We start from the raw sequence: 144179 nt of genomic DNA, 5'->3' as shown, positions 1-144179 counted from the left end.
TCATATTTTATATTTTGCCAATCTTATAGTTGAATTAGGTGCTTAATTTTATCATGCTCATGATGCATATCCCATATAAAGTCAATCGGATTTTATGCAGGTATATGGTCCAATAGTTCACTTTAATTATTCATTGAAATATTAGAATAATAAACACTATGATTCATAGAGTGATGTTCATGTGATGACCATGCATCACCATATAAGTCTTTTTACTTTTTCTTTATTATTTATTCGGAAAGTCAGCATGTTTATTTAGGGAAAAAAACAAAGGCCAAGCATTGCCTTAGCCCATGAGGAATTACAAAGGGGCCCTGTTACATCTGAGGCAAGAACAAGAACAATTCGAGCCATCTCGCGTAAATAAATAAGTCAACATATAATAAATATGTGAGGTGGGCATTTGATCAAACATCCACAAAAATAATATTAATTATGAAAACAATTGAATGACATAAAGTTTTTAGGGTTGAAGGGTAGAAACTGGATGTGTTTACGTCGTCTACATGATTAGATTAGGGTTGAATGCTAGAAATTGAATGACTTGTTAGGCTTAATTTTTGTAGTATCACATTACTTAACAAGAGCTATCAATCATCGGTCTAGTGAAAAGGAGGTTAGATGTTTGACTCTCCCTCTTTCGGCCTGTGAGCGAATTTGAAATCAAAATTTTATGAAAAAATTATGTAGTTATGAAAAATAATTTTCTTTTTCCTCCTAATCAAAACTTTTAAAGGTTTAATTTTCTTTTCTTGCTATTTCCATCTAACCAAACATGACCTTAACCCTTAGGTTTCTTCTTGTTAGATATTAGTTTTAATATAGAAAAAATCTGACTCTAAAAGAGAGAATGAAACTTGGCTTTAAAAGTGTAGTTCTTAACTCACTCTTTAATCACTCTTTGCTTTCTTGAGTGAAAATTGAAAACATAAATGATATTTATTAACACTTGTTGTTGTCACAAATTTGAAAATATAAAACAAGAATAGTGTTTAGTAAATATAACATATTTGTTACAAAATGTACATAATATTCTTTAATTTTTTTATTTAATTTTTTATTTTTTTCATCGCAAGAATTTTAGGAGTTAGTGGTTAGAGGGGAGGGTGAGGGGGAGGGACACTTGCTTCTATTAATATCAAAAAGTCATAAATCTAGAAAATCTAATTTAAGATTATAAATCTTAAAAATACCCAATATATCATAAGTACAAAATTAGATATACCAAGATAGAAACATTCCCACCAATTATGTATATAAATACATGTAAATTTATTATGTGATATATAATATATTTAGCTAATGATAAATTATTATGAATAAAAAATATTAAATAATATATCTTATATGGAATAAAATATATTTTGTGTTATAATATTGTAAATTAATTATGATTTAATATTTACATATAATATAATATAGATATGATATATAATAATATAAAATATCTACTGCTTAATAATTTAATAATATTATATTCTATATCAAAAATTATTTTGTCACAAAAAAATAATTTACATTATTATTTAATATATTATATATTAGTATATACTTTTATCAAATAAAAAATAATATACAACATTTAATTTATTCTATATTAAAAATATATATTTTTATTAACATTTAATATGCAACTTAGTATATAAGACAAATAATATGAATTTTATTTGAAATGAATAATGCATATGTAGTAACATTAGTGAAAACGTTTTTGCGCTACAGTGCCGAAAATATAAGAAACATTATTTTGATATTTTATATTTTCTTCACAAAAATTGAAAACGTTTTCTGTTATAGAAAAACAAAAACATTTTATTGAACGCGATTTTTGTTTTCGTTTTGTCTTTTTAGAGGTTGACAACGAAAACAAAAAATGTTTCTCGTTACTAAACGCAGCTAAGGTAAGTACTTTTGAATATCATGTTATTTGAATGAAGAATACTCACATTATATTTATTATGAACCAATAATAAATGGACACGTCTTATTTTAATTATCAAATGGTAATCAAATCACCCACTTACCAAATCAGATATGGTGATGTGATTTGATTACCATTTATGATTTGATAATTAAACTATGACATATCTATTTATTAGAATCTAAGTATTATCCTATTTGAATATTGAATCTTATTCAATTTAAATTAATTGATTTGAATTTGAATTTCAGTGCTAAAAAAGACAAGGCATAAAATACATTTAATAAATAAGAAAAAGACGAAATGTCTAACAAATTGTCAGCCAAGTGGGAATTACATGCAGTGGCTAATTGAGAACGGTCGCATGCTACCCAAGTGTATAATAAAGCCTTCACCAAATGTTTTGTTTTTATTAGTGTGTGTGTATATATATATATATATATATAGAAAAGTGGTTATACACTTCTTCAGCATCCATCAGTTTTAATAGCTCTAAGTTATGTTTGTTAGATTAGTCTTGAAATAGGAAGAAGTGTGAGAACGTTGCTACAACATATTATTCTGAAGATGGAATCGGTCAAGAGACGAGCAAATTGTTTGGCTGATGGTAAATGCTCGGTATGGTTTTTGATGGCCCACAGTTTATTTTTCAAATGCTTTTTTATGCTTTTATTTATTTATTTTTTATGCTTTTATTGAAGAGAGGATAATCAGAGATTGTAATCATCTTTAATCTATTTTAACGAAAGTTTTCTTCCCTTAAAAAAAAAAGAAAAATATATTAAGAAAAGGAATTGCCTAGTCTATACAAAAAAAAAAAAAGTGTCATCATCGACCAAAAAAATAAAAAATAAAAATAAAAATAAAAATAATTGAAAAAGTGACCAATAGATGTTAGTATTCGTCATACGTAGTATTTCTTTGTGTTATATACTAATCATTTTAATTTTTGGATTCAAATAAAATTACCCTCAAAAAAAATAAAAAATAAAAAAATAAAAAAAATAAACCTGCAAGATCATGATTCAACACTATTACTAGATATTGGGTAAGAAAAATTATCGTTATAGTGGGACCCATTTAGTGAAAAGTGCCGATCGATTATCTCTGCATGCCACTCGAAACAGAATTTGGCTAACTAACAATTTGAAACTCACAGGAGCTGTGGATGAATTAAAAAACCTCAACCCACTAATAACCTAACACTTATCCATAACAATCTTATCTCATCTGAATCTATTTTATCTCCAAAACTCATATATTTTCTCTTTAAATCCCACAAAAATAGGTTCAGATCACACTCTCTTCTTCTTCTATAACCTACATTCATCCCCCATTTTCACTACCAAAACCTAAACCCTAGCTAGTCTCTCAGTCCATTTCCATGCCCTTGTTCACCTTCTAAACCCTACGTACACTTTTCTTACACCATGGCTGATATGGTGAACAACCATAGCTCAAGATCAAGCTCAGGCTGTGGACTATGCCGGTTCACGGTCCAATTCCTCATCGGACGGTGGTTCATGATGTTTGCCTCCTTCTTGATCATGGCCGGCGCGGGCGCAACCTATCTCTTCGGTGTCTACTCCAAGGAAATCAAGGCCACTCTCGGCTACGACCAATCAACCCTAAACCTAATAGGCTCATGCAAAGACCTCGGTGCCAATGTCGGTGTCCTCTCCGGCCTACTCGCCGAGGTAGTCCCGGTGTGGTTCGTGCTCCTAGTCGGCTCCGCCATGAACTTCGCCGGATACTTCCTCATCTGGCTGGCCGTCACGAAACGTATCGCGAAGCCGGCGGTGTGGCAGATGTGTGCGTACATAATTATTGGCGCAAACTCGCAGAACTTCGCTAACACCGGCTCCCTCGTGACTTGTGTGAAGAATTTCCCGGGAAGTAGAGGTAAGATGCTAGGTCTTATGAAGGGTTTCGTAGGGCTTAGTGGCGCCATTTTCACGCAACTCTACTATGCGATTTATGGGAACGATGCAAAGTCTCTGATTCTATTAATTGGTTGGTTGCCCGCAGTGATTTCGATACTATTTGTTTTCAACATTAGGGAATTGAAAACTTCTAGACACCCTAATGAGGAAAAGGTCTTCAACCAATATCTATTTATATCAATTGTTTTGGCTTTGTGTCTCATGGGACTAACCATTGCTCAAAAAAAAGTCAATTTCTCACACAATGCCTACATAGTAAGTGCAACTGCTGTTTGTGTGTTGCTTTTCCTTCCATTGTTTATAGCAATCAGAGAAGAATTAGCAACGTGGAAGCAGAGGAAACAAGTGAGTGCACCTACTAGTAGTGTTGGTGTTGTGGTTGAGGAACCGCCGTTGCCGGAGCCAAAGCCGGTGGAGGCTGCAGCCGAGTCTTCGACAACCCTAATTGCAAAGAAGGAGGAAGCTCCGTGTTGTGGCGGGAACATCTTCAAGAAGCCACCAAGAGGTGAAGATTATGGTATAATGCAAGCCCTACTGAGCCTTGACATGATTATCCTTTTTGTGGCTACATTGTGTGGACTAGGTTGCAGCTTGACCGCAATTGACAATTTGGGGCAAATTGGGGAGTCATTAGGCTACCCGACCCAAACCATTAGCACATTTGTGTCACTCATGAGCATATGGAACTACTTTGGGAGAGTTGCTGCAGGTTTCGGCTCCGAAAAAATCCTAACAAAATGGAAAATCCCGCGCACTCTTATCATGACATTCTCCCTTTTGTTACCTTGCGTTGGTGACATCCTCATTGCATTCCCATTCCCCGGTTCAGTCTACGTCGCCTCGTTGCTCCTTGGTTTCTCCTATGGTGCGCAACTCACTCTAGTTTTCGTCATCATATCGGAGCTCTTTGGATTGAAAAATTATGCTACCCTTTTCAATTGTGGCCAATTGGCAAGCCCGATTGGATCATACGTACTCAATGTGAGAATTGTTGGGAAGCTTTATGACGAGGAGGCATTGAAGCAACTTGCACTCAAGGGCATGACTAGATCAATGGTGAAGGAATTGACTTGCATTGGCAAGCAATGTTATAGGCTCTCTTTTATAATACTAGCCGTTACAAATTTGGTTGGGGCACTTATTTCTCTGATTTTGGTGTATAGGACTGTTGCATATTATAAGAGTGACATCTATAAGAAGTTTAGGGAGGAAATGGAAGCAAATGAGAAGGAAATGGCATTGGTTTCTACTACTGCAAAGTAACCAGAAGGTGAGAGCTAGAAATTAAGATGGAATTGCAATGAAGGTGAATGTTCTAATATATATATATATATATATATATATATATATATATATATATTATTGTTTTAGAGCAAAAGGAGAGCATTTAAACAATGTCTTTGTACGTGCTTTCAAAATTTTATTTTATCTCTCTTTGTATGGTGAAAGGAACATTTTTTTTTATGCCTTCTAATTTATTTCCCTTTTTTTTTCAAAATTTTTGCCAAGCAAGTTTACTCTAGGAAGTGTTTAACTTCATTGTAAGTTTGTATTTTGTGTTTGATAAGAATAGTTTTAAACTCGATGATTGCCACATTAATCGATAACAAAACTGATCGGTAAGTTTATATTCTTCCTTCGATTATATATGGTTGTCTTTGTTTTTCAAAGAGCTTTAATAATCATGAAGAAAAACTAACGTGGTTAATGATTTGCCACATTAATAATCTTACTTCTTTAGCCTAATGGAGATTTAAGAGTGAAAGATTTTATAAATGAACAAAATGCAGAAAAAAGTTGGAGTAAATGAAGGACTATCTCTTAATGATGGTGATTTTAAGTACAAGCAACAAAAGGCAATGGACTCTCCAATATTAGAATAAACAATTTTTTTTTTTTTGAGTTTGGAACTCCACTGGACAGGGCCTTTGATTATATATACACCTCTTTATAGGACTCTGTTTTGTGAAATACATATTTGTCATCTGTTATGATTAGTATTAGTAGTATTACTAGCTAGGACAATATAGTTGGAACTGTTTTAAAATTGAAATAGGAATCTAGGGTACGTATCAACTTTTTTTTGCCGAATTACTTATCACTGATTGTTTAGTATATAACTGCTAATATATTGAAGTATGAAGAACAGTTTTTAAAAGGAAAGGGTTTAAGCCTCTCAGTGTTCTTTAATTCTCCCCAAATTCTGATTTTGACAAATCCTCCTCAAACATATTTTACCATATTAAATTGGTTATGGATTAATGGACGGTCGAAAAAGTTTTTATTTTAGAAAGGTTTAGGATTTTTATATCTAAATAGACTATAATTTGAGAAAGGCGACTTCCGTATCTAAATAGACTATATATATGATGACAAATACACACTTAGACATAGTTACCTGTAAATAGTTACCATTAGGTCAAGACGTCAGTTAAAAATATATATACTAAATAGTTATTGTTCACAATAACAGTCAGTGATAACCTAAATATTGTTCATATATTTATGGACAATACTTAGGTCTTCATTAGTGAGAATTTACACTAATGATGTTGACCAATAATAAATAGACACATCATATTTTAATTACCAAATTATAAATATTAATCAAATCATCATTTCTGATTTGGTAAGTAGGTATCTACCTACCATATTTAATTTGGTACTTAAAGATGATATACTCATTTATTATTGGTCCGCATCAACCGTCACTATGTTATGAAATTGTTCTTTATTTAGGTTCTGTTTGACGTAAAATATTTTTTTTGGAAAATATTTTTCTTTTCAGGTAAAATATTCTTTTATTTTTATTTTTTCGGAATTTGGCAAAAGTCTATGTCAAGGTTGAGGTTGAGTTCATTGGGCAGGACATGTAAAATTAGTTGTCAAAAATTAATGGATAAGTTATTTTTGTTAAATTTTAATTTTTTTTTTGTAAATATTTTACGACAATCAAACACTAAAAAAATAAAAATATATATTTTTTAAAAAATATTTTACATCAGAACCTTATTGTCCAAATATAAAGCATTTCTCAATCCAAAAGCAAGACATAAGTTATATGTTCTGCTTGCAAAAGGGCTATGAGGTAGCATATTAGTAAAGACTTGAGAGAGATTAATTACTTATACCATATGGCTTGAAGTTTCAACCTTTTTTGTTTTTAGTTAGTGAAGTTCAATCTCTCCTTGATTTTCTATTCAGGGAGAGGTTTGTCATGTCACCAGACTTCCAATCACTCAAAGTTCATTCTTCCCTTAATTTCTTTATAAATGATCTTCCTATCATTATATTTGGGTTTAACAAATTATTGGGATCAACTTCTATTTTCTAGCGGTTTTAAAATTTAATTTTCAAACCCTATATCAAAGTTTCAAGACTAATAGAAAAAGGAAAAAACACTAAATTTTTTTTTTTTTTTCATTTTAAGTAAGGTTACAAGAGGCCTTACACGAATATCACGGGTTAAAAAAAGTAAATTTTGAATTCTTAATAGGACAATAATATGAGTTGGGTTGCGAAAATGAAGTTGACTCAAGGAGTTTATGGGTTGTGCCTTTTGTTGTATTTTCGTTCTTGCCTTTGGTTTAGCTCAGTTGGTAGAGGGACTGAGGGAGTTCTAGGCGTGTTTGGATAGATAAGAGAGAAAGAAAAATGATAGTAATATAACTTTTTTAAGATTATTGAAAAATAATGATTGTTGTGTCAAAAAATAGTATTTTGAATAAAAAGCACCATTAGAGTAGAATTGTTAAAATATAATATTTTGACACTGCAGTTCCTTTCAAAATATAGATTTGGTATGCAAAAATGGTATTTTGTATCGAAGATGGTCTTGGTTAGTCGATAAAAGAAATGATAGTAATAATTTATATTCATGTTTGGATAGATAGGAAAGAAAATAAAAGAAATGATAGTCATTTTTGTTTGGATAAAATAAAGGAGAGAAAATAAAATAAAAGATAATAACAAAATTACTATCCTACCCTTTATATAACTAGGACTTGAATGAAATAACAAATACCACCTAAACCATACCTTCTCAATTTTGGAGAGATAGCAAATGAGGGACAAGGAGGATATTTCTACCCTCTATTTTCTCTCCATTTAACTCACCCAAACACAATTGACCCCTATCATTTTTTTTTTTTTTTTTTGTTTCTTTTCTCTCCCTATCCCTCCAAATCATCCCATCCAAACACATAGGTACATGACAACTTAAATTCGACTAACCTATTTTTTCCCTTTTTGTCGGATTAAAAAATAAAAAAATTTCAAAGTTCACCTTCGTTCGTTAATTAAGTATTTTGTGTAAAATTCATGTAAAATGAGTCATTTCTTTGTATACCAATAATTTTTATTTTTTTCAAAATTCAAACAAAAATTCAAACAAACATTTGCCATAATATTGGCTCTAAAAAGGTTAGAATATTCAGCTTATCCTTCATTATATTGCCAACACATTGAATTGTTTTTTTTTTTTTTTTTTTTTAATATATTAAACCAACTATATAGTATACAATATTCAAAGTCACATTGTCCATTTTCTCTCGCCAAAGAAAGAAATTTATCACCTATTTCCTTTCTTTCAGCAAACAAAACATGAGAACGCCTGTAAATGTCAAAATTATCCTTGATGCATGAGACAAATGTCAAAAAAAATATAGTGACACTCAACTTTTACAATGTGATATTTTCTAAAAGAATGACATATAATTATTGTGAAAGCAATCTCACATTTTATAATTATATATCATAAAGTACTCTTAAATCACACTTTTAAATACTAATTGCGTCATCTCATTTATTAAAAAAAATCAAATAGACCTTAAAAATTACAAAAATGGAATGCTAATAATTTTCAAAGGTTTTATTGGATAACTAGAATGAAAAAGAGAACTGAGATAATAATGTAAGTTACTATAGGAAAAAGAAGAAATAAGAGGAAAGTATGTTATCCTCTAATCATATTTGAATAACTTATGAGAGAGAAAAAAAGAAATAATAAAAAATAATAGTTACAATCCATGATGTATTTGGAAAAAATAGTAAAGTAGGAAAAATAATGAATTATTTATTTTGTGAGTGGTAATGACAAATATAATTTCACATGTTAAAAGATAGAAGAATAATACGTAATTACTAATTTCTCATCCTTTTTCTCCATTTCCTCACAACTTTGAAATAGAAGAAAATTAGAATTAATTAACTCCTCTATTTTTCCTCCAAATATTTTCTTTTTCGTTTAGTATTTTACAAAACAAACACTAGACAATTCCATTTCCTTCCCTTCCCAACTATTTCTTTGACCGAAATGACAGAAATACTCCTCAAGTTTCCAATAACATAGAATCATCCATTTCGCATAACAAGGGCATAAACGGAAATAAACATCATATTCCACCAAATAAATAACCTCTGATATTCCCCTAGTCACACTATCAGACCCCTCTCTCTCTCTCTCCCTTGGTGTCTCTGTCCTTTTTAGCTCTCAAAAACCTTGATGTTCTTAGCTGAAAATGGTGTCCAAGGGCAAACAAGTCGCCGGCAAGGACTCGTCGACGAAGAGAAAGCACGACTACGACAGTGACAAAACCGGCCGCCGGAAGAGGAAGAACCCCGGCGTTCTTCAGTTCTTCGAGGACGCTGCAGACGAATTCGACGAAAATGAGTCGAGCGACGATGATCTCGATGGTAAAAACCAAAAACTAAATCCCTATTTCTTTTGATTAAATTATGATTTTCGCGTGAGTTTATGGGATTTTTGACTCTGTTTCTGGGCTCATTTGCCGAAATGTTGATGATATCAGGGCTTCTTTCAGTCGATTGAGATGTTCTATGGCTTGGATGTGGTTTTGGAGTGAATTGTTGGGTGGATTTGTGTTGGGACGGTATAGGTTTTGTTTTTGATGTTGCATCTTTTTCTAGGGTTTTAGATTCAAAATTTTAACATATTTGCAGCAAACTTTGGTCAAAGTAAATGTCTATTTGCAGCGATTGAGTTTTCTTACCGGTTGTACAAGAGTTTTTACAAAAATGTAGGTGGAATTTGTTTGATTTAGGGTTTTATACTTCTTCTGTTTGCTGCAATTACTTGAACTTATAGGATTTTATTTTCAAGGTTCTGAGTTAACTAATTGCAATTTTAGAAGAATTTCGGTCAATTTGTTTTTTTTTTTTTTCTTTCTCTGAGGTAATTTCGGTCTATTTGTTTCATGAAGGTTTCTTGTGGGTTCTACGTGTAACTTAAATGAAATGTGGGTTGTATTTATTCTTATATCCGTGTATACCTGGTTTTTTTATTTGATTTGATTTGATTTTTTTTTTTTTTGATAAGTTGATTTTATTTCTTTTATGGGGATTTTGTGTGGTGGATGCTGGTTACACATTGGGTAAACATGATCGGTTTGCTACTGAATAATAGCTCAATTACACTTGTGTGGAACAAGAAGTTCACTAGCCCCATGATGAAATCATTGAAACTGGGGTTCTATGTTGCTAAGCTGATATATGGGGGGCTTCTCCATTATTTTTGTATAGTATTCTATTTTGCTAAAAATTTACTCAGGTAATCTTTTAAGTTATTCAACTTTTGTTTTTAATACTGTTGGGTAGTTGAACGAGTCCCACATCTGTTAATGAATAAGGAAATTTGGGACGTATATGGGGCAAGTGTTGCTTCACCGTGAACCTTTTGGGTTGGATACCCCCATCCCAACAACTGGTATCAGAGCCAGGTCTCAAAGAACCGCATGTGGACTCAAGATACCCTAGCTGAAGGGAAGACGAGAAGGGCGATCCACCAGCAGAGGGCAATAAACTGCTTTCTTTAAGTACCATGACAACTAATCTCATTGCATTTGGCTAGCTTAGATAGTTTTATTTCTATTTATAAGAACAACTGTGAGAAATAGAGCGTTCATGGACATTTCTTTGATGGACATTTCCATGATTTAGATGTGCATGCATGTTTATCAATGTATCATCTGGAAAATAATCAGTATATTTTGATATCACCAAATGGTGAATAAATCTGAATAGTCAAGTTTTATGTGAAGAATTATTCTGATGGTTCCACTTTTCACACCTGCACACACACACACCACCACAACAACAACAATTGATTAAATAATGTATTCTTAGTTTGCTTCTTCTAAACTTTTTAAGCATGTGCGACGATATAGTCGTGCTCATATAACTAGACAGCTAGTTTTACAACGTTCCTTACTGCGGTTCTTATTAGGACCTTTCTAGAAGGTTCATTTGATCAATGCTACATGTATTCTGTTGTTGATAGAGTGATGTAGAGAGAATGTGATATTCTTTGTTACTTGGCATAGAGAATATGATCCTCCTTGTTGTATATGTATTTTTCTGGTTTGGATGTTTGGCTTCCTGGTGAACCTGCTCAACTAAAGCATAAGAAATCTTCCTTGGAAGCATTCATGGATTCCTTGGATGACTATGTCCATCAAGAATGGGACGTCATGGTTGCTCGCTTTTATAAAAGAAATCTTTCACTTATGTTAAGAGTGACCACATTGTTCCTTACTTTTTTTCAAAACTGAAAACAGATTTTCTGGAAGATGAATCCGACACAGAGGTTAAAGTCAAAAAAGAACCTGGAAAAGTCCATAATGTTCCATTTTTGCCGAAAGAAGAGGAGATGAGTGAGGAAGAACTGGAAAAATATTTGGAAGAGCGTTACAGACCAGGTTCCAGTTTTGTTACGTATGCAGAAGATGGATACGAGTCTAAAAGATCAGTTGAAAGAAATGCATTTATTCCTTCTGCTAAGGATCCAACTGTTTGGAAAGTCAAATGCATGGTATAGTGTTTAGTGACCTAGGAGTTATGTTTCATGAAAGCACCTCTTATCTCTCTTCTCCTCTATTCGTTCTCCTTTGCTTTCCTGATCAAATTTCTGGTTGTAGGTTGGACGCGAGAGGCATTCAGTTTTCTGCCTCATGCAGAAATTTGTTGACTTGCAATCCCTAGGAAGTAAACTGCAGATAGTCTCTGCATTTTCACTTGAGCATGTGAAAGGTTTTATTTATATTGAAGCTGACAAACAATGGGATGTTAATGAGGTACTCTTTTTTTCCTTAACTTACTATATCTTTCTTTCTCTCTCCAGAGAAAGAATGCTTTTGTTGTTGCCACTAATTTTATTGCTTCAAAGTATAATGTAGGTAAACTGTAATGGATAGTTTGTTATCATTAACTGCAGGCGTGTAAAGGACTTTGTAGTGTATATTCCACTCGAGTGTCACCTGTCCCGAAGAATGAAGTCTCTCATTTACTCTCTGTTCGAAGCAAATACAACGAAGTTTCTGCAGGCACATGGGCTCGCGTGAAGAATGGGAAATACAAGGGGGATCTAGCACAGGTATCATGTGTTTCTCTGTTGCACCTGCTATTTACCATGCTGTTTCTCCTCTGTCAATTTACTCAGGTTGACCTACCTATTTTTTAGCTGGTTTTGATATTTTTCTCTGCCACAAATATATTTTTGTAGGTTATGGCTGTGAATCATGCACGGAAAAAAGCTACAGTAAAGCTGATCCCAAGAGTTGATCTACAATTAATGGCTGAAAAATTTGTAATAAGATTAACTTATACCTTTTTTTTTTATATGTATATTTCTCTACTTTTGTTGGTGACAAGAATTACCTATCACAGATATTCCTTTTTATTTATTTTTTAAGAAAAGAATAAGTTCTTTGTGACCAACACAAGCCTAAAAGTAGAAACTGCTGTTTGTTTTCAGGATATCCATTTGGTTAATTTTTTATTTTCTCATATTTTTTTTTTAATTAATTATTTATTATTATTATTATTTTTTTTTTGAGATCTAATTGAGTCACTATTGGCCCAAATTGTTGTGTTTCCCTTTGTAATGAAATTTTGTTTGTAGTATTGTTTTAATTAAATTATTATTTTTTAATTATCCTGCTGCCTTCGTGGTATAATAAATGAGCATGTGTAGAAATTGTTATCGTAATTGCACCTTAAAACAATGATACAAGTAAATCCTTTTGTTTGCTCCCTTGGGTACTTTCAATTGTAATTTTGTCCCAATGTGCGATTTTCCGGACTGTTCTAGCTTAATTCACATAAAATACTAGTCAATTGTGCTGGCTTTGAATGATCCAACCATGATTGGTCATATATCTAATTTGGACTTCTGCTCCCTTGTGAGTGTTTCTCAACTTCATTTACATAAATCATAATATGTCATAATTTGTTATATGTTATTTTTTTTTTTGTAGCTAGACCAGTCAAGAAGAAGATACTTTATAGATATATATAGATTGTAGCAGTATAAATGACACTTTTATAGTCTTTACATTTTCATCTTCGAGCAATTGAAATTGTGAACACTGATGCAAATTGTTTGTCACTACTAAGGAAGTGGGTAATTTCATTGAGAATTGTGATGCATATATTTTGGTAATAAATTTATGCTGTAGCACACTTAACTGTATGGATCATTTTTGGGACTTTCTGGTGCCTCCTTATCTGGGCGTTTTGATTGGCAACATTATGTTCCTTATCATCGTCAGTGCATGTAGTAGTCTGCAATTCACTTATCTCATCATATGCACAGGCTGGAGGAGTTACTCCGAAGAAGACTGTTACCCCGGCACCGAGATTGATCAGCTCTAGTGAACTCGAGTAATATACATGCTCTCATCATATAATGTCATGTTAGTGGTATATATTGTACATGTTATTTTATTGTATGAACTTTTTACTTGTAGGGAATTCCGGCCTCTCATTCAATATAGACGTGACCGTGATACTGGAGAAATGTTAGAGGCTCTTGATGGGTTGATGTTTAAGGATGGTTTTATATACAAAAAAGTATCCATCGACTCATTAAGCTTTTGGGCTGTGACTCCTTCTGAAGATGAACTTCTAAAGTTTATGTCTTCTACGAAAGAAGAATCTGGTGATCTCGAATGGCTTTCCCAGCTTTATGGTGATCAAAAGAAAAAACCCACACTCACACCCACAACAAAGGGTGACAAAGGGGGTGGGAAAGGAGAGAAAGGAGAGTGTTCATCGAGCTCTGGCACGGGAAGTAGTTTTGAAGTGCATGATCTAGTGTTTTTTGGGTAAGTTTGCTACCTAATTTTGTTGTGTCATTTTTTTTTTTTAACCAACTGGATCTATTAATCTGCTTTTTGCATTTTTGTTGCAGTCGGAAGAATTGCGGGGTTATAATCGGCACAGAGAAAGATGATAGTTTTAAGGTATGCTATATTCTTTCAGAAGGACCATCAGTGGTGACTGTTGGCGAATTAACTGTAATGTGTTGTTCCAGATTTTAAAAGAGGGTTCGGAAGGACCATTAGTGGTGACTGTTGAACAGCGTGAGTTAAAGAACATGTCTTTTGATAAGAAATTAGCTGCATTAGATCAGCGCAAGAAGACTGTATTCATTAATGACACTGTCAAGGTTTTGGAAGGTCCATTAGAGGTACGGACAATATTTTAAATGAGTTTAAACTATCTATACTATGGTTTTGCTGAAAATGATACGAATACAATGCTATTTGTCGCACTTTGCAGGGTAGGCAAGGAATTGTTAAGCAAATTTATAGAGGGACCATCTTTCTGTATGATGAAAATGAGCTTGAAAATAGTGGCTATTTTTGCTTGAAATCTCATATGTGTGAGAAAATTAAACGTTCTGATGACAAATGCAGTGGGAAGGTTGTAATTCTTCTCCCTAAAATGTGAAAAGAGAGTTTTTGTCCTTATACTTTTCTCTCTTTCATCCTTTTGTTTTTGATGGGGTTTTCCGTTTCGATTTAGGGTGGTGAATCAGAGCCCCTGGGTTTTGAAGACTTTCCGTCATCTCCTAAATCGCCGCTGTCGCCTAAAAAACCTTGGGAAGCAAGGGAAAATAACAGCAATTGTATGTTTAGAAGTTCTTAATGCCTGTATAATACTAAATTCTAATTGTCCCCCTTCCTGTTCCACTGATGTTATATTGTTTTGAATGCCAGTTAACCGAGAGGATAAAGATGGAATGTTCTCTGTTGGTCAAGCATTGAGAATCAAAGTTGGCCCCCTTAAAGGGTACATTTGCCGTGTTCTGGCCGTGCGTCGTTCTGATGTGACAGTAAAACTTGATTCTCAGCAGAAGGTTCTTACAGGTTTGGTGACGATTTCCTATTCCTGGTTCTGTTGGATGGTAAGGTCAATCTTTGTTACAATATTTTTCATATGTTGTTTCTGCAGTTAAATGTGAGCATCTTTCTGAGGTTCGTGCAAAGAGTTCTGCAATTCCTATGGGGTAATATTCTATAAGATTATTAACTGTTTTTGATATTTATCTTTTAATTATTGTTTCTGATAATCTCATATCATTTTGATATTGTTTCCTCTGTCTAAAGCGACGATCCGGAGTCTGTAAAACCATTCGATCTTCTTGGAACTCAAGACTGCTCCAGAGGTAGTAATCAGTAGTACTTCACTTTCAACTTGAAAATAATATTCTCATAGTTGATTGTTAAAATAGTTACGATTTTCCCTTCCAAAGTTGTTTTCGTAATAACTTCTTAGGATCTCTATGTATCGGAAGCTTCATTTTCAACCTGGCAGTTTGGTTATGAGATTGTGTAGGAATCTGTTTTCTGATGTTGTTTGTAACTACATCCCTAATGTGCGAAATCGTATTTCTTTATCTTATTTCTCATTTGATCTAGTCTTTTTGGAGTATGGTTCGTATTGTTCTACTTGTGTCTTTTTAATGAGGTATGGGATGTTCTACATAGTGGTAATTAACAGAGTCATTTATTTTGTAGATTGGATGGATGGAGCAGCAACATCAGCAGATGGCGGAAGGTGGACTGGTGGTGGGCTTTCTACAGAAAGGTTAAATCATGGTTGATGTACATTACTATTGTATATATGCCTAATCATTTATTAGCATCAGTTCTGTGAATTTCCAGAGTTGAGCTTTTGGTGTAAGTAATTGATCCCAGTATTTTGTGCTCTAGTACATATTTTTAAATTTGATATTACTATTATTCAGTTTATGCCTAATTTTTAAAGATAGTAGCTGTTTTTTTATTTGTGATATTTATGTTACCTTATCTTTGCTTTTTTAAGGCAAATCATGTTAGCTTATGAGCATTAAAGTGCTAGAGTCGAATGGTGGTTGCTTTGACTAGTTCGGAGCAGAATTTTTTCACTTGATGCATTGTCTTTGCTGGTGCCCCATTCACGACAACCCAATATTATTATCGGTTTTGTGTGCAACTAACGGTTTCGCTGATGGCAGTTTTTCGTCTTTCTTTACTTGTTGATAATAGCTATATCTTATGTTATTTATTTATTTTTTTCTATATCTGAATTAACCTGAATCTGGTGGCATCTCCATGCAGGAGCTCTTGGCCTTCTTTCCCTGCCTCAAGCTTCTCGGTTAGTTCAGAAACCGCTTTCATATTTATTCAGCTTCTATCCTCGTTTTGCTTCCTTTTGGTTGCATACTTGCATACCACACCCCCCCCCCCCCCCCCCCCCCCCCCCCTCTCTCTCTCTCATAAATACTGACATATACACGCAAGTTTTTGATGATGTTTGATGGTTACAGCTTCAGCCAGAATCCAACTCTGCAAATCCTCTTGATTCTGTGGATAATGATGGCAAAAAAGGTATTTTGTGCTTGCCATGTCTCTGGAAATTCTTTGAGTAACCTTCACAATAAAATTTTCAATTAATATATTGCTGCTGCTTCATCTTCTTCATTTATTGTGATGTGAAGATGTGGGAGATGCTTCTTGGGAGAGTCAAGTGGCTCCAAGTCAGGGTTCATCTTGGGGTACGGCAGTTGCTGATGAGAAAGCTGTTGTGGACACTCAAGTTGGTGGCTGGAAAAAAGCTGAAGGAAGTTGGAAGAAAGATACTGCTGATATTGGCATCGTCGGTGGTGCATCTGACAGCTGGGGTAGACCAAAGGTATCCAGCGGAGATCAAGCAGGCCCTTCAAAAGATGCTGGAGACATCTGGGGTAAAGCAAAACTCAATAGTGGAACTCCGGATAATTCATCAAACGATGCTACTACTGCATGGGGGAAGAACAATTGGGCAGGTAATAATCAGAAAGATGGCTGGCAAAAACCGGAGGAGAAAACCTTAGAAAAAGAAAACAATGTTACTGGAAACACAATGAGCAGCTGGAATAATGCATCTACTGGGAAGAACCAACTGGATGCATGGGGCAAAGGAAAGGATGGTGGAAGTAGTGGATCCACCTGGTGCAAAGCTGTTGGGTCCCAAGATAAAGGAACTGGTGACGGTGTTCAAGAAGATTCTTGGGGTAAAGCTGCACCAAAGTGGGGTTCTAAAGATGGTTCTGGTGGGAGCAAGGCAGTTTGGAATAGTTCCACATCTGCACCGGAGAATCAAGATCAGAAAGAAAGTTGGAACAAACCGAAGGCCTTTGGTGCGGATGGGGGGTCTTCCTGGACTAAACAGGATGGTGGATTTTCTTCAAATAAACAAGATTCATGGAACAAGCAGGAGGGAGGTTCTTGGAATAAACAAGGCGGTGGATCCTCATGGAACAGTGAAACTGGAGGATCTTCTTGGGGTAAACAAAATGATGTTAATGCAGATGAGAATTCGATGGGAAGAACATTTGATGGTGGCCGCAGTTCTGGTGGTAGAAGGGGAAGAGGAGGTGGCCGAGGTGGTGGTGGTCAATTTGGCAGAGGAAGAATGTTTGGTGAAGGTGAATCTTCTGCTTGGGGTAACAAAGGTCAAGAAAATAATGAGACAAGTTATGGGACAGCTGCAGAGAATCAACCTAGTTGGAATAGTGGACAAGTCGGTTGGAGCAAAGCCAAAGCCTTTGATGGGGGCAGTGGAGGCAGTAGTAATGTATCCAAACCAATTGATGGCAGCTGGAACACAGGCAACAATGTAAAGGAGGATCAGGGTACTGACTGGAAAAACAGAACTGGCTCTGGTGAAGACAGCTGGAATGCGTCCAAACCATCGAGTGAGCCTGCTGAACATGGAGGTGGTTGGAACAAACGAAAAGCTCCTGAGGGGGATGGTTGGAACAACTTCAAACCTTCAGATGGAGGTTCAGCAGCAGGATGGGGTCAAAGCAGCAAGTGGAATAGTAAAGGAAATGATGCAGGTGGTGATCAGGATCGTGGCTGGGGAAACAAGGGCAACTGGAACTCTGGAAATGCTTTTGGTGGGAGTGGAACTAGCAGTGATGCAGGCGGAAACCAGGACAGCTGGGGCAGCAAAAGCAATTGGAACTCGGAAAATGCTAGTGGTGGGAGTGAAAACCAAACTGATACTTTTGATAATAGAGGAAGGGGTGGGAATTGGAGGGGGGGAGGTAGGGGTGGTAGATTTGGTGGTAGAGGTGGCTCTGATAGAGGTGGATTTGCAGGTAGAGGTGGATTTACAGGTAGAGGTGGTTTTGCAAGTAAAGCAAACGATGCAGGTGGTGATCAGGATTGTGGCTGGGGAAACAAGAGCAACTGGAACTCTGGAAATGCTTTTGGTGGGAGTGGAACTAGTAGTGATGCAGGCGGAAACCAGGATAGCTGGGGCAACAAAAGCAAATGGAACTCAGAAAATGCTAGTGGTGGGAGTGAAAACCAAACCGATACTTATGATAATAGAGGAAGAGGTGGGAATTGGAGGGGAGGTAGAGGTGGTAGATTTGGTGGTAGAGGTGGTTCGGACACTGGCGGATTTGCAGATAGAGGCAGTTCAGAGAGGGGGGGAGGATTTGGAGGAAGGGGTGGATCCTATAGGGGAGGCTTTCGAGGTCGTGATGGGGGTGATTTTGGAGGTAGAGGCCGTGGAAGGAGGGGCCAAAGTAGTGACTGGAATAACAGAAACGGTTCTGGCGAGGATAAGTCCTATGGCTGGAATGAAGGGTCGAACAATAATTCCGAGGGCTGGAAAAGTAGTGGTGGCAGTTGGAACCAAGGCGGGGTTGACAAGAACAATAATGCTCAGAGTTGGAAGAGTAATGATGGTGGAGGCGGTTTGAACCAAGGTGGTGGTAACAAGGGCCAATGGCAGAGTTGGAGCAAAGGAACTGGCTCTAAAGATGCTGGTGGAAGTGATGACTTCAACAAAGGGTTGAACGGTAGTGGTGGGGGTTGGAAAAGTAAAGATGATGGAGGCAGTTGGAACCAAGGTGGCGGTGCTTCTGGGTCTTGGAATCAGTCGAATGCTGCAGATGGGGGCCAATCGTCTGGTTCTGGTTGGAATCAATCAAAAGATGCAAAAGGAACAACTGAAGGTGGAGGAGCAACTAACACGTGGAGTAAAGCATCAGGAAGCTCTTGGGGCAACAAGGAAAGTGGTTCAGGAAATGGTGGTGCTGCTGGGTCTTGGAATCAGTCGAATGCTGCAGATGGGGGCCAATCGTCTGGTTCTGGTTGGAATCAATCAAAAGATGCAAAAGTAGCTACTGAAGGTGGAGGAGCAACCAACTCGTGGAGTAAAGTAGCCGGAAGCTCTTGGGGCAACAAGGAAAGCGGTCCAGGAAATGGCGGTGCTGCTGGGTCTTGGAATCAGTCGAAAGCTGCAGATGGGGGCCAATCGGCTGGTTCTGGTTGGAATCAATCGAAAGATGCAAAAGGAGCTACTGAAGGCGGAGGAGCAACTGACTCGTGGAGTAAAGAAGCAGGAAGCTCTTGGGGCAACAAGGGAAATGGTGGCAGTGGCAGCAAAGGAGGGTGGTGAAAACTCTGGAAGGAATTTGGTTCCTCTTTACCATGATGTGATGTAGATACTGGTTTTGTCTTTTGCTTTTGCACAGATAGGTTGTCCAAATACAACCTCTTTTCGGACAACCTCTTTTCCTTCATGCTCTATATGTTGGTATTTTTGTGGCACTCGTTTTAAACAGTACACCATGTGCAGGAAATAGGAACATGTTCTGATCTCTTCGCTATGAACAGGGAAGAGACCATGCTGTCCTCAAACTTGTTCCGTTGAAGGTTTCGGTGACTTTAATGTTTATTGCTCCAGTAATTTTATATGCATCTTCCTTTAGATTGCATCAATTAAAGGGATTAGTTAGTGCCTTGTTGACTTGTTGCAACTGACAACGCAACCTGCAGTTTCACTATTTGGATCTTATGCCACTGCAATGGAATCAGGATGTTGTAGTTTCTTGTGCATTTTACATTGAAAATGCGACATGATACAACATAATTACATGAACAATAACTTTACTTTGAGAATGAGAATGTTACATCTTTGCATCAGTGCTGTATCTTTGATGTAATTGTGTTGCGTTATCGATGTAATGGGATTGTGCTGGCTTCTATTAAACGTGTTGCAATTTTTTTGAGTTTTGGAGAAGATTTTGGTGAGCTGTGGTCAATGAAAATGCGTCATTTTAGTTGGTTGGATGGGACTGTTTTGATTGAATTGTGCATGTTCAATGATAGGCATGTGGGGGCACCCAATTTCTACTCGTATATTCAAACCCCAATGAATTGGATTGAATTGCATTATTGCATCTTCCGACCCCTTGATTAAATTATTATTTTTTTAAAATTACAAATCTTTGGAAATCCATACTCACGGGCAATTTAGAAGTTAGGATGACTAAATTTAGGGTTTATTATGTAAATAATTGACAAGAGGACGTAATCTTTTAATTTTGTCATTAGGGATTTTTACCAATACATAGGCTTAAGTCCAAATACTACAATAAAATGAGGATAAGGTCTTAAAGTTTCACTAATGGGATGGATCACCAAAATATTTCTCTAAAATGAAGTCCACTTTATGCTTTATACCCTACAACAAACTATATGACTATAATGACCCTAAAACAATATTTTTATTTTACAATAACCTTAGAGTTTGAAATAAACTTGCATAAGATTCTTAAAAACATTTTTAATATTTTTCTTTGGAAATTAAAGTTGAACAGTAGATTAATATGGACTTATAGACTTCTTTAGACAAAAGATCATATATATAAATTAATTGATGGTTATTCCATCGATCGTCTTAAATATACGCAAGTGTTCTAGTTTCGATTTCTGCTCTGGTTAATCATACTAATCCTATCATTATGACACCTAAATGCATAAGTTCTAAATTATTATTATGTAATTCTTGACATGCTTCGGGTGTTATAAGGTCTAGAATAACTTGATTGTTAACTGCTCTTATTCTTGTTTGGCTAAAATGATTATATATCTTGCTCTGGAAGTCTAATAAATTATTGGAATAAAGATTGACTTTATTTTTTATCTTCTTCATTCTTTTTTCTATATATTTTTTAGCATCATATTCATTGTCATATAAATCTTCTATTCTCATTATTTCTTTGGCTTTTCTAAGGATAATGGCCATCGTGGTACTTGTTTACGAGGTTGTAATAAGTTTACATGCTTGGTGGTTACAGGTGAGAACAAATTAGTAGTTGATAATTTTATATCTTTTATTTTATCTGATAATTCAGTTAATTCTTTAGAAGATTCTCTGAGAATACTTTATCGTATTACTTCTAATTTTTCCTCAAGTTTATTAACTTTTTCAGACAACTGAAGTAATAGCTAGAATAAAAAGTTATTTTGTCTAATATGTATATTAGTTGATTGTAGTTTTAAACCTTGTAAATCTTATTGGGTCTTTATCAATTTTATAAAGTTCGGCTAAAGCTGTTAGATAATCAGGATTACTAGTGCTCATAAAACTATTGTAATAACCTTTGAATATCGGTTTTAAGATGTTTTAAATAGTCTATAATTATATTTTGATTTTCAGAAATATTTTTAATATCGCTATTTATATCTTTAATTGCGACTAATATTATCTTGTTATCTAAATTATTTGGACTAGAATTCTATACTACTTGTTCTTTAATATAATCTAAATTTTCTCCTAATCATTTTATAGAGTTATATAAGTTATTAAAATCTATTCTATTCATAAACTAAAATTTTTGTCGTTCAGCATCTAAAATATTATGTATTCAAATACTTCTAGATCTAAGTTCTTTTATTCTTCGTTGTAAACTACTCCTAATTCTTGTGCGATATAACAATTTTTTAGTGCTGTTTGACAAAATTCTAGAACTTGTATACGTATTTTTTTTGGGTAGATTCATAAAATCAAATTTTAGCGAGGAAAATATAATTTTAACTTATAAAAAGAGTTAAAATTAAAATTTGATTAATGTATTTGAAAATATGTAAACTATGGATTGGTAACATACTTACGTTATTACCACTTTTCTGTAGGATTCCCTTGTCATTAACTATATCATTATTTGTCAATTGTGTGACGTTAGAACTATAACGACGTGTGACATATCAGAAACATGTCAGCAAGATAAGAGGAACATAAGATAACTATACCACACCTAATGCTTCCACTAAAATTGATCACAAACTTAAATGAATTATTGTTTTTTTTTTTTTTTTTTTTTTTTTTTTGCCTTTTTTGGTACAATAAGTGTGTAGAAGAAACTAGAAATCAAAGAAGAAAAGAGTAGTAGTTGTCTTTTCCTCTCTCATTTTCTTTTATTCTTTCCTGATCACCACTACCAAACGCTCCCCAATTGCTCGACCTTTCCCATTCCTTCTATGATCCCAAACCCATACAACAGAATCTCACAGATGGTTTCGGTCTTTCTCGCATTTCGGATCTGTCGTCGTCTTGGTCCAACTAAGGTACTTCTTCTTCTTCTTCTTCCTCTCTGTTTGTTTCCTAAGAAAATTCACTCTCTTTCTACACATATGCAAGTGAGCATCTTATTTTTACTTTAAAGAACTTCTTTTGCTTACTTTCAACACTCTGAGTTTAGCGCTTATTTTATTTTAAACACCCATCTTTTGCTTACTTTCAACACTTCGAATTTAGGGTTTCAATTGGTTGCTAACTTTCCACCCTCTCTCTTTATGCACGTATTTATTTTACTTTTGTGAATAATTTTGCTTTCAACATTTTCCAATTCTTAGGTTTCAATTCGGTTGATCAATCAGTTCCGACTGACCTGAATAGAACTAGGAAAAGTATATTAGGGCCACTGTTAGGGTTTAGAGTTTGAACCATGTTCAAAATTATCAAACGAGGACATCGTAAGGTCTCCAAATCGGACGCCATTGAGCCTCCCATATCAAATCCCGCACTGAATGAGATCGTAAATTCTCAGTCTACTGCAGCACCCAGTTCTGGTGTAGTAGAACCCTTACCATTGTTGAGGGATGTTTCGGTATCGGAACGGCACATTCTGTTTCTCCGAAAGCTTCAAATTTGCGGCTTTATGCTTGATTTTTCGGATGCATTGAAGTCTCAGCATGAAATGGAGGTCAAGAGACAAACACTTTTGGAGCTTCTTGATTTACTGCAGTCTGGGTCATGTAAGTTGAATGAAACTATGCAGGAAGAGCTGATTCGGATGGCTTCCTTGAATATTTTCCGGTGTTTGCCCCCGGCTTCGCATGAAAATACAGGCACTGAGAGTGCTGACCTGGAAGAGGATGATATGTATTTGGAGCCGTCATGGCCTCACTTGCAAATTGTGTATGAGTTACTTTTGAGGTATATTGTGTTACCCGATACGGATGCTAAGGTTGCTAAGCGGTATATTGATCATTCCTTTGTGTTGAAATTGGTTGATTTGTTTGATTCGGAGGATCCAAGAGAACGGGAGTATTTGAAGACTATTCTCCATCGCATCTACGGGAAATTCATGGTTCATCGCCCCTTCATAAGAAAGGCAATAAACAATATTTTATATAGGTTTATATTTGAGACGGAGAGACATAGTGGGATTAATGAGTTGTTGGAGATTCTTGGAAGTATAATAAATGGGTTTGCGCTTCCCATGAAAGAGGAGCACAAGTTGTTCCTTGTTCGGGCGCTTATTCCACTCCACAAGCCTAAATGCATCTCTGCTTACCATCAACAATTATCATACTGCATCACACAGTTTCTGGAGAAAGACTACAAATTGGCAGATACTGTTATTAGGGGATTGTTGAAGTATTGGCCGGTCACTAATTGTGGCAAGGAGGTTCTCTTTCTTGGAGAACTAGAAGAAGTTTTGGAAGCAACACAACCTGCTGAATTCCAACGCTGCATGGTTCCTCTTTTCAGACAGATTGGACGCTGCCTCAACAGTTCTCATTTCCAGGTTTGAGAATCGCCATTATGTTTTCTGTGTTCTGTACTTTTATGTTATACTCCTGTTGTAAAAGTTTGGACTGTTACCCATGAGAACAAAGGTCCACATCCAAGGAAAGGCACTTCATACAAATTATGACAATTGCTATGTTTGTACCTGGTCTATCCCTTTCGAAATCCTAAACAGTGGGGGCCAACAATGGACAATAGCTTTTGGTATTGCATGCATGTGATGGTACGGGTTAAAGATTCTCTTCCTATGTTTTCTGAGTAAATTAAATGTAAATAGTTAACGGGACTATAATTGTTATACGTTTTGTATGAAATATTTGTGGATTGTTTGATTCCTTCTTCTGGCCATAAACTGTTTGTTTGCTCAAATTGCTTAAGGAATTAGAGTGAAGGGAAGAAAATGATTGGAAAATGTTTCTTTATATTAAATATTTAAGCATTATTTTTTGTTTACTATAATTCTTTTGCAAACCAACTGAAATGTTTATGACATCACATTAAATTTTTAGGAAGCTACAAGATTTGTGTTGTAGATGGGGAAATACTTTAGGCCCATATAACCCTCAATTTCCAATATTATGCTATTGGTTCTCATGCTGTTCTCTGTCTTCTGATGAGCTTACCTTATTTCTCGATGATTACTTTAGGCCCATGTGATATGTTGCTTGTGCATTCTGTTTTTTTTTTTTTTGTTTTTTCCCCATGGGTTCGGTAGCAATCAACTCTTATGATTGTTAAAATTGCATTCTTTTTCTTTTTTATGAATAAAATAAATTTGGCAGGTCTCACTATTTTTGTCAAGTTTGTTTTTTATTTGGTCATGTTTTCTCCTACTTGTTTTGTACTTCTGGTTCTGTTTCTTGTGCAGTTCCATATTTTATTGTGATTTGTTTTTGAAGTAAGCTTAAGTTGAGTGTGAGTGGTAAGAGGGAAGAGCATTTTTCTTGTGTTAGAATTATATAAACCAAAAAAAATTGCAGTATATGCAATGTCTCTAAAAACTATATAAATCAATGTTTCTCTCTCTCTCTTTTTTCCCAAGTATTTCACATTTATTAAACCCTATTGCGAGATGTTATTGATTTCTTTTGGGGATTTCCTTTTTTCGACCATGCATGTGCTGATTCTTATCACATCTTTTTTCATCATTCATGTCTTTCTATTGGTCAGCGTTAGATGCATGTCACTTGACTTGATTTGTGGTGAGTCATATATTTAGTTCGAAAGACTTTCAATCCCTTGTTTATATTGAAAGCGAGGAAGCATGAAAAAATTTACGAAGGAGTCGTCTCTGTGTTGTATTTTTGTTGGACACCGACACTTCACGGATACGTGTCTACGTGTCATAATTTAAAAATAAATTTAATTATTTTGGACTTTCGGACACCTGGCCGACACTTTCCAGACACTTGGCCAACACTTCTTGATATCCCTAATACAAGTCTTATACAACACACACACTTCTAGAGTAGCCATGTTCAGTGATCTTTTCAAATAATTATGAACAGTTTTCAAAGTATCCAATGTTTTCTCTAAGAAAAATTGATATGATACTCTTGGTCACAAGTGAAGCATATAAGGATACTTTTTCATATAGAACAGAAACATAATTGTAATGACAAGTGGAATAGTAGCATATACTTTTTTCTTTTTTTATATATATTTTTATTTTTTAATGTCAAATTTTTACTTATCAAACAAAAAAAAAAAACTAAATAGATGTATATAAATAAAAATTATATTTATATATAGGCGTGCTCACACCGTATCCCTGCCCTACTTTTTTAGGATCAAACGCATCAAAGTATCCCTAGGTTGGTCATGCATCAATTGATGGAAAATGATATTTACTGAATTATTGGCGCCGAAGTATTTTTGGAAATTGTTCTATTAGGGTGCTGATAAATATGATTCTTGATTTACGTGAATATCTTAATATTAAATGTGGATAGGTCTATTGCTACTATTTTATTAGTATAAGCTAATTAGGATGGGAAAGACAGTGTTACCAGGCCATTGGAAAGAGATGACAGCAAACCCAACACTTATCATGACATTCCTTTTAAGGTGCTTATGACACTAGGGCTATTTTGAGTGCAATGTACATTTCACGTGAGGTTTCTGTTTCCTGGAAATCTTTTTTTTACTAGTTTCTGGCCAGTGTTATCTTATTGTTTTATATTACCTTTAGTTATGTAACAGAGTTTGACGTAGTGGTGTCCAAGTGTCATGATTTTTGAAATCATCATTTTTGAACCTTGCTGGCACTTTGAAACTTTACACGTGCAACATGCCAGGGCCAGAGTTAAGGTATTAAAAAGTATTAATACTTCGAATATGCCAACCCTCGTTAGGACTTTGGTCAAGAGGAAGAGGGAGAAGATCACTGGATAGATGGTCATTTCAGTAAGTTGTGTGCTTGGGGTAAAGGTAGAATTAGAGTTCTATTTGCTAAGAGAAAATTTTAATTGATCATTTTATCTCTTCCACTTGAGCAAACAGAAAAATGTCGGTATTGTTAGACATTCAGCTGATGATGCTGATTGCTCAGGCTCAGGTACTGGTATAAATTATCTGCTTTTGTCACGTATGAGGACTTCCCGTCGAGTTAAATGTTCACCTTTAAGTGCTTCTGTTAGGAATAGTGACATAGTCCACATTGAGGGTAATACCAAGGGAAGAGGAAGCCCAAAGTTAACGTGAATAGAGATAGTATGGAAGGATATGATAGCATGTGGTTTGATAGAGGATATAGCCTTTAATATATCAGAATGGAAACATAGGATTCATGTAGCCGATCCCCAAGTAGTTTGGAAAAAGGTTTGTTGTTGTTGTTGTTGTTCCTTGCTGTCATTGCGGTTTCAAAATTTCTACACTATGCAATGCAATTTTTCTCTGTTCTTTTGAAATTGTGTAAATCATTCCATTTTTCTTTGAAATCTTGTTTATATCAGAAGGCTGTTAGTTGATTTAGATATCTGTGATTTTATCTAGCTTTCTCTCACTTTTTTACTTTTTCTCCTCTTTCCTTTATTTCATTTGTTGGTTGGTGTGCGTGTGTGTTTGGGGGAGGGGGGGTTTAGTCTGTCAACCAGTCTAGGAGGTTGGACAATTTAAGTTAATCCATCTCCTGGTGATGTACACACTAACCAAAGGGTTCAACTCAATCTTGAATTCTAGGTGATGTACAATAAGAGAATGTAAACTGGATTTCTGTTAAAAGAATTTTAAAATTCCTTTTGTATCAGGTGTATGAGATTTTACCAACTTCTTTTGCTTTTCATCTGTTTAGAATTCTTGTCTTTGAACAGGCTCGTACTTAGTTTGGTTTTGGTGCAGAAGACAAAACAGTTAGTTTGGTTTTGGTGCAAACAAAACAGTACTAATATGTCAACTAGATTTCACTTGATTCTTAACTGTGCTATTGCAAAAAATGGTGCAGAAGTTCTGTATTTTAATCTTTGACTAAATGAATAGACTTATAGGTTATAGAGGTACTGATGCATTAGTGGAAATATGTCCTCAGCTTATTAGTTTATATTATGAGTAACAACCTTACTTTTGTGCAGTTGAAAAAGAAATCACTGAAACAAGGTGCTTTATATAACTGATCAATACAAATTTAGATGCTCTAATGCTGTTATATGTCATTTATTTCCATAGTGGTTCAGTGTTCATGGATTGTTTTTTCATTTTCCATATGATACTAGTCTCTTTTTATAAGAGTTCTCTAAGTCAAGGGTGCATGGCAGGTTGCAGAACGAGCTCTCTTCTTGTGGAACAATGAACACATAGTGAGCTTGATTGCTCAGAATCGACATGTTATATTCCCTATCATCTTTGAAGCATTAGAGAGGAACATGCAGGGTCACTGGAATCAGGCAGTCCATGGCCTGACTGCCAATGTTCGACGGATGTTTCTAGAGATGGACACCGTGTTGTTTGAAGAGTGCCAGAGGCAGTATGTGGAGAGTGAAGCCAGGGCCAGAGAGTTAGAAGACCAGCGAGAGTTGGCATGGAAGAGACTGGAAGCAGTTGCTGCCCAGACTGGTGGAGAGGACATGGTTATGGTTAATTGATCAACAAGTGGACTGAGAAGCTCTTCTTTATCTCCGTTTGGTGGACATTCTCTCTGATCTGTTCAAGATGTTTGAGGTTATATCGTGGCACTTGAGTGATTTAGCTTAAAAGAAGGAAAAGAAAATTTATTTTATGGGTGTCCTGCAATTGGCGCATGCTTATGAAGAATTTTCTGCTACTCTCTATCACCTCTGCTGCATATTTCTCACTCCGACGAAGGAAAATTATTAAATCAAATTTTTTTTTTTTTTTTTTTCACTAAATGGAGTGTCCTTTCGTCCGTAACATTTTTGTCCCTGTGGAGGAAGGCTGTATTTTCATAATTTTTGTCTTTTGTACAAGCAGCAGTAACCTATGATCAACCTTTTTCTTTTCCCTCTTTTCTCCTGTTTAGAACTGTTTGGTGGTTCAGTGTGAATATAAATTCATTTGCCCTGTTGAATGTAAAAGATTCTGGCTTTGATGTGTCACGCTCATATTATAGATTCGTTTTCTATGCGATACAGATCATCCAAAAGTTTTCAATTGATACTCATGTGATGGAGGAAGTCAGATTTGTTTTCATATATAGGTGAAATCTTTATTTTCTTTATGTTCATTTTTTCATCTACATCACCATCAATCTCATCACTGTCTGGTGTAAATATGGTTGTTCTTGGATGGTACTGTCTTCCATGGGAGAACTGTGTCTTATTTTCTCTCAGTAGTTGGCTAATGCTATCTGGAATGTATAATTCACCACCTATTAGTGTCCTTGGGCCAGGAAATCAGCACAATTTTTTCCCTCTTGGGGGAATGTAGGAAATTGCATGTCCTTGGATTCACCATGAGGAGTCTGCAGCCTCAGATGTGGACCCTGGTGTCATGCTCGCCTATTTGCAAGGAGGTTGTGCCACACAGGCATTGAGGAGGACTTTATATGTAGAATCTTCCACATTTTTGAGGAGATTGTGCAGTAGCCTAGGGAGAAATAGAAAATTCTATAACATTGAGAGAAGAGTTTGTAAGAACTAGTAGATTGAAGAAGATTTTATAATAATATAGAATTTTGTAGAGTTTACAAGTACGTATATATTTTGGTGAAGAATAATGCATCTTAGCTTTTATCATAAAGGAGGATGCCTATATATAGGCCAGAGTTTCTAACATCAAGTGGCATGAGGGAGTGGAACAAGCCAAAAGAAGTGTTCACCAAGTGCGAACTGTGCGAACTGTGTAACGAGCCACCACTAGCAAGTGGCACCAATAGGTTAGGCTGATCCAGTATCAATGGCTTGTAGTGTCACATAAAATTATTCTGTGTCTTTGATTATTTGATAACACTAGTAACCATTTTTAGATGTGACCGAACTCTATAATCTGATTTAATTTTCCAAATTAGGTGTATTGAATATCAAATTCTAAATTTTTTAACAATTGAAATAACGATCAGTTAAATTTTATATCAATTTGAGTGACATTCAAAAGTTGTCATCAACCCCCCTCGATTACAATAACGCTTAATATTAACACTTAATTCAGTTAAAATTATTGGTAAATTAATTGTCAAATATCACCTAACATCTAACTTTCATGGGAACCAAATATCTTCAGATATATTGTGATCTAACAATATCTTTATCCCTAAATAAGGTAGAATTGAGGATTTTTTTTTTGGCTTTTCCGGTTAAGCAATGTATTAATAATATAGAAAATGGTACAATGGCCACAATTAGTGGAATGTGCCAATTTAGTCCAAACAGATCCAGCCAAATCAGCCGAATCAACCCAATCAAGACAACCTAAAATTGAACCTCTGAACTAAGCCCAATACAAGGTGACTCAACTAAAGCATAATAAAGCTCAATGAACCCAACCAGGGCAACCAAAGGAACAATAACGTCAAATAGATCAAATAGATGAAAATCATCGTCTTACTAATATAATTTTAATGCTTCAAACATTAAACCTAAATTCTCTTTTGTGTGTACATGTGACTTGTAAGTATACATTCACATACCATAAGCGTGTATACATGTGACTTGTGAGTATACATTCATATACCATAACAATTATCCTTATCTCTCATCCAATCCAGTAGGACCCACCATTCTCATATATATATATTTGTGGTGGGGTGAGACTTCTTAGAGCACACTTCTCATATTTAGGGATTATGCAACTTTAATCATTTCCAAATGCAAGAAAAATGCATATGATATTAATTTTTAGAGAAGAGATATGTATAATAGTATAAAGCAGTGTGCGCATGGGAGAGAGGGACTAATTAAATAAGTTGGACGGTTTGGCAATTTTCTCCGTTACAGAGACATCCCATGTTATGGATGACATAATTAAGCATGGAAATGGAAAGCCAAACAAATCTCCAGACAGAGAAGTGTCGATTGAAGAAGAAAAGTCCACAATTTCAACTGCTCTAAAATTGACGTGGGATCCGAAAATCCCACCTCGGCCACCCATATTCTACCCTCTTATCATCATCTCTACACCATTAATTGGTCATTATCAAACACAAAAGTCAAGAATCCAACTACCGTGATAATAACACAATAACATGACTACTCAAAACTAGGGACGGCAATGGAACGAGGATTTCATTCCTTATTTTCATTTTCGGTCAAATTTTTACCCCCATTTCTTCTCTCGTACCCGTTTAAATTTTAACCCTCTCCCTGTCACATTAGCTCCCATCCCCGCATAACTTTTTTAAAATTTCAATTCACCTTCAACAAAATCAATACAACTATAATATTTTTCAACCTAATAATTTAATAAAACTTCAGCACAATTATAACAATTTAAAACATATCATTTCAACCTGTTCAACCTACGTATAACATTTTTTAGAATAGTCTGTAAATTTTCAACATGATCAATCAAAACAAATAATATTCTTCCAACAACAACTATGCTACGATGGAATAGATTTAGAGTTTCAGAAGTAAATATATTATATATATAATTATGTAATTTAATAATATTTTATAACATGTAAAGACAATTTTGTAAAAATACACTATAAACAAGACAGGGTGGGATTACCCTCCCCCGGCCCCGCCCCTCACCCGTTGGGGTTTCAAATATAATCCCAATCCCCTTCCTATTTACATAAATAGGTCCCCAAACTCGCCATAACAGGACGGGGTAGGGCGAGGACCCGCTGGATATGAGAATTTTGACATCCCTATCCGAAACGCTAAAATAGAATCCAATGTTAAATGCTTTATTAAAATAAATAAGTAAATTAAAAACCTATCAACAAGCCACAAATACACTCAATAATACTGTTAAAAGGGGCTAATGTACGATACTTTTATAATTATTAGATCAAAAAAAAGATCGAAAATAGACATCCATACCTTCGTACGCGTAGAAATTGTTTCGTGTTAGTTAGAGAGGGTGAAAATTTGGTGAAAGCACCCTCGTCAACACTTTATAATATTTAGTTATATACCAAGGTAAGTAATATCCCGAGTGCCACAATTTTTTTCCTTCTAAATATCATATTCCTTTTCTTCCCCCAGTTACTATAATAATAATGATAACAATGGTTGTAATGATAGTAGAGTTTCGGTGGTAATGTACAAAATAAAAATTGGTAGAAGAGATAAAAAGATAGTTGTAGATGAGGGTGGTGGTGCTGCGCCGCTCCCGAATATCATTCCAAAGTAGTCATCACCGCCACTGGACCCTCCACCACCGGTGTCCGCGGTGCTGGTCCCGCCACCACCGAATCCCGGATATGACATGCTCACACTACCTTCCCTGTATCACAAGTAGTTACACAACAGAAAAATAATGTCAATGGAATGAACTAAGAAACAAAACTATGGTTTGTTGCCTTAATGTCATATGGGGCCTAATTGATTAAATACTACAATTGACCAAGTCCAAAGTATCTAAAGGTAAGATTAGTTAATTCAGTTGCTCCCCATATATAAATATGTGCATGTATATATATAACAATATGTATATTAAATGTATTAACACAAATAACTGTATAGATAAAAGCTGAGTTTAAAAGAAAGTTGGGACAGAAGTGGGTCCGAAATGGCAAGAACAATTCAAAGAGCAAACTCAGCTCTATGTGACATTTACTGAGTGGATGATACAGAAAATGTGCTGTGTTCCTTACTGAAAAGAAAAGAAAAGAAAATATACTGTCTAAACTTTATATATCAATCAATAAATTATGACTGAATCTGACAAAGGGAAGCATTATAACACGGGTGAGATAGACAATTGTCGGAATCTTACAAGAACAATGTATTATATATATATGTATATATATTTTCCAAAGATTTATATAATAAGACCATGTACATGCGTGACAATAACCCTGAAGAGTACCATTTTTGTCCAAAAGTGAAATGGGATAGATTTAGAGTGTTAGTTTTTCAAGACTGTTCATTTTAATCATGATCAGATTTTAACCTGAAACTATAGATCAAGACTAGTTCAATGTACGAAATTTCTGTCATTTTAAACAAACTGAAAGGCATCCGAACAACAAACTCAACCTTTAATGACCCAAATACGATAGAATTGACCGCCCTAAATGACTTACCTAAACATCTGCATCCCTAGGGCGTATGCAATCAAGTTGCATAACCATTTCATCTGGCTTCTTCCAACCGAATGGCGTAATTCTTAATGATCTTACCAACCTCTCATTTATGACATTCCATGGGAGTTGATAGGAACCGTTTGAAGAGCAAGATGGTCTAGTGGTTTGTAGGAGGCCACAAAAAATTTAAAAAAAGGTGGTCTATGGGATTTATTGAATCATGAAAAGGGTAGAATGGTAATTTCACAACTCTGGAATAGGAACCTGCAAATGGGCCAGTGTGAATACACTTTCTCCACTAGAGGCGCGGCTAGTTGTCTACTTCAAGTGAATATCAGAAGTGGGTCCCTTCATTTCCATGAAACATAAATATGGGACCCATCATTGGCTGGAAGGCAGATTGTAGAGAATATTATATATAACAAAAGACGCCAAACAACATGACCTGGGTGTGTACCCACATCACCCTCCAACCCATATCCAGCCCTACACTTCTTCCACCTTACACTTTATTTCACTGCCCACACACATACCCTTCCATTTTTGCACGGGCTTTGGATCTGTACACCACCCCCTTTGATCTCTCATAAACACTCTTGAACTTATTAACTAAGATATTATATAGTTAGATAGGGGCAATTTTGACATTTAAACATTCTAACGTTATTCTTAACCATTGAGAGACTATATCATTTGAACTCATTCCAGTCGTTACCGAATTTGAGACATTTTAATGATTTTAAAATGAACAATGATATTTGCAGTGACTACTCCTATTTGTCTAACCATTAGATATTATGAATAAACTCAAATAGGGTCTCAGTCACTAAATCAAAGGATAGAAACTCTTGGACCTATTAAATAGGTTGGTTAGTTTGGTGTATGAATCATTTTGTGCTGCCGTAAACTTTGTGGGTCCCAGAGATGTTCAAACTAAACCTTACTCCAGCCCAAACCAATCAAGGATTCGGGAGGATATACTCGCTCCGAGCACCCTGTACAACATTTCCATTCTCATTCTACACTTTTACAAAGTGTAATGCCATGTAAGTAATTATAGTGACAGGACTCTACACATTTTTTGAAAGTTTATCTCACATATCTTTTACACTACAGTTTTTTATTTTAAAATTTGTACACATACCACTCATACACAATCAATTTATTTTATAATATTACAAGTACAAATGTGGAATATGCACATTAAAGCTCTTGAATTTCCATTTCCCTTCCATATTATCTAAATCTATCTAAATCCTTATGCGCTAGGATGCTCAAAGCATCCCCAATGCGTCAATTGTTAGGATAATATCTGGGCCTGTGGAGAATTAATGGCTTTGGTGTGGACATTCTACACTCGTGGCCCCCACTAAATATTGTATACTTGATACTACTCTACATTTGTGGAATGGAGTAGCGCCTGACAGAGTTGAAAAATGAAAAAGTAATATTGTGTGGTGGTGTAAAATAATTATTGTGTGTATTTATTCAAGTTTTATTGTATATGTTTTTTACAGTATATTGTACTAATTAATTTAAAAATAGTTATAATTTAATTAACTATAAAAGAGTTATTTTTCTTGAATAAATAAAAAGAGTAGTTTAATTAGCATAAGAATTTAATTAATTATTTTAAAAAAAATTCTTACTTTTTGACTTTTCAATTTAATTAATTTATTTATTACATAATGATTTAATTAATTTTTATTATGATATAAAAATTACATTTAAAAAATTAAATGTTGAACCCTAAAAATTTTAGAAGATACCAACAGGCCAGTGGCCTTGCAGTATCAAGCCCCCTACTTCTCAAAAAGAGGTTAGGGATTTGAGTCCAGTAGAGGCATGTGTGTGTGTGAGTACTAGAGAAAAAAAAAAAAAATTTTTTAGAAGATATAAAAAAATATTTATATATGCAATATCATTGTGTTGTTTTATTTTATATGTGATTAATTGTATATGTCTAATATTTTTTTCACATGGGAAAGTATTAATATATATTTTTTTCTTAATTGTATTATTTTATTTTATTTTATTTGTACGCTTTATTTATATATGTAATATTATTATTTTTTATTGTTCTAAATTTCAAAACATATAATCGAAACAAAAAAAATTATAGTCATTATCAATATAGTTGTTGAGAATAGTTGTAACAAAAATAAATAAATAAACAAACAATTGTAAAGAAAAATTTTATTTTCAATAAATAAAATTTTAAAGGTAATATAATAATAAAGTTTAAATTCTAAAAATAGTGTATAAACAACTACTTAAAAGTCTAGAGCCTCGTCCGCACACTACCCTTCTTTTTTTTCTTTTTCTTTTTTTAAGGTGCACAGTAAAGTGTGGAGTGTGATTGGGGATGCTCTTACAATATTAAAACGCTTTTTGAGAAAAGAACACAGAAAAGTCATTGTCGCAGGACAACTCAAGACAGTGAGTAAAGCTCTTTTGACAGTTAGATTCTCAATCCCCTTATCACGTGCACCAGTGTATATATATACACACACATAATAAAATACTACTTCCACTCTATTTATTTATTTTTTTTAACACACTTCCACTCTATTAGTAAGGGGTATTCGAGGTGGACGGTGGGGAAGAAGTGAAAATATGAGGTGCAAATATCAGATTAGTACTAATTCTAATACCCCACTTGCCTGACAAAAGCAGGAAAAAAACTGTCAAACAGGACAATAAAGCCAAGGGGTATTTTGGTAAACTATGACAGACTCATGAAAAGACGACAATGCCCTTGGTCTGAGATTAGACTTAGAGTAGTGAGAGGTTTTTTCAGTTAGAAGAAAAAAGTTGGGGGAAGTTTTGTTACCTGGGCCCACCAATGACACCGGCGTTCATGGTGAGTTGGTCGACGAGGTTAGCGGACTTGGGCTCGAGGCTGGAGGCCTTGGCGTACTGGGTGCTGAGGCCAGGCCCGGAGGCGACGAAGAATGCTCCATTTACCATTACGTCCCCCTCTGTCCTCCAGTTCCAATCTGACCAGTCACCTTCGTTTGTGTCCACGCGCTTTGTCACCTGTCAAAACAAATTCTCACGCGCCTCAGAGACTAGTACAGTAGTAACATTTAATTAGTGTGACTGATCAGATGCTGTCATTGTTGATGTTGTACAGACAAGGAAATTTGAAATGGGTTGGCACGGACTGTCACCCACTTGACAGTGTTTGTTGCCTTTAGAGTGCAATTGGCTCTAGGTGTGTGCTAAACAAGGACAACAATAGTAACACTATTTGGTGGCGCGTGTAACCACGCGCCTCCGCAGCAAGTTGAAATCCACCAATTTACTTTCAGACAGAAGTCAAAAAAGTGTAACAATAATTGTTTTTTCAAAAGAAAATAAAATCAATTTAAGTAATAAATATATATAAAATAAAAATTAAATACGAACTTACTTCCTTAGCATCCGGGTCCGACGGCGCAATGTAGCGATTGCCCTGACTGTTGATGGTGGGATTAGCGCTACCGCCGATGGCATACATCTTCCACTCAGTGAAATCATTGTTCGCCACGTGTATGTACCCGCGTCTACACCGAGGCATACGCTGCACCAGCGCCTCACCGAAGCGGTTAAACGCTATGGTCACCTGCATACCCGTATCCGGCAGATACTTATCATCATGACCCAATAGCATCACTTCATCGTGATGCGAAAAATAGTTGTTCGATATAGTAATCGCAGTGGACCCCATTATAGCATCAATCAGACCGTCGGTACAGTAACTCAAGGAACAGTGATCGATCCATATGCTTCTTGATCCGAAGATGGATATGCCATCACCGTCCGATTTTGATCTCCATCCTACGTGAGTTGGACTCGACCGTACGTTAGTGTTCCCGGAGGGGACACAGTGGTGGACGTTGATGCTGTGGATGATGATGTTGCTGATGTACTGGAGCATAATGCACCCACCGGTGATGTGCACGTTAGCGCCGCGGCCGTCGATGGTCTTGAAGGAGTTGACGAGGAGCTCGTGCTTGAGCTTGATGAGCATGTTGGTGGAGAAGACGATCCAGAGGGGCTCCGTCTGGATCACGGCGTGCCGGAGGGTCCCCGGAGTTGGGTTCGCCACGTCGCGGTCGGAGGAGTCGGTGACGACGTAGATCCGGCCACCCTTGCCGCCGAGCGCGCCCTTTCCGAACCCTATGGCGCAGTCGGCGAGGCGTTGCCGGTTGTTGGCCCAGTTTGGGTCGCATTTCCAGCAGTCGTCGATGGGGTTTCCGGTGAGGCATGTCTTGCCCTTTGATTCGCCATTGTTGGCCAGCATTTGTCGTCTGGATATAGAGACATTGAGACTCCTGCAGTGAAAACAGAGCAAACCAGAGTGAAAAAAATCCTAAAAATAAGCAAAAATCAGATATTTTGTTGTTCTTGAAATTGTGTGAAAAGAGATTGACCCACATGATAAAATGCTATAATGAACAAACCCAGATGTGAATTTTTATATTTCTAACGGTCTCAAAACAATGTGAAAACAGAGTGATCCAAATCATAAAAGCCCTAGAATGAGTAAAACACAGATGTGTTGTGAATGCGTGTGTGTGTGTGTGTTTTTTTTTCTGTGAAAACAAACAGACACCCAGATGAGAAAATGCTACAATGAGCAAGACCCAGATGTGGATTTGTGTGATTTTGTTGGGAGAGTGATGTTTTTACCTTTGGAGTTCTTGAACAACAGCTTCAGGGTTGGGGTGTTGATGGGGGAGGGTGAGATTGAGAGTGGCTCTAATGAGAGGGGAGAGAGAGGTTAAGAGGCAGAGGAAGAGAATGCAGGTGATTGGAAGCATCTTTGAAGTAGAAGCAATAATGGAAGGGGCATAGGTGGTTGTTTGCTTCAGTTAAAGAACTCAAGAGAGATGTTTTTTTCCCTTGAATGCTCCACAGCACATAGGAAGCTCCAAATTTTAGGAAAATGTGAAGTGATTATATAATAATATTAGTCGCATATATAATAATGCTATAGTAAAAAATAAAAATAAAAATGGAAAATGTGTTAGCTCTCTTGGTAGGGTTATTTTGAAGGTTTTTGATTATTTCAACAAGGGGGTAGTAGAGAGATTGGGGGACACCATCCATGGAGGTGAGAGAATGGAGGAGAAAGAGTTCTCTCTCTACTTCTTCCTCGGAGTTTCCCACTATCACTCACATCCCTGCCTTTGCTACCAAATCATTCTGGGGAAGGAGGAAAAAAAGAAAAAAATCACCATGAAAGGTAAAAGGGCAAGAAAAAATAAGAGAGAGAAAAGGGAGTTGTCCAGAATGAGAAATTCCTGCTCTAAGATTCTTTATGTGTTTTTTCTTTCAGACACTCAAAACAAAACACAATTGGTGTCTAGTGGTTTAAACATGGAGCCCATATTGTTAAACAAAATTAATGATGGCAATTGTAAAATGATGTGTTGCCAAATGTCTATTGGTGCTTGAGTTTTGGTTTGACACATCAGCAACACAAGTTAATAAAGCACCAAAACGCTGTCATTTCATCAGAGTGTAATTTTGTAATCTCATTTTTCCGTGCCCATAGATTCGCCTGTTGTCCTTAAATGCAATTTTTAATAGTTTGGGGGTATTTGTTAATTAAGGGGTTTTTTGTGCAATTACCTTATAGTTTAGGGGTTTTTTTTTTTATACTTTACCATATTTTTAATATGGGTAAATTTGTAATTTAACATACCTAAATATTTTGTCCATTTTTTACAATATAATAATGAGGGTATATAAGTAAATTCATAACAAAATGGTTAAAAATTGACAAATTTCAGATTTATTTACAATTAGGTCAAACTTTAAGAAAAGTCATTATAATTTACAATAAATACATATATTTTTTGAATCAAATAGGAAATTTAAAATGCTTTAAATAAGTAAAATTTATGTTGTTTTGGGGAATCCAAACATCTAATGAATTAAAAGCACATTCATATCTAACATTGTTTTTATTGCTAAATATGCTTTGTTTGAAAAAAATAAGAATTGCTTTAAATTTAGAAAAAAGCTAAAGATCTTAATTGCCATCATGAAATAAAGGTGTAATACTGACACTGAGAGGCTGTCATGTCTAAATAAGTATGATCAACAATCAGGACGACACTATGCAATTTAAAATGGAGGATTTAGGGATGTCTCCAATCATGTTGCAACTAATTAATCATCTTTACAGCTCATTTTTTTTCATATTCATTTTATTCTTAATTGTTGAAAAATATTTATTTTTCTTTATCTTTATTTGATCATAATGATTTTTCTGAATTTATTCTAATAAAAATTATAGTCAAGGCAGGAAATATATATATATATATATATATGCATTCCAATTTTATTTGAATTCATACCTTAGAGATAGATACCATCAACTTAATTATGCATAATTAGCTATGCAAATGTCAAATGATTGCAGCTGATTATTGATGTTTGTATAATATTACGTATTTGCAATAATAAATATTCATTATCAAATGAACCATGATCTTTATCATCATACAAAATGAGAGTGGTCTATTAACTTTTATGGTTCGAAGATCATTATCCTTCCTAAAGCGTTCCATTTTTTTTTATTTAAACCTTATGAAACTTGAATTCTAAGATTTTCAAATATGGACATTAATAGTGATTTATAATCGAAAAAGTTAGATACTTCTTGATTTGTCATCAAAAAATAACTCAAAATTATTTAGAAAATATAAAATTATTTTTATAAAATTATAAAATATAGTTATTTAAAAACATGTTTTTTTTTTTATAATGAAATTTTTATAAAATTAAATTAATTAAAATTTTTGTATAATTTTTTTAGTAACAAACCAAATCCTACTTGTAGAATACATTGCGCCATCTAGTACGATGGCTATTCACCCGGATGATCATTTTCGGTGACTGGCGAGAGTGGCTAGCTACTTAAAGCGGTCGGCCCAGCGCAATGGTGTTTGACCACTATTAGTAATTTTTTATTATTATTTTTTAGGGTAAAAGGCAATAAACCCCCCTGAATTATTAGAGTATTTCACAAAACCCCCCTATATTAACAATTGCCCCCTCAACTATTAAAAATGTGCAATTTAAGGACAGTAGTCTAACAGCAGTTGACAGAAAAATTAATTGACCATTTTGCCCTTACAATAGACTGGTATGTCATTTTGTCGTTTTTTAACCTTCATCTGCTAATCCCTCTTGCCAACATTGACAGCACATCAAGTTTTATCACATATTACTGTTATGTGTGCTTTTTGCTAAAATTTGCGCCAAACAATCCCCATCTCTTTGATCATTGAAACCCTAAATTTGTTGCTCTGACCAGTGACCATTGAAACCCTAAATTTGCCAAAATCAAATAGTCATAAGCAACCAAATGCACAACAAGAAAAACAATTTAAAAAAAAAAAAAAACCAGTAACAGGGCAAATTTATACCGAAAGCCAGCAACTAAAAATATCCCAAACATCATAGTGTTATCTCTCCTTCGATACAATCTCTGGCTATGAATCGCAATCATTAACAACCCAATCACAAAACCCCAAACTCTAGCCGCAATATCAAATTACAAAAGTTGCCAACCCAATCACAAAACCCAAGAATATGTTGTCAATCATCAAGTAATCCCAATCGCAAAATCTAAAAAATATGTTGTCGTCGATCAACAAGCAAACCAATCGCAAAACCCCAAGAGTGATCACCAGGCAAACCCAATCGCGATCGTAAAATTCTCAACCCATCATCGCCAAAATCATATAAGAGAACTTTCACTGAAACCACTGCCGCTGCAACAGGCACATTGGTGGGTCTCGCCGTCGAAACACCATCGCCATCACGATCGCCGATTATCAGGCTTTATCGTCGTTAGTTCAGACTTTCAACCTTGTCGCCACCATGTTGATTCTTGCTGTCACCATCAGAATCTATTGCTGTTATATTCCTTGGCTGATCTTCGCCGTCATCGGATCTGCTGGTAGGATCTGCTTGAGAACGAGAGAGAGAGAGTTTGGTAGAGAGAAGGAGTTTCTTTGACGAAGCTGACTAGATTTGGGAGTTGGAGTGGGTTTTAAATCGGGTCAAAAGACAACCCGATTTAAATGGGTAATAAGGTTATTCTTGCCATTTAAAATTTATGCTTAGCTTATGTGATGTCACACACCACTTTAACGTTGAAAATTCACCGGAATTTGAACGGAATTGGGATATTTGCAAAAAAAGGGATAGTTTAGGGGGTTAATTGTAAAAATAAAAGTTTAAGGGGGTTTCTTGCTAAAGAGAGCATAGTTTGAGGGGGTTTATTGCCCTTTACCCTATTTTTTATATATATATATACACATGTTGTAATGTAAAATACAAAAAATTATTGAACGTAGTTGCGGCTCGCCAGCTATGACTACCCTAGAGATGTAGCATGTGAGGAGTCTGTCATGTGGCAGCTCCACATCAGTGGTTAGGGCACCCTACAATGACTCACGCCGTAACGCATCCACGTATGAACTTTAGATATTAGCGACAAATTTAGAATGAAGCTAATTATTATCATTTGACTAAATTAAATGAGTACTATTTATTCCATCCCATTTATATTTATTGTTTTATTTATTTAGTTTACTAAGAGTGAAAGGTATGTTAATTGGCAAAAAAAAAAAAAAAAAAACCCTCATAACTTTCTCAGATTTGCAAATAACCCATTTGAACTATCACTTTAGCATATAACTCCTATTCTTTTGTAAAAATCTACAAATCACCCAGTGCCATTTATTTTCAGTTGGAAAATGAATGAAAAAAGAAGAATGAAGAAAGTCATTTGAGCCTCACATGACACAATAATGTCAATTAATGTTGGAAATATTACCTTTTTTTAATTCCAAAATCATTTTTTAACTCCAAAATTTAATTTCAACTTTGTAAGAACAATCATGTAATTTTATTATTACACTAACAATGACTGAAATGGATTACTTGCAAAACTTCTCTAGTTTAGAGTTTTTTTTTTTTTTTTAACTTAAAATTAGTGGGATAATTTGGGGATTATTTATTTATTTGTGCTTACTATTAAGCAAGTGGGTTTTGAAGATTATTTATTTATTGTCAATTAATGTTGGAAATATTACCTTTTTTTAATTCCAAAATCATTTTTTAACTCCAAAATTTAATTTCAACTTTGTAAGAACAATCATGTAATTTTATTATTACACTAACAATGACTGAAATGGATTACTTGCAAAACTTCTGTAGTTTAGAGTTTTTTTTTTTTTTTTTTTTTTTAACTTAAAATTAGTGGGATAATTTGGGGGATATTTATTTATTTGTGCTTACTATTGAGCAAGTGGGTTTTGAAGAATGTTATGTATTGGGTTAAATGCATGCACGGTTCTCCATAAACTGTCAAAATGTCATATATTTTCTTTGATTTTGTTCAGACAACAAGAAAAACATGAAACCAGATTTGCTTTATTTCTGTTGAATATTTTGTCTTTTTGAAAGAAATTTTTGGTGGAATTAAATGAGCCACTTTTAATTTTTGTCCTTTTTTTCCTTGACCACCATTTTGTTATAATGATATAATACAAAATTAATGGTTTTCCACGCATAAAATAAAACCATTAAAGCCTTACTAAATTGACTAAGAAGGGTACGTTTTGATTTAATTTGTTGGAGACATGCAAAGCATGGAAAACACTTTATATAAATTCAAAGGTAAAAGTGCTTTTCATGAGTTAGGCGAATTCAAGACCTTTGAGAAAGAAGAAAACATGTGTTTTTCACTGCTTAACTACTGTATTCTCATTGAAGGATCTCTGTGTCACCTTATTCTTCTTCTACTCCAAGTGGTTGCTTGACCGTCATATTATTCCTCCCCCCTGCTCTCTATTTCTCTCTCACACAAACAGTATCGGTCATAGTCCTAGTATCGGTGGTGATCAAGCACGGACCTATGAAGGGTTTAATGGAGGCATCCGCCCCACTAAATTTTTTTATTATTACATTTTATATCCCTAAATTTATATTTTTTGTATTTATACCCATAAAATTTTGAAATTGCCCTCACTGAAATTATGAAAAAATCCCTTTATATTAATTTGCTTCCCTCATATGAATTCTTAGATCTGTCTCTGATCGCTATTGCGGTGTAACGAATTCGGACAAAATTAGTGTAAACTGGTCAATACCGGTCGCGTATTATACTTAAAAAAAAGATCGCATATCGACTAATAAGTCGCGTATCAAACGATACGGCGAACCATTAACACACAGCATGCATATTAATCATGCTTGGCAATTGTTTCCCTCAAACTCTACAGCTCATTGAAAAGGAAAAACAAAAAAGTTACCCACTTCTACATATGGGATCCCAATAAGCAATATTAGACTTTCTTCACAATGATATATATATATATATATATATATATATATATATATATATATTTATTTATTTAAAAATAAAATAAAAATGTGTTTAGGGTTTTAAGAGTGAAATCTTTTAACAATGTAAAAATATTGTTGCAAAACAAAATGGTGGCTAGCTTTTATTTATCTTCTCTTTGATGGCTTAAGCCAACGTCAAATTACTCGAGTACTCCTGTTCCCTCTCTCTCCTTCCCGTCCGTCTCGAGCCTTCAATTTGAGTTTGTGCATTAATGTCATGCAACCAAAACCTATTGGGAGTTGATATAATTTCTAGGTGTCTCTTAATTAAAAAGGTATGTGTTTTAGCATATGAAAAAAAAAAAAAAAAAGGTTGCTTACCAAAAGCAAAGTGGAAAAATTAGTTGTTGGTTCACAATAAAATTTTCTCAGATTATGGAAACTGGCCAGTTTGACTTGCATGTGTGTGTGTGTTTTAACAAGAACCTTCAATATATATATATATATATCAATAAATATATCAAATTTTGTTAAAAAATGGCCTAGCTTCGTCTCTTAACAAGAATTTGCAACATATGCTAAAACCAGTAACATTCATTGCAGAAAGAAAATGAGGCTTTAAATGAAGACCAGCCTTCTAAACTCTAAGCAAACTAGCACTTGAGTTAAAAGTATTCTTACATTAGTAGTTGGATATATTTGGTACTTATATTTTTTTTTGGTCATGGCTTATATCCAACATGGTGTGAAGAAAGTTTCTTGTTCATGGAGCGAGCAAGAGATCATTACTATATATATATATATAATATGTACAACTAGCCACGCAAATCTGATCGAGTCCAGTGAGATATATGTCAAATTTCCAGGAACAAAATATAGTTGCTAAACAGTAAAACATTATAGTAGTCTTGTATAGCTGATAACTGAACAGAGCTATTTCAAAACCTAGTAATCCAACTATGGCATAGAACAAATGGAAAAAATGACAGCATCTTTAATAGATTGAAACAAACTAGATTTAAAAAAAAAAAATGAAAGAAAAAAGAAAAGAAAAGGGTATCTTATAGACTCATACAGACATAGAAGGTTTAGGGTAGGATAGTCCCAAAAAGCCCACACTTTGCTGGCTTAATATTTTTCTTTTGAAGTTTAATTTCATGTTGTTCATGTTTTAGCTTAGTGGGTATATATATCTGATAATTAATTTGATGCAGGAAAATATGAGGCTGATTAATCTTGTAGCAGATAGAAACTATCCTTACATATGATCGATTTCGCTTCTTTCACTAAGGGGCCAACATAATTTCATATACGTGTGTGTTATCTCCGATCGCTAGTCGCTTTGCGCCTTTCTGCATTTTATTAATGTTTTTCTTAATTTCATTGGACAGTAAAATTATTGAATTGAATGGAATAGAGTTCCAGAAATTCAAAAACTGATCAGAGTCATTTAGCAGAAAGTGCAAGAAAAAAAAAAAATTTGCAACTCACTCAAACAACCAGCCAGATGCTTAAGGTGTGTGTTTTCTTCATATATACACAAAAACCACTTACTCATATTTTTGTCTAAATTTGTTGTTTGTGTGTGTGTGTGTGTGTTTGTTGGGATATTCTTGGTGATGTTGGTTCTATTATTCCATTAATCATGCAGGAATTAATTGTAGAAAAAGCTTTAACAAAAATATGCTAAGTTTTGCTTTAAATTGTTTTCCTTAATTTAGTTTATAATTAATGAAGTTGCTTGATATTTACTGTTTCTGCTAAGTCCTAATTGGTGTATGGTTTGCTCAACACCTTATTTATTAAAAGCAAGCAGATGAGATTAATTATCAGAATACACACAGTTGACTAATTTTCTATATGATCTCCATGTGATATTGTGATGATCAAAATGCAGGATCATAGTTCAAAAATTCCATTTGTTCATCAGTTAAAAATGTGTGGGTGCATACGTGTGTGCATTTACTTGAACTTTTGTGTTTTTTTTTTTTTTTTTTTTTTTTTCGGGGGGGGGGGGGGGGGGGGGGGGTAGTAGTGAATCAAATCGATCTGTTGTGAATTATGTTGTGGGATGATTAATTCGCAGAATGATTTAGAAACATGAAATTATTTGGCTCTTAAATGTGTTCTTCCCATTATATGTTAGTTTCTTCTACTTCTTGATTTTTTAGGTTCTTGATATTTGGCTGCTAATTAGTACTCTACTGTAAATTTTAAAATGGAGTATTCCATTACCATCTGTGGGTATGATATAACAAAGGAAATGAGTTGTTTTTTTTATTTATGAAACTACACTTTCATGACACACACACCAGTTTTTCATGTTGAGCGACTCAGTTTTTCTCTTCATTCTGCATTTCTTTCATAATATTGTGTGTGTGTAGCACACTATCATATTATTCAGGGAACCATGTGATTGGAATACAATCTGGGATTCTGGAGGGAGAAGTTTGGTTAACTTTATCTGTGAAGAAAGGAATTATCAATTCTACAATGATGAATGATTTAGATCCCCATTAAAGAAGAATGAAATTATTCCCAACAACTGTTCAATTTCAAAGTAGTTTGGCTCCACTTAGAACAAGGTTATTCTAATTTAATCAATCAAACACGATAGGTGATAAACATTATTCTCTCATTTCATTTCATTTCTTTTTCCGAGTAATTAATGTTAATTTTTTTTTTTCTTTTCTACTGTACTAAACATGGCCTTAATGGTTAGGATGATTTTATTTCCTATTTGATGAATATACTTTGGCCTCTTTAACTGCACTTTATCTAAGTTTGTCACACCTATGATTTGGCTCCTAATAGCCTTAATTGCCTACAATTCAATTGTCACAGCTCTATCTTTTAAAGCGAAAAGTTGAGAGGTTCAAGTCACCGAGGCTAATATATATGAACTATATAGGTAAAGGATCAACTTATTCATCAATTATCCTCCTGATCAATTTTAGGTTTCAAAGATCTCTGCTTCCTGAACTCACTTATCAAATCAGAGCAACATGAAAAATGTAGCTTTCATGAGAAATAATTAAGAATATTAAAAGAACTCGGATCTCTTCCTGTTCATGGGGGATCTTGTGATTGTCCTGTGCATCAAAATGTTGTCGTGTGGATGCATAAGACAATGCACAAGACGGGAGGGATCCTATCTCATAAATTGAAATGAAAAACAAAGAAAATTTAGAGTAAATAAGATAAGAGGGCATAAATAGGGATGGCAAAATCCACATATCCGGTAAGTCCCCGCCCCGCCCCGCCCCGCCCCAGTATATGGCGGGTTTGGGAACTCATTTATGTAAATGGGAAAGGGATAGGGATTGTATTTGAAACCCCGGCAAGGGACGGAGCTGGGCCTAGGGCTGTAAATGAGCCGAGCTATTCATGAACAGCTCGGGCTCGTTCATTAAGCAAATGAGCCGAGCTCAAGGCCCAATTTATAGGCTCGTTTAGTAAACGAGCCGAACCCGAACAACATTGGGCTTGGCTCACATAGGCTCGTGAACATGGGCTCGTCAAGGCTCGTGAACAAGGCTCGTATCAGGCTCGTTATATATATATATGCATATTAATCAGGCCATATTAATCAGGTCCAACTCACATCTTTTCATTAATCAGGCCCAACTTAAATCCCTTCATTTATCAAGCCCAACTTAAATCCTTTCACCCATATCTCACCGTCTCAGCCGTTGAGTTCAAAGATCGGAATTAAATTAAACCCTAAAAACACTACAACCACATAGTCTGCCGACAACACTCCACAAAACACAAACGCATAAGCCAGCTCTCTCTCTCTCTCTGTCTCTCTGATCAACACCAACCTAAATTCTGCCGACATCAATCCACAAGCCACCTAGCTATCTCTCAAAGGGATCTTAAGGTGGAACTATAGTATGGAAACCTGGTAATATTTGATTTTTATTTTGAAAAATTGGTCTTTATTTATTTTTTAATTTTTTTTTTGTATTTCGTTTTTTTCTTGGAGATTTAGATGTGATCTCATGTAAGTGATTAGTTACTTTCTTGAATCTGGAATTCATTCTTCTACTTGAGTATATTGAAATTTTAGCAGAAAAAATAAAAAAAAATTGCAGATGCTCTGGTTCTTGGCTGCCTTCTGCCTTCTATGGAAAATTTTCTAGTTACAGATCTTAGTAGAAATATGTTCTCTGAATCTTTAACCATCTCTGTTTTTTTGGTTGAATCGATACATCTTCTTTATGCATAGAAGGCATAGTTGGGAAGTAAATTTGGAAGGTGTATATAAACAAGCCCGAGTCGAGCCGAGCCCGAGCTTCATGAAACTCAACCGAGCCCGAGCCCGAGCCCTACGTGGCCAAGCTCGCCCGAGCCCGAGTCGAGCTCGAGCACCTCTCCAAAGATGACGAGCCAAGCCCGAACAACCCAAAGCTCGGCTCGGCTCGGCTCATTTGCAGCCCTAGCGGGGCCAGGGGGAGGGTAACCCCGCCCTGTTTATGGTGTATTTTTACAAAAATGTCCTTATATGTTATAAAATATTACTAAATTACATAACTATATATATAATATATTCACTTCTGATTGATTAGGTTGAAAATTTCCAGACTATTCCAAAAAATGTTACATGTGGTTTTGCTATAAGTTTGATCAAGTTGAAATGATCATGTTTTAAATTATTATAATTATTTAGGAAAAAAAAAATTATTATAATTGTACTGAAACTTTATTAAATTATTAAGTTGAAAAATATTGTGGCTGTGTTGATTTTGTTGAAGGTGAATTGGAATTAAAAAAAATGTTATGCAGGGAGGGGTGGGGCGAGGATGGGGTCTAATATGGCGTGGCGGGCCGGGCGGGGCGGGGACGGGGAAGGGGAAGGGGAAGGGGAATGAGATTCCCGCCCCACCCCGCCCCATTGCCATCCCTAGGCATAAAACATCAACAAAATTATTTGCGAGTTATGAAGATGTGATATCGTAAGTATGTTGCTATGCGAGAATAAAAAGGACATAAATGAGGTCAAAAATTCATTGCTAATAAGTGTTAAAGTGAAAAAAAAGGACTCAATTTTAGATGTCAACTATTTATTCTAACTTCTAATCTCTAAAAATGTTTCAATTTAAGCATTTTCAGAAAACAAAACCACAATTGAAATAGAGAGCTATTTTTATTTGTTTATTATTATTTTGAATAATGGAAGTACAACAGGGAATGCTATGCATATAAAAAAAATGTTTACTTAAGAAACAATATGGACATTATAAAGACAAGAAAAATAGTACTATCTTGTGGGATTAAAGAGATAAAAAAAAAAAATTAAAAAAAAAAGGTCTGAAAAAATAGGTTGAAATAAAGGAGATGAGATGATATTATGTGAATTCAACAAAAATGTATCTAATGGATAAACTTCTTTGATCTCCTCCTGGTCATAAGGGATCTTGTGCTTGTCTTCGAAATGTTGTCGTTTTGATGCATATGAAAATGCACAAGACGGGAGAGATACTATCTCATAAATTGAAATGAAAAACAAAGAAAATTTAGAGTAAATAAGATAAGAGGGCATAAAACGTCAACAAAATTATTTGTGAGCTAAGAAGACTATGGGATAATAAAAAGGACATAAAAGAGGTCAAAAATTCATTGCTAGTAAGTGTTAAAGTGAAAAAAAGGACTCAATTTCAGATGTCAACTCTTTAGTCTAACTTCTAATCTCTAAAAATGTTTCAATTTAAGCATTTTCAGAAAATAAAACCAAATTGAAATAGAGAGCTATTTTTATTTATTTATTTTTAATTAATATTTTGAATAATGGAAGCACAAGAGTGATGCTATGCATATAAAAAAATGTTTACTTAAGAATCAATATGGTAACATTATGAAGATAAGAAAAATAGTACTATCTTGTCGGATTAAAGAGATTAAAAAAAAAAATAAGTCTGAAAAAATAGGTGGAAGTAAAGGAGATGAGATGATATTACGTGAATTCAACAAAAATGTATCTAATGGATAAACTTCATTGATCTTGTTTTCCTATACTTGTGTGTCTATATCATCAGTTAATCACTCTTAAGAAATAGGTCATCAATAGAAAATTATTTTCAAAGTCAACTAGTTTGAAACTTTTACATGGTAGAACTGTTGGAAGATTAATCTAGACTTGCCTAGATTCATCTAAGAAGACCAAGTGATACTTGGGAAGGTGCAAAGAATCTCATAATAATTGCTAGTACATGGAACATTTTGGTGTATATGAAATATTTTGGTTCATTGTGTGGTTCATTGCATGTATTAAATTCATGTATTAGAAGTATCCATTAAGTAGTATAAATAGGTGAATCATATAAGTGTATTTTAACACACAAACAAATGAGCAATATAAGATAAAGAATTTAGCTTTATAGAAGTGAGTGTTTCTGAATTGTGTGTTTACTAATGTAGTTTAATATATTTGAGTGTATCCCATTTGTGTTCATTTGCCCACCAACTCCAACAAAGTGGTATCAGAGCCTTGTTATAAGATCGGCAAAGAAAAATGGCGTCTAACAACATGTTGCAGCCCCAACTTCCCAAGTTTAGTAGGAAAAATTACAATCAGTGGAGTATACAAATGAAAGTGTTGTATGGATTCTAAGATTTATGGGAAATTGTTGAAAACAGTTTTGAAGAACCGGAGAATCAAGAGGAGTTAAGTCAAGCACAACTTAATGAGTTGAAGGAGAATCGAAAGAAGTACAGGAAGACGTTGTTTTTCATTTATTAAGCAGATGATGAAGTAATTTTTGAAAGAATCTCAACAGCCATTTTAGCAAAGCAAGCGTGGGATACGTTACAGGCCACTTATAAGGGTGAAGATAAAGTTAAAGTGGTGAGATTGCAAGTTTTTCAAGCTAAATTCGATACGATTAATATGAAAGATTCTGAAAGTGTAGAAGAATACTTTAATCGTATTCTTTCTATCACTAATCAATTGAAGGTGAATGTAGAAGATATTCAAGATCAAAGAATTATTAAAAAATCCTCCGAAGCATGCCCAGAAAATTCGAACACATCGTTGTACCAATTGAAGAGTCGAAAGATTTGTCGATTTTGTTAGTAAATAGCTTGATGGGATCACTCTAGTCTCATGAGCTTTGATTAAAGAATTTTAATTCAACAACTCTAGAACAAGCATTTCATACTTAAGCTTCTTTTAGAAAAGGTTCAAGAGGAACAATAAGTGATCAAGGTGGCCAAGGAAGATGAAGAAATAGTGAAGGAAGAACTTTTGAGTCTATGGAAAATGTTAATTTTCCTCCTAATAAAGGAAGAGGAAGAGGAATGAATAGAGGTCGAGACTGAGGTCGAAGCAGAGGACAAGGTAGAGGTCGAGGTGACTCATATCATCTCCAGTGTTTCAATTGTGGAAAACTGGGGCATTTTCAAGCAGATTGCTGGTTCAAAAAGAATGATAATGAAGCAAGCAGCAGTTCGACCTTCATACACAAGGAGGAAGAAAAGGAAGAAGGAGTTTTCATGTTGGCTTGCAATACACAAGAAGAAGTTTCAGAAAATATATGGTATATCAACAGTTGTTGCAGTAATCACGTTACTGGAGATAAGAGCGCCTTTGCAAATTTGGATGAATCTATTCAAAGTGAAGTCAAAACTAGTGATAATAAAAGGCATTACGTTAGAGGAAAAGACGACATTCTTGTCAAAAACAAAAAGGGAGTGCAAAAGATTACTGATGTATATTATGCTCCAGGTCTTAAATACAATCTTTTAAGTGTTGGACAGATTCTGCAAAAGGGAAATGATGTACGCTTTAACAATGATGTTTGTGTGGTCAAAGACAAAAATGGTGGGCTGATTACAAAGGTACAAATGACACAAAACAGAATGTTTCCATTGAAGCTCATGTGTGAGAAGATGGTCAGTTTAAATGCCGTGATGAATGAAGAATCGTGGCTATGGCATCACATATATGGGCACGTGAGTTTCAACTCATTATCCTACATGTGTCAAAAGAACATGGTAAAAGGTTTGCCAAGAATCAATAGAGAATATGGAGTTTGTGAAGCCTGTATTTTGGGAAGCATCATCGAGAGCCTTTTCCCATTGGAAAAGCGTGGAGAGCTTCAAAGCCACTTGAGTTGGTACATATAGATTTGTGTGGACCAATGCTGTAACAACCCACTCCACCACATGGTATGATATTGTTCGCTTTGGGCCGGAGCCCGCACGGTTTTGCTTTTGGGCTTCACCCCGAAATGCCTCATACCAATTGGAGATGACACACTTACATATAAGCACTTCACCTTTCCTCTACCCAGGCGATGTGGGACTATGCACCCGTAACTCACCAGTGTGGTAGCCTGACAGTGTCTCTCGCACCCGCCCACGGCACACCCCCTCACAAGGTCATCACAATCCACCCCCCTTGGAGGCCCGACGTCCCCGTCGGCACACTTCCGGCTGGGTCAGGCTCTGATACCATTTGAAACGACCCACTCCATCACATGGTATGATATTGTCCGCTTTGGGCCTGAGCCCGCACGATTTTGCTCTTAGGCTTCACCCCAAAAGACCTCAGACTAATTGGAGACGACACACTTACATATAAGCACTTCACTTTTCCTCTACCCAGGCGATGTGGGATTGTGCACCCGTAACTCGCCAGTGTGGTAGCCTGACAGTGTCTCTCGCACCCGCCCACAGCACACCCGCCCATAAGGTCATCACAAATGCGAATCATGTTAATGGGAAGTAATCGTTACTTTCTGACATTTATAAATGATTATAGCAGGAAAATATGAATTTATTTGCTAAAAGAAAAGAGTGAAGCATTTGAAAGATTTAAAACATTTAAAACTCTTGTCGAAAATGATAATGGTAACAAGATCAAAACCATACGATTTGATCGAGGTGGTGAGTACATCAGTTATAAGAAGTTTTTTGATCAAGCATGGTATTCGACATCAGAAAACTGTTCGAGGGACTCCACAACAAAATGGAGTGGACGAAAGGAAAAATAGAACCATCATGGAGTTGGCTTGAAGTATGTTGACAGCAAAGGGGATGCCAAAGATTTTATGGGGTGAAGCAGTATCATGTGGTATATTTACTAAATCGAGCTATAACAAAAGTTGTTCAAGGAATGATTCCTTATGAAGCTTAGAGTGGTTTGAAGCCAAATGTTAATCATCTAAGAATTTTTGGCAGTATTGTTTACTCCCATATTCTAGACGAGAAGAGAGGTAAATTGGATGATAAATTTGAAAAGTGTGTTTTTGTTGGCTACAGTGAAAGCTCGAAGGCATATAGGTTGTACAATCCTACCTCAAAGAAGATAATCATCAGCCGAGATGTGAAGTTCAATGAAAAAGAAGCATGAAAATGGGGAAATATCATTCAAGAAAAGAATTCAATTGTTGTGGATATGGAAAGCAAAGAAAAAGATCAAGATGTTCAGCATGTTGAAAACACACCAGATTCTCCAAGCTCAAGTTCATCATCATCAAGTGATGAAGAATCGCCTTCTCCAAAAACAAGAAGCATCCAGCAAATTTATGAAGCAGCAAGAAGAATTGATGGGGATGACTTGATAAATTTTGTGATGTTTGCTGATACAATAAATTTTGAAGAAGCCACAAAAGATACGAAATGGAAGAAAGCTATGGACTAAAAAATTGATGTAGTCAAAAGGAACAAAATATGGAAATTGACCGAGCTTCCAAAAAACAATAAACCACTTGGTGTGAAGTGGGTTTACAAAACAAAGCTAAATAAGAAGGGAAAAGTGGACAAGTACAAGGCAAGATTTGTTGTGAAACGCTACAAACAAAAGCATGGCATCGATTATGAAGAAATTTTTGCTCCGGTGACTCGATTGGAGACAGTTCGATTAATTCTTGCAATAGTAGCTCAAAGAGGATGGAAAATACATCAAATGGATGTAAAATCAGCATTTTTAAATGGCTACATCAAAGAAGAAGTTTATGTTGAACAATCACCAGGTTATATGAAAAAATGTGAAGAAGGTAAGGTATGTCATTTGAAAAAGGCCTTATATGGTTTAAAATAAGCTCCAAGGGTTTGGTACAGTCGCATTGATAGTTTCTTCATAAAGAATGGGTTTAGGAGATGTCCTTATGAACATGCTCTGTACACCAAGGAAGACAAAAGTGGAAATATTTTAATAGTTTGCTTATATGTTGATGACTTAATTTTCACCAGCAGTTGTAAGAAGATGTGTGATGAGTTAAAGATGTCGATGATGAATGAGTTCGAGATGACAGATATGGGTCTGCTTCATTATTTCATTGGAATCAAAGTTAAGTAAGAAAATGATGAGATCATAATTTCACAAAAGAAATATGCAAAAGATTTGCTTGCAAAGTTCAAAATGGAGGAAGCCTCACCAAGTACAACACCCATGGAAGTAGGTTTGAAGTTGAGCAAAAATGATGGGAATGAAGATTTTGATGTTACTGTCAATAGAAGTCTTATGGGAAGTCTTATGTACTTAACCGCAACAAGATCATATTTAATGTTTTCAGTTAGCATGCTAAGCAGGTTCACGGTAGCACCAAAGCAAAGTCATTGGGATGCTGGAAAGAGAATTCTGAGATATGTTCGAGGTACAATTGATCATGGAATTCATTACAAGAGGGGTCAAAATTCAACTTTGATCGGATATAGTGATAGTGATTGGGGAGGTAGTGGAGATGATCACAAAAGTACTTCTGGTTATGTCTTTAACATTGGTTCAGGTGCAATATCTTGGGCATCAAAGAAGCAACCTGTAGTAGCACTTTCAAATACAGAAGCTGAATATATTTCTCTGTCCACAGTTGGTTGCCAAGCACTATGGTTGAAATGGGTATTAGAAGATTTGAAGTATTTTCAAGTGAAAGATACTATTTTGTTTTGTGATAATAATTCAGCAATTGCACTTAGCAAGAATCCAGTTTTTCATAACAGAAGCAAGCATATTAGAATCAAGTATCACTTCATTAGAGATTTGGTTAAAGATGGAGAAATTGTCATCAAACAATGCAAAACCGAAGATCAGATTGCAGACATTTTTACAAAAGCATTGAAGTTAAAAAGTTTTATCAAATTGAAGGAGAAACTTGGAGTTGCACAAGTCTAGCTTAAGGGGGGATATTGGAAAATTAATTTAGACTTGTCTAGATTCATCTAAGAAGACCAAGTGATACTGGGGAAGGTGCAAAGAATCTCATAATAATTGCTAGTACATGAAACATTTTGGTGTATATGAAATATTTAGGTTCAATGTGTGGTTCATTGCATGTATTAAATTCATGTATTAGAAGTATCTATTGAGTAGTATAAATATGTGAGTCATGTAAGTGTATTTTAACACACAAACAATTGAGCAATACAAGATAAAAAAATTCAGCTTTATAGAAGTGAGTGTTTCTGAATTGTGTGTTTACTAATTCAGTTGAATATATTTGAGTGTATCCCATTTGTGTTCATTTGCCGACCAACTCCAACAAGAACAATAAAATTATTATACAGTTATTAATTGGCCATTGTTGAGCAGATGAGCATTGAATTCTAAAGTTCAGAAAAATAATTTAATGCTTCGTCGAAGGAAAAAAATAAATAGAAGAAAGAGAAGAATGAATGAATGAGATTGTGTGCTTCTCTTTTTTTGTTCGATAGAATAGAAGAGAATAAAAGAAGATGACAACTTACCGTGTGAGTTAGGAGAGAAGGGAATGGAGATATTTAAATTATTTTTACCAAAATACCCATTATTATCTACCATATTGTAATTTATAAATGATAATTTTGTAACTTAAAACTTTTATAATAACCCTATTAGTCTTGACTCTTCTCTTTTGTCCATATTTAAAGGAAAGAAATTTTTTGAAGGGGGAAGGATGATTCATTCATCCTATTCCTTCCTCTCCGAAAGAAGTTTGTTTTTCCTAACTTCTCAGCACCCCTCTTACTTCCTTCTTACCTGACAAAACATAATAAATACAAACTAAGATTAATTTAAGACAAAATAGCTAAATGATGCATTCTTGAAATTTAATATATTAATTAGCTAAGGTCTATTAGGTTTGTCACTGGAAAAACAATTCTAAAAAATTCAGAAAAAAAATTGTTTTAAGATAATTATAAAGGAATGTTCTCTAAAAATAAACGTATTTTTTAAACTTAACCAAACACAAATTTTATGTTATTTTCTAATTTTTAATTCTTTGTAAATAAAAAACTATTTTCTGAACGACAAACCAATTAAGCAAAACCTTTAATTTCTCAAACTTTCCTTTATTCTCTCGAGATTCTTTATTTATTATAGGGTAAATTGCAGTGGTACCCCCTCAAGTTTGGATTAAAGGCAACCATCTACAACTTATGCACTTTTTGGACAATGACACCTCATTTTATAAATGACATCCAAACACAGCCTTAAGTGACATGAAATATCTAATTTGCCCCTGAATAAAATATTATATTTTAATTCAAAATTATCAACTTATTTAAATGACAAAGGTTAGAAAGAGAAATGAAAATGACATTCTATGTGGTGGTGGATCACCGGATAGGATGGCGGTTGAGGGTGGTGGAGGTGGACTGCCGAAGAGGATGGTAGTGGTGGCCCGCGCCAAAATAATTTCCTTTTTGCAAATCACTATCTAAACCATTTTTTGTCGCGGGGGGTGGGCGGAGTATATGTATACATGTATGCGTGGGTAAGTTGTTGAGATTATTTATTTATTTATTTTAAAATTATTTACAAAGGTTAAAATGGTCATTTTAGGATACTTTTAGACGCATTGGGGTGTGATTGTTCAAATTTACAAATTTGAAATAATTAAATCACACTCATCTTAAGTCATCTTAGCTCAAAACATGAGAAAATGTCATTGTAATTCACCCTTTAGTATATGTATACATGTATGCGTGGGTAAGTTGTTGAGATTATTTATTTATTTATTTTAAAATTATTTACAAAGGTTAAAATGGTCATTTTAGGATACTTTTAGACGCATTGGGGTGTGATTGTTCAAATTTACAAATTTGAAATAATTAAATCACACTCATCTTAAGTCATCTTAGCTCAAAACATGAGAAAATGTCATTGTAATTCACCCTTTATTATATCAATATCATTCTTTTCCATAAAGCCTCGGGTGTTGTTTGATTACCCTGAAATTGAAACAACGAAAAATAAGGTCGGTTCAATGAATAAAATATATGTGACGGTGGGAGAGCCCCACGGCCTACCCTTTGAGTATCTTTTTATTCTATCACTTTCATATCTCTTTTTTTTCCCCTTCTCTCTCTCTCTCTCTCTCTCTCTCTGCGTGTTTAAAGTATTTTTATAATTAATTATATAATTTATATATATAATATGAATATCAAATTGTGCCATTTCCAAACGAGCCCTATCACATATTATATAGTTCATTAATCCGGGAGCAGAGCTAGGGTTTCAAAAGGTGACACAAAGCAACAAATAAAAGAAGAAGAATTATTATTTTAAGAAATAAAAGAAAAAGGAAATAAAGAAAAATGACATTAGAGATAAAAGAAAAATGACATCATTTTGAGAGGGAAATTTTACTATTTTAAAAAGGAAATTAAAGGAGTTTAAAGAGAGAGAAAAAAAAAAAAATTATGAGATAATTTTTTAATATACACACCTCTGCGTATATCACATCCAAGTCCAACCCATTATTTATCTCCTTATATTTGAATTGATTTATTACTTTGTTATCATAAAGAAAGATTATTGATCAGAATTAATCCTTTCTACTATTATAAGTGAAATAAAACAACTTTTACATCATCATACTATTTCATTATCATTTCATATATATATATATATATAAAATTTTGTTCTTTTGAGAGGGAGGTGTTCCTTTCACCACTAATCATGAAAAATTTGACACCAGAGGGCCCAATATCTGTCAACCTCTCACATGCAATGCCAATGAAAAATCGAAAAGCGCGATCTTCCCACAACAATAAAACCGCGTTTGTGCACGAACATAAAAAGAAATAATAAAAATAAATAAATCTTGCAATCTCTTTTTTAATCAATTTTTTATTCTATTTAATAGCGACATATCACATAATTTTTACTTAATATTAAAACCATGACATAGAATTATATTCGCAAGTTAGCTAGTCATGTCTAACTGTTTAAGATTCTAGGCAATTATTTAAAGTTCAATCCAGTTGGATGTTTATGTATGCGTAAAAGGATTGCATTATTGCATGTCTAAGCCATTGAACAAAAAAATAAAAATAAAACTTTGTCATAATTATAAAATTTAAAATAATTGTGAGCCAGATCTAGTGTGGATTGCACATGGACGGTAGTTGGAGTTGGCGGCTCTCTTAGGTTTCCCTCATCTGGGATCCCTGAAAAAGAGGATCAAATTGGCCCCCGCGAACAACTTGATGTACTATTCTAAGTTATACAATCTTTCTCATCAGGTGTCGCTCTGATGCTCTCATGTTTCGCGCGTATTTTTGCCACCGTTTCTATTATTTATGACTTTATTTTGCCTCTTTCGCGCTCCTGCTCTTGAATTTCCTCTTATTCCCGTTCTCATTTTATGTAACTTAGGTATTATCTCCCTTCAACTCTTTGAACGAAATGCAGCAAAAGAAAGAAAAATTCATGGACCAACCTCATCATCTTCACCCCGTGAGAACTACGGGGTCACTCCAAGGCGTCTAATGTAATACAACAACCATAGTGTAGTACTTTCAAATTTCTTTAACATTAAAATTCGGTGATTGTACTACAAAGATTTGTGCGGGAAAATGCTTCGTCACGGTGTCATCATGGTAAGGGAATGTGGGACTCACACGCAAAGATTTGGATGGGCATTGGTCCCCAAACAATGAGTTCGGAATTGGTCAAATGGAAGCCGTTATCTTTCCCTCCAAGGGGTAATTTCAAGTCCTAAAGTGCTGCACAAATTTCCATTTTTGGGCCCTTTCCCTTACTAGTGTGTGTTTGAGAGAGAGAGATGAACTGTGTGTATATATATATATATATATATATAATTCAACAGATAAAAGAATTTGAACCTTCACCTATTTTTGTTATCACCAAGTTGAGAGTCGCGATAAACACAACAATATATCAAACACCGCAAGTACTAAAACATAAGTGAGAGTCCATGTAATAATGTCGAAAGTCAAGTTTATCCGGATATCAAATATTATAAGTACAAAAACATGAATTAGAATCTACAAAATAATATCAAAAGTCGAGTTTATTCGAGACTTTTGTGCGGATGAGATTGTATATGTGAACTTTATGGCTAAATGTGGAGCTCATGAGTTACCTGTGGCATTTTCCTGGGAAACAAACGACAAAACAAAATATGGTATTAATTGGAGTATATTGATTATCAAATCCATCTCCCTTCCTTTTAGTCAAAAAGAAAAACTAAGCGTGTACTCTCAAAGGGAAAAAAGTTGCCACAATCAAATGGCTTTAATCATTTCATTTCATAATACTCATCTTTTTTTCCATATAATCTGACTAACCAATATGTAGACCATTATTCATTTCAATATCACACTTGTATGAACACAACAACTTATAATCTGCCTCAATGAACCATCAATCCCCAATTTTAATATCATCCCCAAATTGTCATATTCAAGTATGCGCAAGTGCAAGCGTAAGTGTATATATTTGATGGTTTTTTTTTTTTTTTTTGTTCGATTTTAATAAATAGTGTCCAACAAGAATATTTAGTCCGTAACAGATGAGACAGATTTCACTCCTCTTACAAAAATCACATTCCAACTTGCTTCACAGTATGGTTCTTGTGCACGTAAATTCTAAAAGCATAAAGATATGCACCAAACATGTAGTATTGCCCTTTTTATGATTTTGGCCTTTTCTGTATTTGTCCAACCCAAATGTCCCATCACCCATGAAAAAAACCTAAAGATAAAGGGAGAGAACCAAGTAGTTAAATCTCATAAGAAGTGAGAGAGATGCACACATAGAAATCTCCCTCCCTTTCTCTCTCTCTCTCTCTCTCTCTCTTCCCTCCCTCCCTCCCTCTCTCTTTCTCTTCCCTCCCTCTCTTTCCTCTGATCTTAGTTACCAGTAGGACAAAATGGAGGTCCAATGTAGTCCTCTTAGCTGGGCTTGCTACTGTCAAGAAGAGGTAACTTCTCCTACTTGGCATTTTTTTTTTCCTCTCTTTGTTGTATTTGAGGCTAATTTTGGAGCAATAATGAGCATTGTTTTTTTTAAAAAAAATTTGACAGGGAATTGAGGAATTGAGACATTCACTTTTGTACACAAGTTTAGAGCTAGAGACAACAATTGTATCTGCTCATGAGGAAATTGCAAGAAAAGAAGATGAATTGATTCATCTCAAAGCTCTCTTGACAAAGGCCTCTAGAGAGAGAGATGCAGCACAGTCAAAATGCCAAAGGCTAATGTTGGAGAATTTGTTACTTCAACAACAACAGCAGCAGCAGCAACAACGGAAAGCCGCCCCTTTTTCCGGGACTACTAGCAGTGAAGATGAACCAAGAGGCGACTACAACGTCGGATTCTCCTCCTCGGATTGCAACAAAAACAATGTTGCATTGCCCGTTCTGAACCCAATGCATGAAGCTCCCGCTGTTGCGGAGTTTGATCAAAAGGGTCAGATATACGCAGCTCTACCACCGTCATATCCAATACATGAAGCTCCCGCTATTACGGAATTTGAGAAGAGTCAGATATATGCAGCTATACCACCATCACAAGTATTTCTTGAAAAATTGGTGCCCAAAAGGCCATTGCCTGAAAAGGGGAAGTTCTTGAAGGCAGTGATGGAAGCCGGGCCGCTACTTCAAACCCTCCTACTGGCCGGACCGCTTCCTCAGTGGCATCACCCACCTCCCCAAGTTGACTCCATTGACATCCCACCGGTGACTGTGAATTCTCCGGTGGCTCGGCTTCAACACCAGGATTCTTGTGCCAGTACTAGTGCTGGTTTCAGCAAGAAGAGGGGTCTGGTGCACTGTGAAGACATTGATTCTTCACCCAACACCAAGTATCAAAAAGTTGCTCACCAATCACCATTGACCAATACCTAGTGCTCCACATAATTTGCTACCAATATCAATCCTTTTCATACTGTCAAACATGAGAAGGCAATCATCAAGAAATGGATGGCTTGTAGTCTCTCTCAGAAATTAAGCTTCCTAACCACTAAATTAAGGGCTAAAGAGCATTCAAAAGCCCTTCTTAGATTTTTTTTTTTTTTCAATTTTGTTTATGTTGGATTAAGACTTGATCTTTCTGTGTCTTTGGTACAACTATAATTTTGATGTAAATGTGATGGAGCTTGGAAATCCAAAAATAGTGTGGAATTTAATATGAGTATGTTATCTTTGATTTAATATTAATATAATGTAAGTGTATCTTGGTAGATTCTGGTGGTCTTAGCCTATATATGATTATAATTAAGAAGATGGTTTATTATAATGTCCCTTTCATTTAATATTAAATGATGATGGAATGTATGAACTAATCAAGAAATCAAAAGATCTTGCTATGGGTCATCCTTTTCATGAAGCTGTACCTACCTTGCATAGTTGCATTGCATGGTCAATGTCTGCCATTAAAATGGCTTATGACTAGAACCATTTCACTGTCATGCAAAATTGCAATTGAACCAATGAGAAAATAAGGTTTCAAATATATATATTTATATAAAATCAGTATTCAACAAAAGAATCTACTCTGTTGTGGATAAGGTCCAGTTAGTTGAACTTGGTTTGAAATTCTAGCACCAAAACCTCAAATTTATGGTTCAATGGACACAACCCTTAGGTCACCGCCTAACTAAGCCAACCACTTGAAATAGACCCTTTATATAACATGAGTCTTTTGGTAAATTGGTAAGTCTTTTTGTTTTCCCAGATATATATATATATATATATATATATTTTCAATCAACTTGACAACTTAAATCCTTCAATTTCACCTTTGTGTAACAACAAAATATGATTTTGTTATTATAAATTATACTTATTAGGACCTGATCGGGAACAAAAATCACCTGGTCACCACAGGGTCAGTGGGAATAACCTCTAAGGACAGTTAAGAGATTCGAGCCTCATAATGAGATTTGTAAGTATGTGCGTTAATATTTACCTAAGAAAAAATATATACATATATTAAAAAAATCATTGAGTTATAGCGTTACGGTTAATATTAAGAATTGTTTTACGTAAATAGAAAAGATTTTGTACTAAGATTTTCATCATCCTTCTGAAATCTTTTGTGGTGCAATACAATGTTATACTGTGTTGAACACAACTTATCACACACGTAATCGCATTTAGCGGATCTCATCACTTACACGTATAACTATTTATATGTTTAACTGATGACATTTCGTCACATATAGCAGATGATGCTTTCTCAAAAAAATTATTATATGGTCCGATTACATATGTGACTATGTAGTTGACATGACCCATATAATTCCGAACCTGTTTAAAAAAAAAAAAAAAGAGGAAGGAAACCTCCAAATGTTGCTATTGTCAAACAATGTAGTTGCTTTCAAGTGGAGGTAACAGTGGTCCACTGTGCTGCCTTACATGGTCACACCCTCACAAATGTATGCCTGTGGCTGAATGAGTACAGATGAAGACAATCTTTAACAAGGTCTAAGATCATGTGGTAAATAATTTTATCAGTTTCGCATTATAGAGCATAAATTAAGCAGTGAATTAGGGGATCCTATGCACTTTGCTTTTTACATGTACATGACCAGTCGATCAATTGGCCTATTATAAAAATCCTTTAAGAATATTATTTGTCTGTTGACAAATTTTGTTCCGAAGTTATATTTGGGTGTTAGGATGTGAACAAAATGTTAAGTAAGTTTATGCCGGACATTTTGCCAAGATGGTTTTTGAAGTCAAGTTACGAAGACGGAAGCTAATCAGCTGTGTATAGAGATCAAAGGACATAATTGCCACTTCATATATTCCAGTTTAATAATTCATCATTTTTTTTTTTCTTCTTTGTCTCTAAATACTAGTTCGCGTTTAAAAAATCAAAGTGTCCATAAATATCAGTTAAGTTTTTAAAAATATTCCAACTTCATTATATATATCTCTAGATCACAAAGCCTTGGTTTTAACTTATGATTTAAAATTTACATATATATAGGGCATTGTGGTATAGAGATATCTCCTCTATCTGTCAAAGTGGATGATAATGGTTGGAGTCAATTACTATTCTCCCAAAATGGATGGTGAAGGTTCGAGTCAATTATAGTCATTATTCTCCAACTAATAAGCACGGACACGGAATACGGAAATACAAAAACGGCAAATATAAAAAAATAGGATATGATTACGGATGTGACTGTACACACAAATTTTGTATCTGCAAATAAAGAACGAAATATGGAACAAACAATAATTTTATTAATTTATAAAAATTGAGTACAATCCTCTGAAGTATTCTTTACTAAAGAAAAAACTTGTCCTCTGATTCGATCTTCTTTGCTGGTTGGATTTAAGGGTTGTTGGGAGTTGATCTTGAATCAATTTGTTGACAATCTTCTTTAAATATTTGTAGTTGAGGAAGATCGTCGACAATTTCTGATCGAGTGCTGAAGAAGCTTTATCTTGAATAGATTGTCTGATGATTCTTTAAACTTGTTGAATCATGAGGAAAGAACGATACGATTTTGATGCACTTGTTATTCTTTGTTGAATTTAAGAAAGAATAACACAACTTTAGACGTGCTTGTTGTTCTTCATTTTGAGGAAGAACGATACGACTTTGGATGTGCTTGTTGTTCTTCATCTTTGTAGAATTTGTGAAGAATGGATATGTGTGTTGTTAATCACCGCGGAACATACGACACGATTTGATGTATGTATTATCTGTTGAAATTGAGGAAGAACAACATGATTTTTTTAATGTGCTTATTGTTGTTCTTCTTCATCACTTGGGTGTTGAGAGAATAAATGTTTGTCCATGCCAGTTATGTTGCGATAATTATCCATTAAAGTAATTATCTCCAAATATTTTTTTTTGAGAATAATAATTTTTTTATTTAACTAACTGGGACAGGCTAGTTAAATAATTTAAATTGACTAAGTTTGGGCTTGAAAAATTTAACCTGAAAATTTTAAATAGGCATAAAGACCCATATTTGATCGGCCAATTTACTAAGAGAAAAACCCACAAAAATTTGTTTTGAAGTATCTGAGAAATATCGGATATATGGTAAAAGTATCTGAGAAGTATCCACGAATATCCGAGGAGTGTCAATATCGGATACGAACACAATATGGGTATACCAATCATGTAGATGTAACCGTGCTTCCTAATCCTCCACGAATCAAAGTGAATGCTTCAAAATTTCTTGATAGGGTAAAAATGTTTCACATATTATGCATAATATAAAATTTTATTGCTTATAAAGTCTTTATTATAAAAGTTTTTTGGTAAATGTATTTCTCTAGATTTTTTTAACAAATGGTCATTTTTTAAAGTAATGTATAAAGTATGATAACTTAGGGTGCGTTTAGTAAGGTTTTCGTTTTCTGTTTTTGTAGTCGCAAAGAAATATAAACATAATTTTGTTTTTCGAAGTAAAAACAGAAAGCAAAAATAACATTTAGTAACCTTTGTTGTTGCCACAATTTTAATAACAAAAAACAAAAAGCAATGTTTAGTAAAACATTTGTTACAAAAAAATTTTTTTTTTTGGAAATTTTTTTAATTTATTTTTTTATCCATCGATCAAAATCTAACTTTCAATCACAATAAAAGACATAATCTAAAAAGGAAAATATATATATATATACACACACACACACACACACACACACATATACGGGGTAAGATAAGCGTACAATTATATAATGTACATATATAGAATATATAAATAGATTTTATATATACATATATATTAACAAAAAATCTGAAAATAAACCACAACCAATACATGTATAACAATAAGAAAAAGGAAAAAAAAAAAAAAAAAATAGAGGGTGTACAGTTGCATAATGTATATATATAAAATATAAAAATTGATTTTGTATAATGTATATATATAGAATATAAAAGTACTAATGGAGTAATGTCAGTGATTGTGTATTAATGGGAGAGTAATGTCAGTTGTTGCGTAAAAAATAAGGAAAAAGATGGTGAAAACGTTTCCTCTATTATAGTGAAAAAACACAGGAAACATCATTTTGATGTTTTCTTTTTCTTTCATAAAAATGAGAAATGTTTTTCATTAAGAGAAAACAAAAACAAATTACGAAACATAATTTTTGTGTTTGTTTCTCTTTTTTAAGGATTGACAACAGAAAATAAAAAATATTTTGAATTACTAAACACACCCTTAGTCAACAGTTGGATTAAATTGTCATTGGTGTAAAAATTTGACAAAACCAAAAACCAACAGTTGTATTTCTTCTACGGACCAGATGAGTTTGGACTTGGGCCAACCAACAATTGTATTTTTTACGGACCATATGAGTTTGGACTTGGGCTTAAGGCCCAAGTATTAATCCATTTTAAAACCCACCCTACTCCGATGTGTTTTCATTTCCAATTGAGAGGCTTCGCTTTAACAGGTACATGTGTCACACGGTATCAGTATATGTGTGTGTATCAGTGGATCTATCCATCATCGGTTAGCAGCGGCATTTTAGGTACTCTCTCTCTTTCTCTCTCGATATATATATATATATATATATATATGTAGGCACACGCACATATACTATATATATACAAAGTCACACATATGCATACATATATACATATACGTTTGTTTGTGTGTATGTGTGTTTAAGATGATATGAACGTGTTAATGTAGTTGAGACAATCTTAATTTCTTGTTATTTCAGTGTAATAGTACGCTCAATCAATTGGAAACTTGGATGGCACAGAGAGGCGTTTGGCAGCTCCAAAAGCTGATTGTGAGCTATTGTGATTGGGGAGGAAGTAGCAGAGGAATTAGGTATTGTGTTCTTTCATATAATTATGAACTTCAAGAATCACATTGTAATGTTCATCCTTAGTTATGATAGAAACGAGTAGAAGGTTGTATGAATCAAATTTATACTACTATGCCGTCATATTTTATTGATTTATTTAATGAGTTTGCTACAGGAGGTGGAAAATCTGCTATTTATTCTTATGTGATATTTTTGTTGGTTAATTTTGGTCAGTTAATTGAACTTAAAAAAAGAGTAGGTCAGAGGATTACAAGTTAAGCAGCCGAAATAATTGTGACCTGACATTGAAAAATCATATAAAGTTCAAAAATTGGAGAGAGAAAATATTTTTCTAAAATTTTATAAAAAAGTATTCAATTTATTGATTTACTTGTGGCATTGAATCGGGTAAAAATGGATACAAAATTCACTTGAAAAGATAAAATAAAGAATTATTCTAGTACATCATCTTATAAAGTCTTTGAATACATTTTCATGGTCTTTTGCATGTAAAATTAGGCATTTATGTTCATCTATGCTACATGGACTTTGGTATATGTATTGGGTACCGGTATGTGTCCAAGTGTGAGAATTCCTCAAGTTCAAATCCTAGGACACGGGGAAATGTGTCAAAAAGTTGGAGACGGGTACATGTATAGGCATTATGCATTTACATATATTATATGTATATAGTAGTATAATATCTAAGGTTGTTGTTCTTTAAGAATATACTTCATTATGAATTAAAGTGAAGGGGATGTGTTAAAAAATAGGTTTTCATCTACCTCAAAAACCTGAAAGTCTTCTTTGTTTTCAAATTTTTTTTTTTACTTCTTCTACAAACATCATATGTGAAGGATTAGGGTGACCAATTTGGTTTTGTTTGTCCGACTCATACGCATACCCACGTCATCTTGTGTCAACAAAGGCACGTGAAAGGAGAGTAGAATACATGTAATACTGCAATAAATGTAGGATGAGCACTTCCACATCGTCAATAGTAACTCTTTTGTCTTTGGAAAACATTGAAATTGTTAAAGAACTCAAATAATGAAAGGAAATTTGGGAAGATAAACAATTCCTGTTTTTTGGAATCTTAACAATTCTATAGTGAACGGAGGAAAATAGAGTGCCCTACTACTTCTCATGCAAATTTTGTGTGTGTTCATTTTTTCTTTTCTTTTTTTCCTCTGTGATGACTGATGAGTCATAGAAATTATGTATTTCAACATATAATCTCCTGCAATTAACCCAGAATAATTACGATCTATCAATTTGTATTGTAGCTCCGTTTAGATGTAATCACTTGCAATAAGCTAGTAAATAGAGAATCTCTTGATGATAGATTACAACCCTAATTTCTAATTAAGTGAAAACTCTGATATACTTGTTAAGAAATACACCTCCCTAAGCAAAATTTTAACCCTATTCCAGATGAATGGTACTACAAGCTAAACTTTGCCGCACCTTCATCTCTTCTGATTGACCCTTGTAAACACGCCATATGCTAATTATGGAGATCTCTAGGTTTGTTCTTTTTTATTTGTATACCATTGCAATGATGAGGAAACCAACATGGCAGGGCATTTATGGAGTCTCGTTTGCCAGCATTTAGAGATGGGAATCCTCAACTGAAGTTGGATACTGAACTCATTCGTGGTCAGCATCCACATTTGAAGGGTTTCTATAGTAAGACATCTCTCTCTCCCTCTCCCTCTCTCTCTCTCTCTCTCTCTGTGTATATAGATTCTGGGTGATTGCATTTGATACACGTTCTTATGACATGAGTTCCCATTGTTTCTTCTCTTAATTATAGGAATGACGTGATTTTTTCATTTGGAAAAGTAGGAAACAATCGTAGCATCAAAGTGTGCTATGTTATGAAAATGTAGTTTTACAATTGGTGTACTTATTTTAAAGTTTCTGCTGAATTAAAATCAAACAACTATATGGCCTAGTTAGGAAGTACTCATTAGCTAAATTGTATACTTGTAAACACATTTTTCAACCTTCTTTTGCACCTTAATAACTTTGGGCAGACAATCAAATGTTTAGCTGCTTCGAGCTCGCTTGGACAAAATCATAACCGAAGGCTGTCAATATGATAGACTGGAACATGGTTGCTGTTAGATTTTTTATAACTTTTATTCAGGTTAAATAAAGAGCTCCTTTGAAAGTGGATGGTTTTCAAATTACTTTTGCAGGATAAACATATTATGGTAGAAATACTGTTAAATCTGATAATTTTAATTGTTCAAGAGTTCTTTTAGTTTCTGTTATTGGTTCAAAACTCTCTTAACAAATAAAATGTGGAATTTGTGGTATTGCTGAGGCATATTTTCATGTCAAAACCATAAAGTGGTCAAAGAATGTGCCTTCTTTCTCGTTGCTTGATGTTGCATGATTTTGTTGGAGGTAGCCATCATTACAATCCAGAAATTGATCCACAAGGTTATGCGAAATCATGTATAATGCAGTTTAAGATGAATATTTCTCTTTCATACTGACTGAATACTAACAGCAAAGAACTGGGATAATGACATCTTAGCCTCACATTTTACTTGAATAATCATTAAAAATGTTCTGATGGAGAAAGGTTCCCAGTAAGCAATGTGCCTCATGCTAGGACATTATTGCAAGGATATCATATAGCAGAAGGTGATGACTGGTTTCTTAAATTTTGTTCAAATAGAGATTATATTTTCTGTTGGCAGTCTTCACTGCGGCATCTTGAGCTGATATCCAGCTCCATTCTCCCACTCTGTTTAGGGCCATATTAGTAGGTGGTAGAGAACAGTGGCATCAGCCTTTTAAAGTATTTAAAAGGCGTGGCAAGAAGGATTCTAGAGCTCAAACCTTTATTTGGCACATGCTAGACGATGGGGTCCACTTGGAGTCTTGCATAATTAGGGGCTTTGGTCAAATTGCGTTAGTTTGGTAATTGCATTAATTATGGTGAATTAGCATCATTTTGGTAAATTGCATTATTAGGGGGTTTGATCAAATTTCATTATTTTGGTAATTGCATTAATTATGGAAAATCTGCATTGTTTTGGTAAATTGCATCAATTAAGTTATTTGTTACTTTATTAAGTTAGAGTCAACTTTTGATTACCTCCATTGTAGGGTAATCCAAGGGTCATCTTTTATTATAAAAAAGATACTATGTAACTCTGAATACTTAGCGAATGATTGAATAAAATTATCCTTTGAGATTTCTTTGTGAGTGATTCACAAATTCTGAGGGTGTGAGGCCTTCTCTAGGTGTGATACCTAGGTCCTATTGGAGTGATTCCAATAGGCTTTTCTTTGTTATTTTCGATCCGTCTTTTCTACTAACAACCCCTGAATATTAGCTTTGTTTCTGAATTTCCAGCCCATAACTCTTATTTACTTTCTTCTATTTGAGCCTGTCCTTTGTCCTACATCAGTTTTTGGTATCAGAGCTTATGTAGACATTATGTTTACTCAATCGGCCAATGAAAGATTGGACAATAATCAAAAGACTGAGTTGCTGTTACAAATTTTGGAAAAGCTTAAAGGGTTGAATGCTCAATGCGATAGGATAGGGGCTCGAATTTCCCAGCCTTTTAACAAATCGGTAGCCCTTAAAGAAGAATATGCATTGGGTTCTAATGATGGCAGAAACCGCAAGCAACAACAGCCTTTACACTCTATGCAAAGGTGCAATTTGAAGGTTGATCCACCACTCCATCCCGTGTTGGAGTTTCCAAGAAATCCATTAGAGATGAATCATCACGAGCCACATGATGTTACTGGAGATATTACAAAGAAGTTACGTGATGGAACTCACCGCACACAAACAACAACAATGCAGCCAAATGATGGATCGAAACCATCTTTATCTAACATGGCTGATCCTGAAGGAAAGAGTATGATGGCTAGCAAGGATTGTGAGAACCTGCTTGATGATGAGACGTGCAACACTGATCATGTGAAAGAAGTTGGAGAGATTGTTTGTCCATCTCCGTTGTGACGCGCATGCTTGAAGACCCTAAAGTTGGTAGCAAAGATGGGCAGCAGACCTCTCATTTTGAGATGCAAGTTCATTGTGGAAATCAAGCTTGGAAGCCTACCATTGATGGCGGTGGCAGCCCAAATGTTGTCTCCATAGCCATGGTTAAGCGTCTCAAAATTTCCATCAAACCATATCCACAACCATTCAAAGCGTCTTGGATAGATAGTACTTCTATTCTGAATCTTTCAAAAGATGCGGCTATTGGAGTAGATACTTGGTGTATATTAGTGGGCACTGCAAAGAAATGGGAGCATGCTTGTGCCAAGAAGCAACAGAAGCTGGTTCAGATATCCACCAACTTGGTAGATGAGGTCTGGAAAAACCAACAGCCAGAAGAAACTAATCCTGTAAGTGATAAACTATAGGGGTCTCGCGCATCAAAAGATCATTTTAAAGGGTTAAGTTTTCCTACTATTTCCTCAGTTGGTCCTAATGCAGCAATTATGCATTATAAACTAGAGGAGAAAACATGTTTAGGACTTGATCCAAACAACATTTGTCTATTGGATTCTGGAGCACAGTACCTAGATGGAACCAACTAGTTTGCTCTTTATGTTCTTGCTCGAATACATTCATGGAAGGATAGCCTTGAGTTTCGACATGGTACTGGGCATGGAGTTCATATCAGAGGTGATGGGTTAGATGCTAATTTTGTTATGGGGTTGCGTAGAACTAGTCGAGGACATGATGCTATAACCATTGTTCTGGATCTTTTTTCGAAAAAGGTGCATTTTCTTCTATGTTCTATGACCTCCAATGCTGTCCACGATGCCAAACCTTTTTTTTTCAAGAAGTTGTCCAACTTCATGGGTTGCACAACACTATTATTTTTGATCGAGCTTTGAAGTTTATGCATTGTTTTTTGGTGCAAATTATGGAAATTGTTGAATACAAGGCTGAAATTTTCTTGCTCTTTTCATACTTATGAGCAATTTCATCCCTTTAACTCGTCGGAGCCGAGTTTTTCCAAGCTGGAGAAAAATGGTAGAGAACAGTGGCATCAGCCTTTTAAAGTATTTAAAAGGCGTGGCAAGAAGGATTCTAGAGCTCAAACGTTTATTTGGCACATGTTAGACGATTGGGTCCACTTGGAGTCTTGCATAATTAGTGGTTTTGGTCAAATTGCATTAGTTTGGTAATTGCATTAATTATGGTGAATCTACATCATTTTGGTAAATTGCATTATTAGGGGTTTTGGTCAAATTTCATTATTTTGGTAATTGCATTAATTATGGAAAATCTGCATTGTTTTGGTAAATTGCATAATTAGATTAAATTGCATCAATTAAGTTATTTGTTACTTTATTAAATTAGAGTCAACTTTTGATTACCTCCATGGTAGGGTAATCCAAGGGTCATCTTTTATTATAAAAAGGATACTATGTAACTCTGAATACTCAGCGAATGATTGAATAAAATTATCCTTTGAGATTTCTTTGTGAGTGATTCACAAATTCTGAGGGTGTGAGGCCTTCTCTAGGTGTGATACCTAGGTCCTATTGGAGTGATTCCAATAGGCTTTTCTTTGTTATTTTCAATCCTTCTTTTCTACTAACAACCCCTGAATCTTAGCTTTGTTTCTGAATTTTCAGCCCGTAACTCTTATTTACTTTCTTCTATTTGAGCGTGTCCTTTGTCCTACATCAGCAGGTTAACCTTATGTACTAAGAAGCACGGAAACGGATACGGACACAGACACAGATACAACATGACACGAACACAGCAACACGGAAAATCCTAAAGAATTAGGACACGGACGCGGACACGGCGAATAATAAATATATATTTATATATATTTGTATATATATTATGATGTACTTTTATTTTTTATCACCCTAATAATGAAAAAAAATTTGTACTATGCCGTGAAAAAGAAAGAATGATAGAAAGAGGGTTAAGAAAGAGAAGAAAACAAAGAAACAAAGAGGATTATGGTTTTGTTAGAAAAAGAATTAGGGCTTAGTTGGTAAGAATCCATAGAAGAGAATAAGTTCATGGAAATAAGAGGAAAACGAGATACAAAAAGAATTTTGTTGTGAAAGGAAAAACCAAGAAGTACCTAGGGTTTGTGAAGAAGTAGAAGAAGAATGAAAGAAAAGAGGAGGACAAAGAAGAAGAGAGAAAAGAGGGGAGACAGAGAGAGGCCATCCACCGGGAGCAAAGCTTGGTCGGTGGGAGAACAAGAGAGAGTCAAAGATTGTCGTGCAAAACTATGAACCTTTGAACTAAAATATGAGCATAAATATTTGATTGTTTAATAAAAAAAATTGTTTTATAAAACAACTTTTAAGTAATTATGTAATGACCATCATATTTCTCAAAGCGCTATTAAACAATCCTTCATATTTACACTTCAACATATCTTTCTTTCTAAAACTTTCTTAAAATCTCCATATGCCTTGCTAAAAAAAAAAAAAAAGAATATTGGGACATGCATGTCGGACACATATCCATGGTGTGTCCGATGCGTGTCCGCACCGTGTCTGATTATTAAAAAAAAAAATTTAAAAATCAGACACGTTTTTTGGTGTGTAAGGCGCATGTCGGTGTCCGACATGGATTTTTTGCTCTTTTAGGAGTGTCTGTGCTTCCCAGCTCATGTAGATTTTGATTTCTTCACTTTTTTGGGCCTAACTCATGTTAATATCTTTTTCCTTCTATTTGACCTTATAGAGCAAAAAAAAAAATTTTTTTTTTTTTTTTTTTTTTAATCTTACAAATAGGATTTTAAAAGGGAAATAAAGGGGGGTGGTGGTTCGTCACTGAGGCATTAAACTCAGATATACAGACTTTGATGGTAAATGATTCAATTTTCAGAAATGGTCATTCCTAATTAGGCCATCGTTCATAGGTGAACAATTAGTGTAGACCATATCCTGATTCATGATTTATTTGGGCTGATTATTTGTTAAATTTTTATTCGGCTTGGATCATACTGAGGTGTCTGCAGGGCCGACCCTGAGAGGTCCAATATTTTATGAGGCTCTAGGTGAATGTGAAGCCCAAAATTTTGAGAGGCCCTAGTAATACAAATTTTTGGGCCTTAGTAATGCAATTTTTTTGACCCAAATTAGAGGCCCTAGGCGACCGCCTGGGTCGCCTAGGCCCAGGGCCGGCCCTGGGTGTCTGACAGATCTCTTGTTGCTCGAATGTTGAGGTTCTTGGGATCTAGAGTGGCAACTTAAGCAATCTTGTAGAGGCAATCTTTTTAAGGTTGGTGGCTTTGGTGTAGATAGCATGATTTTGATGGTAAGTCAAAGCATCATAATGACACAAAATGCTAATTTGTTCCATGGAGTTACCCCAAAGACAACAGCAAACCTGGTGTGGTCTACAGAACGATTAGAATATTGTTCTATAAGCACAAAATGGTATCAGCATTAACTGAAAGTATTGACATTTAGTGAGGCCAAACATCTTGGTAAATGTATCATATAATGATGAAAGGCAATACCTTAAAATGTGAATACTAATTTAACGAATAAATGCATGTTCTCAATTAAAAAAATACAACGAAATAAGTAACTATGATTTGTACTATTATTGCTTAGTTCCCTGTGGGCATTTCCTTTTCTGGGAAGGATCATCTTTAACTGATTGAGCTTGTGAACAATTGAACTTACATCTCTCTCTCGCTCTCTCAAAATTGTCAGAATTTTTTTTCCCTTGGCAAGAATCTCACACACCCATTTGTCCCTAAGCGACTTGAACCCTCACCTTCCACTTTGGGAGGTACCCTTGGTTGTATTGTTTTGAAACTTTTGTTGCTGTTTTTTTCTTTCTTTCTTGTTTTCCTTCCCTATTCCTTTTAATAAATAGATAAACCAGCAAGTGTTCCATTTATTGAATGCACAGGAAACAAGAACCAACGTGTAGTATGTGTGAAGAATTTATCTCCTGAAGACATACTGTTACAGGCGACTAGGCTAAGGGATGCATTAGGGAGAAAGGTGGAAAAGCTTAAGAGAAGGCATGTTACCAAAAGCCCAAGTGTACAAGGTACATGGACCACGGACTTTCAACCTTGAGGTTCAAGATACTTCAGTAGACTAAGAGGCAGTTGAGGACTGGCTTAAGCCATCACAGTGGTGAAAATGTAAATTTGACCTGTGACAATTTCCATGTGACACTTTGGTACGTGCCAAAGCTGAGTTTTTCTTCTTCTTCTTCTTCTCCTCTCTCTCTCTCTCTCTCTCTCTCTCTCTCTCTCTCTCTCTCTCTCTCGCTCTCTTAATTACTATGGGTCCTGAGAAACATGCACCTTCTCTGTCAAAATTGAAAGAAAAGACCAAATTTCATTTTCATTTCATCAAAATTCTTTCCTTGTCAATTCTTTAGCAACATTTATCTTGTGAGGCTATTATTATTTTTATTATCATTGTTATTATTTCTTATTTTTTATTTTTTACTTTATTGGTAATGAAGAAACAACCCACCCGCTAGTCACTTTGGACACTTGGATGGTTTGCAAATTCCAGATGCCAATCCCACAAATCACATACATCATTTAAAATCATATTGTTGCATTGTTATCTAAATTAGTAAAACTATCCAATTAAATTTGTTGGTTTTTATGATCTGAAATTAAACTAAGAAATTACATGGGTTGTTTGGCTTTGAATTCTTGAAGTCCTGCTTTTTTTTGTTTTGTTTTCTTGCTCGTATTAGAACACACGCATACACATTCGCATGTGAGTTTGTTTGTACCCCATCTGCCTGACTTAACTCTAGATGTCACTTCCAATTTTAAGTCCTGTCAACTTCCAGATTATTGTAGACATGTGCGTTCTTGCGTGTCTAGCACCTCTAATGTTGAGATTGCAAACTTGAGAAAAAAAAAAAAAAAAAAAGAAAAAAAATCCTATTATGATATTCTATCATGTTAGACACATGGAAACTTTTTACTATCTAATATTGGGAATAAAATGGCTGATTATAGTTTGTGTGACTGTTTTTTGTTTTTCTTTGTGAGGAGATCATGTCTGATTCGTGAAGCAATTGGGGGAGGAGAAGCAGAGACTAGAGAGATGTATAAAAAGTGTGGTCTAAACCTAATTCTAGACAGAGTAGGCATAAGGTCGTTGTCTTTGAAAGCTTAGGATAAACTTTCAGTTTCAACAATGACACACCTGTTGCCACTACTCTAAGTAGTATCACTTCACCCACCCACAGCTACTCCTCAATTTCAACTACTGATCTTGGACTTTGTTGGTGTGTTTTCTCTCTCCAGTGAAATATTAAGTTGACTTGTGAGGAAAATGGAAATTAGAATATAACATGCCATCCACTCTCTTTGAAGACATCTGATAAAAATGAAAAATGGTGTATTAACTTTTCCCAAATCTAAATTTTATGTGTCAACTATATTATTGCTTTTCCAATTTCATACTCTTCATTTATTCATATATATCTTATTGTTCCTTTGTAGTATTTTCACAGTTGACCCATCCAATTGCTCATAGTTATTGCTTAAGTATTCTATATTTTTTTTAATGATTCATTGTGCTTACTAATTTGTTTTGGAGCTTATCTGTTGCTCAGAATATCATATTAAGAATAATGCAATTAAGACAGGCTTTTAGAGCATTGACTCCTACTCTAATCCACTCCACGCTGTTTGCTCTCTTCCTTTTTCTTTTACAAGGCATACACTAGTGTCACTAGGCTGTATCATTTATCAAAACTCAATTCCCACTATGGATTTGATCACAGTAAGGTATTGTATAACGGTCCCACTTAATGGACTGGACTTGTGTTTTCATTCATATCTAACCGTAGGATTCACAACTATGTTTTGTTCTGCCTGTACCTTTCCAAACAAGAAACCATTCTGTTGCATTATTGAGTTTATTGTTGGCAAACCCTGTAAAAAAGATCATTGAAGTGTAATCTTTTTTTTTTGAGATATGAGATATTCACACGATCATTATCAATATACTGCTATTTTTAGTTTGTAATATGTATTATTTAGGCCATAATTACTAAAGCCTGAATGCTTCTTGATTACACATTGCATCCTTACATCTTATTTGATTCAATATATGCTGAATTCCATGTGCAAGACTTTCGAAATAAGAAATACTGCCATCCGAAGAAGTAGAAGTTCAAGATAATTTTATTTCTATGCTCGTTTGTTTTGTATTATAGTGAAAAATTGTCTGCTTTTATTAGAATTCATCAATATGATTATTAGGCTGGAATGGTTCTATTTCCTGTAGTTCATCATTTACCGAATATTTAACGTTAAAAACTTTTATTTCCTGTGATGTGTTGATAAATGTTTTAGCTTTATATCCTGAAATGTTACATCAAAGCATTCTCGATACTATGTTCTGTTTCAATGGAAAAACAGGTAATATCGACCGGAATTCATAAAATTGATACCTTCTTGCATTGGAAAATTGTTAGACATCATATGGCATACCATGTGAGTGAGTAGTGTCCCACCTGCACTCCTATAATGTACATCTGATCTACGTTTTTTGACAGAAAACCTCACACCACATATCATGCTTTATCTGAAATTATGCACACTTATATCTGTTAGATTTTCTTGCATACACACACACACCTACTCTAATGTCTTTATATATCTGGGATTTTTGGTTGTTTAGTTGCAATTTTACTGTCTCTGCATTATTGACACCATAAATTAAACCTAACACAAATTGGTGTATTAGTTGACTACTTGAGTGGGCTCAATTTTTTGGATTCTCTTACACATTCTGTTTTTGAGTTTTTATTTATTTAATTTTATGGGTTGCTTAGTTGCAACAAACATGTCAACTTGAGTTGCTCAGAAGCTACTGTATATCTCTCTTCTCTCTCTCATGGATGACTTATGGAGTTTTATATAGATTATATTATATAATTGTGGAATAAAATATTTGTAGGTCGGTTGTATATTCACTGGCATACTTGCTCAACCTTGCTCACAGTATCTTCTAAGCTACCACTTTGTTATTTTACTTTTTGTTGTAGCAATAAATAAATAGATTGTGCTTGTGCTAAAGATACACATATAGAGGTGGCCTAGAACATAGGTAAGGAGAGGAACACATGACAGACTGATCCTTTGCTTGCCCTAAACCTACTTTCTTATCCTGGCTTTGGTGCCCTTACGTGCCTCACACACACACACACACACACACACACAATAATTGTTCACTCCAAGAACCTGCCCTCCTTGACCCTCTCTCAACCATTTACTTACCTATCTTTCATTTGTAATCCATTTGCATTCTATGTTCATCAATCTTTTACCCTATATAACAATTTAGTTTTAAATTCACATATTTTTATTTGTACATGATCAATCTGTATCTTAGAGTTTATAAACAACTTTAGGAATGGTGTGATGTTGTGGTCTGAGTTTTATTTCGGCTTAAGTCGTTTTGACCCATTTTCTCTTGTTGGTTGTGGACTCGGGTTGTGGGCTCGGAGTATATAAAGACGTTTATGATTTGCAGTGTGGTACGAGAGAACACTGAAAACAGCAGTTTAAAGAAAGAGGATTTGGGAGCTGCAACTTGTAATATTCTGTTTTTTTCTCTTTCGTTGAATCCTCACTATGGACCTAGGTTTTACGCCGAACCATATAAAAAGTAAATTGACAATGACATAAAAGTGGTGCATGTATTTATGTTGTGTTTTTTTTATGGTCCTTGGACCATTGGTCCGGGCTAATCAAGAAGTGATACATAAGCAAAAAGTAAATTGACAATGACATAAAAGTGACGCATTTGTTCATCTATAGCTATAACTTTATGATTGACTCAGGATGAATGGTCTTGGGACCATGTAATAACTTCTCTAACACATGGAATATTCTGACAATGTCTAAACTATTTTTATTCCTTATAAATGGCTATGTAAGATTATAGTTTGTCACATACAGTGCACCAAAAAAACCCTAGGGGACATACTAAGGCAAAAAAATGAAGCCAAAATTGTGCAAGTGCACTAACTAGAGCTAAGTAGTTCTCCACCACTTGACAGCCTTATTGTGTAGTTTTGGTCTCCTACATTGATTGTAATAATATTTTACTAGTTTCTAATTTATGACGATATTTTATCTCCTAATTAAACTTACTAGACGTGCATATTTGAGTTGATACAAGTGTCGTTGATTGAAAGGATCAGATCAATATTTAACCCCTAATGATTGAATAAGAGTGTATATATATATATAAACAATTCACAGAATTATTTGATGATCAAGTGGGCGTGATATGTGGTAGAGAGTCCATACAAGTGACTTATGAATTACACGAAATTAGACTAACAGGTGGGTCAACTGCACATGAACCGACTGATTAGATAACTAAAACTACACATAATTATTTTTATCCCCAAACTTAATGATTTTTATTAGTATTTAATCATCATCAGTGTGTTGATGAATTCAATAATCTTTTAGTGTGTAACAAGCAAAGCTAAGGTACAACCCCTTTCTTCATTAAAATGAAGATTACAATCCCTTGATTACTCAGCTAGAAATTAACAGGACAAAATATGAGTCCCTGTAGCGCTACATACTGATAAAATTTTATAAAGATCATCTGTAAACAACAAATATCATTTTGACCAAGTATTTTTCTATTATGTGAAATTTAAATTTAGAAATTTCTGAGTTTATGGTTTGCCCTAGACCTTTGTGGTTGTTGTTCTTTTTTTTTTTTTTTTTCTTTTTTTCAGATCGTCTGAATTTTGGAATAAATAAGAAACATGATGAAGTGGTCCAAAAAGAAAATGAAAGAATAGAGTGCACAGTAGATTCCCTACTTCCAGTCTTGGCCCCCAATCATCATCTCTTCTCTTAGAGAGGGAGAATCCCTTAGGCAAAGTAATGGGTTGCTTTCTTCCCAACACCCAGAATCTTTCTTTCTCTCTCTAAAACACAACTCCTCTCTCTCTCTTCTTACAGATCATATATATCATATATATATTCATATGTCTGCGTCTTATCATAGTATCTTTTCTTCAACAAGACGTGAGCATGAGGGTGCATGCTTGTATCGTGCAACCATGTTTTTTATTTTGCTATTTTTGTGGTCTACTTTTAGTTGTTAAATTAATTTTGCCATATATATGTGTGTAATATATATATATATATATTATATGAATCCTGTTGTGTGAAGTTCATCGCCCAAGTGTGAGAAAGAGAGTGTGAAACGGACTTTGCATTAACAAACTTCACCACCTCCAACTATCTAACTCCCCCAAATTTAGCATTTTTTTAGTTAAAAATTGCTTGTTTCTCCTCTCTTTGCTATTTCTCTTCCTCTCCTTTCACTCTCTCTCTCTCTCCCTCTAAAATTATCTCCCTCTCTCTCTCTCTCTAAATTAACACCTATATATGTATAGATGAACTGGCGGACTAATCCACACTTACTCTCTGGGTTGTCTTTTGACTCCTAAACTCTCTCACATTCACTATATATAAATATATACATATATACATATAAACGCCCCCACTCTTCTCCCCTACCTTGCTTCCTCCAACCAGCCCCCCTTTCTCTCTCTCTCTCTCTAGATTTTCTATTAGTTGTGGTGCTGGTGGAGAAGCATGGAAGCTATAGACGAACTCACAGGTCCTAAAGATCATTCCCACATCGTAAAAGGCAAGCGAACGAAGCGACAACGGCCACAATCTCCGATACCATTCACGATCACCGCCAACTCTTCAAGCGGAGATGGAGGCGGCGGATATGGCAGCAATGGAGACATCATCAACAACAACAACCACCACCACCACGAAACGAATTACTCGTCCCCGGCCACTTCCGGTGAGTTCATGGATAGCACGACTGAGGAAGAGGAAGACATGGCGAATTGCCTGATTCTTCTGGCTCAGGGTGGCCATTCAAGAGAACCGTCTAACCCTAAAGAGGACGAAGAGGCTGCCGGATTAACGTATAAATTTACGAGTAAGAGATACTTAGAAGCCCCGTCGTCGGGGAATGGCAAGATGGGGATTTTTGTGTACCAATGCAAGACTTGCAGCCGGACTTTCCCTTCATTTCAAGCTTTGGGTGGACATAGAGCTAGTCACAAGAAGCCTAAGCTGATGGCCGCCGCTGCCGCCGCGGAGGAGAGGAAGAGGCCGGTAGTGTTGTCCGACGAGGAAGAGCCTCTCTCCCTTCAATTGAGCAACAAGGGTTTCTATGGCAGTGCCACTAAATTCAAGGTCCATGAGTGTTCAATATGTGGGGCTGAGTTTTCGTCCGGACAAGCTTTGGGAGGTCATATGAGGCGTCACCGGGGTCCTAGCGGTACCAACACAACCTTGTCTTTGAGTCCTACAAGTCCTCCTATTGTCTTGGAGGCCGAGGAAACCAACAACAAGGCTAGAAATGTGTTGACTCTGGATCTCAACCTTCCGGCTCCCGAAGACGATCATCTTCGGGATTCGAAGGTTGCCTTGTCCTCGAAGCAGCAGCAACAACAATCACCTCTCGTCTTCCCAGCCACTCCTGCTTTGGTGGATTGTCAATACTGATGTTCAATTTTGTTTATACACGCGAGTTTCGGCTATGGATATCTGAATCTCAAAAGTAGATGAATGTGAGAATTAACCATCTATGATCATTATTCTTGATGTTATACAGTTGCAAAACTATTGATTTTTTTTTTTTTTTTTTCTTTCTTTTTCTTTTCCTTTTGAATTCTTTTTGACATATTGATCATTTGATAATTGGAATTGGAATTCTTTGATTAATTAATTCTTTGTGAAGCTGTTTGTGTTGTGATGGGATTTTGATTCATGGAAAGTGCATGAAGGGCATTCTTTTTCTTTTTTTCCTTTTTGATTTGGTTTTGTTGTTATTTTCAGTAGGAAGGAATGTGCAACACTAGTGTGTGTGTGCGTGAGAGAGAGAGAGAGAGAGGTTGCTTGGAATTTTCACCACTACCACAACAAGAGGTCCGTGGCTTAGGTTTTCATTGTTTCATTTACAAGAAACTCTCTCTCTCTCTTCTCTCTCTCTCTTAGGTGATGACAAAGAATAAAGTAAGCAATGCCAGTAAGTCACTGCACTTCCCATATGAGTCCACCTCCCATCTTTTCTTTTTCTCTTTCTGTTAGCTAATAATATATTGCTTTTTAGATATGCCCACAGTTAGCTATTTTTGTTCTTTTCTTTGCTTGGTGGTCCACTATTTTAGTTAACACATCATTCATTACAAACTAAGCAATACCTATATATATATATATATAGACACACACACACACACACATCTAGTGCCTGTGCCTTAAACTCAACCAACCTAAACAGGTCTAATTGAGTTATGAATCGTCCTTGCCCTTAAATTCAACCCTTTTTCACTCACAACATAAAGTGCATCAAATTACATTAATTTCATCCATGTATCAATCATATATGTACATTGTGGTGTCCACGGTATTAATTGTGGTAGGCCATGAGATATAGTGAATAGCAAAGATGACTAGCTGCCTGTAGTGATCAAATTAATCAAGGCCGGCCAAGAACACTGTGGCTTTAGCTAATGATAAACAACAATAATCTCAACGTGCTATATATATATATATATATATATATATATATATATATATATATATTATAACGAACATGTCAATTCACTCACTAGTTATTTTGAATTCTCGGATAATTTACAAACTCTGAATGCATAAAATTACCAGCAAACCTACCCCGCCATTTGTTTCCTTAGGTAGCATGGAGTTGGATGTTTCAAATATATATATATATATATATTGATTTAATTGTGTTTGAAAAATTAATACTTGTGAAATGAGCATACATGTGTGATGAGCACAAATTAGTCGATAATATCCATTCAAAGTAAAGGTTAGCTAGAGGTGACAAGGTACCTTACACCAAAGGTTGGTCCTAGTATCATGGCATATCCCATCATCATGAGCTGGTTCTAGAGAGAGAATGAGATGTGTCATTTGCAAGGTTACTTACTATTAATGGTTACACGCCAAACTCTGCAACTGTGAATATCTCATAATTAATTTGAGGGTTTTACATTTTCATGTTTTTTTCTTTCATGTTCTTCTTCCCTCCACAATGACATAATTAAATATTAAATCTTTTTTTAAAAAAAGAAAAAAGAAAAGACCTTGCATCAAATGCACTTTAAGTGTACTTTTTTTTTTAAATTTTTTATTTATATATATATATATATATATATATTTATAATTAGCTAATTACTAGAAAATTTCATATAGTTTATTCTATTCAAACATTGCCATTTTTGTAAGAGAGATGTTTTGTTGTTTGTTATTTTTGGCTACGTCTCATTTTTAGGTTAACATTGTCTGCTTTTTCTTTTCGAGTTTGTTATAGCTGCCTTTGTCTGGTTTCAATTCCGGGATGTGAGGGGCTTGCAGTGGATTAATTTGGATTTTGTTTTACTATATTTCTTATTTTTACTATTTCTAGTACACATTTTTTCAAATAGATATGTATAGTAGCTGTAACTTAAAAGGGTAAAAAATAAATAAATAAAAGATCGGTGTTAATTCCGTAGGCAGGTGTTAAACCTAGATGGAGGAGTCTTTTTTTTTTTCGATAATTAGATGGAGGAGTCTAGGTTAGTCAAAAGATAGTTTTCGGTGCAATGGCTCAAGATGACCCTGTTTTTCCAGAATAAATTAAAGAGCGTATTGATTCTGGTTCAAATGGGAGATCCCTATGAACACTCTTCAAAGATTGAATGGTGAAAAATTTATGAAAAAAAAAAATCTAAGCGAAAATGATATTATGATATCAAATGTTGTTTAATGTTTATGCAACTATGCAGGAAGAGTTTGGTTTATACTTGGGCACTTTGCATCTTGTAGCTAAAATAATAATAATAATAAAGTAGGGGTGGTAATATTTCACATAATACACGAACAATACACGAGATAAGAAACACAATACGAGATAATAGAATTTGGATTTGGGCTAATCATGTTCGAGTTCGTGTCGATACGGATTGACCCGCGATAAGAAACACGACACGAGATAAGAAGATTTAAGTTCGAGCTAACCGTGTTCGTGTCGATACGGATTGACCCGTTAACTAAACGTGTCGTGTTTGATTCTATAAACAACATTATGACACGATTAACCCGATTAACTAAACGTGTCAAATAAACGTGTCGTTAGGACCAGCTCGAGCCTTAGCCTTTAGGCAACTTAGGCGGTCCTTATATTAAGTTATACTATAATTATTTTTTAATATTTTTAAACTCTAATAAATATAAAAAAATTATATTAAGCCTTCCCACTTGTTTTGATTTTATGTTAGGCATCAAATATTTATATCATAAAATAAGTTTTCTTTTCTCTCTCTCTCTCTCCATTCATTCCGAATTTATATTAGGTCTCAAATATTTATATTCTAAAATAATTTAATATTGGCCACCAAAGATTTACATGACTTTTTTTTTTCCACCTTTTTTTACTATCATTCACGTTTTACAATAAATCTTAACCAATATAGAAATTTAATATAAAGCCCAAAAATCTCTCTCTCTCTCTCTCTCTCTCTCTCTCTCATTCACGTTTTTTACACCAACAATAAAATATTAAATATCTATTTAACTTTGTTGTTTGAACTCTCATTGCAAGTTTACAGTTATTATGAATGCATTTTTATTCTATTAAAAAATTTGTAGAAGTATTGGATTTGGGTTTTTGAAATCAGGTTCAATGGTTCTTTTTCTTTAATTATTTTTTAATTCTATTAAGTTTTGTTATTATAAATTTGTGTGTATATATATTTGTACATTTTGTTTTCGAGTTGTGGCTAATTTTATTTATATTGTTAAAAAAATCACTTTTTATTTTTCGCCTAAGGCCCCAAATTAGATTGAGCCGCCCCTGCGTGTCGTGTTCATGTCAAAAATGACCCATTTAGCAAAACGTGTAGAATAAATGTGTCGTGTTTGGTGACAAAAATGACTTAAACTTATCTTTTCATATCGTGTCAGATCTTGTCCCATTCATTAAACAATTTACGCGTATCGACATGTGTAATAATCGTATTGTGTTCGTGTCAAGGGTCTTAAACATGATTAATAATTGTATCGTAATTATATTCGTGTCATAATTATATCGACATAAATACAACATGTCAACACAAATTGCCAACCCTATAATAAAGTAAAAGAAAAATTCAAACGTCACTCAGGTAGCTAGATAAGCAGGAATGAAAAGAAGCCAGAGGATACTATAAGTTTCGTCAAAAGTTCAGTAAACCTACATTCACCTATAATATTGATTTTTTAACTTAAAAAGTTTCTTAGAAAAGAAAATTTATACCATGTAAGCTAATGCCCGTCACACAGAAAATAGTATTAATTCTAAGAGAAAATGACTGGATTGTGTGGTGAGTAACGTTCCTGAATGAGTTTTTGAATTTGCCGTTTCTGGATCTCTCCAACTTGGGCTTTGAATTGCTGTTGTTGGAACTCTCCAACTTGGGCCTGGGCCAATGCCTGTGTTGTAATTGTTGGGATACACACAGTCCTAGCACAGCCCCCAATTATGGGCTTACACATCTATTATCTATATACTTAAATTTACCTTTTTTTTTCAAAAAAAGGGCAAAAAAGAAAAAGAAAAAAAGAAAAGAATTGAAAAAATATTGGTAGTAGCATGTCTTGGTTATTGGTATATTGCTAGTGGCATGTCTGGGATTTTGGTTGAAGCTTCATCCTATTGCTGCCTTTGTCCTCATGGCTTTGGCCATTTGTTCGGAGTGATATCCCTCTTTCTCTTGTATATTTAGGGACGGTAAATGGGGCGGGTTTAGGATGGGTTATAAACGGGCTGATCAATGATGGAGCATGATCAATTAATAGCCTTTTTGTAACCGGTTATAAACGGATTGAGCATTACAATCCAAATATTTTTTGAATTGATTATGAACATTCGGGTCAATTAGTATCCAACCCAATGACCAAAATTCAATTCCACCAAAGTCCAGATCCAGATCCTGATCCAGTAGACAATATTATGACCCTGTTTTATAACCTCAAAACTTGCTCTTTTGCCAACATTTGAAAAACAATTTAAGAGAAATCATTTTGTTATTCTCAAAACAAAGCAACATGTCACGCCCTGTCAAAAGCGGTTGCGCCATGTACATGACAAACGAGCACTATGGAGGACTATGCATGATGCTTGATTGATGAGTGTAGAAAATTAAGTTCTAGAGTCTTTAGATTAATTGCGTGGAATGTTGAAAGATTCTAAAATGTTTCAATAGTGTGTGTAGGGTGAGAAAGTTTTTGTAGAAGTAGAAAGTTATTAGGATTGTAAATATTTAGAATAGAATTCTAAGAGGTGAAAATCATTAATTGTATTGAATCCTAGCCATCCATTAGGGTGGAGGTGCCTATAAATGGGATTGGAGCCTTATTTGTTGCCAAGAATTCCTAGAGTATGAATATAAAGATTTAAAGAGAATTGTGAGTGCTAGTCTAAATATAGAACCAAACCCTCCAACAAGTGAAGAATTAAAATAGGGATGATAATTTGCTCTGTCTCTGCTAATTTTCGTCAATATTTAAATGAATAGTCAAAAGTGAAAAAATAAAAATATTAGTACATGAATTCAAGTATGTTAAATTTGGGTATGTATCATGATGACATTGAATTCATCCAATCTAAACACGGATACAATATTCCTATTTTTTTGTTCTTTTTACTCCCTGTCCTATAAAAAGTGTTCACCCTTTCATTTTTATTTTTTTTATTTTTTATTTTTTATGTCTCAACTTAAATTTAATTACTAATTTTTTAATATTCATAATTTACCTTTATTACCTTTAAGTTATAATGTATGCGGGAAAATTCATTCTCTACCACTATAATAAAAAATTAATAAAATTTACACTCTTACAAAATTATATTCTCAAAAAGGGACATTTTTTTATAGGATAGAGGGAGTATTTATTTATTTTTTTAAGAGTAAATAATGTTTTCAATCCTTTTAAAACAATAATGTAACATAACGAATATATATATATATATATATATATATATATATTTATTTATTTATTTAATAAACTTAGATTATTATAAAAAGTAATGCTAGGGGCGCCAACACCCTTGTTAGAGGAGAAGGTAGTTTTTTGACTGCAAGTTCATTTGTTTTATTAACCAAAATCACGTGGTCTCTAACTATTTAATAATTTTTGTAACTCAAAAAGAGAGAAGATATCATGCATGTTGTTGTTCCAACTACTCCTTCTCTTGCATTCGGGGGGGTTAGGGTGTCGGGTAAGTTTGGTATTTTTCTATGAAAAATACATGTTTATACATAGTTAAATACTATATAGTATCATTTTTTTTTGTTTAATTACCATGCCACCAGTGGGCTGGGTGCAGCACTGGACGGCACTGGCACCGGAGGCACTGGTGTTAGCGGAGGTGGTGCGGCGGCAGGTGGTGGAGGAGGTGGAGGATCAAACTTTCCTATAAATAGTTAAACGAGAGAATTAAACCGTTATAAAAGAGAAAATATAATTAAAATTAATGGAGTGTCACATAGGCTCAAATGTATAATGGATATGGTCCCAACCATAATACAATAAGTTCTTCGGCGGTGGTCGTTCCTTAGCGGGGGTTGGGATCAACATCATAAACTCTCACATAGAGAGCTCTTAACCCAAAATACCAATTTTTAAGATGTTGTGACCTAAGATTCCACATCCCGGGATTGTCAAGGTATGCATAAACTGCTGTCCATCCTCCTAGGTAAACTTGATCATATTTATGTCAGGCATCTTTAAGTAGTGGTTGTGCACTACAATATGATATATGTATTATATATATATATATATATATATATATATATATATATATATATAAAGAGAGAGATACACACACATAATAAATTTAAGTTCACACGTATATAGAGATGATCACCTGAATTGTAAAGCGGACAACCGGATTATAAAGATTGTATGTGTAATGCAATTCAGGTTTCCACTTTCCAACACCAAACATGTTACATGTACATAAAAAACAGGGAACATGCGACAGTTAAACAAGAAGTAGTGGATAAAAAATAAATAAAATTGAAAAAAAAAAAAAAAAAAAACTTGCTGAATTGGCAGATGACTTCATATTCGAATGGATTGCATATGTTAGATGCATTCATTGAGAGCAAAATATAATTTTAAAAAGTTGTTTCTGAAAAAAAAAATTCAAATTATAAATAAGCTGAGGTGGAACTTGTGCAATGCCAGCATATATAAGTTGATTGGGCTCGTGTTTCCCTACTTGATGAAATAATATATAGATAAATTATACTAACCTCCTCTAGGGTTTGGAAATAATACACGTGGATAGACCATTCAACATTTATTACTTTGATCTCTTATAAATTCGTTCGCCGATGGCTAAAAATTGACTTTAAGTATTAAAAGTCAGTAGTGCCCTTATATTATAATAATATATAATATTGCATTTTATACTAGGAATGGTAAAATTGTCATTTTATAAAATTTGGTTAATATGTCTACCAGAAAGAACACGCTAGGAGTGTCGTTGAACACACAAACCAAATCTCAGGGAAGTTCAAAGTAATAAACGTTAAACGGTCTATCCATGTGTAATATGTTCAAACTTTGGAGGAGGTCAATGTAATTTATTCATTTATATATATATATATATATATATGCAATGTTGTGTGTGTTATGTAATCCAGTCTGTAAAAATAGCCTAGTTTAAGTTTCAAAATCCAATAAGTCTTAACTCAAATCCTGTTGGCCATTTATCCCCATGGCATATCATAGCACAAGTAAATTAGGTTTATTATTCCAACTTATAATTTAGTTTTATCAATAGTTTTGATATTTGGTCTTTTAAAATTGTCTATTTAACAAAATAATAATAATAAGAAGGGTAAAATGCAAGAAATCCCACTGGACTATTGGAATTTTGCAACTAACCCCCCTAAACTGCAAAAAACCCCCCCTGAACTTTCATTTTGTTGTATATTACCCATCAGGTCACCGGAAAAGATAAAGGATATTTTTGCCCTTACAATGAAACGGCACCATTTAAAGCATTGTTAGTATTAACTTGCTTATATGGCAACAAAAATCCCAACTACCAATGGGAGATCGACAGCACATCGAAGAGATAAATGTTCTATCTTTTACTCCATCACAGAATCCGACTAATGGGCTGGTGTTTTCTCGGGCGGCGCACACAACAATGCACAAAGCTTTGAGTTTGGAAATTAGTGTCAAGTGGTATGAGTGAGAAGGGATCATCCCAAGGGATTGAGTTGTCGTACTAGCTTGAGGAATCAAAATTAGGGTTAGTAAGTCGAGTAATCAAAATAGTGGTTGGTTGATTGAATTAAACTGGATGCAAATTAAACTAAAGTAAGCAATAGAGAGAATAAAAGAGAGAGAGAGATCTTGGGGTTTAGAGATCACCACTAAGCATAGCTTTTCTACACCTTTAATGAATGATTAATGAGGGGAAGAACATGTATTGTAATGTAGAGTGTGTACGTGGTTGTTTCATTAAGCATGGATGACAAATTAAATATGTATTGTCTAAACAACATGGTCGATAGCACAACATATCAAATTAAGTCATTAATCCTTTATTTAAGCTCACAATCCAAACACATCACAAGGTTAGAGATACATGTTACTTACTTTTCATAAGTATGGAACATCAACAACAAGTATGGATTGCCCTCCCATTTAACAACTACACTACAACTAAGCTAATGGCATAAAATTAAACTAATTAAACTAAGGGAGAGACACAATTCATCAAGAAATGAGTGTGAACCATTAAATAAACCACAAGAACATGACATTAAGCACTATATCTTGAAAATCTCTAGATCTATAACATCAATACACATAGACATGCATCAATAACACAAGAAATAGAGACAAACACATGAACATCTATTCTAGCATACATAGACATATGGATAGAATGAAATGATCAATTGGAAGCATTAAACCGCATAAATTATTGAATAAACAAGATCTATATATATATAAGTGTCAAGACATGAATTACAATACAAATCTCCTAAAAAATACATAAATCAAGAAGTAGAAAGCATGCTTAGGGCTAACTCTAGCCCCAAGAGGATGTCTAGCCATTTATGGATGATGTCCTCCAACCCTCAAGGGCAAGCTCCATGGAAGAAATCTGCTCCTTGGTTGATGAAGAGTCTCCAATGGTGTCTCTAGCCTCCTCCTCTTCTTTGCTTCCTCCCTAAGAGTTCTCTAAGGTATGGTATGATATGATGTGATACAATATGTTCCTCTATGTTATGATACAAAAAGTAATCCTCATCCTTATATAAATAGGTCAAATGACACCCAAAATGAGCTGGGGTCGTACAATAAATATTCTCCAATGATTGGATAAAGGACAACTTTTGTGAGTTGGAAATTTAACTTTTTCGCACTAGAGGAAGTTCGATCGATCGAACCTTGGACTTGGATCGATCGAACATGGCTGAGATCTATCGAACTGAAGTTGGATCGAACCTCAATGGCGACGCCTCTTTGGATAAAAAAAAATCTGAGATATTTTGAAGATATTTTTGGGAAAAAGGACAAAAGTGGTTGGTAGGGTGGTACAACTGGATAAAATCAATCATTTGGATAGGGACAAGATATTCGATCGATCAGAGAATGAAGTTAGATAGATCGAACTTTTGAGATCTTTGAACAGGGACAAACATGGCTCAGATCCATCTTAAAGTGCTGAGATCGATGAAAGTTGGATCGATCGAACTTTTCTTGAGATCGATCGAAGTTGCTGAAATTTCACCATTTGCTTCCTTTTACTCTACTTTGCTCATTTCTTTGATTAATCCCAGAATTGCTTCAATTATGCTCTTATTTGGCTAAGTTAGCTTATTTTGGGGATAAGTACCTGAAAATGAAAATAATACGAAATCAATACAAGACGGTAAAATAAGATAAATAAAGGTCCTAGAATACCTAAGCTTAAGGGATTTAAATACGCACTTTTCAGCGCTCATCACACTCCCAAACTTAAATATTGTTAGTCCCTAACAATGAACTAGAAAGTAAAGGAATGAAATGAACAACTATACAACTATGAACTAGAAAGTAATAAATGGATAACGCCACTTTCGTAGGGAACACGATTACATTTAACATATGCAACAAGCCTTTTAAACCCTTAGGTTACCCCTAGTGGACGAGTGAAGTCTCGTGAGGGTTTTCAAAAATGATACCCACAAACATTAAGCTCATTCTCACAAAAGAGACACCAATATTGCAAACAAGTATTGGGAGAAAACTACCTCAAGTATGCAATTTTTCAAACATTTCTAATTAATCTCCCAAAATCTCAATATCAAGTAAGCAAATATGGTCCTCCACACATCAAGAAAATGATCATGCAAATCAAAACAACTCTAGAATCCTTTTTGAGTGGACCGGCATCAAATATGTTGCTATCTAAGCCAACTAAAGAATTAATCACATCCTTACCCTCAAACTAGCTCCCAAATCTAGTATCGATCATTAAGACAAAAAGTGGACCTTTTATTAAATCTTTATTGCTCTAGGTGCGCTTATTCTTTTCACTCGATTTTTTTTTTTTTTTTATAGGATCAAAGATGGAAGCATGGTACAATGTGTTGATCTATTAAGCTTTCTAACGATTTATGAGGTCGAGCGTTAGGTCAATGACTCCCAAATCAGACAGTTTTAGGGCATTAGGTGTTCAAACACCCCTACGGACTTACAAGCTCAAATCAATTAGGTTACAAATCAAGACAACTTCCATCTAATCATTTCTCACTTCTCACCTTTTGGGAAAAGTCCTCACTTTTTTATTGCTTTTGCAAGTTTCTTCTTTTTTTTTTTTTTTTTTTTTTTTTTTTTTTTTTTTTTTTTTTTCAAGTTCAATTATTAACCTAGTGTTTGGGCCCTCCATCTTTTGGCGCGAGAAGTTCAGTGCTTGATGAGGCTAGAATCCCAGTTACTTAGTGAAAAGAGGTTGTTATCTACCTTTATCAAGAATGAAAGCTTTCAATGCACTACTAGCTCGATTGGGATATAACCAATCCAATAATCAACAAAGTATGTATCCCACAAATGAATACTAGTGTGCGCCTATGCTAGTGTAGAATCCTAGAATGAATCTCAAAACAATCATAAAATCAAGATGATGTAGACCACAAGTGCAAGTAAGATATCAATCTTTCGAAAAATTTACTCATAAATAGCATCCGCAAGGCATATAAGGAGTATTGAACCCTCAAGTCAAGCAATTTTTAAATTCTAAGCAATATAATCCTTAAAAGATCAAAATCATTGCTAACATGGACCAATCATATAAAATCTCTCAAATACACAAGACATGCTCAAAATTTTGAATTTAAAAACAAACACTACAAAACAGCATTACCCCCAAACTTAAATGGCACAGTATCCTCAATGTGCACAGATAACAAAAGGAAAGAGGATACCGGTGTAATTAAGGCAAAGAATGGCTGGGACTGAAGTATCCAAAATGGGTGGCATGGCCCCCCCAAACTTGGGATTAACTGTGGTCCTGAAATTTGGCACTCGGATAAACTCATCAGATAACAAAAGGGATAATAACAGTGCACAGTGGACATGAAAGTGTAAATGGGATAGCAACTAAAAATTAAAAAGAGGTATAAAGGTGGTCTTAAAAATTTTGGGCAGTACGCTCTCTCACTGAAGTCATTGGGATGCACCTGATGGAATCAAACAGGTAGCAATAAGAATATAAAAATATGACATCCACACAGAAAATATATATAAATAAAAATAAAGTACAGTACATCCAGTATCAGAGCCGACAGACTCGGATGCAAAAATAGTATAAGAGTGAAAAAAATGTAGCAAGTATCACGGATATATAAAATAACATGAGGAAAGGGATAGAGAGATCAAGAAGAAGAGGTAGGACGGGCAGGTCACGCTCTACGGATGTCTCTGGATAGATCCCTGAATGCGATCCTAACATCCGTTCGGAGGGTAGCAATATCAGCTCTGATGGAGATAGCATCTTCTCGGAGAGAGACCGTGTCAGCGCGGATGGATACTACAGCATCCTCCAACGCCTGGAGTCGCTCTCCAAAGCCGGGTGTCTGTGCTGGAGCCTTAGGTGTGGCTGGATCGGAAGAATGATGATCCTGAGCCTGCTCCGCATCATGAATAGATGACCCAACTGGAGAGGGCTGCTCTGCGTCGTCGGCAGGCTGCTCTAAAACAATATCCATATATACGGCAGCCGAATCAACTGTTGCGTCGTCCGCTACCGGGTCTGCTACTACTGCTGCCTCAGCCTCTAACTCCTCTGCCGCCTCTGCTGCGTCATCCTGAAGGCTCTTGATAAGAGCGTTGTAGCTCTTATCCCAATCCTTCTTCAGGAAGTAACAAGATCCTCGCTCAGGGTACTCCCGATGATGGAAAGGATAACGCTGGTCTAATAGAATCTGGGTGATGAGGTGGCCAAATGGGAGAGACTTAGCCCTTTTGGGCCTCTCCTTGCTGATGTGCTCATCGTAAAGCTTCCTCATCACGCTCCAGATGAGTGCGGAAATAAACAGCCAATGCCCTGTATAGAAAGCGTATAGGGCTGTCAAGTAGTCGTCTCTCCGTTGAATCTTATGGCCGGCCATGAAGACATTGCGGAATAAGACTGAGTCAAAGAACCATAAGTCATCTAACAAATAGGTGCGGGTGGTGAAGGTCTCGCCATCGGCATAATGACTTATAAGAAGAACTGCCATGTCTGCATATGAAGGCTTATAGCTCGGGAGGGTAGTTATGTGGACAATTGCATGATCTGGATAATGTGTCCACAGTAATAGAAATCAGGTGGCCATCAATAGAAGTCATCAGCTCTGCCGTGTTACGCGAGGCAGGCCGGAGGTTCTGGAAGAACATCCGTACTACACTCGGGTACACCGGGTATGTGACAGGGGCAAGAATGGCAGCAAGGCCTCTAGAGTATATCCTCATAAGCTGATCGGGTAAGTACCGATCTGGAAAAGAAGTCTATGTCGAAAACTGACTCATGCGCCACTGGAAGGCGTGAGTATCTGCGTAATGGCTGGTCTAACTCCTGGGCTGGTTGAGCTAGCTGTGGTGGAAATAGTATATGCTCAGCCTCAACATCATCGTGGGAAGGAGAGGCGCTAGCATCAGAATGTAATCTGCTGTCAGAGTGGGGAGACTGTATGGGCTCAGCCGGCTCCTCCTGTATAGGGTCCTGGGCATGAGATGGACCACCCTCATCATCAAAAGTGTGCCTGCCCCGGCGGTGATAGTGTCTGCGGGCTACAGTCCTGACCCGAGCCATGGCCTAAAAAATAATTGAAAACTTGCAAGGGAAGTTAGTGCCAGAATAAAGAATTTAAAGCACAAAATAGAATCATGTATGTCAAGTAAGATAAACAAAAAAAATTATTGACATGAATCTATAAAAGTGATATGATGTGAACATGCTAAGAAGTAAGAGTGTATAATACATCAAATGTGGAAAATCACAGGCATTAGGCATGAATTAGATAGCATGGACACAAGATAAGATGCATGGAATATATATATGAAATCTGTGAAGTTTGATCGATCACAAAAATTGTGAGATCGATCTCACATGATTGATCTGAGAAATTAAGTAACTAAGTTTGATCGATCTTACTCGATCGATCTGAGAAATATGTTCGATCGATCAAACTCTGCGAAGAACGTGGACAGATTTGTGACGTGGATGGCACAGGGCCTTCACGAACAAGGTCGTGGGCCCATCAACACAACAAATCAACAATCATATTCACCTAATGAAGCCCATACTCCCAAAATACAATCAAAAATACAAAATCTAACAAAATATATATATACACATAGATACATATATATACAAAAAGCTTCAAGCCTCATCAATGGAGATTTTCAACATTAAAAAAGCATGGATCTAACATTTAAATCAAGTATATATCAAATTGAAGCTTGAATCAAAAGGATGGATTCGGATCTCACCTAAAAACTGAGAGAGAGAAGTGGAAACTCGAAGGGATGAGATGCGAAATCCAAGAGGAGGGAGAGAGACATCCGGGATGAGATGAAGCTTGTTGGAGGTCTCGCCGGAGATGGAGAAGGTTGGGTGCAGCGGTGACGAGGGATAAGGTTTGGAAGAAGGTTGGATCGATCTTTGAAATCGATTTTGAAACGCTCGGTTTCATTTTTAAAAACTTCACCGATCCAGTTCAATCGATCGAACTGAAACCCCAGATCGATCGAATTGTTGTGATCTCTCCTTGAAAACTTTTTTTTTTTAAAATTAAAAACTGAAAAATAAAAATGAAAATAAAAGTTTTTTGGATTTTTAAAATAAAATAAAATCTTTTTGGGATTTTTAGAAAATAAAATAAAATAAAATAGAAATATTTTTTGGAATTTTGAAAATTAAAAAGTCAAACAAAGTCAAAGATGGTGAGATGAAGAACAGAGATCGATCGGAACAAAATGTTCGATCGATCTGACAGAGAGCTAAAAATATGCAGGTTTTTGGGTTCAAAAATTTGTCTAAGTGTTGAAACTCAAGATCGATCGAACTTGAAGTTTGGATCGATCTAAGCACTTATGATCGATCTGAGAATAAGTTCGAACGATAGGACAGAGAGGTGATTTGGATGCAGGTGGATGCAGGTCAAAAAAATTTCTAAGTGTTGGATGCAGGTCGAAGTTCGATCGATCGAACTCTCATTTGAGATCGATCGAACTTATGCAAAATGCTCAATTACAACATAAAAGTGCATGCAGTCCTAATCACAGTTCCTAACAATGTATATGAACCAAAAACAAGTATCTAGACTTCGCAAGAAATGAAATTAAAGATAGAAATAAGGGAGGAATAGGGTTTTGATACCCTATGAAATGTCATGCTAGTCTTTAACGTCTCTAGCAAGACGTTGGGCTCTTTTAGCCCGGATCAAATATCTTATAGTGCATCCCCTCCTCAATGGGGTGATAAGTGTTTTGAACTCCACCTAACAAATGGTTCTTTAAAGAACTTGTTGGATTAAGCTCAAAAGATGTTTTCAGTCCTTGATCAAAACAATCTTTAGGCTTCCACGCCCTTTCAAAACAGGATTTTGAAACAACTTTCTTTGGTTTCAAGGTTAAAGATGGACTTTTTGAAACCTTGGTCTCACACAAAAACTCAATTCCTTCACTTTTAGGATCATGACATTTTTCTACAACATTAATCTCTTCATGCTTATCAAATGAATTGGGGGTTAAATTAAAAATATTCAACTTTACCTTCATATGGCCAAATGAGATTTTCATTATCCCCGTCCTATAATTGATGTTGGCATTCGCGGTTGCCAAGAAAGGACGGCCAAGGATAACAGGAATTTGGCTCTTAAGATTTGGGACCAGTTCCGTGTCAATGTTAACAAAATCGACGGGAAAGAAGAATTTATCAATTTTAATCAAGACATCCGCAATGATACCCTTAGGCTTTTTAATTGATCGGTCGGCAAGTTGTAAAACTACCAACGTGGGTTTTAAGTCTCCTAAGCCAAATTTGACATAAACTAAGTATGGAAGAAGATTAACACTAGAACCTAGGTCAAGAAGAGCCCGATTAATGATATGATCACCAATGATGCATGAAGTAGTAGGTGAACCGGGGTCTTTAAACTTGGGGAGAGTGTTATGCTGCAAAATTGAGCTTACTTGCTCGGTTAAGACCACTTTTCTAGATGCTTGCCTTTTGTTCTTCCGTTTTTGGCTGCACAAGTCTTTCAAGAATTTGGCATAAGCCGGAATTTGCTTGATTGCATCCAAAAGTGGAAGATTGACGTTCACTTGCCTAAACACGTCCATGATTTCATTGATTTTGGCCTTTTGTTTGTCATTTGAAATGGATCCTTTTAAGGCATCTGGAAATAGAGCTTTTGGCTCAAAAACCTTTTCAGAATTTTCTTTGAAGTCTCTTCAACACAAGAAATTTTCAAATCATTTTGCACATTTTTCTTTTCAAAATCACTTTTCAAATCACTTTTCAACACATTCTCATTTATATGGTTATGCACATGTAATGAATGAGGAATATGATATGAAATGGGACGGGTGTCAACTCGTGGTTGCACCGGTTCACTCTCTTCATTGGACACACCCACTTGGTTGTCCACAATCTTTCCACTTCTCAAGGTAGTCACCGCATTGACTTGCTCTATTGTGTGACCTTCCGATGAGGAATGAGTCTCCACAACACATTGTTGCTTTTGTGGGGCATTCAAAGGTATTTTTCCCTTCTCTCTAGCATTTAAAGTGCTAGCTATTTGTCCTACTTGGGTTTTTAGCTTTGCAATGGATTGAGAGTGAGAATGAAGCAATTGTGTGTTTGCCTCTAAAGTGCCCAAAGCGGTCAAAACTTTCTCTTCAAAAGTGGGACCTCTAACATTTCCTTGGGAATATGTTGGTTGATTGGGAAAATGAGAGTTTGAAAATTAGTTTCCTTGTGATTGATATGATGATCTAAAACCTTGGGAACCTTGGCCTTGTAGTGGAGGTGGAATGTACTTTCCTTGAAAATCGCCTTGGGAAGGGTTTGAGCCCTCCCCTTAGTTTTTCCAAGAGAAATTCGAGTGATTCCTCCAACTAGGATTGTAATGATTTCCATAAGGATTGTTCCTTTGATTAGCAAAAACAGCATTTGCTTGTTCATGATGCTCACTTTGCATATGTCCATGGGGACAATTGGAAGTAGAATGTAAAACACTTGAACAAGTTATACATGTTTCATTAGATGCATGATGAAAAATGGTTAGGGAAGGAAGATACTTGATTTGCCAAGTTTCGGTTGATCAAACCTTTAAGATAATGATTTCATCTCGGCGGTAATTTCATTGGAGTGGTCAACTTGATGTAAGCCAACACTCTTCCTATCACTAGAATTTCTACCATTCTTCGAAGATAAAGTACGATGCAAAGAATTTTCACTCATGCTCTCATAAAGACTCCACAAGTCATCCTCATGCCTATCAATGTAAGTGTGATACCCCCGGATTTCCAGATGCGGGTTGGCCAGGCCCACGCCCGATTACCCGAAGATATCAAACCAATTAGTAATAATTGAACATATAATACAATTAAAACAAATGAGATAAATAAAATTTGCTGAAATCAAAACTAAAAATGATAATCCAATAATTGAAACCTCAGAATAAATAATTCCATTGATAAATAAATTATTCTGTTACAACTGATCCTCCACGAATACAAATCGTTCTCCAAATTATACAACTCGGGAATCCATCTAGTGGACCCCTAAAATATCCCGCTGAACTCAAATGACTGGAAATAAAACCAAAGCCTAAAACATGAAACAAAGTCCTACAGCATCGGTGGAGTGAAATGACTGTATCTGCTCAGCATGATCCAACTCTAAGACTGGAACTAACGAACACCTATAAAAATAAGAGTAGGTCAGGCCCACATGTAAATTCTTCTCTAACTACAATCCAAACAGTGACCCAATAGAACGTAACATGCGAAAACGCACCCAAAGTTGGTCATGAGTACCTAGACCTAATAGGGTACACCTCAACCTACTATATCCAGCTACGCATCCACTGTATATACGCACCCTAACCAACGAGTCTGAGACTCAAGCTCATCTCGTGGTACCATAACCATATATTTAAAGTCCATTCATATCCATCCATAGGAACTCCAATAAATCGTTCAGCTTATTCAACTGCACAGACTTATATAAGAGATCTAGTAAGTCATTCAGCTTATTCAACTGCACAGACTTAAATATAAGGAGAATTATATTTTTTTATAATTCATACCCTTATTCCAAAATAGGTAGGACTGAGTATTTTGAATTAGTCTGTCCCCAGTATGCCACCGTCCTATACCGGTGCATACAATCCACAAAATCCATATAATTGATCGAACATGTAAAGTTGTTCACTAATTGAAATCTATAAGGTAGGAATTAGCGTTTTGAGCTAAACCATACCTAGTATGTCACCATCCCATACCGGTGCATACAATCCTCCATATCCATGTAAATTACAACAATTACATAATAGTTTAACAATTTACAGTCCAAAACCATTCCAAATAATTGCAGAAGAGTATTTAGTATTTCAGCAATTTAAATCCAAAACCATGTAAATTTCAACCGATACATAACAGTTTAGCATTTTACAATCCAAAACCAAAATCCAAATAATTGCAGAAGAGTATTTAGTATTTCAACAATTTAAATCCAAGAGTTAAACCATATAGTTGCAGGAAACAATTAATAATTCAGCAACTACCATCCAGAGTATGCATAGATCAAATCTAATATATCAATGACTTTATCATGCATTTAAAATAAATTCTATAATCATATTATAGTCCAATAAATCGGTACATTAATTTAAGCAATTTAATTCCTTCCATCCGGTAACAGCGTACTAAGTTGTATACTTGTATTCTGTCTTATCTTTTAGCACAGAGCCATGCACTATGCCCCAAGTCCAATTTATTAATTTAAAAGACTTCACTGTGCTTTTAAACTTAATTTAGAATCATTATATAGCACCCTAAATTGTCAAATTAAAATTAGACAATAAACTTCCTTCTAGCCGTTAACCGCACACAAAGTTGTTAATTAGAGCACTGTTAATTCCATTCACTTAGAGGTTAACCTTACTCAATTTAAAGATTTAATAACACCCTAAACCAACCTTATAATCCCTCTGTAAAACCCCAGAGTCAACAAAACAGTTTCCATGCTCCAACAGTAACAATACAGTTCGTAAAAAAAAAAAAATCTGAAAACACTATTGAAAATAGCCTTCTCTAAAAAACTGGAGAAGGCTCTAAACCACCTAGAGCCTTCTCTAAAAATCTGGAGAAGGCTCTAAACCACCTAGAGCAGGCTCCCATATTCTAGAGCCTTCTCCTTTCCATTAAGCCTTCTTTTTCTAATTCTAGAGCCTTCTCTTTTCCCTACTACACGTCTTTTGCTTCATCTCCGGCACATCCGACCTTACAGTTCTTCCTCTAAATTGAACTTACAGGTCTTAAATTACATCTAGTATTAATCCAGACTTCGATTTATTGCAGTAAAATTCAATACCAAAAATAACACAGTGGTGACTTCTATATTAAAACAAAGACGATAAAAGCCATACATGACAGAACTATTGCAGATAAGTTTTCACAAATAACAGATGATCAAAGTCAAATATAAAAATTATGCATTTTAAACAAGATTTATATTCGTGCTATAATCCAACAAATTGTTAAAATTAAATTAAACAATTCAGTTCCTCCCATCCATTAACCGTATGCTAAATTGTTTAGTTTTATACTGTTCCCTTCTTTTACATAGGACATAAACCATGCAATAATCGATTTTAATAACTCTTAAAACTTCACTTAGAAACCCCAGTACACTAATAAAGCAGTTCAGGAACATTAAACCATCCAAACACTGCCCAGAAAACTTCAGAAAACAATTCTCGTGGGAGAGTCTGCTCTAAAACTTGTAGAGCAGGCTCCAAATTCTTGGAGCCTTCTCTAGATAGGTAGAGCTGGCTCTACCTCTCCTAGAGCCAGCTCTACAATGGGGGGGAGCCGGCTCCCTCCTACTGGAGCCGGCGCTCTCCCTCTCTGAGAACCGTCTCTTGCGTCTACACTTTCTGCGACCTTCTTCTTCAATGCCGGCCACGTCCAACCCTTTTTATCTGGTTTCAAACTGTTCCTAATAGTCTCAACTATGTCCAATACAATCCCCATGGTATGTTTACAGCAGTTGAAATCCAATACAGAGATTACAAGTTCTATAAACTAAACATGCTTTATGAACACACTTTAAATCAGACATGCACGAACTATACTTGAACAGATTCAACACATACAGAGCATCAATATAGCATCTAATATAACTGTAAAACTCAGTTCATGATTAATTAAACCCTAGAGGCTACCTAGGTGCACAGAACACAAGCCAATGGGAAGGAGGAAGAAAGAACTTGCCTTTATAGTTTTGGATTCAAAACTCTGTTGCCAACTTTCTAAGTTTTTCCCGACTATCCAATTCACTGTTCAATCTCTTATTGCTTCATCTTCCTCTCTCCTACGTCCGTCCTTCAAGCCACGGCCAAACCCTTACCAAAGTTGCTCTATTTGTTTCTCACAACCTCTCTCTGTTCCTCTCTGTTTTCTCTCAACAACTCTAAACGTAAATAAGGTCTATGTTTGCTAAAACTCTAAGGTGCCATACTGTTATATATATATCTAGACTTAATAAAACCCTACTCCCTGTAGGATTAAAGATAGAGCCCTAATCTAAATCCTAGTCGGCCCATAGAACAAAACTTAAGTTATCATCCACGGCACCTAAATTACAATCTACTGCTCCACATACATGACGTTCAAAAGACTATAAGTAATTAACGAAATTAAAATACAATTAATTAATGTAACCACCGAAAATCAAAATATAATTAATTAATTCAAATAAACACAATAAAAAAAATAATTCATTTAAATAAAACAATTAATTAAAATATACCACTATTCAAAAAAAACAATTTGACACATAGAATTAAATTTAAATTATAATATTATCCTTTTAAAAATTAGGGGTATTACAATAAGAGCTACCCATGGAAGCATCAACCATGCCTTTGTAATTGTCCGATAAGCTTTCAAAGAAATATTGAACTAATTGCCATTTGGGCATGTCATGATGTGGACACTTCCTAAGCAATTCATTAAAGCGTTCCCATGCCTCATGAAATGTTTCTCCATCCCCATGTGAAAATTCTCGAATTGAGGTTCTCATGGCATTGGTCTTAGAAACCGGATAGTACTTCTTCAAGAATTCCTGTTGCATTTTCACCCAAGAAGTTATTGAAAAAGGCCTAAGATTGTTAAACCAATATTTTGCCTTGTCTTTAAGGATGAATGGAAAAAGTTTAAGCTTTAAGACCTCTTCCGGCATGTCCGTATATTTTACGATGGAACATACTTCAAGAAACTCATCCAAATGCTTGTAAGGTTCTTCACTTAGAAGTCCATGATAGTTAGAAAGCATTTGAATGGTTTGTGGCTTGATTTTATAGTGATGTGCTCTAAATGGTGGCAATTGAATGCATGTGGATGCATTATTCATTAGGCACATAGTGATCTCGTAAAGCAAGGGGAGTGTAACACCCCCACATTTTCCACGCATAAGTTGATCAGGCTTATACACGAAAAACGAGGGATATCAAAAACAATTGGCAATATACAAGCATGGAATACAAAATGATGGAAATAAAAGAATTTAGACAGGAAAGAAACATTAAATAATACAACATCCATCCATCCTTTATTTAATACAGTACTTCATTACAACTTGGAAATCCTACGTCAGGGATCCCTAAATATAACCCTGAGAGTTCAACGTCAAAAGTAAATAAAAACTGAAACTGAAATACTACATAAAACTTCTACCCTGCACTGGATCGTAGGAGTAGATGAGTTCGGATGATGGTCCCACACTGCTAACCTCAGCCTTGAAACGGATACTGACCGTATCCTGAAATAACAACAATGGTGGGTCAACCCCACGAGCAAGTCCTCTCTACTATGACCCAAATCAGAGAATCCAATAAATTAATCATTATGAATCGGATGAGTACTATATCTGTATACATCCTATGGGAACTATCCGATGTATAACATGACCTCAACCAGAATAGACGGTGATCACTTAGACTCACACTAGGTGGTTAAGTGTCGCCTTTCCCTACCCGGGAAATCAGCTATTATACATGGTGCACGGTACTGACAACACAGACTATAACGAACTACACAGTGATAACACCTCGCAAAGTACTGATGAATATACTGAGCATATAAATTAGGCAACACATGCCAACAATATTAAGAAATATACCGAGTATGTCAATTAGGCAACACATGCCAATAATATTAAACCACATACCCCGACAGCCACACATCTGTCTATCGCAACGAATGCATAAGGTATAAATGAGTCTAAACTTATTAGTCAGCTCACATGGTTCTATATGGCAACACATCCATATAATATAAATGCGACATAATAAACAGTCCATTTATTCCCTGAAATGCACACAGCATAATAATCATGGTTTATATACGATTAACAGTATAAATATTCCATAATATATAATGGGTTTTTTATATGAAGAAAACCAAGCACTAATTAATTTAACATTAATGGTTATTACAGTTTAATAAAATAATACCATTAATAGTCGTTAAATCAATTACATATGTTTACTAGCGATTCGCACTTTAACTGATACAATTAATATTTAGAAATATTAATCGGACATTAACGAGAAATAAAATAATAATATAATGTCCCGTTAATTCCAAAAATGCCAACCCGAGGCCCCAAAATGTATAGTGAAGGTCCTGGTAATGACAAAACAGTCCCTAGGGGTATTCTGGACTTTTCCAGCAGCCGCAGAGGCCCTTCACGCGCCCCCACGCGCCTCCCAGAGCTCCCCACACGCGCCGCCAAGCTTTCCCACTCTCCCACGCGCGTCTGGCGTCAGCCACGCGCGCACACGCGCTCCCACGCGCGTTTGGAGAGTCCCACGCGCGCGCACGCGCTGCCACGCGCGCGTTGATGGCTTCCTGCTGACGTGGCGTTCTCCGGTTGGTTGGCTGCATCATCCTTCCTACATGCGCGCCACACCGGATCATCTCATCTGCATCTCCTCCATCCAACGTCCACGGATCCGGGTGTACCGCGGTATCATGGACCGCGATGCACCGGATCAATCAGACTCCACTAATGGCCAGGATGCGCGCGTACACCCTTCTATGGTGCGCCGCGTCGCACCGGATCACTCCGGTCGTCTCCCCCACTGCCGGCGACCGGAAAACTCGCCGGAAGGTCGCCGGAAATTGCAGAAAATGCCCGGAAAAATCTAGAAAATTCTAGAAAAATCCCTAAAGTCTTATGTAATTATTTTTAGCCATTATAAATTTCATAGGACATTAAATAAATATATACCATCCTATATAATTAAAATTCCATTAATTTAATAAAATAAAATAAATAATTTATCAACCTCCTAACCTTGGCTCTATGCATAAAAATAGGCTAAACAATTAATTTATTAATTCAAAGGGGAAAAGTAGATAATAACTTGCCTTTTTGGATTTAAAATAAATCCGCCGGTCTGCGCGTAGTCGGGTAAAATTGCCTACACCGGTCCAAGCTTCTTTCTCTTTCTCTTTTCCTTTCACTCTTATAAAATAGCTCTCTAGAATTTATACTTTGCTTCTAACTCCCTTTATTTTTTTTCTAAGGCAAGCTAGTTAATTTATATACAAAATATATAATATAAATATTACAAATATCTTATTTTTTCATCAACTAACCATCCTCCCAACCATATGGCTTCAATTCCAACCATAACCATTGATGCAATCCTATCCTAATCTCTAATTTCATCATGACAATGGTTTAATACTATTATTATTATTTATAACTATTATTATTATTTATTACTAATATTATTATTAATAAACTTTTATAATTATTATTATTATATTATTATTATTATTATTATTATTAAACTAATATAATTATTATTATTGTTATTACAAAATAATATATTATATCATCATAATACTTTATAACACAAATATAATATTCTAATTAACTAATATTGCTTCATTAAACATAATTAACAAATAAACAATTAAATGAATAAATTTACTATTTCAACATACACATTTAATTTACATGCACCATTAAATGAACTTAATATAACAATGAAGCATGCACAATAATAGGTACAGGAATCCACACATAATTGAATTTAAATACACTGAACTATTTAATTAATTACGGGGTATTACATTCTCCCCCCCCTAATAAAGGAATTTCGTCCCCGAAATTCACTACATACCTGTCTTAAAAAAGGTCTGGATACTTGGCACGGATAATATCTTCCCGTTCCCAAGTAGACTCTGTAGCACTATGATGACTCCACTGTACACGTACTAATGGAATAGTCTTCGTGCGCAGTATCTGATTCCTACGATCGAGAATACAGTAAGGTTGTTCCAAATAGGTTGCATCGGGTTGCAACTCAATCTCACCCACATCAATGTGTTGGTATCGATCTTCATCCCGTAGAAATTTTCGCAGCATAGATACATGAAAAACATTATGTACCCTATGAAGATTATCGGGTAGAGCCAGACGATAAGCTACTGCCCCAATCCGATCTGTAATCATAAAAGGACCCACAAAACGAGGCGATAACTTACCCTTTGACCCAAACCGCATTACTCCCTTCATGGGAGAAACCTTAAGCAAAACCTGATCACCAACCTTAAACTCCAAAGCACGAGTTCGACGGTCAGCATAACTTTTCTGTCTGCTTTGAGCTGCACGCATCCGATCCCTAATGATAGCGATCTTTTCTGACGTGTCCTTAATAAATTCAGGACCCAAAAAGCTGTTCTCACCAACTCCAAGCCAACAGACAGGAGACCTACACGGTCTACCGTACAAAGCCTCAAATGGTGCCATACCAATAGTTTTCTGATAACTATTGTTATAAGCAAACTCTGAAAGCGGCAAATATTCCTCCCAATTGCCCTTAAAATCAAGAACACATGCCCGCAACATGTCTTCTAAAATCTGATTAACTCGCTCAGTCTGTCCATCTGTTTGAGGATGATAAGCAGTGCTAAGATATAGTTCTGTACCCAAAGCCTGCTGAAAGCTCCTCCAAAATCCTGATACAAACTTCGGATCTCTATCTGATACGATGGACAATGGTACACCATGAAGTTTCACCATTTCTGCAATATACAGCTTAGCATACTGTTCTGACGTAAAGTTTGAACGAACAGGCAGAAAGTGAGCGGACTTGGTCAATCTATCAACAATGACCCAAATAGAGTTGTGATTATGCTGTGAAGTAGGTAATCCCTCTATAAAGTCCATGGAAATACTTTCCCATTTCCACTCTGGTATGGGAAGTGGCTGTAACGATCCTGGCGGTCTCTGATGATCAATCTTAATCATCTGACAGGTGCTACATTTAGAGACAAAGATAGCTATATCTCTTTTCATGCCGGCCCACCAAAACTGGCGTTTCATGTCCTGATACATCTTGTCTCCCCCTGGATGTACAGAGAACTGAGAAGTGTGTGTCTCTCTCATCACAACATTTCTCAAATTATCAGCTGAAGGCACAATTAAACGTCCCTTGTACCTCAATCCTCCATCAGTCCCTATAGAATAAAAAGGAACATCTCCGGAGGCTAACTCCGAAACCCGATCAATACACTGTTGATCTGAGAGTTGCGCTTGAATGACCTGATGAATGATAGAAGGAGTTACTACCACACATGCCATAAAAGCGTCTGCTAACTCATCAACAGTCTTCAAAGCATCCCACTCTGTTGTAAACAAAGCTGAAAGGCTGACATAGGGTCGGCGGCTGAGTGCGTCTGCTACAACATTCGCTTTCCCTGGATGATACTGAATAGAGAAGTGATAGTCTTTCACGAATTCCAACCATCTGCGCTGTCTCATATTCAGTTCCCTCTGTGTGAACAAATACTGTAGACTCTTATGATCGCTAAACAATCGAAAAGTCTCCCCCAAAAGATAATGTCTCCAAATACGCAAGGCAAAAACCACTGCGGCGAGCTCTAGATCGTGAGTCGGGTAATTAAGCTCATGAGGCTTAAGCTTCCTAGACCCATAAGAAACTGGTCGCTCTTCTTGCATCAACACACAACCCAAACCCTTCCGAGAAGCGTCGGTAAATACTAAATACTCGATTCCACTCTGAGGTGTGGCTAAAACAGGTGCAGAAGTTAACTTACTCTTCAATTCAGCAAAAGCAGTCTGACAAGAATCATCCCATACAAATGGTACATTCTTCTTAGTCAGATGAGTAAGTGGACCCGCAATTTTGGAAAATCCCTGGATGAACCGGCGATAATACCCCGCTAATCCCAGAAAACTGCGAATCTCTGTCGGTGAGGTAGGCTGTCCCCACTCCATAACGGCCGCAACCTTGGCTGGATCTACTGCTAATCCTTCTTCTGACACTACATGACCTAGAAATTTGACCTCTTTCTGCCAAAATTCACACTTCTCAAACTTCGCAAACAACTGATGTTCTCGAAGTGTCTGCAATACTGTGCGTAAATGTCTGGCATGATCCTTCTCCGACTTAGAGTAAACCAGAATATCATCAATGAAAACAATGACAAACTGATCTAAGTATTCTCTGAATACTCTATTCATCAAGTCCATAAAGACAGCTGGAGCGTTCGTTAAACCGAAAGGCATAACACGAAACTCATAAGATCCGTACCTCGTGAGAAATGCTGTCTTTGGAACATCTTGTTCTCTGACTCGTAGCTGATGATAACCAGACCTCAAATCGATCTTTGAGAAGTAAGTAGCTCCCTTCAACTGATCAAACAGGTCATCAATTCTGGGCAACGGGTACTTGTTGCGAATAGTGACCTTATTCAGTTCTCTGTAATCAATACAAAGACGAAGAGATCCATCCTTCTTCTTTACAAACAGTACTGGTGCTCCCCATGGTGAAGTACTCCTGCGAATAAATCCCTGGCTGAGCAACTGTTGAATTTGATCTTTCAACTCTCGCATCTCCACTGGTGCCATTCTGTACGGCACCTTAGCAATAGGCGTAGTGCCTGGAGCTAAATCAATAACGAAGTCTATCTCTCGACTCGGTGGCAAGCCTGGAATTTCCTGGAATACATCCTGGAATTCCTGTACTACCGGGATGCTGTCAAGAGATACCGCAGTCGCTTCCTGTGAGTCCTCCTCAAGAACGAATAAATAAGTGCTAGGCCCTCTATCAGGTTGTGGTACAACAAGAAGATACATCTCCTGTCCTGGTATAGAAAATCCAATAGACTTTTCGTAACAGTTAACCTGAGCATGGTACTGAGATAACCAGTCCATCCCAAGTATAACATCATACGAATGCATATCTAACACTAACAAATTTGCAAGAAATCGAAGTCGGCCCATATCTATAAGGATATCACCGCTATACTCTCGTAAAATTGCGCCAACTCCCAATGGTGTATAAATATTAAGAGGTTGGTCACATAACTGAGTCGTCATACCAGATAAGATAACAAAAGATCTAGACACAAAAGAATGTGATGCACCAGTGTCAAATAGTATACGAGCAGTTCTACCATGTATAGAAAACATACCCTCTATAGCCTGAGGAGCCTGCGCATTATGTGACATGAAGTTATAAACTCTGCCATTATGCAACTGCTGTGGAGGTTGTCCCGGAGGAAATGGTGGTGCTGGAAGTGCCGGAAAATTCTGAACTTGCCCACGTGGCATCGGTGGGGCCGGTAGAGGTAACGGCTGATTAGGTCTCGGCTGCCCATACTGTCCCTGCTTAGCTTTGGGACACATCTTGGCCGGATGCCCAATCTCTCTACAGTGATAACAACGTCCCGTAAAAGGACCTGCCTGCCTTCTCTGTTGATTTCCCGACCACTGTTCCTGTCCGGTCTGAGGTATCCCACCTTGTCTACCCTGATTAGGGACTCCATCCCTCTGCACATCTGGGTTTCCTTTGTTTTTCTTCCAAGGTTGATGTCCTTGAAATCTGCCCCGATCATTGGACTTGGCACCACTGCTGCTTCCTTTCTCCCCTGTCTGGTAGTCTCGGTTAGTCCGCTTATCTCCCTTGGACTTCCGGTAATCACTCCTCATCTGGCAGTGCTGTAAGGCGGCATTAACCACCTGGATATAAGTAGTATATGCAGGACTACCTAAGATCACCACTTTAATCGGCCATATTAATCCCTTCACAAAGCGGTCTCTCTTCTTTTCTTCCGTATTGACCTCCTCTGGTGCAAATAATGACAAATTTATGAACTTCTGTTCATACTCAGCCACAGTCAGATCTTCCTGTTGCAGATCCAGAAATTCGGTCTTCATCGCTGATCTTACTGACATAGGAAAATACTTGCCGTCAAAGCGAGTCTGAAATTCAGCATATGTCAATCTGGTCCTCTCATCGACAGTAGTAATAGACTCCCACCACTGCAATGCATTGCCTATCAGCATAAACGTAGCCAGCATCTGTTTCTGCACTTCGGTACAGATTACCATCCGAAGATGACGCTCGCTCTCCTGTTTCCACTGATATGCTAACAGGACATCTGTGGACCCCGCAAACGTTGGTGGATTTCCCCGGATGAACGAGTGACGAACTTTGTCCCATGACATTGGCTGTGCCACTGGTTCAGGAACAGGTACTATCGGAGGAGGTTGCTGGTTTCGTAGAGCAGATGCTACTCCTGCTGCCACCGCTCGTGCAATGATATCAGCAACTTGAGGAGAAAATTCCTGATTCTCATTTTGAGTTGGGGAATTACTGCGATGACGGTTCGCATTCCTTGTCCCACGCCGAGACATCCTTCTTTTAAATTCAGAAAAAATCTAACGTCAGTACATTATAATGGACCGACTAAAAGAATACAAAGAACCCTAATACTTAGGCTCTAATTATCAGAATACACAACGCGGAAGTATAGTAATCACAGATCCCTAAGACACTCGAACCTGGAATGCTCTGATACCAACTGTAACACCCCCACATTTTCCACGCATAAGTTGATCAGGCTTATACACGAAAAACGAGGGATATCAAAAACAATTGGCAATATACAAGCATGGAATACAAAATGATGGAAATAAAAGAATTTAGACAGGAAAGAAACATTAAATAATACAACATCCATCCATCCTTTATTTAATACAGTACTTCATTACAACTTGGAAATCCTACGTCAGGGATCCCTAAATATAACCCTGAGAGTTCAACGTCAAAAGTAAATAAAAACTGAAACTGAAATACTACATAAAACTTCTACCCTGCACTGGATCGTAGGAGTAGATGAGTTCGGATGATGGTCCCACACTGCTAACCTCAGCCTTGAAACGGATACTGACCGTATCCTGAAATAACAACAATGGTGGGTCAACCCCACGAGCAAGTCCTCTCTACTATGACCCAAATCAGAGAATCCAATAAATTAATCATTATGAATCGGATGAGTACTATATCTGTATACATCCTATGGGAACTATCCGATGTATAACATGACCTCAACCAGAATAGACGGTGATCACTTAGACTCACACTAGGTGGTTAAGTGTCGCCTTTCCCTACCCGGGAAATCAGCTATTATACATGGTGCACGGTACTGACAACACAGACTATAACGAACTACACAGTGATAACACCTCGCAAAGTACTGATGAATATACTGAGCATATAAATTAGGCAACACATGCCAACAATATTAAGAAATATACCGAGTATGTCAATTAGGCAACACATGCCAATAATATTAAACCACATACCCCGACAGCCACACATCTGTCTATCGCAACGAATGCATAAGGTATAAATGAGTCTAAACTTATTAGTCAGCTCACATGGTTCTATATGGCAACACATCCATATAATATAAATGCGACATAATAAACAGTCCATTTATTCCCTGAAATGCACACAGCATAATAATCATGGTTTATATACGATTAACAGTATAAATATTCCATAATATATAATGGGTTTTTTATATGAAGAAAACCAAGCACTAATTAATTTAACATTAATGGTTATTACAGTTTAATAAAATAATACCATTAATAGTCGTTAAATCAATTACATATGTTTACTAGCGATTCGCACTTTAACTGATACAATTAATATTTAGAAATATTAATCGGACATTAACGAGAAATAAAATAATAATATAATGTCCCGTTAATTCCAAAAATGCCAACCCGAGGCCCCAAAATGTATAGTGAAGGTCCTGGTAATGACAAAACAGTCCCTAGGGGTATTCTGGACTTTTCCAGCAGCCGCAGAGGCCCTTCACGCGCCCCCACGCGCCTCCCAGAGCTCCCCACACGCGCCGCCAAGCTTTCCCACTCTCCCACGCGCGTCTGGCGTCAGCCACGCGCGCACACGCGCTCCCACGCGCGTTTGGAGAGTCCCACGCGCGCGCACGCGCTGCCACGCGCGCGTTGATGGCTTCCTGCTGACGTGGCGTTCTCCGGTTGGTTGGCTGCATCATCCTTCCTACATGCGCGCCACACCGGATCATCTCATCTGCATCTCCTCCATCCAACGTCCACGGATCCGGGTGTACCGCGGTATCATGGACCGCGATGCACCGGATCAATCAGACTCCACTAATGGCCAGGATGCGCGCGTACACCCTTCTATGGTGCGCCGCGTCGCACCGGATCACTCCGGTCGTCTCCCCCACTGCCGGCGACCGGAAAACTCGCCGGAAGGTCGCCGGAAATTGCAGAAAATGCCCGGAAAAATCTAGAAAATTCTAGAAAAATCCCTAAAGTCTTATGTAATTATTTTTAGCCATTATAAATTTCATAGGACATTAAATAAATATATACCATCCTATATAATTAAAATTCCATTAATTTAATAAAATAAAATAAATAATTTATCAACCTCCTAACCTTGGCTCTATGCATAAAAATAGGCTAAACAATTAATTTATTAATTCAAAGGGGAAAAGTAGATAATAACTTGCCTTTTTGGATTTAAAATAAATCCGCCGGTCTGCGCGTAGTCGGGTAAAATTGCCTACACCGGTCCAAGCTTCTTTCTCTTTCTCTTTTCCTTTCACTCTTATAAAATAGCTCTCTAGAATTTATACTTTGCTTCTAACTCCCTTTATTTTTTTTCTAAGGCAAGCTAGTTAATTTATATACAAAATATATAATATAAATATTACAAATATCTTATTTTTTCATCAACTAACCATCCTCCCAACCATATGGCTTCAATTCCAACCATAACCATTGATGCAATCCTATCCTAATCTCTAATTTCATCATGACAATGGTTTAATACTATTATTATTATTTATAACTATTATTATTATTTATTACTAATATTATTATTAATAAACTTTTATAATTATTATTATTATATTATTATTATTATTATTATTATTAAACTAATATAATTATTATTATTGTTATTACAAAATAATATATTATATCATCATAATACTTTATAACACAAATATAATATTCTAATTAACTAATATTGCTTCATTAAACATAATTAACAAATAAACAATTAAATGAATAAATTTACTATTTCAACATACACATTTAATTTACATGCACCATTAAATGAACTTAATATAACAATGAAGCATGCACAATAATAGGTACAGGAATCCACACATAATTGAATTTAAATACACTGAACTATTTAATTAATTACGGGGTATTACAGGGAGAATTAGCAATTGGAAGTGCAACATGGGCACCTTGGTTGCCTTAAATGATGGGAGGCGGGGGAGCATAGATTGGCCTTGGCATTCCTAATGGAACTAGGCCTTGTTGTTGTGGTGGATGAACATATGGCCTTGGTATGCCCAATGGAACTTGCATGTTATCATGATGCACATTGAGGTGAAGGATGCCTTGTTGGTCTATGTGACCAAGGTCCTCCACATGGTCCTCATTGTGTCCTTCCATTGATGAAATGGATTGACAAGAATTACCTCTTCCCCTAGGGTTTCGAACAATGGATTTAAGAAGAAATTTAAAGGGACAAGAGTGGGTCTCAATGATCTACGACCATGCATGCACAATGTAACACAACAAGCAATAACAACAAACAATTCACCTTCACAACAAATCAATAATCAACAAACTTCCTCCACATTCAATGTTCTCATACTCCCATGCTTAAACAAAATGCAAAAAAAGTAAATTGCCTCCACACGGGCTCACGATTTATCTAAGAATTGAATTACAAGCCTCCACGCGGGCCGACGATTTAACTAAGGGATGAGTAAAGAAAAGCTCACAAAGGTCCTTTAGTACTTTGACTCCAAATTTATAGCTTAGCTTAGCAATTTTTAAAGTTTTAGCATTTTTCCTTTGCTTGCTTAGCTCATTTGCTTGGAATATCCTTTGCTTGCTTCCTAGCTCAATGTTCCTTGTCAATCAAGAACAAACATAATAAGTAACAAAAATTGAAAACAAAGTAAAGACATGATCAAAAGAGTACTAATTCCTAATTAATTCCACAAATACGATGTTGCCAATTAATCAATCCCCGGCAATGGCGCCAAAAACTATGGTGTCTTCTCGGGCGGTGCACAAAATAATGCACAAAACTTTGAGTTTGGAAATTAGTGTCAAATGAGCACCATAATTTAAATTTATAAACCGCTTAACACCTATACTATGTAGTATGAGTGACAAGGGATTGTCCCAAGGGATTGAGTTGTCGTACTAGCTTGAGGAATCAAAATTAGGGTTAGTAGGTCGAGTGATCAAAATAATGGTTGGTTGGTTGAATTAAACTAGATGCAAATTAAACTAAAGTAAGCAATAATGCAATAGAGAGAATAAAAGAGAGAAAGATCTTGGGGTTTAGAGATCACCATTAAGCATAACTTTTCTACACCTTTAATGAATGATTAATGATGGGAAGAACATGTATTGCAATGTAGAGTGTGTGTGTGGTTGTTTCATTAAGCATAGATGACAAATTAAGCATATATTGTCTAAACAACATGATGGATAGCACAACATATCAAATTAAGCCATTAATCCTTTCTTTAAGCTCACAATCCAAACACATCACAAGGTTAGAGGTACATATTACTTGTCTTTCATAAGTATGGAACATCAACAACAAGCATGGATTATCCTTCCATTTAACAACTACACTACAACTAAGCTAATGGTATGAAATTAAACTAATTAAACTAAGGGAGAGACACAATCCATCAAGAAATGAGTATGAACCATCAAATAAACCACAAGAACATGACATTAAGCACTATGTCTTAAAAATCTCTAGATCTATAACATCAATATACATAGACATGCATCAATAACACAAGAAATAGAGACAAACACATGAACATCTATTCTAGCATACATAGACATATGGATAGAATAAAATGATCAATTGGAAGCATTAAACCACATAAATCATTGAATAAATAAGATCTATATATATAAAAGTGTCAAACATGAATTACAATACAAATCCCCTCAAAATACATAAATCAAGAAGTAGAAAGCATGCTTAGGGCTAACTCTAGCCCCAAGAGGATGTCTAGCCACTCATGGATGATGTCCTCCAACCCTCAAGGGCAAGCTCCATGGAAGAAATCTGCTCCTTGGTTGATGAAGAGTCTCCAATGGTGTCTCTAGCCTCCTCCTCTTCTTTGCTTCCTCCCTAAGAGTTCTCTAAGATATGGTATGATATGATGTGATACAATATGTTCCTCTATGTTATGATACAAAAAGTAATCCTTATCCTTATATAGGTAGGTCAAATGACACCCAAAATGAGCTGGGGTTGTACAGCAAATATTCTCCAATGATTGGATAAAGGACAACTTTTGTGAGCTTGAAATTTAACTTTTTTGCACTGGAGGAAGTTCGATCGATCGAACCTTGGACTTGGATTGATCGAACATGGCTGAGATCTATCGAACTGAAGTTGGATCGATCCTCAATGGCGGCGCCTCTTTGGATAAAAACAAATCAGAGATATTTTGAAGATATTTTTTGGGAAAAGGACAAAAGTGGTTGGTAGGGTGGTACAACTGGATAAGATCAATCATTTGGATAGGAACAAGATGTTCGATCGATCAGAGAATGAAGTTGGATCAATCGAACTTTTGAGATCTTTGAACAGGGACAAACATGGCTCAAATCAATCTTGAAGTGCTGAGATCGATGAAAGTTGGATCGATCAAACTTTTCTTAAGATAGATCGAAGTTGCTGAAATTCCACCATTTGCTTCCTTTTGCTCTACTTTGCTCCTATCTTTGATTAATCCCAGAATTGTTTCAATTATGCTCTTATTTGGCTAAGTTAGCTTACTTTGGGGATAAGTACCTGAAATGGAAATAATACGAAATCAATACAAGATGGTAAAATAAGATAGATAAAGGTCCTAGAATACCTAAACTTAAAGGGTTTAAATACGCACTTTTCAGTGCTCATCATGGGCCACCACTGTAACCTCGTTCACTTCCGGTGAACTTCGGGTTCTCCTTGCATAGGCTCACCGTGCTAATCTCGAGTCACCTGCGAGGCTAGTTGCATAATCCAATATCCTACTAGAGAAGGTCCAGGACCCTTAGATCAGCGACTGCTTTTAGAGAAGATCCCTCTTCCGGCCCCAAGTCTCACATCCACGCGTCTATAACCAGCATTTCTGGATAAAAAAAGCAGATTGCTATCTGGTTAGGAAGTATCTTTCCTTTCCTTGTATATTACTTACTACAATATATATAATTTTATTTTCAGTTTTTCTTCGCAAGGCATCCATCCTGTTGATTACAGAATCCCGTAACAAAAAATAAATAAATAAAGTCCTGTAGCATAACGTATTGCAACCCAATCACAGAACCCACAACCGAAGGAACGCCGAGTTCATCATCGCCAAACTCATCGCTAGCCCTTCCCCGCCTGATCCATCACAGCCGCTATTCTCGACTGTTATTCTATCCCGCCAAGCACCACCACAAGCTACTGCCGTTCCATCCCGCCAAGCCGCGCCACAAGCTCACAGCTCATCTTAGATTGGTGGGTGCTTCATTTAAACAGTGCTTTAATTAACAAAGATTCCAGTTTCGACAAAAAGTTTTTGACCATCACCGACCAAACTGGCAAGGCAGACAAGGTTTCAGAGACCATTACCGGTGAGCTTTAGTTTCGCGGCGGCTTCCCCTTCCAGAAATTGACCCACTGCTCCTTCCCAGAATCAACCCAACACTGGTCCGGCCTCCGTTCCTCTCCTCTTCTTAACGACGATGGCTTCGCCCAAATCAGCCGCCGTCTTTGGAGATCTATCCCCTCCTCCAACCTCAACCCTCGTCACCGCACCACCACTAGATCCATCTCTTCATCCCTCAATCCCCTGTCACGGCCACTATAACAGCACCACCACCTCCATAAAAAAATTTGCCTCAATTTCAGATTTAGTGCTTGTATATATGTGTTATATATATATATATATATATATATATATATATATATATATATATATATACCAGAAACGGTGCTGACGAGGTTGTTTAATGCCCGAAGTTATCAATGACCGGAATTTGTTTGGCCGGGTCTCGCCGGATACCTCGTCGGCGCCGTTTCTGGGTTCGTTGGCGGCAAAACAGACCAAATCACGAGGTTAAAGCCATGTTTGGCTTTGTTGACTGGGATGGGATATTGGAGTCAAACTGTTGGAAATTAAGGGCACTCTTGTCTTTTCATACTTCTAAGGGTAGTATGGTATTTTTAAAAAATTCAACCAAATTTAATGGCCAATTCTCACCGAACCTTGGCCAGATGGGGTGATCTGCAACTTTTTTGTATAGTTCAGGGAGTTTTCTGTAATTTTGATAGTTTATGGGATTAGTTACAGATTTCCCCAAAGTTCAAGGGGATTTTTTGCACTTTACCCTAATAAGAATAATAATAATAATAGATATTATACAATAGAACTACCACAATAAAATGATAGTGATACTTACCCAACGACATAAAATCCGAATCCGTCCAAATGCTAAGAATCTATGACATGTAAATCACAAATGCCAAGAATCCATGACATGTAAATTATTTTTGAACACAATTTCTAGCCACCATTTGTGATTTCCGGTCACAATTGTTAGAATATATTCTATAATATATTGTTACCATGTATTGTTACAATATATTTTACAATATATCTTTACCATATATAGCATTACCTTATATAGTAGTTGTCTTAACCTACCCTCATTACCATATATAGGTAATGACTTGCTCTCCACACATGATCTATCCTATATAAACTCTCATGTATTCTTGTATTACACATCTCATACATATCAATATAATACAGAGTTCTCTCTTTTATATTTAACATGGTATAAGAGCCTTTCAATTTTTGGTAAACAATCTACTAGTTTATCGTAGTCACCGCTGGGGATGGCACCATTAGCCTCATTCTTGTAATACCCCTAATTTTAAAAAGGATATTCCTGGTATTTAATGGTATTTAATTTATTATTTAAGTGCATTTTATTTGATTATGTGTCATTATTTTTTTTTTATTAGGTGCTTAATTGTTTTCTTTTGTGGTGATTTAATTTATTTAAATGATATTTATTTTTAGTTATTTGATTGAAATTACTTGTTAGTATTTTAATTATTTAATTGGCATTAATGGTTTAAGTGTAATTAGTTTAGTTATTTGATTGGAATTACTTGTTAGTGTTTTAATTATTTAATTAGCATTAATGGTTTAAGTGTAATTGGTTTAATTATTCTATGTGTGTCTTATTTTATGTGTGTCTTATTTGGTTTAATTGGGTTTACTAATTATTATTTTGTTCAATTAGATTATTTGTTAAGTATTTAATGGTGAATAGGATAATTAGGTAAATACATCTAACTTGGGTTTTAATTACAGTATAAATTAGGGTTTTATATTATAGCCGTCGTAGGTTTCTACGTTAATTGGATGGGCCGGTTAAGATTGTGAGTTGGACTTAAATGAACCTAGGGTTTAGGAAAACTCTATAAGTATAAGGTAGACGTCTGTGTAGGGTTTTTTTAAACAAAGCACACGTTTTGTGGAAGTGGAGAAGGAAAAACGCTGTTTTTCAAATTCTGCCCAGATTTCATCAAACATCCGATTCCGCTTCGTCCGTGGTTCGATCGAGCTGAATTTTGGAGGAGAGGTTCACGACTCAGTGACGCACAATCTGAGCGGTGGAGATCAGAGTTTGACCTTGGGAACAGTGATTCGTACTCGTGAACAGTAACTGGGTCGCACAGGTTTTTTTTCCATTCTGCCCAGATTTTATCAAACATCCGATCCCGCTTCGTCCGTGGTCCGATCGAGCTGAAATTTGGAAGATAGGTTCATGACTCAGTGTCGCACAATCTGAACGGTGGAGATCAAATTTTGAGTTCGGGAATAGTGTTTCGTACCCGTGAACAGTAACTAGGTTTTGGAACTCGCCGGGATTTTTTAAGAAGACGACGTTGAAACTTTGAACAAAAGTTTCTGAGGCAAGATTCTATCCTTACTCTTTCCCTTAGGCTTCATACTCTTTGCACTCTTAAATGATTCCAGGATTAATGAAGATTAAACCAAACTAAAATGATATCTGTTTTGCTATGAAACTGGTAGTTATAGTAGTGTTGTATGCTTGTTCAACCTAGACTAAGTATGTTTGTGGATGCATTGTGGTTCTGTGGTTCACGTTTTTCCTTACCACTGCTAGTATAAATTATTGAAAGGATAGGTCTAGATGATAGCTATCTTAACTTCTGTAATAGCAACTGTTGGAACTTAAATACTAGGAGGATTTGAATTTAACACTAGATCGGTTTTGTGGAACACTATAATTTGAGCATGTCTACATACATACTGTGAATATTGTTTTGATGCTTACATTATCACAGTTAGTATCAACTGTGGAGGTTAGGATTTTGTGATACATACCCTACATATCTGTATGTCATTTGTAAGGTGTTAAATGGAAGTGTTAATTAATTCTGTCTTTATATCAGACTAAAGGGAACAACTTAAATTGGGCATGTATATGTTATTGTTGTGACCCTGTTTATCAATGCTTATTTTATCACTGCTAACATTGAATGTTGGATGTTGGAATTTAGTTGATATATACTTGATTTATTGGTATTATTGACTACTGGAGGATTGGAAAGTAGGCACCGGTATGGGACGGTGGCATACTAAGGATGGGTTTGGTTTTTAAAGCAATACCATTACCCACCTACTTGGAATAAGGATGGGATTAACTAAAAGTTAAGTCCCGTGGATTTGTATTGTCATGGCAATTACTTGTTGAGCGGCAATACCAGGGATTTTGGATGGATTTTATATATGTACTGTTATGGTGCCTCGATATGAGCTTGAGCCTCAGGACCGATGGTTAGGGAGCGTATATGCATCGGGATGTGTAGCTGGCTACGATGGTTGGAGGTGTACCCTGTTTAGGTATAAGTATATATGCCCACTTCGTGTTCGTTTTAGCATGTTACCTCTATTCAGGTTGAGACCGGCCTGTAGTCCAGTGAGAGTCCTTTAGTGTGACTATATATATATTTACGGACTATTAGCTATTGTTGAATTGTTTAGGATGTACATGCGTATCGGGCCTCTGTTTGGATTGTAGTAGTATAGAACTTGCGCGTGGGCCTGACCCACTTCTATTTTTCAGGTACACGACAGTTCCAGGCTTAGACGTGTTCGTGCTGAGCAGAGGTCTCTATTCACTCTTCCGACGATGTAGGGCTCTCTCTATAGTTTTATTTTTGGACGTTTATTACAGTTGTTCTATCTTCCGTTTGGATGTTTAATAGGGGCCCACTAAAGATGGATTCCCAAGTTGTAAACTGATGGAGTTTTGGAGTTTGGGTTTGATGGATTTTAATAATTATAATATTTTGCGGATTCTATTTTTAGTTCCTTCCAGCTTTAATTTCATTTCTTAATTTATTTTGTATTCCGTGTTCATTATAAAATATTAATTGTTTGATATTCCCTCGGGTTCGGGCCTGGGCCTGATCAACCCGTATCTCGGATCCGAGGGGTATCACAATTCTCTACGGCGGCGGTCAACCAATATGCTTCCGCACTCCAAGATCTTCATATACCCTATCCAGGGAAGCCTCATTGTCTAAGTCTTCCTTTGGGAAACCCAACGAGATGCCTCGTTTAGAGAAGCCCTACCTAGGGATGCCCCGTATAGGGAAGCCTCATTGTTTAACGAGATGCCTCGTTTAGAGATACTCAACATGTTTAATCAACTCTGTCACCACGCCACCATGCGCCTCAAGTGGCAATCCCACTCTTCCATGCGTTTTCACGCGCACCAACGGTAATCTCACACCTTAACTTGTCGGATCAGCTCCGTCACCGCGCCACCACACGCTATCAGTGGTCATCATTCGCTTACACGCGCCTTCAACGTGGTGAATCTTCACAAATTCATCACCCATCGATTTATAGTAGTTACCATCGGGGATGACAACGTCAACCTATTCATGCTCCTCACCTACCTCCAAGATCTTCATAGATCCGCCTTACGTCACTTGACATATCAACGTCACTTGACATATCAACATTGATGTAACGTCAGATACATTCTGCAACGATGCCAGTAGTTGTGCCACGTCACCTACCACGTTAGTTGCCACGCAGCAGAGGTGTCAGTATTAGTGCCAAGTCACCTGCCACTTCAGTTGGCATGTCATCAACCACGTTAGCATCGATGTCACGTCAGCTACATCTGGGGAAAGAATTATCTTCAAACTCAAGGTGGCTTCATATAACCAATCTTGACTTTGAAGGGGTTTAGAATATATTCTATAATTTATTATTACCATGTATTGTTAGAATATATTCTATAATATATCATTACCATATATAATATTACCTTATATGGTAGTTGTCTTAACCTACCCTCATTGTCATATCTAGCATACCTTGTATGGTAATGACTTGCTCACCACATATAACCTATCCTATATAAACCCCCATGTACTCTTATATAACACATCTCATACATCAATACAATATACAGTTTCTCTTTATTTCTAACAACAACAAAAGTTCCATTAATGGAGGTCGGTAAGGTAGAATTGATAGGAAATTGATTCAGTTGGTAAACACTAGAGCCATTGGCGAGTTGATTAGCAAGTTTAAGAAGAGTGTTTGGAATTGGATTAGGCACATTTGACACATTGAATAATCCTTGTGGGTTGAGTCTCGCTGCACTAATGGTCAAGTTCCATGTGATGATCTAGCTTGATTTACTGAAAATACTTGATCAAACGGATTGGGCACATTGGGTAGAGACCCACTAGGGGGCGTGGTGGAGTTGTCATTGTGTAACAAACCCACAGCCACAAGAGTGCTATTATCGTAAGTATTAATCAATTTAGGACTTGTTACTATGTAATAATCTGTAAGGTTTTGATCCGTTGTGACGAGGACAGAATATGATTGACGAACATGTACGTCAAGGGAATCCAGTGTTATTTGATTGGTTTACTTCTGTTTTGACTATCACCATTTCATGATTTTGAATTTGAAAATTTATACTACACGCAATCCCTATATTTGACACTCTAAATCGATAAATCTTCCCTAAATAAACATAAAAATCAAACATATAATCAACATATAAACTAACTTGTAGTTAATCGAAAGAGTAATAATATTTTTGAAGAGTTTGAACGAAATGAGGGGTCGAAGACTCTCATACCCCATTCAGTAGATACACTCAACTAGTCTCACATTACTCCTAATTGAGTATATCAAATAAGAATATGTATAAATCTATTAGACTGACCGAACAGACCAGATGAGGGCTTATCGAACTTTCAAACATTAAGGTGGGACCCATGTTGAAGTCCTATTTGTATGTTTTAAGGACTGATAAGCTCTTTGGCTTGTATTTTCTGTGAGATTAATAAGAATGTAAAACATTGAATTATCCAACCAATAGGATATTTCGGTTCTATATTTCATTAAAACTCACTGTGGTTTCTAACCGATAGGGAGCTTTTGGTTCTCCATTTCATTAATACTTTTCTACCTTAAAATAGAAATGACACTGACACTATTCAATCGATTTTTTACCTTTTGTAAGAGTGAAAGATTCTTGACCTTTTGAATGATTCTTGTACCGTCCCTTATAATTCCTGAGTATTCTATCAGGGTGATTATGATACGCCCAAATGATGCCTTCATAGTGTCCCTAACACTCTAAGGCCACAAGAGAAAACAAAGTTAGTTAAAACCGGATCATATTGATAAACCAAGCAAGCATAAACAAAAATGCTTTTCAAACTAATAAACCAAAAGTTTATAACCAAATTAATAAATGAAAAATGAGCATATTAATGAGTTACATGTATGAATTTATTATTGATTTTTCTTTAGTCTAATGACCTTGGTGGTATGAGATTTTGAATAAATTATGTGATTATCTGAAATTAAATATTAATTTGAATATCATTTTAAAATAATTACTTTCATGGATATTGACTGAGAAATGGTACACGATACGAAACGAATACATGTCAAATTCTAAAAAAAGTAGGAGTAAGACGTGTCTAAACACGGCTAATATAAATATAAATATATGTTTATGTAATACCCCTAACTTTTTAAAGGATTTATTTATTTAAAGGATTTATTTTATTTTATTTCTTTATTTGATTTGATTGTCTATTTGTGTTTGATTAATTATTATTGTGCTAATTGTTTATTTTATTTAATTGTTTAATTGATTTTGTGGATATAAATTGTAAGTTTGTTTGTGATGTAATCTATTTGCCATGTGTTTATTTATTGGTACTTGGGTGATTTAATTATTTATTGTGAAATTGGTTGTTTTATTTAAATTGTTTGTTATTTTATTTTTAAATTTTTTTTCAATGGGTTGGACTAAGTAAATAGGCCAAAGGTTTGGTCTTGAATTATGGAAGAGAAGGCCTAAATGAGCTAATTAGGCTCAAAAGCCCATGGGTATGTGTTATATATATATATATATATATATATATATATATATATATATATATATACTTTTGTGTGTGTGTATGTGTATTTGAGTGTTTTACATATTTTACTTATATCGTAATATTATATTTAATATACTTATTGATATTATATATTTATGTTTTATTAAGTTGTCTGACTTGTATTAGGATTGGGGTTATATATATATATATATATATATATATATATATATATATATTAGTGTATTGGGTATAAATATATATATGTTAGTTACATTAAGAGGGTTTTTAGTACGTGCAAACAAAGATAACAATATGTGAGGGTTTGAGAGAGAGAATTGAACAAAGACCAATGGAGGAAAAAGGAGGTTGTGCTTGGGTAGAAACGGGACCTAGGAGGAAGAACGACAGCAACTTGAAAGTTGTCGGAGTTGGAGAAGAAGACCAGAAGCTTGTGGTTTGATTTTTGATCTGAAAATCCTAAAACGAGTTATATTCTATTTCTCCCCTCAAAACTTATAAGCTCTACACCTTTTGCTGAGATTTTAGAGATTTAATTCATATAAATTAATTAAGTTTATATGATGTTTGTGTTTTTGGTTTCTGTATATATGCATGTATATCTTTGTTTTTCTAAAATTATTAACTTAGTTTTGAAAACCCTAGTTTGGTCAAATTGTTGTTGTTTGATGAATTTTAACCTTGTTTATGCTTTGATTAACTGTAATTGCATTATTTAATTTATTATACAAAATTGTTACGGATATGTATGACGGAATTCTGGACCGAATTCTAAACAACAATTCGATAAGTCCATTTTTGACCATATCATAGTTTTTTTTTTTTTTTTTTTTGGTGAAAAAACGATCAATTAAGAAAAACTCACTAGCATTAGCTTGTGAGCCATGTTAGTTTTTAGCTGAAAACCATCATTTAGATTTTCGAAATCGTTTTTTTAAATCTGTTAAGAGATATCAGAATATTTTTGTGAGTTTTGTTGGAGGCTAAAACGAAGTACGATTGTTCTCAAATTTTAAATTTAGTAATTTTTATTGATTATGTTTTTTATTATATTTTTCCAGAATTTTTAGAGAAACTTTATTTTTAGGCTTATTTTCAGATTTGCTTTCGGCACACTAAAACTCGATTAATTACTACAACTCGATTAATATGCTATGTATGTGTTGGAACATGCTTTAATCAACTTATAAGTTGTTTACACTATATTTATAATTGTTATATTTGTAATAATAATTACAATGGGTTGATTTAATGATTATAATCATGTATATTAATTGTTATTAATGTCCAAGATATGAATCGTGACTGTCTTGGTATGAGGTTAATATATGTATGTGTTATGAAATCGTGTGAACTAGTTAATATGTTTAAAAACACTGATGTGTTACCATTTTAGATATGGCTATGATGCTTAGGTATATATAGGTGTGCTAGCTAATAAGTTTAGTCACATCTACTTTATAACTATGTTAAGATATGGTTGCGATGATTGATATATGTATGTAATGGGGAACAACGTGAAATAACTATTAAGTTTAGACTCACTATACTTTGTTGGATTAGTTGCCATAGACATGATTAGTCTCTGTAGGGGTATGTGGTTCAATGCTTAGGGATTCGTTGCCCAGTGTTAATTATTTATGGTTATTGTTCAGGAATTTGTTGCCCAGCATTATTTGTTTACGGTCAAAGCTCGAGGATTTGTTGCCAGCATTATTTATTTGTGATTTTATGTTCAGGGATTTGTATCCGGTGTTTATTAATGTTTCGGGATTAGTTACCCAATATTCATTAATTATGTAATCTGATATGAGTAAATTCACGGTCTCATGATCAGAGTTTAGAACTGGGGCGTATATTGCTAGAGATATGTCACTAGTATAGAAGATTTATTTCCCTGGGTAGGACTTTGGGACACCAGACCACTTTTGGTGTGTTTTGAGTGGTCTCCATCTATTCTGGTCGAGGCGCTCTATATGTAGTGATTATCTATAGTGTGTATATGTATGGACTATGTAGTTATTAAATGAGCTTTAGATAGAGATGGATTGTTTATTAGTTTTTAGGGATTTAGTATATCTTCCGGGTTTAACCCACTATTGTTTATATTTTTCAGGTTCTTAGAGTTTCCAGTCTCGAGGTTAAGGACCGCAACTTCAAACTTTATCTATTATCTACTCTCATTTTTATTCAAAGTAGGATCTATATTTATTGATAGTCTTTAGTCATGATATTCTCTATTAAATTATTAGAATATTCATTTATTATTTTAGAGATCCTTGATTTATGGGATTCACGAGTTTTACACCTTTGAAAATTTATTATAATGATGGAGTTTATTGGAGGATTATTTATAGTCGGAATTTATTAATTATTATTTAGTTTTCCTTTCAACATAATTATTATTTATTCATTTTGAATTCTGTGTTTGTTTAAATACTTAATTGTTTTGATATGTGGACCTGATTAACCCATGACTTGAAAATTGGGGGGCTTCACAGTTTATATATCTATTCAGTTACATAAGTTTCAATGTGAAGTTATTCCAATATAAAAAAGAATATATTATATTATACATAATATTACTCTCTTGTATTGTCATTATACTTATGTTTTTGTTATTATATACCGTAACATGTGGAATGGTCACTTTTTTTATATAGAAAAATAGGTTAGCCACTTTAATATATGTTCATAATGTTATTTTTAGAATTATCACGTGTTTCTTTTCTACACTTTGATCATGTATCTGGAATGCGTTATGTGGATTAAGTGCCAAAGATGTGTCGAGTAAGTTTTTGAAATAGCAAAAATTATATTTAAATTATGGACATGGCCATACAATATCAGACAAGTTTTCAAGAATGTCAATCAAGTGTCATTCTCGGACAAGGTGTCAAATACTAATACAGCATGTTCTCATAAGCTTCCATACTTTGTAACTTTTAATATCATCAAATATTAAGGATTTAAAATTTAAACAATTATCAAATAAAATCTCGCCTTACCTTTACCCTTACTCTTAGCTCAAATTCAAAATTCAACTTATTGTGAAAAAAGTACCTTAAAGTTATGGTGATACCAATCACCAATGAGAAGATCAAACTCGACTTCAGGTGGCAAAAATGGTACTGCAATCACATGCAAGTTGTTAACTCGGATCGGTCCGAAACCACCATCGGCTTTGTGAAAATTGATGGAGGGAAAGTAGAAGAAACTGCCAATTTAGTCCTTTGTTTAAAAGACATAGGTCCAAATCATACCGGGCTGGATCGGGATTTCATACCCGACACACCATCTTGCCATGAGTTTAATCTTTGTTGTATGTCATTCCTACACCAACACACCACATATTGTACAATTTAGGTCAAGTTCAAACTAATTATCTTAAAACCCTTTTGCCAATATGTACCATAAATATACATAATTATATATGTGACACACATTAGTTAACATCTTTTTATAATTCAAAAATTATTTATACAAAAAAAAAAAAAAAAAAAAAAAGACAATCAAATAGTGCATTACCCATATTTCAAATATTTCATTAAATCATTAAAACAGTAATAACTCGAATTGTATGATTTATGAACTATATTAATGATTATTGCCTTAATTCTCTAAGTTTTCTTATATTTCTAATGTATTTGATCTCCTCTTTAATCATTTTGAGAACACAATTACACAAATATTTCAATAGAATTATGAGATATATTATAGCTACCTTCCTTACCAAATAAAAGTAGGCCATATACGTAAGTTTTGGATTTAAAGAGATAAATTAAAATATATTTTTTCACTAATTACAATTCTTTTTTCCCTTAACAAAGAAAGAAATGTACTGATTAAAAAAGTTAAAATCTGAGATAACTTCAATAGACAAGAAGTTCCCAGTATTAATATCATCCACAAGCAAATCACATAACAAGTCAACATAGGGGCAGATTTTTACCAAAAATAACTTCGGCAAGCCTATTGATATCAGATGAAATAATATAAACCAGAGATCATTATTCTTATTCCTATGAACAAAACAGCGAAGTGAATTCAACATAATGTGTGTGTATGTGATGTGCGTGTGTGTGTACACACACACATAGAGATTGAGACTGAGATATACCATGTCATCAGCAGAACCAATCTCAATCCATACCGGTATTTTTAGAAAATAAAATATCCGGGATATTTGCAAAAATAAAATATCCGGGATATTTGTAAAAAAAAAAAAAATTCAGAATTATTCATTTGCAAATGGACCATAACATATAAAAAATTTTGACCCAATCAATGGAATGTGTGTGTATGAGATGTTTATATATATATATATAGATATATGTATATATATACATATAGAGATTGAGAGAGAGATATATCATGTGGCTCATCCATATCATTAAACACATTAACATGAACAACATCGTTGGTCGTCACATTGAGAAGAGGTCCAGGAAACATTCCATTGATTGTAATGACCTGTCGAGAAAAAAAAAAAAAAAACGTAAATATTCTTATGCTAACTATAATTCTCTTGTGCCATAACAAAAAATCAGCAGAACCAATCTCAATCCATAATTTTTAGAAAATAAAATACTAGGGATATTTGTAAGAAAATTTTCAGAATTATTCATTTGCAAATAGAGCATAACATATAAAAAAATTTAGACCCAAGACCAATTTCATGAGATATCATATTGTGCGTTAATGTATTTTTATTTTCTTATAGCTAGACTCACCATTTAAATAAAAAAAAATTCAAAATGAATAATCTATCTCTATTGGAGCTAAATTTTTTATATGTTATGATCTATATGTCAATGAATATTTCTCAAAATTTTCTTGCAAATACCTGAATGTTTTATTTTCTAAAAATAAAATAAGATTGCTGGAGCAAATTCTTAAATTACCTATTTTTCTCTGGTTATAGTGGCATGTTGCACAAATCTTATATTTCTAGAATCCATGTTCCATAAGTTTTTCGTCATATACTATTTGCAATTTTTTGATGTACGATTTGTGAAAAATAAATTTTTGAAGTTTGGATGAATTATGATTCAAATAAAACAATAATAAGGGTATTTTGGTCCAAACATCTACTTGTTCACCCTTCAAATAGTTGGAGGGGGTTTGGTAAAAAAAATTAGACAATGGGGTTTATTGAAAAAAAAACCATAGTCAAGGGGGTTTATTGTACTTTATCCAAAAAAATAAAAAAATAAAAAATTCAAACTGTGTTGCTGACAAATTCAACTTTGGCCACATTAATTCACTCAGGCAGATACATAGGAATGAAAAGAAACAAGAGAATAATACAAGTTTCTTCGAAAAAAAGTTTAAGTAAACACACATTTATCCATGATATTAATTTTTTAACCGAATTAGAACAATACTTAAAGAGTAGTATTCATACCATCTAAACTAATGTCTATGGAGAATAATAATAATTCTAAGCTATGTTTGTCAAGCATGAAATTGAAATTTTGGAATTAGAATTGACAAAAGAAAATAACTCATAAAATTAAATCAAATTTTTCTCAAATTCTACCAATTTAAATTATAAACACAAAAAATGACCGGACTGTTTGTTGGCTAACGTTACCTGCATCAGTTTTTGAATTTGCTGTTGTTGGATCTCTCAACTTGGGCTTTGAATTGCTGTCGTTGGAACTCTCCAACTTGGGCCTAGGCCTAAGCCCTATATTGTAATTGTTGGGATACACAGTCCTAGCACAACCCCCAATTATGGACTTTACACATCTATATACTTAAATTTACCTGTTAAAATTAAAAAAAAAAAGGTTGTAGTAGCAGCACCTCTTCATGACTGGGGAATCCCTTGGTTATTGGTAAGTGGCATGCCTGGATCTTGGTTGAAGCTTCATCCAATTGCTGCCTTTGTTCTCATGGCTTCTGGCCATTTGTTCGGAGTGATATCCCTTTTACTCTTGTATAGGTATTTTCTAGGGCGGCAATTGGGTGGGTGTAGGACGGGTGATAAGCCCGGGCTGATCGATGTTGGGGCATAATCAGTAAAAAAAAAAAGGTAAAACAATTGACTCACGCATATCGTTTCCATTAGGGCTCGAATGTAAGATTTTTCTTTGGGAAGTATGGATCTAGTATTGTTGGGCTACTGACCATTTGGTCATGATCAGTTAATAACCTATTTGTAAAACGTGATAATAAAATTGGATATTATGACCCAAATATTTTTTGAATTGCTTATGAGCATTCGGGTCAATTTGTATCCAACATAATTCCCAAAATTTAGGTCACCCAAATTCGATAGACAATTATGACCCTGTTTTATAATCTCAAAACTTCCTCTTGTGCCGACGTTTGAAAAATTGTATTAAGAGAAACCTTTTTATTCCCCTCAAAACAGAGCAACATGGCACGCCCCATCAAAAGAGGTGGCCCCATGCAGATGACACACAGAGCACTATGGATGCATGATGTTTGATTGATGGGTGTAGAAAATTAAGTTTTAGAGTATTTCAGAATTGTGTGGAATATTGAAGCATTCTAAAATATTTTAGCAGTGTGTATAGTGGGAATGTTTTTGGAGGAGTAGAGAGTAGGCTTAATATTTAGAAAAGAATTTTAGGAGGTGAATCTTATTCGTTAATTGTATTGAATCCTAGCTATTCATTAGGATGGAAGAGGCCTATAAATGGGATAGGAGCCTCATTTGCAGGCAACAATTCGTGGAGTATAGATATTTAAAGAGAAATGTGAGTGCTGGTCTGTATATAATTCTTACTCAACCAATCAATGTAGAAACAAACATTAATCACTATATTCCTCAAATTTGTGGGCAATTATATATGTAAATTCGTTTTCTTCTTAATATCACTTATTTAAAAAAAAAAAAAAACCTAAACTTTAAGTATCTTCTTCCTTTTTGTTGTTGTCGCTCACAAATATCTATACTACATGTGTTATACATTATCCCAATTTATAATATCGCCTGTGTGCGCGTGTAAACTCTATAAATTTTTGTCATTCTAAGAATTGCTATAAAAAAAAAAAAACCCACATTATCTTTAAACACAGTTTTGAATAACCATCTTTGAACACAAAGCCATAAAACCCAGGTAGTAAGTGCCTACTACCCTTCCATGGGCACATTTTATAAGTTGCAGCTATGGAATGGCAGCTATGGAATTACACCACCTGGAAGTTTGGGTTCTAGATTTATTTATTTATTTATTTATTATTATTTATTTTTTTTCATTAAAAAGAAATTCACACACACCACTTATAGACTCACTTTGCTCCTTTTGCTCCTTTAAGGACTCAACTTTCACAATCCACTTTAGATAGTTTAATTGGCCTATAACTTCTTTTTTTTTATCGAAATATAAAAACTAAAAATTAAGCCTCTAGTTTAGTTCTCTTTACACAACTTGTGAGAATTTCTCAAGCAACAAATAAACAATACAAAAAAATTAAAAATTAAAAATCATTAAATAATTCTGAGGAGGTAGAAATTACAGCACCAAACAATGATCTCATCCTAATGAATAATGATTTAAAACATAAATTTTCATTTGTTCATTTTTCAGGAAAATATTAAATATACATGCACCAAATAAAAATATCTATTATATGGTGATCAAATAACTATCATCACCCAAAAATAAAAAATAAAATAAAATAAAAACCAATTCCCGACCCTCCAAACCCGAAATTACATTTACAGGCTCTTTCGCAGCTGGTGTGCCTTCAAAATATCGCCGTGTATATAGTATGGAGAGCACTCTAAAGAACCAAGAGGATACACATCTAAAGAACCAAGAGGATACACATCAACGCCATATAAAACCTACCAACATGCAACAAGAAATAACATAATTACTAGATATAATTGAATGAATAGTCAAAAGTGAACAAATAAATATGTTAGTACATGAATTCAGGTAAGCTCTTTTTAAAACTTTTTTTACATATGTCAAATTTGGGTATGTATAGTAATAACATTGAATTCATCAAATTTAAACACACGGATGCAATATTCCCATTTCTAGTACTTTTTACTCATTCTGTTCTATAAAAAAGTATTCACAGTTTTATAATTTGCCTTCCTTTTATAGAAGTACGTGTAGCTGTCAAAGAAGGATATATTTGAAAATTCATTCCCTACCATTATAATAAAAAAAATAAAAAGCCATTAATAGATATACTCTTAAAAAGTTATATTCTAAAAAAAGGACATTTTTTTTTATAGAACAAATGGAGTATTTATATTTTTTAGAGTAAATAATGTTTTCAATCCTTTTAAAACACTAATGTAACCTAACGAGTGTATATATATATATATATTTAATAGACTTAAATTATTATAAAAAGTAATGCTAGGGTACCAACACCCGTGTTAGAGGAGAAATTAATATTTCGGTTGCAAGTTCATTTGTCTTATTGACCAACATCACGTGCTCTGGAACTATCTAATAATTTTTGCAACTCAAAAAGAGAAAGGATATCATGTTGTGAGTCTAACAACCCCACCTCTTGCATTCGGGTTTAGGGTGCGCGCCGGGTAAGTTTGGTATTTTTCTATATAAAATACTTCTTTAAACATAGTCAAATTCTATATAATATCTTTCTTATTTTTGTTTAATATTTACCATGCCACCGATGGGATGGGTGTAGCACTAGACGGCACTGGCGCCGGAGGAACTGGTGTTGGCGGAGGTGGTACAGCGGCAGGTGGTGGAGGAGGTGGAGGATCAAACTTTCCTGTGAATAGTTAAACGAGAGAATTAAACCATTATAAAAGAGAAAATGTAACTAAGATTAATGGAGTGTCACATAGGCTCAAATGTATAATGGATATGGTCCTAACCACAATACAATAAGTTGTCCGGTGGTGGTCGTTCCTTGGCGGGGTTGGGATCAGCATCATAAACTCTCACATAGAGCTCTTGACCCAAATACCAATTTTTCAGATGTTGTGACCTAAGATTCCACATCCCGGGATTGTCAAGGTATGCATAAACTGCTGTCCATCCTCCTGGGTAAACCTGATCATATTTATGTCACACGTGTGGGTGTGCATGCTACAATATGATATATATATATATATATATATATATATATATAGACACACATTATAAATTTAAGTACGTTTACACATATATAGAGATGATCACCTGAATTGTAGAGCGGACAACCGGATTATACAGATTATATGTGTAACGCAATTCAGGTTTCCAATTTCCAACTCCAAACCTGTAGATAAAAAAACAGAGAATGTGTGACAGTTAAAGAAGAAGCAGTGGATAAAAAGATAAATACATTTTTTTATTTTCTGAAAGAAGGAACATGTTGAATTGGCATAGAACTTCATATTCGAGTGGATTGCATATGTTAGATCGATGCATTCATTGAGAGTCAAGTGTAATTTTAAAATTTTATTTATTAAAAAATTTTTATAGTAATACTGTCAAGAGAGCTTCCTCAAGATAACTCTTCAAATTTTTTATATATGTGAAAAATCAGATGAATCATTTAATAGATTTTTCTGTAGAATTTGTAGCTCCACCTCGTAATAGCATGACTCAAAAAAATATATATAAGCTGACGTGGAACTTGTGCAATGCCATCATAAGTTGTCTGGGGTCACGTTGTGTATGTTGTGCAATCCAGTCTGTAGTTTAAGTTTCAAAATCCAATAAGTCTTGACTCAAATTATGATGGCCCATTATCTCCATGGCATATCGTAGCATAAGTAAATTAGGTTCATTATTCATCAATAGTTTTGATATGTGGTCCTTTTAAATTGTCCGTTTAACAGAAACATTAATAATAATAATAATAGATATTGTATTATACATCTACCATAATAAAAAGATAGTGATACTTACCCAACAACATAGAATCCGAATCCGTCCAAATGCCAAGAATCCATGACCTGTAAATCATTCTTGAACACAATTTCTAGCCACCCTTTGTGATTTCCGGTCACAACAAAAGTTCCATTGATGGAGGCCGATAAGGTAGAATTGACAGGAAATTGATTGAGTTGGTAAACACCGGAGCCATTAGCGAGTTGATCAGCAAGTTTAAGAGGAGTGTCCGGAATTAGATTAGACACATTGTTAACGGTGTAACGAGGATTACCATGGATCTCAGCTATTGATCCTTCAAGAATGAAGGTTTGTGAAAGTGTCACATTTGACACATTGAATGATCCTTGTGGGTTGGGTCTCGCTGCACCAGTGGTCAAGTTCCATGTAATGGATCTAGCTTGATTTACTGAAAATACTTGATCAAACGGATCGGGCCCATTGGGTAGAGGCCCATTAGGGGGTGTGGTGGAGTTGTCATAGTGTAATAAGCCCACAGCCACAAGAGTGCTATTATCAGAAGTATTAATCAGTTTAGGACTTGCTACTATGTAATAATCTGCAGGGTTTTGATCCGCTGTGACGAGGACAGAGTATGATTGGCCGACATGTATGTCGAGAGAATCTAGTGTCATTTGATTGGTGTATGATCCTTCTGTTTCAACTATCACCATTTTATGATTTTGAATTCGAAAGTTTATACTCCACGCAATCCCCACATTTGATACTCTAAATCTATAAGTCTTCCCTACATAAATGCAAATCAAACATGTAATCAACACATAAAACTTGTAGTTAATTGAAAGAGTAATAATATTTTGAAGAGTTTAAACAAATGAGAAAAATGAGAAGTCGGAAGCTCTCATATCCTATTCAATAGATACACTCAACTTTTCTCACATGACTCTTAATTGAGTATATCTAATCAGAAAATTAATTACAAATCTATTAGACTGACTGAACAAACCAGACGAGGGCTTATCAGACCTTCAAACGTTAAGGTGACCCATGTTGAAGTCCTGCTTGTATGTTTTCAGGGGTTTTTTTTTTTAGATGGTAAAGCAAACACACACACACACATTTTTGTCCACGCCGGGACTCGAACCCCTCCCCTCTTTTTTGAAGATGGGAAGGTTATACCATTGGGCCAAAGACCCTTTGGTTGTGTTTTAAGGGTTGATAAGCTCTTCGGCTTGTCTATGAGATTAATAAGTTTGTAAAGCATTGTCTTATCTAACCGGTAGGATATTTCGGCTCTATATTTCATTAAAACTGTGGTTTCTAACCGATAGGGAGCTTTCGGTTCTCCATTTCATTAAAACTCTTTTGACTTAAAATCGAAATGTACTCAAATGACACTGACGTTATTCAATCGGTTTTTTACCTTTTGTAACAGTGAAGGATTCCTGAACTTTTGAATGATTCTTGTCCCATCCCTTACCATTCATGAGCATTCTATCAGGGTTACTATGATAGGCACAAGATGATGCATTCATAGTGTCCCTAACACTCTGAGGCCACGAGAGAAAACAAAGTTAGATGTAACTAGATCATATTGATAAACCAAACAAGCATAAACAAAAATACTTTTCAAACTGATAAATCAAAAGTTTATAACCAAATTAATAAAAGAAAATGAGCATATTGATGAGCTACATGTATGAATCAATTATTAATTTTTCTTTAGTCTAGTAACTTAAGTGGTACGAGATTTTGAATAAATTATGTGATTATATGCAATTAAATTTTAATTTGAATATCATTTTAAAATAACAACTTCCATGTATATTGAATGAGGAACGAACACAATATAAAACGGATATCTTACATGTCAAAAAAAGTAGGAGTAAGACATGTCTAGACATGACTAATATAAATATAAATATAAATATCCGTTTATATATCTATCTATTGAGTACAACAATTATAGAACTTTATTTAATTTCTAAATTTTATACTAAAGTTACATAAGTTTGAATATGAAGCTATTCTAATATCAAAAAGAATATATTATAAACATAATATTAGTCTTCTATCTTGTCATTATGATTATATTTTTGTTATTATATACCCACACATGTTGAATGTTCAATTTTTTACAGAAAAAAAGATTAGCCACTTTAATATATATATATATATATATATATATATATATATATATATATATATGTTCATAATGTTATTTTTAGAATTATCGTGTATTTCTTTATACACACTATGACGATGAGTGTAAGATGTGGTGACCGTGTACCCGGAATGTGTTATGTGGATCAAGTGCCAAAGATGTGTTGGCTAAGTTTCCGAAATGGCAAAAATTATATTTAATCTATGGACATGGCTATACAATATTAGACAAGTTTTCAAAATTGTCCATCAAGTATCATTCTCAGACAGGGTGTCAAATACGAATACTATTATATATACGACATGTTCTCATAAGCTTCCATACTTCGTAACTTTTAATGGTTTAAAATTTCGATTAGATAGGACTCCAATTATCATCAACTATTAAGGATTTAAAATTTAAATAATTATAAAAGAAAATCTCACCTTACCGCTTAGCCCCTTACCCACCTAGCTCAAATTCAAAATTCAAGTTATTCTGAAAAAGGGTACCTTGAAGTTATGGTGATACCAATCACCAATGAGAAGATCAAACTCAGCTTCGGGTAGCGGAAATGGTACTGCAATCACACCCCGGTTGTTAACTCGGATCGCTCCGAAACCACCACCGGCCTTGTGAAAATTGATGGAGGGAAAGTAAAAGAAACTGCCAATTTGATCCTTTATTTGAAAGACATAGGTCCAATTCATACTAGGTTGGATCGGGCAATTTGTACCCGACACCCCATCTTGCCATGAGTTTAGTCTTTGTTGTATGCCATTCCTACACCAACATACCACATATTGTACAATTTTGGTTAATTTCAAACTATCAATATCAAAGCCTTTTTACCAATATGTACCATTAAATGTTCATAATTATATATGTGACACATTTTAGGCACAATCTTTGTATAGTTCAAAAATTATTTAAACCCAAAAAAAAAAAAAAAAAAAAAAAAAAAAAAAAAAAAAAAGGTGCATTACCCATATTTCAAATATTCCATTAAATCATTAAAACAATAATAACTCGAATTGCATAATTTATAAACTAAATTAATGATTATTGCCTTTAATTCTCTAAATTTTCATATATTTCTAATGTACTTGATCTTCTCTTCCATCATTTTGTGAACACAATTACACAAATATTTTAATAGAATTATGAGATATGTAACAGCTAGCTAGCTTCCTTACCAAATTAAAGTAGGTCATATATGCATTGGTGGAGCCACATATGGACGGGTGGGGCAACCCCAAGAGTTATACTTTTGTATATATAATTTTTTAATATTGTAAATATACCCTTACTTGAAGATTATAAAACTGAAAAGAAAAATGCAAAGAAAAATATCAAGTCTATCATTTTAGTCCTCTTTTTTTTTATTAATTTTTGTATTTCTCTCATAAAGGTGCACATAACTTTTCCCAACATACATCTAGTTCATCTCATCAAATTTTTTTCCATTACCCTCTCAATCTTTCTCCAAATTGAAACTGAGAAGAGAGAATAATAAAAAAAAAAATTCAATTTATTTCTTGATCCTAGGCTAGTACAAAATCCTCACTTATTTACCTAATCTCACTCCTTCTAAATAAAATTTTCATTTTAGGTTATAAAACAAAAGGATTTTGTATTTTTTTTTTCTCGCTATTTCAGAATTGTTTTTCAAACAATCATAACTACGATAAAGCTTTGCAATTTACTGAAATTTACGGAAATTATTTTTTATAGCAAAATAAATTATCATGCAACGTTCAAAACATACATGAAAAGGACAATCACAAATATATTAAATCAAAATAGTATCAATTAGTTAATTTTTTGTATTAATTTTTTTTGGTATATATATATATATATATATATATATATATATATATATAAGTTTTGGATAAAAAGTGGTAAATTAAAATATATATTTTCACTAATTACAATCCTTTTTTTCCCTAACAAAGAAAGAAATGTATGATTAAAAGAGTTACAATCTGAGAGAACTTCCATATACAAGAAGTTCTCAATATTAATATTGTCCATGAGCCAACCACATAACAAGTCCGCAGACTTTTACCAAAAATAAAATCTAGAGAAGTGAATTCAGCATAATGTGCGCGTATGTGATGTATACATAGATATATGTATAAATATATATAGAGAGAGAGACAGAGAGAGTGATATACCATGTCATCAGTAATGGCTCATCCATATCATTAAACACATTAACATGAACAACATCGTTGGTTGTCACATTGATAAGAGGTCCCGGAAACATTCCATTGATGGTAATGACCTGTTGAAAAAAAAAAAAAAACATAAATATTGTCATGCTAACCCTAATTCTCTCGTGCCCTAACAAAAAAGCAACAGAACCAATCTCAATTCGTACCGGTTGATCCACATATACTGGTTTGATGGTTGTGTTCAGCGCCACATGCCAGTCCAGAAAAAAATCCTCTCCATTGGCGACCGCAGCAAGATGAGAGAGAAAAATTGCCAGGAAAATTAGCGGTGAGCAGTGGCCAAAGGTTGCCATGTTATGGGTTGGATTGTTCTGTGTAGCGGCCAGAGAAGGTTGAAAGGGGGCTTAATGATGGTGAAACTTTCAGAGAAAGAATGGAGAGAGAAGTAGAGTTAGGACAATGCTTAAAAACCTTGTGTTTTTTGTTTCTTGTGGTATTATTTACCTAGTTGGACTCTATTTGGCCTGTCTAGTTCTTGTTTTCTGACAGGTAGTCTGATATTGACTACCTCATACTTTAGGGTCCCACCTTTTCTAAATTTTTTGCAGCAAAAATGAAGGTGGGAGAGAAAAATCTATGCCGGTGTTGCTGCAATTGCCGGGAATGGGCATAAGCATGATCAGTAGTATTTTTAATTTAGGCCCGTATGTAAAATATCTTTTGTATATATATACATTTATGTTTGGTTATTACAAAATATTTATAAAAAAAATAAAACGTAATATAACAAATAATTTTTACTCATCAATTTTCAACTGGTTATTTTCACACTTGCTCAATAAATTCAATCTCAACATCGATCTTGAATTTTGTCAAATACTGAAAGTAAAATTAGAAAAAATATTTTACTTAAAAAATATATTTTACGTCAAAACATCGATCTTGAGTTTATATTATGTTGCAAGGAATTCGTTCAAGGCTTTCTATTTCATTCTTATTAATTAAAATGATATATACTAGTTTGTGCAATGCTTGAATTGGATGACTATTTTGTTGTTTTTGCTTGTGGATGAGAAACTTTCTTTGAGAGAGAAACCAACAAATTTTTGTCATATTTATTTCTATTTAGGGATATATATCTATGTTTGTATTACTCGACAAATTCCATATATTTCATGGACAAGATTATTTGCACTTCGATCATTCTTTTGCCATAAACAAAATATATAATACAAGCAGCTTTCAAACTCTAGCAACCTGCCTCACGCGTAACTTAGATTGAGACCATTGTTTTGTTACAGTTTCAAAAGCTTTCGTACCGGCAAAGCAAAACTGAATGTGGAACATATTAACTCGAAATTATTTTGACATAAAACCAAAAATATTTATAATAGGTTGTTCAACAGTAATTAACAATATATATGATCATAAAATAAAAATTTTTAAAATAATGGAGATAATTACTTATATATTTTGTTTTTCAATTATATATTCGTAACGGCAAAGCAAAACTGAATGGAAGGAAAGTTTAATCAACAATGGAAATAGTTACTTACCGGGACAAAAAAACAATGGAGATAATTACAAAGAAGACGACTTTTCCTTCCATTGTTAACTCGGTAGTTTAGGTGTTTAATATAGATTAGGATTTCATACGACAGCTGATCAAGAATTATTCTTTCTTATCATGATACTGTTTGCACCCAAGCAGATCCGGCCTTATGGTAGACAATGGTGATTGGATCCCACCTGTTGATCGATGACATGGCACATTGATGCAGTTATAACATTTGAGATTGGTACTGACAAGTGGCAATTATTCATGCCATCAATTATGATGGAAAATAATTGCCAAACAATTCCCAATTACTAATCCGTTCTACCATTTAGATATGGTGTTTTAGATATTGTGTTTTCTCACGCTCTCACTTACTGTGTAGATGTCCTTTTTGCATACTCTATATACTCATAATTTTTTTAAAAACGTGTCTACAGAGTTAGGAATGTCCACATATTTAATCGCCAAAAATCTCTCTCACAAGAGGGGTACGTCATAATCATCCTCTCTTAAGAATTAGCGTGGCTTTGATACAATTTATCACAACTACCCAAACTATGTAGACATTGTCACTATTTTCATATTCACAATTTTTTTGTCAAAATGCGCCTATACAACCAGAGACTATCCACGCTGTCCTACTCAAACAAATGCATAGCTGGTATACTTTTATGGTTTTATTGCCAGCCTTAATTTTAATTTGTTTTTCAATTCGTTCTACAATCAGTTTGCACATCCCACATTACCGCCAAACAGGAGTACTTCTATTTAAAATTTCAGATAATTCTATTTTATTTTTTACTCAACTCTTGTTGTCCATGCAGACACAATGTTGATCGTTGCACTTTGCCTGCCTAATTCTATTCTCTCTACACTTAACATTTGAGAATAAATATCCCAAATAAATTGTGCGTTAAACATTAATTTTCATCTCATACTTTGATTTTGATAAACATCTGAGTCCTATACAAAAAACACAAGAAGCAAAAGGATATATACCATAATATCACCACCATGATCAAAAACTCCAAACAGAGAAAAGAGGACAGCAAGAAACACTCATCTTCAACCAGAACTGTAACCCAAATGATAAAAACTTCTTGAATAAATTTGTAATTACACGGTTTACACCACATATCATATGTATACCAATTGACTACAATCCTCCCCCAAGATCCTTCCTCTCCAACAAAATTTAAGTAGTCACCATGAATCATCCTTATTAAACACAGGAAAAACTTCCGAAAAAAATAAAAAAAAAAAGGCTACATTATAATTTTATGAGAAAAACAAAGTACATGAATGGGAAGTTTATGCAAAATCATTAGACGAACCATCACACGATCAACATTTCGTATTACCATCCAGGCTGGGGAGCTGGCGCTGGAGCAAAGGAACCATCGAACTTTCCTGCATTTGTAAAAAAAAATGTCTCAGAAACAAGTTTTTAACAGAATGATGACTATGGCATGGTATTGAAAGACTTGAGAGCCTGTGGGGATGGCACTAACCACATAAAAGGACATTTTCCGGTGGTGGCTTCTCCTTGAGAGGGTTGGGATCATCGTCGTGAACCCTTATGTAGAGTTCTTGGCCCTTGTACCAATGAGTCAAGTGTTGGGATCTCAGGTTCCACATTCCGGGATTGTCCAGGAATGCATAAACTGCAGTCCACCATCCCGGATACACCTGGACAGTGGAGCGAACAACAGGATCTAACAGGTTATAAGTATTGCGCGATTTTGGTGTCCATTCTCCACCTCCAAACCTAGAAGTTGAGAATTGGAACATCATGAGCACAAATTGTCCAAAATGCAAAGTATTTGAAAAGCAGACTAAATGCTGAGACGCAATTTGTGATCATGTCATGAAAAACAGACTAAAAGCTTACGTGGAATGAAGTAATTAGAAACGACTTACAAAACCTAAATTTAAGAGAATGCATGGTGTATAATAGGAAAGAGTGGAAAAAGAGAATTCATGTGGCTGACCCCATCCATATGGGATAAAAGCAAGGGTGATGATCGATGATGATCACTTACCCAACGACATAGAATCCGTAACCATCTAAATGCCAGGAATCCATTGCTTCCAAATCATTCTTAAAAACAATCTCTAGCCACCCTTTATGGTCCCCAGTCACAACAGAGGTTCCATAGGCACCAGCATCATTGATAGAATGGACAGGGAATGCATCGAGCTGGTACACACCGGATCCATTGACAAACTGATCAGCAAGTTTCAATGGGGTATTAGGAGTGAGATATGAAACATTGTTGACAGCGTAGCGTGGAACACCATTGATTTGAGCTAGTGATCCGTGGAGGATAAAGGTCTGCGTTAGGGTCACATTCGATACATTGAAGGTTCCTTGTGGATTAGGCCTTGCAGCCCCTGCAGTCATGTTCCACCTATAAAGACCAAAAAAAGTTTCATTTCTTATCAAAATCACTTTGATTCAGAAATGTAAACCATATGATCAATTAAGTGATATCAGAAATAGATGAAAATTTGATTTACCTAATAGATTTAGCTTGATTCACTGAAAATTCTAGATCAAACGGATCAGGTCCACTCGGCAAAGGACCTGTAACAGTTGTGGCGGAATTGGCATAGTGTAACACCCCTTTAGCCACAAGGGAGCTGTTGTCATCGGTGTCCAATAATTTTGGTGTAGCCACCATGAAATAATCTGCTCCGACTTGATTGGCAGTAACAAGAACAGAATAGGACTGGCCAACATGCACATCAAGAGAGTCGAATGTGGTCTGATTGGTGTAAGACCCTTCGGTTTCAACCAACACCATCTGATGGTTCTGAATCCTAAAGTTGAAACTCAATGCAGTTCCCACATTCGATATCCTGAATCTATATGTCTTCCCTACATCCCATATACAATCATGTATTAGATTAGTCCACAATTTCAGCAATCTGAAATAGCATTGTCTGAAAATCAAGTCATGGCCGTCCTTAGTCCTCACCTTGTGTGACAGTGAAGGACTCGGAGGCTAATGTATTTGGAAGCCCATAAGGGGCTTTGCCATTCATCAAGAACACATTAGGAACATTATTACCAAAAGAAATCCCGTTTTGATTTGACCTGATCACCTGTTACACATTTAATTGAATTAACCAAAATTAAAATATAAGAGAATGATTAAGAACACTTGACTAATGCTTATAATCATTGCTTACTTTGTAGTCGTTGTAAAACCAATCACCGATCATAAGATCAAACTCCGCTTCTGGTTTAGGGAAGGGGACATTGATGACATTGCGATTGTTGACACGAATGGGTCCAAATCCTCCTCCGGCCTTTTGGAAGTTGATGGAGGGAAAGTAGGTGAAAGTGCCAATCTGGTCTTTGATCTGGAACACATAAGTCCAGTTCTGACCGGGTTCAATAGGGCAGTTTGTGCCGGACACTCCATCTTGCCATGAGTTTAGTCTCTGTTGTATGCCATTCCTTGACAACCACCAAATCCATTTTTTTCATCAGATTTAAGTGTGGTGATTAAAACTATCATTCTTTGTAGATGATTAGAAACAAGATGAGAAGCACATTCTTAGAAACTTGTAAAGACATTCTAACTTATATTTCTGCACCAACTCCTAATTACTTATGACCGAAACTGGAAATGTGGGGAAAAAAAAAAAAAAAAAAAATTTAGACTGTAGATTAATATACCATGTTATGAGTAGTGGTTCATCCAAATTGTTGTAGACATTCACGTGGACGAAATCATTGGTCGTGGCATTGATGAGAGGCCCCGGAAACATCCCATTAATGGTGATAACCTGTCACATGCAGAGATTAAAAAAATGAAAAAAGTAGAAGCCCAAACACTTGATGATTTTTCATGTACAAAGCTTAATAGCAAATGTAGGTGACTTTAGTTACATACTGGCTGAATGAATTGCGCAGGACTGATGTAGTTAATGTCAACAATCCATTCCAGATAGATATCTATGCCATTGACTTGTGCAGCTAGGATTGCAAGCAATGCTGCACATTTGATTAGCCACTTGCAGGGACCGGAAAAGGCCATCAGAACATGAGAAGGTGTAACGCGGTTTCTTTTTTCTTTGCTTCTTGTTTCACACCAAGAGATGGAGGTGGCACCTTTAGCTTTTATGCACATCAAAATGGAGACTCTTTCCTGGTAAGAGAGATAGGTGGAGTTTCCTAAGTCACTGATTGAAAAGGCCAAGCACAGAAAAAAACAACCACAAAAGGTAATAACAAGAACTTTGTCATGCCTTTCGAATACCATATGCCAGCTAATTAAATCTAAGCAATGTTAATGTTGCTTCAAATAGCCTTGAATTGTTCAACCTGGGGGGCCTAGTTGACTCTGGCCGAGGTACGTAAACTGTATTCTTTCTTTTAACATGTTGTGGATCCTATGACAAAAACTCTTATCTCTGTTCTTTCACATGCAACTGGGAGATGGCATTAGTCCATTGTTTTCTGATGAAGACATCTTTAAAAAAGACCAGTGGTCTCATTTCATTTGGCCTAGATGTTGTGATCAGACTAAAAGGTTGTCTTTTGATACTTTTAAATTTAAAGGGTGCCAATAGGCAATTCTGAGGAATGGTTCTAATCATAAATAGTGTACATTCATGCATAGACATTTTTTTTTAAGAACCAAGCAATTGGACATTTTTTTTTTAAGAACCAGGCAATGAGTCATGGAATAACTAGAACAACGAATTGAAGTTCATTTCTTGAGTTCTATAATAGTCTTTGTCAGCTTAGGAACACTTTGCATTTTTTAAGTCCAAGCCTAACCTTTGGAGAGTCTCGAACGAGAGACCCAAGGGGGAGTACTTCCAAAGACCTTACTAGTTGAGCTAGCCCGTGTAGGCTTGCTTAGGAACACTTCTTTTATATGAAATTCACAAGAATGGTATTAGTACTTATGTACATGTTTCTATAATAGTCTTCCTCTGCTTAGGAACACACTGAATTTTTTTCACAATGCGCATGAAAGAGATACTCAAGAAGGGAAAATGCCCCATAGTTATTTTATGTTGTCCTTTTCACATCTTTTCCACGTTGCAAATGAAAGCAATGTGCTTTTAGCAGTCATGCTGATATAAGTTGCTAACAATTTGGGTACAGAACCCCCTTTTTTTTTTGGTCAATGATGATGGTGGTGTTGGGAGCACCCCGTAATCCACCACCGGACATATGCAGTCCCCTAGTCCTACCTACACTACGAAAATTCCTTCAGAGTGGGCCCCTAGGGTTTCGAACTCCTAACCTTCAAAATGTGAGGTGAGGGTGTGCAGAATCATTTTCCAACTCACAACTCACTATAGTTGTTATACCTATTAGATGTCTTCACACAAACTAACTGAAGCAACATGAACCATTCTCCCCAAAATTATAACAGAAACAACAATGGCTCCAACAAGCATCAAGAAGACCATATCACTAAGATTGTATATATATGTGTGTGTGTGTGTGTATTATCAAAAAAATAATAAATAATTTATAAATAAAACGGAGTATCATATTGTAACATGAATTAATAAAAGTTAGAAAAACTTACCAATTTGAGATGGGACACACTTTCAAGTCCACATTACAGTGGAATGCTGTTGTTGAGTTACAGACGTAGAGATTGAACAAGTCTTAAATCAAGCAGGACTCTAGTATAATGATTCTCGCGAACCAATAGAAAAAGAATTTCACTTCAATGTGAAATGTGATGGCACATAATTAGATCTAACACTCTTCAATCTCATGCAAGGCAATCGCTTCAAATGAAACGTGAAGTCACATGAGATTAAATAAACTTTCAGTTGTGTGTTTGGAAGCAAAATTTTAGGGTATTTGAATTTGAAAAAAAAGGAAAAGAAATTGATTCATTTCTGTTTTTTTTTTTTTTTTTAATAAACTAGATACAAGAAATGTTCTTTTTACCATTTTATCCTAATTGCATTAGACGGGGGGACAAATTAGGTTCTTTCTTTATTTTTTCAAACGCAAATTAGGTTAAGTATTCTTTACTCTTTAGTTTATATATTTTGGGAGCATAGCGGCGTTGGCAGGGATCTAGAAGTCTTTGAGGTCTCGCTTTTGAACTGCACTGTTAACTTGAATGATGAGTGTGTTGTGTGGCCGATACACGTGCTCCAAATAAATAAATATATATATATATGTAGAGTAAATACTAGGAATTTTATTTTGAATTCCAAATCCCACCCAAATTCCATCCATCCACCGTGAAAAGGTGTATGAAAATATAAAATCACTAGAAATTTGTACACTCATTTTGTCCTAAATTAATGAACAGGCCTATCAAAGGGCGCACTGAAAAAAAAAATTTATTTTCAAAATTAATTATAAAATTTGTTAAAATCTTAAAAATATCCCCTTTCAATATCTAATTTAGACTGGAATTCCGAATCCTTCTAATGAGGTGACACAATATTCAAAGTTTTGAAGGGTATAAAAATTGTTTCAAGGGAAATGATTGTGGACTTGGATCAACCATATCTTTGTGTTGAGTTATAAATGAAATCATGGGCTTACAAGGTCCTCTGGCTCATATGAGTTATTCTGAACACTACCCAGTCCAAAGTAGTTATGAACCACTTTGTAATTGGTTTTAGGCCCAATATTATAGTTTGATAAGTTGGACCTAGAAAATGCTGATTCTAATAAGCGACGACTCGTCAGCATGTCGACGCCTATGTTGTAGAGCTATAAAAATCTATCCATTTTTGTAGTTATCTCAATAGATATAGTCTAATAAGGATCTTTGTCAGTTTTTTTTTTTGTCAGCTTTCTAGAAGAATAAAAACACTATCGTATATATATATATACACATAATAATAATTAATTATCATACCTAATTGATTGTATAGTAAAAACAATCTCAAGTATATCATTTTTCTATCGAGAAATTATTAGTTAGGACTTGGGACCTTGTGGATCACAGTTTGTCCGCACAATTTTATTAAGCTCTTGGGCTTGTTGGGCTTTGTTGGGCCAATTCACTTTTTTCTTCTCTCTTTTTGGGCTGGATCTTATGACCAATCCAACCATGTATATTTTTCCCCTATTAATGCATTTGCTTGAATTTTTTTTAATAATAAAAAAAAAAATATATATATATATATAAGCTTTTTTACTAGAGCTTGTGAATGGCCGACACCACTTAATCCTGAACCATCTAATAATTTTTCCTATGTTAACAACTTGATGATGAATTTTTAGTCGCTGACATGGCTCCACGGATCCACCTTATGCACATCTTTAGAGGAGAGCATCTATCTCCTTAAGTGAAATGGTGTTAAATATATATATATAGATATATATATATATATATGTTAGTCCAATATATTTCAGTAAAAGTAAAATGGTAAATTTCGAACATATTGCTACTTTTTTTCCTTTTAATTAGTATGTATATATTGCAAAAATGTTCAAACAAATAAATTAAAGTATATACGAGTGTAGACTTGTTTCTATTCAGAAACATTGACATTCACTCTTCAATTTCTAAATATAGTGCATACCACTACCTCACGTCCACAATGTTATATGTCCCAATTTGGACAAGCAAAAAGAAAATTCTTGTTCAATTTGGATTAGCATATAATAATTCTTATTCTAAATCAATGTTTTAGTTATACAAAACAAAGAGGAAAAACAGAAATATGGTATTCGGATATGGTATTGAGGAGGGACTCGATACTCAACTATAAAATTTGAATCTATAATTATATTGTAGTGATTTTTAACTC

The 144179-nt window shown here is 35.1% G+C and overlaps 9 protein-coding genes and 2 pseudogenes across 9 annotated transcripts; 7 read left to right on the top strand and 4 right to left on the bottom strand.

Moving 5' to 3' along the window:
- The first annotated feature begins 3417 nt into the window (after positions 1–3417).
- LOC132314291 (protein NUCLEAR FUSION DEFECTIVE 4-like) lies at positions 3418–5127 on the top strand. Its single transcript, XM_059813165.1, has one exon. The coding sequence runs from the start codon at positions 3445–3447 to the stop codon at positions 5125–5127; it is 1683 nt and encodes a 560-aa protein (XP_059669148.1). The 5' UTR covers positions 3418–3444.
- Positions 5128–9314: 4187 nt separating this feature from the next.
- On the top strand, positions 9315–19907 carry LOC132311902 (protein RNA-directed DNA methylation 3). Its single transcript, XM_059810050.1, has 18 exons — positions 9315–9558; positions 11439–11692; positions 11799–11954; positions 12095–12253; positions 12383–12466; positions 13475–13542; positions 13629–13985; positions 14072–14123; positions 14195–14350; positions 14443–14586; positions 14689–14791; positions 14883–15032; positions 15118–15172; positions 15273–15331; positions 15684–15753; positions 16266–16302; positions 16475–16535; positions 16646–19907. The coding sequence occupies exons 1-18, from the start codon at positions 9384–9386 to the stop codon at positions 19603–19605; spliced, it is 5100 nt and encodes a 1699-aa protein (XP_059666033.1). The 5' UTR covers positions 9315–9383; the 3' UTR covers positions 19606–19907.
- A 2449-nt stretch (positions 19908–22356) lies between these two features.
- LOC132311901 (serine/threonine protein phosphatase 2A 57 kDa regulatory subunit B' beta isoform-like) lies at positions 22357–28556 on the top strand. Its single transcript, XM_059810049.1, has 3 exons — positions 22357–22559; positions 22848–24025; positions 27780–28556. Exons 2-3 carry the CDS (start codon positions 22940–22942, stop codon positions 28104–28106), a joined length of 1413 nt encoding a protein of 470 aa, XP_059666032.1. The 5' UTR covers positions 22357–22559; positions 22848–22939; the 3' UTR covers positions 28107–28556.
- A 2833-nt stretch (positions 28557–31389) lies between these two features.
- LOC132311900 (probable pectate lyase 5) lies at positions 31390–37998 on the bottom strand. Its single transcript, XM_059810048.1, has 4 exons — positions 37352–37998; positions 36090–36993; positions 35508–35713; positions 31390–31872 (listed from the first exon to the last, which is right to left on the bottom strand). Exons 1-4 carry the CDS (start codon positions 37480–37482, stop codon positions 31635–31637), a joined length of 1479 nt encoding a protein of 492 aa, XP_059666031.1. The 5' UTR covers positions 37483–37998; the 3' UTR covers positions 31390–31634.
- Positions 37999–59076: 21078 nt separating this feature from the next.
- LOC132314912 (uncharacterized) lies at positions 59077–60449 on the top strand. Its single transcript, XM_059813681.1, has 2 exons — positions 59077–59187; positions 59291–60449. Exons 1-2 carry the CDS (start codon positions 59137–59139, stop codon positions 60110–60112), a joined length of 873 nt encoding a protein of 290 aa, XP_059669664.1. The 5' UTR covers positions 59077–59136; the 3' UTR covers positions 60113–60449.
- Positions 60450–64623: 4174 nt separating this feature from the next.
- On the top strand, positions 64624–73259 carry LOC132311899 (large ribosomal subunit protein mL43-like). Its single transcript, XM_059810046.1, has 4 exons — positions 64624–64711; positions 64907–65019; positions 66579–66685; positions 72891–73259. The coding sequence occupies exons 2-4, from the start codon at positions 64940–64942 to the stop codon at positions 73061–73063; spliced, it is 360 nt and encodes a 119-aa protein (XP_059666029.1). The 5' UTR covers positions 64624–64711; positions 64907–64939; the 3' UTR covers positions 73064–73259.
- Positions 73260–78139: 4880 nt separating this feature from the next.
- LOC132311898 (zinc finger protein ZAT5-like) lies at positions 78140–79900 on the top strand. The gene has a single exon (XM_059810045.1). It carries the CDS (start codon positions 78604–78606, stop codon positions 79534–79536), a length of 933 nt encoding a protein of 310 aa, XP_059666028.1. The 5' UTR covers positions 78140–78603; the 3' UTR covers positions 79537–79900.
- A 5476-nt stretch (positions 79901–85376) lies between these two features.
- LOC132314290 (monocopper oxidase-like protein SKU5) lies at positions 85377–126643 on the bottom strand (annotated as a pseudogene).
- Positions 99786–99884, top strand: LOC132315288 (small nucleolar RNA R71; annotated as a pseudogene).
- Positions 126644–129568: 2925 nt separating the features above from the next.
- Positions 129569–135210, bottom strand: LOC132314289 (monocopper oxidase-like protein SKU5). Its single transcript, XM_059813164.1, has 7 exons — positions 135064–135210; positions 134858–134967; positions 133193–133463; positions 131961–132087; positions 130595–131324; positions 129881–129959; positions 129569–129751 (listed from the first exon to the last, which is right to left on the bottom strand). The coding sequence occupies exons 1-7, from the start codon at positions 135208–135210 to the stop codon at positions 129569–129571; spliced, it is 1647 nt and encodes a 548-aa protein (XP_059669147.1).
- A 2711-nt stretch (positions 135211–137921) lies between these two features.
- On the bottom strand, positions 137922–140464 carry LOC132314287 (monocopper oxidase-like protein SKU5). The gene is made up of 7 exons (XM_059813163.1): positions 140321–140464; positions 140104–140213; positions 139611–139881; positions 139397–139523; positions 138936–139296; positions 138458–138826; positions 137922–138183 (listed from the first exon to the last, which is right to left on the bottom strand). The coding sequence occupies exons 1-7, from the start codon at positions 140462–140464 to the stop codon at positions 137922–137924; spliced, it is 1644 nt and encodes a 547-aa protein (XP_059669146.1).
- Between the last annotated feature and the right edge of the window lie 3715 nt (positions 140465–144179).

Source organism: Cornus florida, unplaced genomic scaffold (genome assembly GCF_030987335.1).
Source record: "Cornus florida cultivar Cherokee Brave unplaced genomic scaffold, ASM3098733v1 CherokeeBrave_3.0.0_Hap2_Chr06, whole genome shotgun sequence".
NCBI classification, from domain to species: Eukaryota; Viridiplantae; Streptophyta; class Magnoliopsida; order Cornales; family Cornaceae; genus Cornus; species Cornus florida.
This window is presented reverse-complemented; position numbering and strand designations above follow the sequence as displayed.

Excerpts from the sequence above, each read along its gene's own strand:
- LOC132314291 (XM_059813165.1), top strand. The coding sequence starts at position 3,445 with ATGATGTTTGCCTCCTTCTTGATCATGGCCGGCGCGGGCGCAACCTAT.
- LOC132311902 (XM_059810050.1), top strand. The coding sequence starts at position 9,384 with ATGGTGTCCAAGGGCAAACAAGTCGCCGGCAAGGACTCGTCGACGAAG. Across the intron at positions 15,754-16,265 it reads GGTGGGCTTTCTACAGAAAG|GAGCTCTTGGCCTTCTTTCC; the intron begins GTTAAATCATGG and ends ATCTCCATGCAG. Across the intron at positions 16,303-16,474 it reads TCCCTGCCTCAAGCTTCTCG|CTTCAGCCAGAATCCAACTC; the intron begins GTTAGTTCAGAA and ends TGATGGTTACAG.
- LOC132311901 (XM_059810049.1), top strand. The coding sequence starts at position 22,940 with ATGTTCAAAATTATCAAACGAGGACATCGTAAGGTCTCCAAATCGGAC. Across the intron at positions 24,026-27,779 it reads TCAACAGTTCTCATTTCCAG|GTTGCAGAACGAGCTCTCTT; the intron begins GTTTGAGAATCG and ends GGTGCATGGCAG.
- LOC132311900 (XM_059810048.1), bottom strand. The coding sequence starts at position 37,482 with ATGCTTCCAATCACCTGCATTCTCTTCCTCTGCCTCTTAACCTCTCTC. Across the intron at positions 35,714-36,089 it reads CGGACCCGGATGCTAAGGAA|GTGACAAAGCGCGTGGACAC; the intron begins GTAAGTTCGTAT and ends TTGTTTTGACAG. Across the intron at positions 31,873-35,507 it reads GGTGTCATTGGTGGGCCCAG|GGAAGGTAGTGTGAGCATGT; the intron begins GTAACAAAACTT and ends CTTGTGATACAG.
- LOC132314912 (XM_059813681.1), top strand. The coding sequence starts at position 59,137 with ATGGAGGTCCAATGTAGTCCTCTTAGCTGGGCTTGCTACTGTCAAGAA. Across the intron at positions 59,188-59,290 it reads CTTGCTACTGTCAAGAAGAG|GGAATTGAGGAATTGAGACA; the intron begins GTAACTTCTCCT and ends AAAATTTGACAG.
- LOC132311899 (XM_059810046.1), top strand. The coding sequence starts at position 64,940 with ATGGCACAGAGAGGCGTTTGGCAGCTCCAAAAGCTGATTGTGAGCTAT. Across the intron at positions 65,020-66,578 it reads GGAAGTAGCAGAGGAATTAG|GGCATTTATGGAGTCTCGTT; the intron begins GTATTGTGTTCT and ends CCAACATGGCAG. Across the intron at positions 66,686-72,890 it reads ACATTTGAAGGGTTTCTATA|GAAACAAGAACCAACGTGTA; the intron begins GTAAGACATCTC and ends TTGAATGCACAG.
- LOC132311898 (XM_059810045.1), top strand. The coding sequence starts at position 78,604 with ATGGAAGCTATAGACGAACTCACAGGTCCTAAAGATCATTCCCACATC.
- LOC132314289 (XM_059813164.1), bottom strand. The coding sequence starts at position 135,210 with ATGGCAACCTTTGGCCACTGCTCACCGCTAATTTTCCTGGCAATTTTT. Across the intron at positions 133,464-134,857 it reads GAGCCATTACTGATGACATG|GAATGGCATACAACAAAGAC; the intron begins GTATATCACTCT and ends ATGTTGGTGTAG. Across the intron at positions 129,960-130,594 it reads TTCGGATTCTATGTTGTTGG|GTTTGGAGTTGGAAATTGGA; the intron begins GTAAGTATCACT and ends TTTTATCTACAG.
- LOC132314287 (XM_059813163.1), bottom strand. The coding sequence starts at position 140,464 with ATGGCCTTTTCCGGTCCCTGCAAGTGGCTAATCAAATGTGCAGCATTG. Across the intron at positions 139,524-139,610 it reads GGTTTTACAACGACTACAAA|GTGATCAGGTCAAATCAAAA; the intron begins GTAAGCAATGAT and ends AATGTGTAACAG. Across the intron at positions 138,184-138,457 it reads TACGGATTCTATGTCGTTGG|GTTTGGAGGTGGAGAATGGA; the intron begins GTAAGTGATCAT and ends CTCAACTTCTAG.